This window comes from Drosophila rhopaloa, unplaced genomic scaffold, assembly GCF_018152115.1.
Source record: "Drosophila rhopaloa isolate 14029-0021.01 unplaced genomic scaffold, ASM1815211v1 contig_2, whole genome shotgun sequence".
NCBI classification, from domain to species: Eukaryota; Metazoa; Arthropoda; class Insecta; order Diptera; family Drosophilidae; genus Drosophila; species Drosophila rhopaloa.
Genome location: NW_025335083.1, coordinates 2675852 through 2803891, shown reverse-complemented (window position 1 = coordinate 2803891; position 128040 = coordinate 2675852). Strand labels below are relative to the sequence as shown.

The window sequence follows — 128040 nt, the reverse complement described above, 5'->3', positions numbered from 1 at the left end:
AATACGGATACGGAATCCGTATTACGGATGCTCCCCAGTTTCGGGATATGAATCATTTAAATCATAAGATTCACATGATTCATCACGAAAACCCAGCAGTGGTTTGCCAATCACATGTACAGTTAGTCACAAAAGTATTCGTTGCGAGGTACCCTACGAATAAATACATGTTTTTATACCCTTGCAGAGGGTATTATAATTTTGGTCAAAAGTGTGCAACGCAGTGAAGGAGACATCTCCGACCCTATAAAGTATATATATTCTTGATCAGGATCACCTCCTGAGTTGATATAGCCATGTCCGTCTGTCCATAGAGTAAGAAACTATATAGAGGTTTCATTTGCTCTGCCCGGGCCTCTGCCAAAGCTCTGCTGAGAGCCATGTTCGAAGCTAACTTCTTCAAACTTCGGTTTCTCACCACTTCTAACATGTGCGAAGCACAAGCAATAGTATGGGGAATTCTCGCACCTATCCTTAGGAATAAGAGCGACCAGTGCAGCAATAAGAATTCACCATGGGCATGGATTCAGGCTCGATTCGAACATTTGCAAAACTCTCTTTTTTTCCGTTTTTCGCCTAGGTGGCATCACTGGAAATGTCACTCGAGAGCGCAGGCAGAGCAAATGACGCCTCTATACATTATTACTCTATGGTCTGTCCGTCTGTCCGTCTGTCTGTCCGTCTGTCTGTCCGTCTGTCTGTCCGTCTGTCTGTTTCTACGCAAACATAGAGTAAGAAACTATATAGAGGTTTCATTTGCTCTGCCCGGGCCTCTGCCAAAGCTCTGCTGAGAGCCATGTTCGAAGCTAACTTCTTCAAACTTCGGTTTCTCACCACTTCTAACATGTGCGAAGCACAAGCAATAGTATGGGGAATTCTCGCACCTATCCTTAGGAATAAGAGCGACCAGTGCAGCAATAAGAATTCACCATGGGCATGGATTCAGGCTCGATTCGAACATTTGCAAAACTCTCTTTTTTTCCGTTTTTCGCCTAGGTGGCATCACTGGAAATGTCACTCGAGAGCGCAGGCAGAGCAAATGACGCCTCTATACATTATTACTCTATGACGCAAACTAGTCTCTCAGTTTTAAAGCTATCGAACTGAAACTTTGCACACACCCTTCTTTCCTTTGCACGCAGTATATAAGTCGGAACGGACGGGATCGGCCGACTATATCCTATAGCTGCCATATAACTGATTGATCGGAAATGCCATAACTTTGGTGTTTGTAAAGTTAGGAAGCTGGGACTTCCTATGGGTTTTATATTTGGCCAATCAATCCGACCTACCAAATTTCATAAGGATCGGCCGACTATATCCTATAGCTGCCATATAACTGAACGATTGGAAATGCGATAACTTTGGTGTTTGCAAAGCTAGGAACCTGGGACTTCCTATGGGTTTTATATTTGACCAATCAATCCGACCTACCAAATTTCATAAGGATCGGCCGACTATATCCTTTAGCTGCCATATAACTGATTGATCGGAAATGTCATAACTTTGGTGTTTGTTAAGTTAGGAAGTTGGGATTTTCTATGGGCTATATTTTTGGCCAATCAATCCGACCTATCAAATTTCATAAGGATCAGCCGACTATATCCTATAGCTGCCGTATAACTGAACGATTGGAAATGCCATAACTTTGGTGTTTTTAAAGTAAGAAAGTTGTGATTTTTTATGAGTATTAAGAATGCATCATATGAATAATTTTGGAGAATATAATTTACAGAGTATTCTGCAAGGGTATATCAACTTCGGCTTCGCCCGAAGTTAGCTTTCCTTTCTTGTTTTTAATGAATATGTAACAAATTAATATTTTTATTTATTGTTTGGGGTAAGGCACTTATTAAACATACAAAAAATAACTACATTTTTTTTAGAAAATTAGCTTCATTGCTGTTTTTTTCTTTGGAAAATATTAGAACTACAAAATATCGTCTCACAAAAGTATTCGTTTTTTTGTTTCGGCATTAAATATTCATGTTTTTTTTTAAACTTTAGTATTTTGTGTGCAAGCCGTTGTTGTCTTTAATAGCTTGTAAGCGCCTCGGCATTGACTCCACTAGTTTTCGGCACCTCACTTCGGGTATATTCGACTATTCAGCAATATCTCCTTTAGGTCATTCTTGGATGAAATCTTATATTCCTGGACTTTTAGTTTAAGATGGGCCCAAAGATTTTCAATAGGGTTGACGTCTGGGCTCTATGGAGGAGTGTGAATCTGCTTGGTGTTGTACAACAGCCAATTCTTGACTTTCCAAGGCGTGTGTTTGGGATTATTGTTCTGTTGGACAATGAACTTGCCGTCTATGGGTCTAGACCCATTTTGGTGGCACTGGAGTGTAAATTTTCCTTTAATATTTTTTAATATCCTTCAGCATTCATAATTCCGTCTATAAAAGGGCATCTCCCATGCAGATCTTGGCTCCTGAGCACTCTTCGGACGGTTTCAGTGGATACGTTTGCTCCCAGGGATTTGGATATGACAGTATTAATTTTCGGAGCCGAAAGGTGCGGATTTTTCCTGTTTTCTTCGATGATTTTCCTCTCTTCCCAGCAGGTTAATGATTTTGGACGGCCAGAACGGGGTAGATTTTGCAGGGAATTTCTGGATTTCAGTCGAGAAATGAGACTCCTTATGGTCTCATTATCTAGGTGTAAAATAATTTTTTTTGCTAGAGATTTACACGGAGAATGACACCAAAAGATTGTGTTTTTCCCCGAATTCAGACTTTAAGTCTAGTATCCAGATCGACGAAAACCGTACGCCAGTCATGAGAGAGAGCGAGAGGCAAAGAGCTGGCGTTCACCTTTCGTCGGCCTTTTTTGCACGTCGGTCCCCTGATCGACGAAAAAATACCAGAAAATTCCATAGCGTTGCCAGTCTGCGGAAATGAACTTTTGGTGAACCCTAGCGAAAAGATTAAAAAATTTAAAATTTTATTAAAAAATTTAATCTTTTGGCGTGCGCTTCTCACTGAACATTATAAGAAATTGAGGGAAAATCTCAAAAAACTCGCAAAAGTCGATTGCAGGTGCTTACAGGGGAGGACAAAATAACATTAATACTATCTGGGGTGCCTCTTGTCAGAGCAAAATGTTTTTTAGGTCCAGAATGTACGAAAAAACACAATAAAAGTGCAGCTATGAACTTTAAATTAGCAAATAATTATCAGTAAATTAAAAAACAACTGTTAAATTTAAATTGTATTGTTTTTTAATTCATTTGTACAGCGGCAGACTTGTCTTGCCAAGGTATTTGATAATATCTTTTAAAGGCTCTTTCCCGCAAATACGATATTTAAATTTTAATTGCTTGTCAACAAACCCAGCTGATTGACAGTACGACCGTAGCACGCTTAAATCTGATGAACTCTCAAACTTTTGGTCACACTGGAAAGATTAAAGTATTTACGCTAGCGTAATCGTTTGTCGATCTGGATACTAGGCTTTAAAATAGAAACGCAATTAAAATGCCAAAAAAAAGTAATGCGCAAACCCCAAAAAATACTAAAATATAAAAAAATTGAATGTGCAACGAATACTTTTGTGAGCATTCAAAATGCATTAATGCATTAAGAAAGCATGTAAATACGAATTGATTCGCGTATAGTTTTTGGGATGCACAAAAAAAAAAAGAAACGATACGAAAAAGCGGTAAGGCACGTAAATCTACACCTAGGAATAATTGGAACATTTTAGGCATAGTAAAACCAAAGACCAATATAAATGATTATATTGGTCTTTGGTAAAACCTTGTGGTCCATCTCGAAAATGGATAATCTATGGTGCTTTGTAGGAATTTGGTTTGAACGGTTTTGTGTATCCTAAAAATATTCATATTCACATATATTCATATGGAATATATTATTTTAGCTCACCAATACTTCTGAATGACAGGCATCCTCTTCTGAACAATTTTCGTATTATTTAAGTATTCGTGGGTTGATAAATAAGCAAAAGAATTAGTTTTAGTAGTTCAAGATATGTCGAAATGTTTGAGTCTTAAACTCATACAATAAGCTTTAATTATTCCCATTACTTTTAAAGAAGAAGATGGTTGAAGATGTTGAAATATCACATTCATAGTTGAGTTGATATATTTCTGATACTGAACTTATGCGTTGAAACAGAGTATTTCAATGTAGCAAAAATGATATATACATGAAATCGTAATCGATTGTTTCGGCGTATACAGCCTCACTACAAAAGCTTACTATCTCTTTCGTCATGGACCTTCCAAGAGAATAAACGTCTCTCTCGGCAGTTGAAATCTACCAATGTGTTTTTATTTATTTAACCTAACTGACGAAGTAATTATTGGAACGTGGACTTGGAACTACAAAGGGACTTCACTGGGAAACGCTGCCAGCTTTAATTAGTGGGAGACTCCACTGATTAATCTGATTTATCTAGATTTTTCAACAGTTCTTTATGAGGACCATTATTCTAGTGATGCCTACGTGGCGCAAGTATCAATCGTTAAATTCTGTAGAGACATGGTAATCAATATTTTTGGACAGTATACAATTATTCGATCAAAATTTATCAACACACACAACATTTTTCAAATCGAACAATTATTTTAAAATTTATTAAGAAATGTATAGCAGACGGGTATTTAATAGTTGTAGCACTCGATTTTTCTATAATATCAAATATTGACTCTCTGCCGCTCTTTAAACAATAAGTACTTACTTCATTAACACATTTCTTTCCCGGACTTACACGGTAGTTGACCGAGGGATTCCGCGCGAAAAAGAAAATTGTTTTTAAAACCCAAATCGTTTCCTAACTTCACTGAAATTTTACGCAGCATTCGCAAAAAAATCCAATTCCAAGAATATTTATTTGTGAAATAAGAAATTCAATTAAAATTTATGTGTGCCAGCCATGCATCATGTATCAAAAAATGTGGAACATGGAATTAAATTGAGACGCATCTGAAAAGTCGACATTGTATGACCCATACAAACAATGCAAAGTATATATAGCCATTTCGCTCAATCTGCCGCATTCCCCATAAGCTAATAAAAGCACAGTGAGAGCGACAAGTGCAGCCGCAAATATTCGGTGTTATTGTTGTTTTATTATATAAAAATAATTTATTATATATTATAATGCTTCCCGTTGCTTTCGCCCGTAACTTTCTCCACGGGGTTGCTCCGAAGTCCGCAGGATCGGCGGTGGCCAGCCATCTGCGAATGCAACACCGTTAGGCGGCCGCATCCGCACTCGTGGTTGTACTTCTCAAACAAACACCCCAGTCGGTGCTCATAAAGAATATAAAGACGAGCTGCACATTTCGAGGCAAAGGCTGCATTGGAACTTGGGGCTCATCTAAGTCCGCTTGGTCGGAGTCTCCTCCTCGAAAAGATTCACCCTAGCAGAATGTTTGCATCCTGCTTCGTGGGTTGCTTCTGCCGCTTCGGTGCCGTCTGACACGACACTATAGGCGTCATCAGCGGTCAGGCCAAAGTCCAGGTCCTGGTCCAAGGTGCATTCTTCTTCCGGATCGCCAGCTCGGTCCCCTCCCAGGATGGAGTCCACATGTGCCTCCGGCTCGCTCCCTTCGAACCTGCAGATCTTCTTTGCAACCAGGTCATAAGCCTGTTGCTGCAGCGAAAACACGGCGGCGACTTCATTGCTGGAAGGATTCCTCTCCGCTTTCACTTCCTTCTCTAACTGGTAATACAATTTTTTTAGAGCTGCCTGGCCAGCCCTGGCAGCCACTTTCTCCAATCTTGGCTCATTTTCGCAAATGCGAAAATGGGATTCAACTAGTTCTTTAAATATTTCAATAGCATCTAATCTTCATAACTGTAAAGCATAAAAACACATACATAAATACATATAGATTTTTAAATACTACATATTATTACTACATATATTTATTAATTACCCCGTGGAGTCTAAATCCAAATCCCCTAGCAGGCGAAGAAGGCAGATGATCCTCCTCAGGAGCTTGTGCGCCTCTAGCTCGCTGAGATTTGGCTCCAGCGTAAATGCCTCGACCATTAATTCGGCCGCCAAAGAGGCCCACTTCTGGCCAGTGGTCTCCAGGACTCCGTTGTTCGCCTCCCTCAGGTCGAACGGCGTCGAGCATATAGCGAACCGGCGGCTCACAACGTCCCGGAGCACGCGGATCTCGCCGCGTGGCTCGTCCCTCTCCAGGCCACCTGCAGCTTCTGGTGAGCATTGGGCTCCCGGAGCTGCAGCACGTGCTTCATGTCCGCGGCGACGATTTCGTTGGGGCAATCGTCCACAATAATAGCAATTAAATGCTTTTCCAACTCCACTGATGCGATAACTTCCTGCACCTGCTCTATATAGATAAATAAATATATTTAAATACAGATGCATGAGTTTTAGGTATTTGGGGCTACTTACCACTTCGGTGTAAACGACCTGCTTCACGGATCCGTCATCTGAGGTTCCCATCATGACTAGCGTGTGTCCCGGCGTCGGCTGGGTACGTAAATTGTTTAACTAAATTGTTAAAATAATATTTATAAGACTAGGTACCCACCCTAGTCAGGTGTATGACGTTTACCATCAAGTAGAAACACCTGCCGTGCTCCTTTAACCGTTTAAGGCCATCCAGGTTTAAAGGTCCCGCTTGGCCCGCGCGGATCATCCACCTGTGGGAGGTGCTTGTCCACCTGGGCGCGCAGGCGCGGCATGGCAAAGAATTTAAGCCTCAAAAGGTCCATAATATAAAAAACACAAGTATGGTAACTCAAGGGGACCCCCCATTCTCGATTTCAAATTTTGGCGATTTTCAATGGGCTCGTAAATGTACATATATTATTTTTTAGGCTTGTAACTTTGCATCTATTTATTTGAAGACTTAAATAATAAGAAAACAAGAAAGGAAAGCTAACTTCTCCAAAATTATTGATATGATGCATTCTTAATTCTCATAAAAAATCTCAACTTCCTAGCTTTAAAAACACCAAAGTTAAGGCATTTCCAATCGTTCAGTTATATGGCAGCTGTAGGATATAGTCGGCCGATCCTTATGAAATTTAGTAGGTCGGACTGATTGGCAATTCCCAACTTCCTAACTTTACAAGCACCAAAGTTATAGCATTCCTGATCAAGAACATATATCCTTTATAGGGTCGGAGATGTCTCCTTCACTGCGTTGCACACTTTTGACCAAAATTATAATACCCTCTGCAAGGGTATACAAATATAACATAATTTTTTTGTCATAGAACAAAAGCCCTTCTTTTCGTCGGCGCATGGTTTTTAAGCTCACTGGAACATCTGAAACCAAAAAATTCCAACGGGATTAGGAAGGATTTTGAAATTCGGACAAAAATTAACAAAATGGCGGGCCTTTGAACATTCTTTACAGCCACAAATCACGGTAAATAGTAAAGAAGATCTTCACCGATTGGATTTATCCTATTTCATGGTATAGCTATATATGCATAGAAAAACGTATTAAAATTTGGAACTAATTGGATTAATAGTTTTTGAGTAATCTTAGTGTGAATCTGCTTGGTGTTGTACAACAGCCAATTCTTGACTTTCCAAGGCGCGTGTTTGGGATCATTTTTCTGTTGGAAAATGAACCTGCCGTCTTCTAGACCCATTTTGGTGGCACTGGAGTGTAAATTTTCCCTTAATATTTTTAAATATCCTTCAGCATTCATAATTCCGTCTATAAAAGGGCATCTATATAGGGCATCTCCCATGCAGATCTTGGCTCCTGAGCCCTCTTCGGACGGTTTCAGTGGATACGTTTGTTCCCAGGGATGTGGATATGACAGTATTAATTTTCGGAACCGAAAGGTGCGGATTTTTCCTGTTTTCTTCGATGATTTTCCTCTCTTCCCTGCAGGTTAATGATTTTGGACGGCCAGAACGGGGTAGATTTTCCAGGGAATTTCTGGATTTCAGTCGAGAAATGAGACTCCTTATGGTTGAAGGACTTCTATCGAACATCTCACAAATATATTTAATCGATCGACCCTCATTATCTAGGTGTAAAATAATTTTTTTTGTGAAAAGTTAATTTCCGTTCCCTTAGCATTTTGCTAGAGATTTACACCGAGAGTGACACCAAAAGATTGTGTTTTTCCCCGAATTCAATCTTTAAAATAGAACCGCAACCAAAATGCCAAAAAAATAATGCGCTAACAACAAAAAACGAAAAACGAATACTTTTGTGAGCATTCAAAACGGTTTATATTTATATTTTCGTCCATATCTTTTTATGGAAAGCGTTTTCTGATCGGTTTTTTCGTCATACTTCACAAAATATATATCTTTGGAAACATAAATCATTTTTTACCATTTTAAAAATTTTTCTTATTTAAAATTGGCATTTTTCAGTTAATCCTCTTTGCAAAGAATACTTTTGTGACTCACTGTACATTGTATTCAAATAGACAGTTAATGCATTAAGAAAGCTGACATGTAAATACGAATTAATTTGCGTTATAATTTTTGGAATGCACAAAAAAAAAATGTCTAAAATCGAAAAGAAACGAGCGGTTAGGCACGTAAATCTACACCTAGGAATAATTGGAACATTTTAGGCATAGTAAAACCAAAGACCAATATAAATGATTATATTGGTCTTTGGTAAAACCTTGTGGTCCATCCCGAAAATGGATAATCTATGGTGCTATATTCGTATTCACATAAATTCATATGGAATATATTATTTTAGCTAACCAATACTTCTGTATGACAGGCATCCTCTTCTGAGCAATTTTCGTATTATTTAAGGACTCGTGGGTTGATAAATAAGCAAAAGAATTAGTTTTAGTAAAAGTTCAAGATATGTTTGAGTCTTAAACTCATACAATATGCTTTAATTATTCCCGTTACTTATAAAGAAGAAGATGGTTTTGTATTAAGCGATTCGGACATTATTCTTGTTGAAATATCACATTCATAGTTGAGATGATATATTTCTGATACTGAACTTATGCGTTGAAACAGAGTATTTCAATGTAGCAAAAATGATATATACATATGAAATCGTAATCGATTGTTTTAGCGAATACAGCCTCACTACAAAAGCTTACTTCCTCTTTCGTCATGGACCTTCCAAGAGAATAAACGTCTCTCTCGGCAGTTGAAATCTACCAATGTGTTTTTATTTATTTAACCTAACTGACGAAGTAATTATTGGAACGTGGACTTGGAACTACAAAGGGACTTCACTGGGAAACGCTGCCAGCTTTAATTAGTTGGAGACTCCACTGATTAATCTGATTTATCTAGATTTTTCGACAGTTCTTTATGAGGACCATTATTCTAGTGATGCCTACGTGGCGCAAGTATCAATCGTTAAATTCTGTAGAGACATGGTAATCAATATTTTTGGACAGTATACAATTATTCGATCAAAATTTATCAACACACACAACATTTTTCAAATCGAACAATTATTTTAAAATTTATTAAGAAATGTATAGCAGACGGGTATTTAATAGTTGTAGCACTCGATTTTTCTATAATATCAAATATTGACTCTCTGCCGCTCTTTAAACAATAAGTACTTACTTCATTAACACATTTCTTTCCCGGACTTACACGGTAGTTGACCGAGGGATTCCGCGCGAAAAAGAAAATTGTTTTTAAAATCCAAATCGTTTCCTAACTCCACTGAAATTTAACGCAGCATTCCCAAAAAAATTCAATTCCAAGAATATTTATTTGTGAAATAAGAAATTCAATTAAAATTTATGTGTGCCAGCCATGCATCATGTATCAAAAAAGGAATTTAATGTGGAATTAAATTGAGACGCATCCGAAAAGTCGACATTGTGTGTCCCATACAAACAATGCAAAGTATATATAGCCATTTCGCTCAATCTGCCGCATTCCCCATAAGCTAATAAAAGCACAGTGAGAGCGACAAGTGCAGCCGCAAATATTCGGTGTTATTGTTGTTTTATTATATAAAAATAATTTATTATATATTATAATGCTTCCCGTTGCTTTCGCCCGTAACTTTCTCCATGGGGTTGCTCCGAAGTCCGCAGGATCGGCGGTGGCCAGCCATCTGCGAATGCAACACCGTTAGGCGGCCGCATCCGCACTCGTGGTTGTACTTCTCAAACAAACACCCCAGTCGGTGCTCATAAAGAATATAAAGACGAGCTGCACATTTCGAGGCAAAGGCTGCATTGGAACTTGGGGCTCATCTAAGTCCGCTTGGTCGGAGTCTCCTCCTCGAAAAGATTCACCCTAGCAGAATGTTTGCATCCTGCTTCGTGGGTTGCTTCTGCCGCTTCGGTGCCGTCTGACACGACACTATAGGCGTCATCAGCGGTCAGGCCAAAGTCCAGGTCCTGGTCCAAGGTGCATTCTTCTTCCGGATCGCCAGCTCGGTCCCCTCCCAGGATGGAGTCCACATGTGCCTCCGGCTCGCTCCCTTCGAACCTGCAGATCTTCTTTGCAACCAGGTCATAAGTCTGTTGCTGCAGCGAAAACACGGCGGCGACTTCATTGCTGGAAGGATTCCTCTCCGCTTTCACTTCCTTCTCTAACTGGTAATACAATTTTTTTAAAGATGCCTGGCCAGCCCTGGCAGCCACTTTCTCCAATCTTGGCTCATTTTCGCAAATGCGAAAATGGGATTCAACTAGTTCTTTAAATATTTGGAGGAGGTGATAGCAACGTTGCTGCAGGGTGGAGATTTTGCTGGCAATTCAGTGAGTGCGTCGTTATGTATTGTATTCAAACATTCAAACCAAATTTTTCAAACAACACGTTTATTTTCTCGAGCCAAAGCGAGATGACAATAGCATCTAATCTTCATAACTGTAAAGCATAAAAACACATACATAAATACATATAGATTTTTAAGTACTACATTTTATTACTACATATATGTATATATTAATTACCCCGTGGAGTCTAAATCCAAATCCTCTAGCAGGCAGAGAAGGCAGATGATCCTCTTCAGGAGCTTGTGCGCCTCTAGCTCGCTGAGATTTGGCTTCAGCGTAAATGCCTCGACCATTAATTCGGCCGCCAAAGAGGCCCACTTCTGGCCAGTGGTCTCCAGGACTCCGTTGTTCGCCTCCCTCAGGTCGAACGGCGTCGACCATATAGCGAACCGGCGGCTCACAACGTCCCGGAGCACGCGGATCTCGCCGCACACGCGCCTCTTGGCACTGCCAGGAAAGTGGCTCGTTCCGCTCCAGGCCAGCTCCAGCTTCTGATGAGCATTGTGCTCCCGGAAAACCATCCACCTGTGGATATTGGGCAGGAGATGCAGCACGTGCTTCATGTCCGCGGCGACGATTTCGTTGGGGCAATCTACCACAATAATAGCAATTAAATGCTTTTCCAACTCCACTGATGCGATAACTTCCCGCACCTGCTCAAACGCAGCCATGATCTGCATGGCCGTAAATGTATGTTTCTTCTATATAGATAAATAAATATATTTAAATACAGATGCATGAGTTTCAGGTATTTGGGGCTACTTACCACTTCGGTGTAAACGACCTGCTTCACGGATCCGTCATCTGAGGTTCCCATCATGACTAGCGTGTGTCCCGGCTTCGGCTGGTTACGTAAATTGTTTAATTAAGGGGGGCTTCTCATGTAACATGTCAAAAAGTAGTTGTTTTTTGGGAATTTTTTCACTTGGAAAATGAAAACTTACACGAATAATTTTTTGCATATATTTGAAGACATGTTTAAAGTATGAGAAAAACATTTTTTGAAAATTCTAAAAAACAAAATGGCGGACTTATTTAAGGTCGCGTGTGGCGCGACGCGGCTGACGGATTTATTGCGGTACATTGTGGAGCCCAAAGTTTTCAACATACAAAAAAAATTCAACATGGTTCCCCCGAGTGCATGAATGTCTGCAACTTCAAAAAATTCGATTTTAAAATATTGAAATCACGTCTTAAAAAAAAAGTGCCATGTTTTCGTCTTTTTTTGTTGCTGAATTGGTCTGAAAAGTGTATAAAATAACTTTTTTTCACAATTTCAGATATTCATGCACTCGTTCAATGTATAATCTGCAAAACACTTTTTAGAAATCAAAAATCGGTTCAGTATTTTCTTCGTAATCGTGTACCGCGTTTTTAAAATCATAGTTTTGAGAAAAAACGATTTAAAGTTTGCACCGCGCTCCAAATCGCACACAAAGCGCGCCCGAGCGCGCCCGTTCAATCACTCATATTTTCCATAATATTGAGAGTTGAGTCATAAAACTTCGGGAATATACTCTCAAGACGTTAGTCTATCGATCGATTTTTTTAAAATTTTACATGAGAAGCCCCCCTTAATTTGTTAAAATAATATTCATAAGACTATTACCCACCCCAGTCAGGTGTATGACGTCTACCATCAAGTAGAAACACCTGCCGTGATCCTCTAACAGTTTTAGGCCGTCCAGGATTTTAAAGATCCCGCATGGCCCCAAAAGGTCCATAATATAAACAAGATAGAACGCTATAGTCGGGTGCCCCGACTATCAGATACCCGTTACTCAGGTAAAGGGAGTGCGAGGGAGATGGTGATAGAAACTTTGATCACGCATAACTTTTTAACGAATGGTCCGATTTGAAAATTTTCTTCTACATTTCGATAGGTATTGATAAACACAATAAAACTGCATTTTTACTTTTCCGAAATATTTAAATTTTTAAAATCGTATATAAGCGATTGTGAGCGTTAAAGGGGGCACCTATTTGAAACAAACTTGCGCTGCGTAGGAATTCCTAGAATCTGCATGCAAAATGCCAAGCTTCTAGCTTTTATAGTTTCCGAGATCTCAGCGTTCATACGGACGGACAGACAGACGGACAGACGGACATGGCTATATCGACTCGGCTAGTGACCCTGATCAAGAATATATATACTTTATAGGGTCGGAAACGCTTCCTTCTAGCTGTTACATACTTTTGCACGAATACAATATACCCTTTTACTCTACGAGTGACGGGTATAAAAACACAAGTATGGTAACTTAAGAACTTTGAGCAACGGCGCCAAAACTGTATGACCACCTTGGAGAAAACGCAGAATGTCCCGTAACGCCTTGTGAAAATGTCCAGAAAGCGCCTATATTGCGTTAAACCCAAAGGTGGTCACACTGCCTGGACCTGAAATCTGTGTGTCGCGAAATTCTCCGTTAATAAAAGTGCAGCTATGAACTTTAAATTAGCAAATAATCATCAGTAAATTAAAAAAACAACTGTTAAATTTAAATTCTATTGTTTTTTAATTTCTTTGTACAGCGGCAGACTTGTCTTGCCAAGGTATTTGATAATATCTTTTAAAGGCTCTTTCCCGCAAATACGATATTTGAATTTTGATTGCTTGTCAACAAACCCAGCTGATTTACAGTACGACCGTAGCACGCTTAAATCTGATGAACTCTAAAACTTTCGGTAACACTGGAAATATTAAAGTTTTTACGCTAGCGTAATCGTTTGTCGATCTGGATACTAGGCTTTAAAATAGAAACGCAACCAAAATGCCAAAAAAAAGTAATGCGCAAACCCCAAAAAATACTAAAATATAAAAAAATTGTATGTGCAACGAATACTTTTGTGAGCATTCAAAACGGTTTATATTAATATTTTCTTCCATATCTTTTTATGGAAAGCGTTTTCTTTTCGGTTTTTTTCGTCATACTTCACAAAATATATATCTTTGTAAACATTAACAATTTTTTACCATTTTAAAATGGTTACTTATTTAAAATTGGCAAAGAATATTTTTGTACATTGTATTCAAATAGACAGTTAATGCATTAAGAAAGCTGACATGTAAATACGAATTAGTTCGCGTTATAATTTTTGGGATGCACAAAAAAAAAAAAGGAAAGAAACGAGCGGTTAGGCACGTAAATCTACACCTAGGAATAATTGGAACATTTTAGGCATAGTAAAACCTTGTGGTCCATCCCGAAAATGGATAATCTATGGTGCTTTGTAGGAATTTGGTTTGAACGGTTTTGTGTATCCTAAAAATATTCATATGGAATATATCATTTTAGCTAACCAATACTTCTGAATGACAGGCATCCTCTTCTGAACAATTTTCGTATTATTTAAGTATTCGTGGGTTGATAAATAAGCAAAAGAATTAGTTTTAGTAGTTCAAGATATGTCGAAATGTTTGAGTCTTAAACTCATACAATAAGCTTTAATTATTCCCATTACTTTTAAAGAAGAAGATGGTTGAAGATGTTGAAATATCACATTCATAGTTGAGTTGATATATTTCTGATACTGAACTTATGCGTTGAAACAGAGTATTTCAATGTAGCAAAAATGAATGGTCGAAAAATCGTAATCGATTGTTTCGGCGTATACAGCCTCACTACAAAAGCTTACTACCTCTTTCGTCATGGACCTTCCAAGAGAATAAACGTCTCTCTCGGCAGTTGAAATCTACCAATGTGTTTTTATTTATTTAACCTAACTGACGAAGTAATTATTGGAACGTGGACTTGGAACTACAAAGGGACTTCACTGGGAAACGCTGCCAGCTTTAATTAGTGGGAGACTCCACTGATTAATCTGATTTATCTAGATTTTTCAACAGTTCTTTATGAGGACCATTATTCTAGTGATGCCTACGTGGCGCAAGTATCAATCGTTAAATTCTGTAGAGACATGGTAATCAATATTTTTGGACAGTATACAATTATTCGATCAAAATTTATCAACACACACAACATTTTTCAAATCGAACAATTAATTTAAAATTTATTAAGAAATGTATAGCAGACGGGTATTAAATAGTTGTAGCACTCGATTTTTCTATAATATCATATATTGACTCTCTGTCGCTCTTTAAACAATTAGTATTTACTTCATTAACACATTTCTTTCCCGGACTTACACGGTAGTTGACCGAGGGATTCCGCGCGAAAAAGAAAATTGTTTTTAAAATCCAAATCGTTTCCTAACTCCACTGAAATTTAACGCAGCATTCCCAAAAAAATCCAATTCCAAGAATATTTATTTGTGAAATAAGAAATTCAATTAAAATTTATGTGTGCCAGCCATGCATCATGTATCAAAAAAGGAATTTAATGTGGAATTCAATTGAGACGCATCTGAAAAGTCGACATTGTTTGACCCATACAAATAATGCAAAGTATATATAGCCATTTCGCTCAATCTGCCGCATTCCTCATAAGCTAATAAAAGCACAGTGAGAGCGACAAGTGCAGCCGAAAATATTCGGTTTTATTGTTGTTTTATTATATAAAATTAATTTATTATATATTATAATGCTTCCCGGTGCTTTCGCCCGTAACTTTCACCATGGGGTTGCTCCGAAGTCCGCAGGATCGGCGGTGGCCAGCCATCTGCGAATGCAACACCGTTAGGCGGCCGCATCCGCACTCGTGGTTGTACTTCTCAAACAAACACCCCAGTCGGTGCTCATAAAGAATATAAAGACGAGCTGCACATTTCGAGGCAAAGGCTGCATTGGAACTTGGGGCTCATCTAAGTCCGCTTGGTCGGAGTCTCCTCCTCGAAAAGATTCACCCTAGCAGAATGTTTGCATCCTGCTTCGTGGGTTGCTTCTGCCGCTTCGGTGCCGTCTAACACGACACTATAGGTGTCATCAGCGGCCAGGCGAAAGTCCAGGTCCTGGTCCAAGATGCATTCTTCTTCCGGATCGCCAGCTCGGTCCCCTCCCAGGATGGAGTCCACATGTGCCTCCGGCTCGCTCCCTTCGACCTTTGCAACTAGGTCATAAGCCTGTTGCTGCAGGGAAAACACGGCGGCGACTTCCTTGCTGGAAGGGTTCCTCTCCGCTTTCACTTCCTTCTCTAACTGGTAATACAATTTTTTTAGAGCTGCCTGGCCAGCCCTGGCAGCCACTTTCTCCAATCTTGGCTCATTTTTGCAAATGCGAAAATGGGATTCAACTAGTTCTTTAAATATTTGGAGGAGGCGATAGCAAAATTGCTGCAGGCTGGATATTTTGCTGGCTATTTAGTGAGTGCGTCGTTATGTATTGTATTCAAACATTCAAACAAAATTTTTCAAACAACACGTTTATTTTCTCGAGCCAAAGCGAGATGACAATAGCATCTAATCTTCATAACTGTAAAGCATAAAAGTATGTGTTTTTAATAAATACATATAGATTTTTCAGTACTACATATTATTACTACATATATTTATTAATTACACCGTGGAGTCTAAATCCAAATCCTGTAGCAGGCAGATGATCCTCCTCAGGAGCATGTGCGCTTCTAGCTCGCTGAGATTTCGACCATTAATTCGGCCGCCAAAGAGGCCCACTTCTGACCAGTGGTCTCCAGGACTCCGTTGTTCGCCTCCCTCAGGTCGATCGGCGTCGACCATATAGCGAACCGGCGGCTCACAACGTCCCGGAGCACGCAGATCTCGGCGCGCACGCGCCTCTTGGCACTGCCAGGAAAGTGGCTCGTCCCGCTCCAGGACAGCTCCAGCTTCTGGTGAGCATTGTGCTCCCGGAAAACCATCCGCCTGTGGATATTTTGCAGGAGCTGCAGCACGTGCTTCATGTCCGCGGCGACGATTTCGTTGGGGCAATCGTCCACAATAATAGCAATTAAATGCTTTTCCAACTTCCACTCCAAACGCAGCTATGATCTGCATGGCCGTGAATGTACTTTTCTTCTATATAGATAAATAAATATATTTAAATACAGATGCATGAGTTTCAGGTATTTGGGGCTACTTACCACTTCGGTGTAAACGACCTGCTTCACGGATCCGTCATCTGAGGTTCCCATCATGACTAGCGTGTGTCCCGGCGACGGCTGGGTACGTAAATTGTTTAATTAAATTGTTAAAATAATAATATTCATAAGACTAGTTACCCCCCAGTCAGGTGTATGACGTCTACCATCAAGTAGAAACACCTGCCGTAATCCTCTAACCGTTTTAGGCGGTCCAGGTGTGGGAGGTGCTTGTCCACCTGGGCGCGCAGGTGCGGCATGGCAAAGAATTTAAGCCTCAAAAGGTCCATAATATAAAAAACACAAGTATGGTAACTCAAGGGGACCCCCCATTCTCGATTTCAAATTTTGACGATTTTCAAAAGGCTCGTAAATGTACATATATTATTTTTTAGGCTTGTAACTTTGCATCCATTTATTTGAAGACTTAAATAATAAGAAAACAAGAAAGGAAAGCTAACTTCGGGCGGAGCTTAAGTTGATATACCCTTGCAAAATATTCTGTAAATTATATTCTCCAAAATTATTCATATGATGCATTCTTAATACTCATAAAAAATCTCAACTTCCTAGCCTTAAAAACACCAAAGTTATGGCATTTCCAATCGTTCAGTTATATGGCAGCTGTAGGATATAGTCGGCCGATCCTTATGAAATTTGGTAGGTCGGATTGATTGGCAATTCCCAACTTCCTAACTTTACAAACACCAAATTTATAGCATTCCTGATCAAGAATATATATCGGAGATGTATCCTTCACTGCGTTGCACACTTTTGACCAAAATCATAGAGTAAGAAACTATATAGAGGTTTTATTTGCTCTGCCCGCACCTCTGCCAAAGCATAGAGTAAGAAACTACATAGAGGTTTCATTTGCTCTGCCCGCGCTCTCGAGTGACTTTGCCAGTGATGCCACGTAGGGGAAAAACGGAAAAAAAGAGAGTTTTTCATTTGTTCGAATCGAGCTTCATTCCATGCCCATGGTGAATTCTTATTGCTGCACTGGTTGCTCTTATTCCTAAGGATTGGTGCGAAAACTCCCCATACTATTGCTTGTGCTTCGCACATGTTAGAAGTGGTGAGAAACCGAAGTTAGAAGAAGTTAGCTTCGAACATGGCTCTCAGCAGAGCTTTGGCAGAGGCCCGGGCAGAGCAAATGAAACCTCTATGTAGTTTCTTACTCTATGGCCAAAGCTCTGCTGAGAGCCATGTTCGAAGCCAGCTTCGGTTTCTCACCACACCCAACATGTGCGAGGCACTAACAATATTGTGGGGAGTTCTCGCACCAATCCTTAGGAATAAGAGCGACCAGTGCAGCAATAGGTATTCACCATGGGACTCGATTCCAGTTCGATCGAACAAATGAAAACTCTCTTTTTTTCCGTTTTTCCCCTACGTGGCATCACTGGCAAAGTCACTCGAGAGCGCGGGCAGAGCAAATGAAACCTCTATATAGTTTCTTACTCTATGCACAAGCAGACTTAACAAAGCAACAATTTTGATCCTGATTACGAATAGCCTTCTCCACGGTGACCCTGTGCCTTCGAATTTTTTTAATTTTTAGTGACTCAGCGACATTTGGAGTCAGTTTGAGATTTACATACATAGAAAAGATTTTGTCTAGCAGTACCGTTAGTAGATTCTTCGTCATCATTAGCAACAGCTGAGTTACCGCGGCATCCAGGTTTTCTTGGGCAGTAAATATTCGATACAATAAAGCCCTTGTCCGTAAAACAACGCTCTATTTCCTCTTTAGGGACTGTTGAGTGTATATTCCTCAGTACCAGCTTGAATGGTTTGTCCTCACGGAGCTGATGATGTCAGAACTCGCAATTTAAGGCCTTTAATTAAGGCCTAGTATTCAGATCGACGAAAACTGAACGCCACTCATGAGAGAGAGCAAGAGGCAAACATCAGGCGTTCACTTTTCGTCAACGCTTTTTTTCACCTTGGTCCTCAGATCGACGAAAAAAATACCAGAAAATTGCATAGCGTTGCCAGTCTGCGGAAATGAACAGTGGGTGAACCCTAGCGAAAAGATTAAAAAATTAATCTTTTGGCGTGCGCTTCTCACTGAACATTATAAGAAATGGAGGCAAAAACTCAAAAACTCGCAAAAATCGATTGCAGGAGTTTACATGTGGGGACAAAATTACATTAATACTATCAGGGGTGCCTCTTGTCAGAGCAAAATGATTTTTAGGTCAAGAATATACGAAAAAACACAATAAAAGTGCAGCTATGAACTTCAAATTAGCAAATAATTATCAGTAAATTAAAAAAAAACAAGTGTTAAATTTAAATTGTATTGTTTTTTAATTTCTTTGTACAGCGTCAGACTTGTCTTGCCAAGGTATTTGATAATATATTTTAAAGGCTCTTTTCCGCAAATACAATATTTGAATTTTAACTGCTTGTCGACAAACCCAACTGATTGACAGTACGACCGTACCACGCCTAAATCTGATGAACTCTCGAAATTTTGGTCACACTGGAAAGATTAAAGTTTTTACGCTAGCATACTCGTTTGTCTCATACTCGTAGTACTCAGATACTAGGCTTAAGCTACGAACCACCTTCCGGAAAGCCAGAGCACTGTCAGTATATATACGGGTAATTCCGAATTTAGATGTACGTATGTCATAACTATCTGCAGATATGATTTCATCAAGCGTTCTTTCAAGAGTGCGAATATTATTTACCTTAGGTACACATATAGGAGGAGGTTTCGGATTGGTCGATTTAGAATGGTTAGAACTCTGTCCTTGATGAGCATTAATTCCAGAGCTGTGATCATTGGGCTCAAATGTCTCCTCGTTTACATCCATCTCCTCAGCTAAAGGTGCGAAGCGCTTTTTGCGCAGTCCATTTGATTTACTTTACCATTTGTTCCGTTGATAACATTTTCTTTAATTTTCTTTACTTTTGCTGGCTCCTTACTCAGATCGGAAGGGGTCCGTTTCCTGCGACAAGAAGTACTAGGGGATTAAAAGGAACACCCCAAAACAGGTGCTTCTGAAATATTCTCAATTCCTGGATATGTAGAAATTACTGCAGAGGTTACTGGAGTGTTACTTGTAGAAACTGCAACGGTGCAACCACTTGCACAACAAGGATGTGAAGCTGTAACTGTGTTAGTTACGGGTGTGGAAGAGCTAGTTTTAACTGCTTCTGCTGTTTTTAGTTGAAGGGCCAAATCGCTTGCAAGTTTGGCTCGTAGTTGCGCTGGGCCTTCACCAGCGATTTCCCTCAACCTCCCAAGTCCAGACAGCTCTTTTGGGAGAGGCGGATAAGAAGGTGTGCTGCTATCCATTTCCGATTAGGCAAAGAATAGAAATTAAAAACATAGTCTTTAAAAGTCTTAACTTGCTGCCTCACGCCAGGCAGTGCGAGCAAGCGAGACCCAGTCAAATGGGCTCGTTCACAATAATTGCACTTCTGTTCAGTTTGTTAAATTTAGCGAAAATAATAGAGACACCGGAGGGCGGTGTCTAAAATTAGAATACGCGCAGATAAGAGATCACTCTGTGGTTGCTGATTAACACAAACGTCCGAAACAATTGCATAAACTCAAAATATAATCAGGAGCTACACACGGATTTCGACCAGACTAGTTGCCATGAGAATAAAATAAGATTCATATAAATAATATTTTACGCTTTTAAGTAGGCAACATTTTTTGCAGCGAGTATCTGATAACAAAGAAATTCAAAAACAATACAATTTATATTTAACAATTTATATCAAAAATTTCTTTTTTATTGGTTGCCTTTTATTTAGTATTTTTTCATTATGACTAAATTTTTAATTGTGGAATTTAATGTGGAATTCAATTGAGACGCATCTGAAAAGTCGACATTGTTTGACCCATACAAATAATGCAAAGTATATATAGCCATTTCGCTCAATCTGCCGCATTCCTCATAAGCTTATAAAAGCACAGTGAGAGCGACAAGTGCAGCCGCAAATATTCGGTGTTATTGTTGTTTTATTATATAAAATTAATTTATTATATATTATAATGCTTCCCGGTGCTTTCGCCCGTAACTTTCACCATGAGGTTGCTTCGAAGTCCGCAGGATCGGCGGTGGCCAGCCATATGCGAATGCAACACCGTTAGGCGGCCGCATCCGCACTCGTGGTTGTACTTCTCAAACAAACACCCCAGTCGGTGCTCATAAAGAATATAAAGACGAGCTGCACATTTCGAGGCAAAGACTGCATTGGAACTTGGGGCTCATCTAAGTCCGCTTGGTCGGCGTCTCCTCATCGAAAAGATTCACCCTAGCAGGATGTTTGCCTCCTGCTTCGTGAGTTGCTTCTGCCGCTTCGGTGCTGTCTGACACGACACTATAGGCGTCATCAGCGGCTAGGCGAAAGTCCAGGTCCTGGTCCAAGATGCATTCTTCTTCCGGATCGCCAGCTCGGTCCCCTCCCAGGATGGAGTCCACATGTGCCTCCGGCTCGCTCCCTTCGACCTTTGCAACTAGGTCATAAGCCTGTTGCTGCAGGGAAAACACGGCGGCGACTTCCTTGCTGAAAGGGTTCCTCTCCGCTTTCACTTCCTTCTCTAACTGGTAATACAAATTTTTTAGAGCTGCCTGGCCAGCCCTAGCAGCCACTTTCTTCAATCTTGGCTCATTTTCGCAAATGCGAAAATGGGATTCAACTAGTTATTTAAATATTTGGAGGAGGCGATAGCAAAATTGCTGCAGGCTGGATATTTTGCTGGCTATTTAGTGAGTGCGTCGTTATGTATTGTATTCAAACATTCAAACAAAATTTTTCAAACAACACGTTTATTTTCTCGAGCCAAAGCGAGATGACAATAGCATCTAATCTTCATAACTGTAAAGCATAAAAAAATGTGTTTTTAATAAATACATATAGATTTTTCAGTACTACATATTATTACTACATATATTTATTAATTACCCCGTGGAGTCTAAATCCAAATCCTCTAGCAGGCAGATGATCCTCCTCAGGAGCTTGTGCGCTTCTAGCTCGCTGACATTTCGACCATTAATTCGGCCGCCAAAGAGGCCCACTTCTGGCCAGTGGTCTCCAGGACTCCGTTGCTCGGCTCCCTCAGGTCGATCGGCGTCGACCATATAGCGAACCGGCGGCTCACAACGTCCCGGAGCACGCGGATCTCGCCACGCACGCGCCTCTTGGCACTGCCAGGAAAGTGGCTCGTCCCGCTCCAGGCCAGCTCCAGCTTCTGATGAGCATTGTACTCCCGGAAAACCATCCACCTGTGGATATTGGGCAGGAGATGCAGCACGTGCATCACGTCCACAATAATAGTAATTAAATGCTTTTCCAACTCCACTGATGCGATAACTTCCCGCACCTGCTCAAACGCAGCCATGATCTGCATGGCCGTAAATGTACTTTTCTTCTATATAGATAAATAAATATATTTAAATACAGATGCATGAGTTTTAGGTATTTGGGGCTACTTACCACTTCGGTGTAAACGACCTGCTTCACGGATCCGTCATCTGAGGTTCCCATCATGACTAGCGTGTGTCCCGGCGACGGCTGGGTACGTAAATTGTTTAATTAAATTGTTAAAATAATAATATTCATAAGACTAGTTACCCCCCAGTCAGGTGTATGACGTCTACCATCAAGTAGAAACACCTGCCGTAATCCTCTAACCGTTTTAGGCGGTCCAGGTGTGGGAGGTGCTTGTCCACCTGGGCGCGCAGGTGCGGCATGGCAAAGAATTTAAGCCTCAAAAGGTCCATAATATAAAAAACACAAGTATGGTAACTCAAGGGGACCCCCCATTCTCGATTTCAAATTTTGACGATTTTCAATGGGCTTGTAAATGTACATATATTATTTTTTAGGCTTGTAACTATGCATCTATTTATTTGAAGACTTAAATAATAAGAAAACAAGAAAGGAAAGCTAACTTCGGGCGGAGCTTAAGTTGATATACCCTTGCAAAATATTCTGTAAATTATATTCTCCAAAATTATTCATATAATGCATTCTTAATACTCATAAAAAATATCAAATTCCTAGCTTTAAAAACACCAAAGTTATGGCATTTCCAATCGTTCAGTTATATGGCAGCTGTAGGATATAGTCGGCCGATCCTTATGAAATTTGGTAGGTCGGATTGATTGGCAATTCCCAACTTCCTAACTTTACAAACACCAAACTTATAGCATTCCTGATCAAGAACATATATCCTTTATGGGGTCGGAGATGTCTCCTTCACTGCGTTGCACACTTTTGACCAAAATTATAATACCCTCTGCAAGGGTATACAAATATAACATAATTTTTTTGTCATAGAACAAAAGCCCTTCTTTTCGTCGGCGTATGGTTTTTAAGCTCACTGGAAAATCTGAAACCAAAAAATTCCAACGGGATTAGGAAGGATTTTTAAATTCGGACAAATCACGGTAAAAAGTAAAGAAGATCTTCACCGATTGGATTTATCCTAGTTCATGGTATAGCTATATATGCATAGAAAAACGTATTAAAATTTGGAACTAATTGGATTAATAGTTATACCCGTTACTCGTAGAGTAAAAGGGTATATTGTATTCGTGCAAAAGTATGTAACAGCTAGAAGGAAGCGTTTCCGACCCTATAAAGTATATATATTCTTGATCAGGGTCACTAGCCGAGTCGATATAGCCATGTCCGTCTGTCTGTCCGTCCGTATGAACGCTGAGATCTCGGAAACTATAAAAGCTAGAAGATTGGCATTTTGCATGCAGATTCTAGGAGTTCCTACGCAGCGCAAGTTTGTTTCAAAAGGTGCCACGCCCCCTTTAACGCCCACAATCGCTTATATACGATTTTAAAAATTTAAATATTTCGGAAAAGTAAAAATGCAGTTTTATTGCGTTTATCAATACCTATCGAAATGTAAAAGAAATTTTTCAAATCGGACCATTCGTTAAAAAGTTATGCGTGATCAAAGTTTCTATCTCCATCTCCCTCGCTCTCCCTTTACCTGAGTAACGGGTATCTGATAGTCGGGGCACCCGACTATAGCGTTCTCTCTTGTTTTTGAGTAATCTTAGTGTGAATCTGCTTGGTGTTGTACAACAGCCAATTCCTGAATTTCCAAGGCGTGTGTTTCGGATCATTGTTCTGTTGGAAAATGAACCTGCCGTCTTCTAGACCCATTTTGGTGGCACTGGAGTGTAAATTTTCCCTTAATATTTTTAAATATCCTTCAGCATTCATAATTCCGTCTATAAAGGGCATCTATATAGGGCATCTCCCATGCAGATCTTGGCTCCTGAGCACTCTTCGGACGGTTTCAGTGGATACGTTTGTTCCCAGGGATGTGGATATGACAGTATTAATTTTCGGAGCCGAAAGGTGCGGATTTTTCCTGTTTTCTTCGATGATTTTCCTCTCTTCCCTGCAGGTTAATGATTTTGGACGGCCAGAACGGGGTAGATTTTCCAGGGAATTTCTGGATTTCAGTCGAGAAATGAGACTCCTTATGGTTGAAGGACTTCTATCGAACATCTCACAAATATATTTAATCGATCGACCCTCATTATCTAGGTATAAAATAATTTTTTTTGTGAAAAGTTAATTTCCGTTCCCTTAGCATTTTGCTAGAGATTTACACCGAGAGTGACACCAAAAGATTGTGTTTTCCCCGAATTCAATCTTTAAAATAGAACCGCAACCAAAATGCCAAAAAAATAATGCGCTAACACCAAAAAACGAAAAACGGTTTATATTTATATTTTCGTCCATATCTTTTTATGGAAAGCGTTTTCTGTTCGGTTTTTTTCGTCATACTTCACAAAATATATATCTTTCGAAACATAAATCATTTTTTACCATTTTAAAAATTTTTCTTATTTAAAATTGGCATTTTTCAGGTAATCCTCTTTGCAAAGAATACTTTTGTGACTCACTGTACATTGTATTCAAATAGACAGTTAATGCATTAAGAAAGCTGACATGTAAATACGAATTGATTTGCGTTATAATTTTTGGGATGCACAAAAAAAAAATGTCTAAAACCGAAAAGAAACTAGTGGTTAGGCACGTAAATCTACACCTCGGAATAATTGGAACATTTTAGGCATAGTAAAACCTTGTGGTCCATCCCGAAAATGGATAATCTATGGTGCTTTGTAGGAATTTGGTTTGAACGGTTTTGTGTATCCTAAAAATATTCTTATTCACATAAGTTCATATGGAATATATTATATTAGCTAACCAATACTTCAGTATGACAGACATCCTCTTCTGAACAATTTTCGTATTATTTAAGGACTCGTGGGTTGATAAATAAGCAAAAGAATTAGTTTTAGTAAAAGTTCAAGATATGTCGAAATGTTTGAGTCTTAAACTCATACAATAAGCTTTAATTATTCCCGTTACTTATAAAGAAGAAGATGGTTTTGTATTAAGCGATTCGGACATTATTCTTGTTGAAATATCACATTCATAGTTGAGATGATATATTTCTGATACTGAACTTATGCGTTGAAACAGAGTATTTTAATGTAGCAAAAATGATATATACATATGAAATCGTAATCGATTGTTTTAGCGAATACAGCCACACTACAAAAGCTTACTTCCTCTTTCCTCATGGACCTTCCAAGAGAATAAACGTCTCTCTCGGCAGTTGAAATCTACCAATGTGTTTTTATTTATTTAACCTAACTGACGAAGTAATTATTGGAACGTGGACTTGGAACTACAAAGGGACTTCACTGGGAAACGCTGCCAGCTTTAATTAGTTGGAGACTCCACTGATTAATCTGATTTATCTAGATTTTTCAACAGTTTTTTATGAGGACCATTATTCTAGTGATGCCTACGTGGCGCAAGTATCAATCGTTAAATTCTGTAGAGACATCGTAATCAATATTTTTGGACAGTATACAATTATTCGATCAAAATTTATCACCACACACAACATTTTTCAAATCGAACAATTATTTTAAAATTTATTAAGAAATGTATAGCAGACGGGTATTTAATAGTTGTAGCACTCGATTTTTCTATATTATCAAATATTGACTCTCTGCCGCTCTTTAAACAATAAGTACTTACTTCATTAACACATTTCTTTCCCGGACTTACACGGTAGTTGACCGAGGGATTCCGCGCGAAAAAGAAAATTGTTTTTAAAATCCAAATCGTTTCCTAACTCCACTGAAATTTAACGCAGCATTCCCAAAAAAATCCAATTCAAAGAATATTTATTTGTGAAATAAGAAATTCAATTAAAATTTATGTGTGCCAGCCATGCATCATGTATCAAAAAATGTGGAACGTGGAATTAAATTGAGACGCATCTGAAAAGTCGACATTGTATGACCCATACAAACAATGCAAAGTATATATAGCCATTTCGCTCAATCTGCCGCATTCCTCATAAGCTAATAAAAGCACAGTGAGAGCGACAAGTGCAGCCGAAAATATTCGGTTTTATTGTTGTTTTATTATATAAAATTAATTTATTATATATTATAATGCTTCCCGGTGCTTTCGCCCGTAACTTTCACCATGGGGTTGCTCCGAAGTCCGCAGGATCGGCGGTGGCCAGCCATCTGCGAATGCAACACCGTTAGGCGGCCGCATCCGCACTCGTGGTTGAACTTCTCAAACAAACACCCCAGTCGGTGCTCATGAAGAATATAAAGACGAGCTGCACATTTCGAGGCAAAGGCTGCATTGGAACTTGGGGCTCATCTAAGTCCGCTTGGTCGGCGTCTCCACCTCGAAAGGATTCACCCTAGCAGAATGTTTGCCTCCTGCTTCGTGGGTTGCTTCTGCCGCTTCGGTGCTGTCTGACACGACACTATAGGCGTCATCGGCGGTCAGGCGAAAGTCCAGGTACTGGTCCAAGGTGCATTCTTCTTCTGGATCGCCAGCTCGGTCCCCTCCCAGGATGGAGTCCACAGGTGCCTCCGGCTCGCTCCCTTCGAACCTGCAGATCTTCTTTGCAACCAGGTCATAAGCCTGTTGCTGCAGCGAAAACACGGCGGCGACTTCATTGCTGGAAGGGTTCCTCTCCGCTTTCACTTCCTTCTCTAACTGGTAATACATTTTTTTTAGAGCTGCCTGGCCAGCCCTAGCAGCCACTTTCTTCAATCTTGGCTCATTTTCGCAAATGCGAAAATGGGATTCAACTAGTTCTTTAAATATTTGGAGGAGGTGATAGCAACGTTGCTGCAGGGTGGAGATTTTGCTGGCAATTCAGTGAGTGCGTCGTTATGTATTGTATTCAAACATTCAAACAAAATTTTTCAAACAACACTTTTATTTTCTCGAGCCAAAGCGAGATGACAATAGCATCTAATCTTCATAACTGTAAAGCATAAAAACACATACATAAATACATATAGATTTTTAAATCCTATTATTAATAATAACATTATTACTACATATATTTATTAATTACCCCGTGGAGTCTAAATCCAAGTCCTCTAGTAGGCAGAGAAGGCAGATGATCCTCCTCAGGAGCTTGTGCGCCTCTAGCTCGCTGAGATTTGGCTCCAGCGTAAATGCCTCGACCATTAATTCGGCCGCCAAAGAGGCCCACTTCTGGCCAGTGGTCTCCAGGACTCCGTTGTTCGCCTCCCTCAGGTCGAACGGCGTCGACCATATAGCGAACCGGCGGCTCACAACGTCCCGGAGCACGCGGATCTCGCCACGCACGCGCCTCTTGGCACTGCCAGGAAAGTGGCTCGTCCCGCTCCAGGCCAGCTCCAGCTTCTGATGAGCATTGTGCTCCCGGAAAACCATCCACCTGTGGATATTGGGCAGGAGATGCAGCACGTTGGTCATGTCCGCGGCGACGATTTCGTTGGGGCAATCGTCCACAATAATAGCAATTAAATGCTTTCCAACTCCACTGATGCGATAACTTCCCGCACCTGCTCAAACGCAGCCATGATCTGCATGGCCGTAAATGTATTTTTCTTCTATATAGATAAATAAATATATTTAAATACAGATGCATGAGTTTTAGGTATTTGGAGCTACTTACCACTTCGGTGTAAACGACCTGCTTCACGGATCCGTCATCTGAGGTTCCCATCATGACTAGCGTGTGTCCCGGCGTCGGCTGGGTGCGTAAATTGTTTAATTAAAAGGGGCTTCTCATGTAACAAGTAAAAAAGTAGTTGTTTTTTGGGAATTTTTTCACTTGGAAAATGAAAACTTACACGAATAATTTTTTGCATATATTTGAAGACATGTTTAAAGTATGAGAAAAATTTTTTGAAAATTCTAAAAAACAAAATGGCGGACTTATTCAAGGTCGCGTGTTGCGCGACGCGGCTGACGGATTTATTGCGGTACAGTGTGGAGCCCAAAGTTTTCAACATACAACAGGGTTCCCCCGAGTGCATGAATGTCTGCAACTTCAAAAAATTCGATTTTAAAATATTGAAATCACGTCTTGAAAAAAAAAGTGGCATGTTTTCGTCTTTTTTTGTTGCTGAATTGGTCTGAAAAGTGTATAAAATAACTTTTTTTTACTATTTCAGATATTCATGCACTCGTTCAATGTATAATCTGCAAAACACTTTTTAGAAATCAAAAATCGGTTCAGTATTTTTATCGTAATCGTGTACCGCGTTTTTGAAATCATAGTTTTGAGAAAAAACGATTTAAATTTTGTACCGCTCTCCAAATCGCACACAAAGCGCGCTCGTTCAATCACTCATATTTTCCATAATATTGAGAGTTGAGTCATAAAACTTCGGGAATATACTCTCAAGACGTTATTCTATCGATCGATTTTAAAATTTTACATGAGAAGCCCCCCTTAAATTGTTAAAATAATATTCATAAGACTATTACCCACCCCAGTCAGGTGTATGACGTCTACCATCAAGTAGAAACACCTGCCTTGATCCTCTAACCGTTTTAGGCCGTCCAGGGTTTTAAAGATCCCGCTTGGCCCCAAAAGGTCCAAAATATAAAAAACACAAGTATGGTAACTTAAGAACTTTGAACAACGGCGTCAAAACTGTATGACCACCTGGAGAAAACGCAGAATGACCCGTAACGCCTTGTGAAAGTGTCCAGAAAGCGCCTATATTGCGTTAAACCCAAAGGTGGTCACACTGCCTGGACCTGAAATCTGTGTGTCGCGAAATTCTGCGTTCCGCCGCATTTTCCGCTAGAAAAAAGTGCTGTGGATGGTAGCCGGTGGTGGGGGGCAGGTCGCCGCGAGCAGTTTTCCGTGGAAAGTGATCGATACACCAGTTTTGCCGCTGCGCGTGTTACCCTTGAGCAAAATACAGAGCTACCAGACCGTCAAAATGAACTTTACCGGTTTTTCCCCAATTCCTAAGTTTTCCGAACTCGGCCCCAACGACCGAAATCATACCCTCAAGACTGCCAGCGTTGCCCCCCTCAAGACCCTCCCCATCCCGGCGTTGCCAGTCTCCTCATCCCCCTGCTAAATATGTTAGCATCAACATTTTTAATAAGCCTCATTTTTGTTGTGCCACGCCATCTAGCTTACTTTACTTTTGCCACGCCATCTAGCTGACCTTACTTGCGCCACTCTACATAATTTACCTTGCATGGGCAAATTGCTTGTGCAGTTAAACAGTGGTATATGTATAAGACACCGTATAAGAAGAATATAAGAGTATGGAATTGAGTTTTAGTTAACTCTTCGTCAGTACTTTAATTTGTTTATTTTGTATTATTTTGTAGCATTTAATGCTAAAACACAGTCTACAGCTGACACTTTAGACATGGTTAAATAACAGATTTAAACATTGATGTTTGTAACCTCGTAAATTTTAGAAATTTCGCTAAAAATGTAATCTTAAAATAAAATCCTTAAAAAGAAATCAAGTGTAAAACTATATTAAAGTTCTAAAGTTTTTAAAACTAAGTAAAATTTTCTGCATTTAATTGCGATTTTATAACTTCCGACCTTTTTCTTTTCGAGTGTAAGCACATTACCTTACAATCAGCAGAAAGCGTAACTAATATACCGTGTTAATTAATTTTAAAAGTAACTATTTAAATTTAGGTACGTCGAAATACAAAATATTATTCTCTAGAATGTTGCTTCGTATGTTGGTTTATATTCTATTTAAATTAATATTTATACTCGCATCAACTTTTTGTGCAACAAAAGAGACCAGTAAAGATGACCCTAAGCATATAATCTACTCAAGTTCAATTCGAGCCCTGTCAGAACTCCGGGAGATTGAAAACTCCTATATGGAGCATTTGAGCAACTTTATTAGCTCCCTGCAACATAAAGTAGAAACTCTCAGAGTGTATGATATTAAGCATTCTGTCCATAACAAATAAACCGACAGTAGCCCTTCCCATCCCAGATACATTGACTCCATAGAAAATGGACATCTTGTTAGTAAAGCAGACCGGATTCACTATGTGTCTAATCCCTTAAATTCTATTCGCCTTGTAAGAAGAACACGTGAGGATTGGCCCAAGGTTATTGCTTACATCAGAAATCAAGAAAGTGTGAAAGGTATGAGAAACAATAACAATACGGCGCCTAAACTGGGATGCAAATCTTATCTTACCTTCTTATTCTAGTAGACTTCTTTTGATTAATTTACCATCCCTAGCCAACCGTAGAACGATGCTTGGTACTATCTTTATTTATAACCTTATACATGGTGATATTGACTGCCCCGACTTGTTAAGTCGGCTAAACTTTTCTGTGCCAAGTAGATTAACTAGAAATTATATTCCCCTAATTTTAAATCATTGTAGATCTAACTATGCCTTGCATGAGCCTTTCAGAGTATTATGTTCTGACTATAATAGACTTTTTCCTGTAATATCAAATCTTGACTCTCTGCCGCTCCTAAAACGATTAATACTTGCTTCATTGGCACAAGATTGATCTAACTATTACTGTTTTCCCCGGACCTTTACCTTTATTTTCCTATCTCGCGTCTATGCTATCGCGAATCGTGCCGTACGATACACGGCTGCGCCCCTCGGTCGGTTGGGCGGGTAAGTGGGCCGTAGGACTCCGCGCGAAAAAAAAAAAAAAAAAAAAAAAAAAAATCTAAATCTCACTGGTTGATTTTCAGTTCCGAATGAGGAAATGCATAAACTTGTAAATCGTACTCCCAACGCAGAGGATATGCAAGAGGCCTTGTTCGGAATGGATAGAATAGAGCACTTCTATGACCTGAAGTCATCGGATATGGCCAAGGGTCTTGTGGCAGCCCAACAACTCCAGTAAGACTGCGAATTAGGTTTAAGCTTAGTGGCTGAAATAGGTACTCTTATAGAACCCCAATGACTTCACCCGATTGTCTGGCCCTAGCAGACTATATGTACAAGCGATCAGAATTTAGACGAGCTGCTCAGTGGTACCGACTAGCTTTGAGTACTATAACGGAGCCCCATAATAGTATGTTTGGAGAACTCTATGTCCCACAACGAGAAGAGCTTCGAAAAATGTTCATAATAAGTCGGCTTCAAGAAGGCGAGTATGATAATAATGTGCCCCTTATTATGATAAAATGTTACTTTTAAAATTACGTTTTAAACTTCAGGTTCTGTCGGCAACTTAAGTGACTATCTGAGGGAACTGTCCCAAGACCCAACGCTTCCACTGATCCATTTAAAGGCAACACCAGCTCCCACGGCCGTGGAACTGGGATGCAGGGGGAAGTTTCCCCCAGGTCCTCAGTTGGTGTGTCGCTACAATAGCACTGCAACTCCATTTATGCGATATGCCCCCTTAAAGGAGGAGGAGATCAGCCGAAACCCGCTCATCTGGCTATATCACGACGTGATCTATGACAGCGAGATCGCTCAACTGACGAACTTGACCCGAGACGAGATGACTCAGGGCACCACTGAGAACGACAACCATGAAGTCGAGGTAAATCGCCTTTTCCACGTCCAAGTTACCGAAGACGATGGCGGCAAGTTGGACAAGGCATTGGTAAATCGCATGGCGGATATTTCGGGTCTGGATGTTGGCAATACAACTTCATTGGCCAGAATCAACTATGGCCTGGGCGGCTACTTTCCAGAGCACAGCGACTACAAGGACCTTAAACTTCATCCGGCAAGTGACCTGTTGTACACACAGTCATATATTCATTGCAAATAAATATTCGCTATTCTATTAGGAACTGCTCGAGGAAGGGGATCGGTTATTTACATTTTTGTTCTACGTAAGTATCTCTTTTTATATCAAAAGCAAATTTAAGGTCACCGATTTCAAACCTACAGCTAAAAAAGTTGTTATGTTTTTAAACCCTTGCAGAGAGTATTATAATTTCAGTCAAAAGTTTAAAAGTATATATATTCTTGATCAGCATCACCAGGAGAGTCGATCTAGCCATGTCCGTCCGTCTGACCGTCCGTCCTTTTTTCCGCAAACTAGTCCCTAAGTTTTAAAGGTATCTGCTTGAAACTTTCCCAAAAGTTGTCTTTCTATTGCAGGTGCGACTATATCATAAAGCTCCCATAGGAACAATCGGAAAAAAATTTAAAAAAGTATAACTTTGTTGTTTTTAATTTGTTGTTTGTTTTTTGGGATTTGGTAGTATTTAAATACTATGGAATTTCGGTTTTTATACCCGTTACTCGTAGAGTAAAAGGGTATATTGTATTCGTGCAAAAGTATGTAACAGCTAGAAGGAAGCGTTTCCGACCCTATAAAGTATATATATTCTTGATCAGGGTCACTAGCCGAGTCGATATAGCCATGTCCGTCTGTCCGTCTGTCCGTCTGTCTGTCCGTCCGTATGAACGCTGAGATCTCGGAAACTATAAAAGCTAGAAGATTGGCATTTTGCATGCAGATTCTAGGAGTTCCTACGCAGCGCAAGTTTGTTTCAAAATGGTGCCACGCCCCCTTTAACGCCCACAATCGCTTATATACGATTTTAAAAATTTAAATATTTCGGAAAAGTAAAAATGCAGTTTTATTGTGTTTATCAATACCTATCGAAATGTAGAAGAAATTTTTCAAATCGGACCATTCGTTAAAAAGTTATCCGTGATCAAAGTTTCTATCTCCATCTCCCTCGCACTCCCTTTACCTGAGTAACGGGTATCTGATAGTCGGGGCACCCGACTGTAGCGTTCTCTCTTGTTATTAAATTAAAATCTGACATATTTATCATAAGGCTTCCATAGAAAAATCGAAAAATTAAAAATAAAAAACAATTTTTATTTTGCTGATTTTCTATTTATCCAAATATTTCTTTGAGTAGTAATTATTTACTTTATCAGAATTACGCTTTTAGTTTTGTCAAAATCGGACAACAATATCATATAGCTGCCATGGAAACGAAGGCAAAATGAAGCGCAAAATCAACATAGCTTCTTTGTTTTTAGTAATATAGGCATAGAAATCGAAATGTAGTCGTTTTGTAATAACTGCAAGGGTATATAAACTTCGGCTTGCCGAAGATTGCTACCTTTCTTGTCTCACATTCGAACTATCATGTTTTATAAAGTATTCTCCACTCAATCCTTTTAAATCTTAAATTAATTATTTATTTTTCACTTTTATTCTGCGACAACCTTCTCCAGATGTCCGATGTTCCAGTTGGTGGTGCCACTATTTTTCCGGAAGCCAAAATCGCCATCCAGCCGAGGAAGGGTTCCGCCCTATTCTGGTACAATCTACACAATGACGGCGAACCGAATCTGTTGACCAGACACGCCGTTTGCCCCACGATTGTTGGCAGCCGATGGGGTCAGTTCTTACCAAAAACGTTCTCAAGATAAATATTATAAATTGTTTATTTTTAGTGCTAGTTAAGAGCATGTTAAACTATGAGCAGATGTTTAGGAAGCCCTGCTACAAGTAGAACATTCCAAAGATACTTGAATTAAAGCAATTTCGATTTTAAAGCTACACACATACTTTTATTAGTTAGGTCAAATGGAAAATGATGTTGCGAAGAGCTAATGTTATATCTTATAAGATTCCTTAAGTCCATAATTAATTGGTTAAAGCCAGTTAATGATGAGCCACAATATGAGCCACATGACTGGCTGGATTATTATTTTAAGTTTCAGTTCGATTGTTGTTGTGGTCAGTCCTCAATTAACGTCTTCCTTGCCTTTTGCATTTAAGGCCTTACTGGGTGGCACATAAAACCACCAGGCGCACAAGAAGAATACCACAGAACCCAGTTTGCAGATCAACGCCAATATCCACATATAGCTGTAGAAATGTTTATAAAAGTGGTGACCATTATTTTGATATATCAACACTCTTAATCTCACCGGCTGATATAGAAATTGTCGTAGACGAGACAAGCTCCTCCACCCTCCTTATCGCAGGACTCCTGCCACAAAATGCAACTCTCGTCGATCAGTGCTCCGAATATTAGTGGAGCTGGTATGGTGCCCAACAATCGAACCTTGATCCACTGGAGGCCTAGAGCGAAGGATCGCTGGTCATCCTGAACACATCTGCAAGCAAAAGTAATTTATGCTGATAGGTATCCTTAGCCGGATAAATGATTCCCCAACAAGCCTATCTCCGGAAGGAAAGGCATTATCATTTGGGGTACTCAAATATTTACTCAAATATTGATTTTGGTTAACAACAACCATAACCATTGCACAAACGTTTCGTCTATTTTGTCTTACTTCCTTTGGTAATCTAACAATAATTGGTTTTTTCATAAATTATAACAAAGCTTTCATCTGTCCCTTTTCCAGAACTCCTTCGGCTAGTGCAGGTTTTAATAAAAAACTACAAGAGTCCGACCAAGTTTAGTTGCTAAAATCGGACTTTTAAAAAATGGACCCTCAAAAATACACGTCAATTCCACCGTTTTTTGTTATTAAAAATCCTAATTTTTCTTATCATGGAATCCAACTGCAACAAAACCAGTTTCGCTTGTCAATTTAACTATTTCTTGATTGAACATAAAAATCTTTTGAGACATTTTGGGGAAGAACCTTAGCCACCTTAGTTTTGACACAGAACCTTTAAAATAGGTAAGCCTGTAAAACCGATGAATATAATTTATTTGAACAAAGACTTGCTTAAATTGAGCCTGAACTTCTTGAAAGAAAATCCTCTGGACTGAGTCCCGCTCAAAATTTGGCACATTTATGTTTAATTTGATCATTCATTTGATCGAGCCATATGGATTTAATGTTCAAGATGTTAATGATTATAAAGAGCGAAAACCACACTCACCTCAATGTGGCCGATAAAGCGGGCATTGTGGCGAGGAACGTGAAGACCATCAGGATGAAGCAGAGGCCCACGAAGAGCGGGAGGCTTCTGCATGTGGAGTCGCACTTCAGGTTGGTGGCATCTGGCTCTGAACCGGAGGTGGGATGGCCGGCCCCGCCCTCGTCCACCCAGCCAACGCCTCCGATGCAGCTGCAGTTGTGGTAGCGCTTCAGACTGTCCGCATGCGCCTCCTGGGCACATCCTGCGAAGCACGGACTGTAGTACATGACGCCATTGATGCCGCAGATCGGGTCATAGTTCTTCCGACTGCAGCCGCAGTTGGAGTTACATCCAGCCTCCAAAGTGGGTGGATCGCTCCTGGCTCCTAGGCCATATCCTGCGGTGACTCCAGCGAACTTCGGATTTGGACACGACACCAGGAAGCAGGTGGTGAAAAGTGTCGCCACCACGGTGGCCATCAGGCACATCTTGATGATTCCACTGCAGGCCAGATTCCACTTCTTCACCAGGTAGCCGCCGAGAAAGGTGCCACCACCACCCGCAGGAACCGTGATGAGGCCCATCACCAGGGCGGAGTGCATGGGCGAAATGCTAAACTGGTTTTCGATTTGCTTGGGCAGGAAGGCGGCGAATCCGGCTATGACCAGGCCCTCAGTGGCCCCGGCCAGGTTCAGGAAGAAGAAAGTGGGGTTCCCCAGCAGACCGAGTACAGCACGGGGAATCTGAGACAGTCCACTGGCCACTTCACTGGGCTTATCCGTACCCGCGGTGGTGGCATGCGCCTCGGAAACCCTTTCCAGCTTCTCCGCCCCGGGAAGCAGTTTCGGATATCCGAAAATGGGCAGGGCGATTAGAAGGCACATGGCAGCTGCGAAAATAAAGCCCAGCCACCAGGCTCCGATCCACACCTTACTGTCGCTGGTCAGGCTAAGTCTGCAAGGGGTAAAAATAGATTATTTACAGAGGAATATTATACAATTATTTTTTACGAGCAAATTGCACTTTTCCCACAATATTTGTGATCCCAATTTCTGTTTAATGATATTTTGAATTATGTGGCTTATATAAATGGAATTTTTTTTTGCTAAAACTAAACTCAATTTACCAACGCATTATATTAAAATGGTTCCCGACCTGAACAATTGTCCTTGTCATTGGAATAAGCCATTAATTTTGAAAAGGATTTTTTATACAACATTTTTTTAGTAATATAATTTCTTGGTATGCAATAAAAGTATTTAAAAACATCAAAATTTTATTTTATATTTTAGGAATGGCAAAATAGTGTCAAAGTTTCCTTAAAATTACTCATTTCCCGTCATGTCAGTTGAGTAAATTTTTTATCAAAGGCAGCAGTATCTATAAGTGAATCCAATGTCCAATCCATAAAACTCCTTTTCAAAAAAACTAATTCTGGTGTTTTAAATTCAACGTTATACAATATAAGTTGTTAAAAGTAGGTCCTTACACACATACTCCTTATATCCATATATAATATTTACTAATATATATATATATATATATCAACTGCAATATACAGAAGACTTTTCGGAAACTTTTAGTCAAATCGCCTTAAATCTGAGAGACGATTTGAATAAAGACGCGTTCGTCAGGCGGACATGGCTAAATCGACTCGCCTGGTGATGCTGACCAAAAATATATTTGAGTACATTAAAGGGTCAACTGAAATTATAATACCTTCTGATAGACTGTAAAAATACTCATTATTTAAAAGGGGCTTGAAATAAAAAAAATTGCCTTTTTTGGTCCTACTTTTCCGGCTTGCCAAATTAACTGAAATCGGAATTTATACTGTGGCTACAAAAGGTCGCCCAAATAATTTTTTTTAGCTCTAACCGCTCGTAAACATGTACAAAATCATAAACAAAATTTTCATGTTCTCGGCATTGTTTACGAACGCGGGGGAGGGGGAGGGGGGCGAGGCTCAGCAGACATTATGACTTATGGCATCTCCTTGACAATAAGCCATGCGGTTGTATCCAGGCGCACGCGGATGCAGATGGCTTTCTGCTGTGGAAAAGGGCAATCCTTGCGAGCCTGGTTCCTTCCCACCCCCCTGCCCCTTCAAGGTGAATCAAACAAGCGCTCATTCCCGTTCGCACCTTATTTCCTCGATGTCAGCGGGAATGTTGTTTTATTACTCTCTGGAGATATTTACACGGCGAGGTGCTTTGTGGCATTTTCCGTTGCCGGGTAACAAATAAGCTCAGCGGCAGCCACCCCTGCCATTTTCCCACCCAACGACTGGTGTTAAAGTCACCTGCTCTTTATCTCCATCAGCACCCACTCACCCACTTGACGGTCGAGCGAAGTCGAGCGATTAATAACAATCAAGGCTAGCTTATCAGACGCACTATGTATGAGTCATTACTAGGATGCACTTACTGGATTGGATCCACGCTCATCCAATCCGTATAGATAAGCAGCAATTGCCCGCCGAAAACGTATCCAATCGCAGGTCCCACGGTGGCCATGGTGTAGTAGATGCCTGCAAAAACAAACTCTAAATTAAGTTTCAACACCCAACGACATGCCATCGGTGCAGGTTGTCAACAAGTCATACCATATCATCATTATCAGACAGCTACATCTAAGTTTGCATTAGAAAATTGATCAAGTGTTGTTAAATTTGAGGGCATTTTTTTATGACTGAATGTGGTTACATTTCTATAATGTATGGACAACAGAAATTATCCTTTCATTGGCATTTAATGATACAAATGCGAGATCAACTGTAGGATCAAAACTGCTGACAATATTTAGAGTTGGGTAGACATTTCGCCGATTGAGCATTTATTTGTTTATCTATCTTTGAGCCGCACCGTGCAATCACTTCCTGGGGGCTGCCTCACCACCCCAGTGAGTCTCGAATCGGCGGATTTCAATTGTCTCAAAGCCAGACAGCGATATCCAAAGCGGCGAAGAGCTGATGCTGGACGGGTTTGATAATTTCACAGTCGTCTTTCGATGGCACGATAAACCTAACTAAGAGCCAATAAATTCAGCTGCCGTTGGCTCTGCCCCAGACCCGCGTCTCAACTGAGTCAGCAACAATCGGGCTCCTTAAAACTGGGTCAGCAGGGGGAAGGAAGCCGGCTGACACAAGACCCAACCCCCAACCCCCGGCGGGATTGGGATCGGAGCGGCTTGGGGGCAAACAGTAAATAGTGTTTACTCCCTTTGTAGCCGACGTCGATTGGCAATAAGGCGAATAAATATGCATGTGTGAGAGCAACTAGCAGATACTTTGATATGGCATAAGGACCGAACCGCCAGAAGTGTGGGTATTTGTGCATACTTCATTTGTTGTGCGACTGCGACAGACAAAAGTTTTTGCGCGTCTTATCAACGTCTGTGTCTGTTTCTGTTTCTGTGTCTGTGTCGTTTGCAACTTACCCAAGTAAACAGATGACATCTTCTTGGAGACGTTCTCATCGATATAAGTGACGCCCAGCGTGAAGAGGGGCGAGGCTCCGGCTCCGTGGAGCAGTTGGGCCCCCAGGAACAGCCAGACCGTCCAGGTTAGACTCTCCCCCTCGCCCAGGCCGTTAAGCTCGCAGGAGGTCTGCAAGGATATGGGAATTAGTCGGGACAGGTCCCCATGTCGCTCACCAAGAGTCCGTACCACTGCCTGGCTGGAGTTGGACTGCAATCCCGACTGCTCGCACACATTCGCCTCGGCAATGGTGGCCCGGTAGTTGCCCACCAGGAAGTTCGGCAGCAGGAAGACCAGCGATCCGAGGCCCATCACTATCAGCCCAATGGCGATGAAGCGAGGCTTGGAGGCTCCTCTCCGTCCGCCATAATAGGTTACCGGAACCAGGCAGGCGAACGAGGCCAGGTCATAGCCACTGGCTACCAATCCCATCTGCCGGGAGCGCAGCCCAAAGCGACGCTCGATCGTGGAAATGGACACGTTGATCAGTCCGTTCACTATCAGACCTGGAATAACAAAGAATTTAAACAGAGTTGGGCATACACTCAAAGAAATCCATAGTTTAATGAGCCTTGTTTTAAGGTAGAAGGGTTGTAGAGTTTTGGGGTTTCCTGATTTAAGGACCATTTTAGCTTGGACAATTGTCTTAAGATTTTAATAGCGGAACACCATTTTTCTGAAGGCAGAGTTGTTTTGGTAAAATTACTTACCAGAGTCAAGGGTAACAAAAAGTCGTTACACCCGACTATAGCGTTTCTTGTTCGTTCTGTGGTGCTATTTTAATATTGATAGTTTTATGTTAATATTTTTAAAAGTAAATATAATAATTATAAAAATCGGACGACTATATCATATTGCTGTCATAGGAACGATCGATTTCATTTGTTTAACAGCTGAAAAGCTGCTATATTTGCTTTATTTCTTGTTATATTCTTGCTTAGATGACATTCCGACAAATGCGTTTTTTGTGTTTTTTTTTTTTTGACCATTGAAATTATAAAATAAATAAGATAATCAAAAAAGTATAGCGACTTTACTAAATTAAAAAGTTTAAAAATGGAAGAAAACTAGAATTATCTTTAACAAATTATTGACGCACCTATTCGTTTCATTCTGGAAAGAAACTATTTATATTTCAAGTATATTCAAGTTAATTAAATTTTGATTTTCTCTATTTTTAATTCGACACAAAACGAAATTATATGATCTCAGAAATAAAAACGTTTACTCAGCGAGTTCCTTGTAAACCTGGTCTTTCCCACAAAATATAACTATTCCGAATGTGCAGTATTTTCTTCTGAGGGTCATCCCCCAGCATTGTGTTCTGACCGAAGCGCAGACCGTCAACAGATTGTCATACAATTCAGGGCAGTTGAAAGGGAATGGGGCGGAAGATAGAGCTCCTGGTTGTGGAGGGGGAGGGGGTTGAGCTGAGGGGCGGGTCATAAATTAAATATATGTGCGACAAATTGATTTTGAGAGCATAGGCGAATTTTCTATCATAAATAAATATCTACCGCCCTCCCCCAACTACAAAGCCATTGTTGCTTAGAATATTTATTTTTTTCTACAACGAATTCAATTTATTTTTCAATATTCGCCTGAAAGAAGACCTCTTCTGGTCATTTTCGGTTGGAAAGGTGACAGAAATCCGGGGAGAAGCTTTAGAAGAAGCGGGAAAACTGTATTGTTAGTGGGCGGGGACACTTACAAGTCATTTACCCCTCTAAGTACAATAATTTAATAAATCCCAATAGAAACCTCGAGACGGGGAAGTTAATACTTTGGAGCGGGAGTCAGTATGTGACCTTTGGGTTGAAGCACGGAGTGAAGTGCAGACGGCTGCATTGGATACGTGACAATCTCAGATTTTGCATGTGCATCGATTGCACTACTCCCTTTCTGGGTGGTGTGGGATATACATAGATAAAAACTGTTTGCCTAATTAGCAGTAAAGTTATCCACATCAAAATTCTCAATAAAATAAGACAAGGTATGAGGGATTCCTACGACGATTCGATCATTATAACATTTTGAATCAGAGCTAGTCGCTCGATGAATTCCTTGATCTACTTGAGTTATTACCAATGGACCGGTTCGGGGAGGTTCAATTATGTCAATTTAGTAGTTTATCTAGTACCTCCTATTGTTCACCTGTTCTTTGTTAAAGGTGAAACGCTGATTTTGTTTAAGTTCAAGTTCAAGCTTGTTTTTTGTTTTCGACATGATTAAAGAAATAATGTTCAAAAAAAATTGTAATACGTACAAAATATTAAAAAATACTTTTGTGAGGTTAGGGTTGGCATTGTTTTTTTTACTTAGAACATATTTACACTCCATTGTTTGAATAATATTTAATTTCAATTTAATTTTACTACAGATTTAGAAAAAAATAAATTTTAATTCATTCCCTATATCGTGAAAGACTTACATAGATAAACAGGCTTATATTAGATATATGTAAGATCATCTCTGGGACCTTAATATGGACATGTTCACATGTTCTGAGTTACTCCCATTTCTACAACCGGAATATGAGTTATTTGGCTACATTACTCATTTCAATAGGAAGATGCTGTATTCAGAGCCATAAAAACAACAATAAAAATTTGAACTGGATGCACGACGAGAGTGGAACGCGGCAGTTCAAAATTGTTGCGGATGATTTATGTTAATGCCGTGTCAACTGATTAATATTTTCGGTCACGTGCCACCCCATCCGCATCCGTAAGCCGAGCAACGGGCGGGCAGGCCAACTCAGTGTCACCCACATCCAATCGGAAGCGTTCCACGTCGGGGTCAGTCAGAGGCGGAAACAACAAACCAGCAGCCGAGTGCAACAGATGCTAGCAGGCCATTTGAGCTGCTGCAACTGCACGGACTTAGTTTGCTTACAGCACACGGGCACGGTCAAGACATAAATATGGAACTGGGCAGACATCCTGCCAGAGTTGTCCGCGTGAGTCACTGCCACAGTGATCGTGGTGGGACAATCCTTTTTTTTATAGTTCTTTAAATCAATTTCTCGTGAAACCTGCAGCTGGTACTACGGTTTCAAAGATATTTTTTGATTTGAGTTCAGGTTACTTAAAGTTTGCTTTAGATACCAGTCTCATCTTAAATATTCCATAAAGAACATACAATATTTTTTATTTTACCACTAAATATACATAATTGTTGATTTCTTATACTCTTTGAAAGCTAGATCTGAAAATGGTATTTAAAAGTTTAGAACATATTTATACCCGTTACTCGTAGAGTAAAAGGGTATATTGTATTCGTGCAAAAGTATGTAACAGCTAGAAGGAAGCGTTTCCGACCCTATAAAGTATATATATTCTTGATCAGGATCACCTCCTGAGTTGATATAGCCATGTCCGTCTGTCCGTCTGTCCGTCTGTCCGTCTGTCTGTCTGTCTGTCCGTATGAACGCTGAGATCTCGGAAACTATAAAAGCTAGAAGATTGGCATTTTGCATGTAGATTTTAGAAGTTCCTACGCAGCGCAAGTTTGTTTCAAAATGGTGCCACGCCCCCTTTAACGCCCACAATCGCTTATACACGATTTTAAAAATTTAAATATTTCGGATAAGTAAAAATGCAGTTTTATTGTGTTTATTAATACCTATCGAAATGTAGAAGAAAATTTTCAAATCGGACCATTCGTTAAAAAGTTATGCGTGATCAAAGTTTCTATCTCCATCTCCCTCGCACTCCCTTTACCTGAGTAACGGGTATCTGATAGTCGGAGCACCCGACTATAGCGTTCTCTCTTGTTTTTCTATATAAAATATTTTAAGAATTATCGAAAAAAGGATAATCATTTTAGTTAGCTAGATTTCCATTGTGTTTCACATTCGCATCTCAACCTCTACTGGCAGCCATCCAAAGGAGGTAAACTGCCCTCCATTCAGCGAGTGCACTTTTGCAGATTTCATCCAATCCCTGGAACACCGCCTAATCCCCCGGAACATGCTAACGTGTCGTCAGCTTTCGTGAAATTGGCGAATTTTAATTAACCGCTTGAACCCATTAAAGTGGGAAATTGAGGCTGAATCTGAGCCGTAGTCATGGGCTACAGTTCGGCTCAGCCGGGTATCTGGAGTTGGGTAAACAGCGATTAACAGTGTATTGATTTATGCTGCTGCCGTCTCACACTCCGGAATCACGCCTATGGCAACGTCAAGGGACCGGGGTCCAAACACCCTCCATACCTCTCGGGAACTGTAGTCTAAACTGGGACCATTTACACTTCTACCGTTCTTTCAAACTATTCAAAGTGCGGTGATTTTTTGAGGTTAATGCATCCTCGGGCTAGAGCGTCTGCAGCTCCAGCTCCCCTGACTGCTCCGGGCAGATATTAATTTTTAATTCGCTTCTATTCACAGGAGCCCCAGCCGGGTCCCACCTCCGCCCCAGCTCCTTGGTCGAAGTCTTATCTGTTGCACACAGACCTGCTGGCCGAGACTGGGAAGGCCTGGATGCTAATGAGGCGATGCGGATGTCCTCGTCGCCTTCGCCACTGCATTGTCTTAGCCGGCTCGAGACTTCTCGGATACAGGCCTGCTAAAAGTTTCCCTGGCAAAAGTTTGTCTTGTAATCAAGAAAAATATGGACATGTTGATTCAATATTGATTCAAGGAGCTACAAATGGATCCTGGACCTTGCCAATTTTAATGCAGGCCCTTGAGAAGCAGGACAATTTCCCTGGATATTTTTAAAAATTTTATTCTAGGAGTTGCACCAAACTTGTTTTTTGTATTATTTAATTAATGCATTAATTTTGTATTTAATTTTAATTTTTTGAATAAATATGGAATGAGTCTATGTGTATATGGCAAATCAATATTTAGGACGTAAATTGCTATTCAATGCCCAAAAATAAGAAAATCTTAAAGGGATGGCGTAAATGAGATTAATTTCTTATTTACCAATATATAATATTTTATTTTTTCTCTCCTCCCATCGTCCTATTAAAGTCAAAAAGTGATTCGAGTTTGTGCTCGATACGAACTCATTTCCGGGTATTAATTGATGTTAAAATCGTTATTGAATAAATTTGCACAATCATTGTATTTGGGTTGGCTTTTTCTTCGCGGAAATACATATCATGTGTAATGTAGAAAATAAAGGTAATTTAAAAAAATATTCCAATGCACGCTGTGAAACAGTTTTAGCTGCCCGGAGCTATACGCTTCACCGGGAAGCAGTCCACGCAAAAATCAAAAATCCAGCGTGGGCAGAAGTTTTTCGAGACAAATCATTTAACCGAATTAAGCAAGTAATTCGGAACGAGACAATATCAGACACCTCACCTTGCAGAGCACCACCCCAGCAGAGCCAGAAAAGAGCCCACTTGGCGGTACAGAAGCGCTGCAGCCACGACGGATTCCATCCACACCACCCGAATCGGTGGGTATCCGAATCCGAGACTGCTCCGGAGGAAGCCCGACTGGAGCGGGCACTGTTGTTATTATTGTTGTGCACTTTGGCGCACTTGGGTGCCACGGCAGTGCTCAAGTCCAGCTCAATATTAGCCTCGGCCATTGTTTCACTTTCTTGTCCCGCACAATTAACGCCTCTGCGATCCGCACCGAACGACGTGCGGAATCTGACTGAGCTCAGATTTTCAAACCGCCGCAGACAGAAGCTCAGCCCGCCTTTTCTGTTAAGGACTCGGCGCTAACAGGGCTCTGTTGCCAGAGACCAACCCTGCTGTGCTGTTACCCACTCGGGGCATCTCGGATTCATGAATGAATCTGTCCGAATACACTCCCACTCAGCTCATCTTACTCTACGGGCCGGAATTATCAACAGTTGTCATGACGCTGCTTTCGCGAACCTTATTATCTGGGAAATTTCGTGGTAATGGGGAAAGGCGGGGAGTTAGCCGAGTTCTTTTTCAGATGAAAATTATCATTTTATTCCCATTGGAAAATATTTATTCAACACTTACCTGATAATGTTCTTGTTATTTGCTATGAAAACACGACATTTAATTGGCAAACGCTTATTTGAACTCCAAATTTTATCAAACTTTATAGCGTTCAGATGTTCATAACGATTATTTAGGTGGACCCCCCACTCTCGGTTTCAAAAAATCGATATTTATTTTTTATTTAATTCGAACCTATAACTATTCAAGAATGTTTCTTTAAAATTTCAAGTGAAAATTTCAAAAACTGTTGAAGATATAGCCGATTTATTTTGGAAGTCGATTTTCAAAAAAAATGTTCAAAGGTCCGCCATTTTGTTAATTTTTGTCGGAATTTAAATTTTTTTTTTTTATTATTTAAGTCTTCCATTAAATGGATGCAAAGTTGCAAGCCTAAAAAATAATATATGTACATTTTCCCCTTAAATCATTTACAAATCTATATTATGTGTGGATTATATATCTTAGTTATAATTTCTGTCAATCTTTATTTTCATATTAACATCCAGAACTTCATAAAAAAAAATTGGTTAATATCATAAAACGTTATGGGAACATTCGAAATAAATCAATTAATAAGTTGTGTTAACAAATATTACAATATTTTTAATTTAAATTATAGCTTTGGATAGATTTAGTCTATTAATGGTGATATAACATTTTAAAACAAGAATGGAAGCAAACTTCGGCCAGCCGAAGTTTACATCCCCTTACAGTTATTGCAATTCGATTTCTATCTTTATATTACTAAAAACAATAAAACTATGTCGATTTTGCGTTGCATTTTGCCATCGTATCTATATGATAGCTCTATGATATTGTTGTCCGATTTTGACAAAACTAAAAGCGTAATTCTGATATAGTAAATAATTATATTAATATTAATCTCTAAGAAATATTTTGATAAATAGCAAAACAGCAAAATAAAATGTTTTTATTTTTTTTTTCTTAATTTTTTGATTTTTATATGGGAGCTAAATGATATAGATGTCCAATTTTAATTTAATTACAAACGTAATTCCATAGTATTTAAATATTACAAAATCCCAAAGAACAAAAACAAATAAAAAACAAAAAATTAAAAACAACAAACTTGTACTTTTTTTACCCATTAGGTCAAATTTGTAATACTTTAAACGCGTTTTTCTCGAAACCCACTTTTTTGGGGAGGGCCAGGCACATATGTACATATGTAACACTGGCAAGTCTTAGTTGACCGATTTAAAATTAAATACCTTTATCTACTCTTATACTCTTAGAATTTCTCGTTAATAATACATTTTTTATCAACAACTATTTTTTTGTGAAAAAAATCCAGTGTTATGAATATTGTAAAATCCCATTCCTCCTAACTTTACGTGTGTATTATTAGGATTAACCACCAATATTTAAGAAACAATTAGTTGATTCAGTTATAATTATTTGAATAATTTGTTAATTTCGAACGCCTGCTAACCGGAATCACTAAAGTCGGCTTAAGTGGTTTTTAAGAATTTTTTTTCAAAATTGTCTTAAGTGTACCTCTCTGACTACTACATTTCTACACAGCCGCTTGAAAGAGTTGTTGCGACCCATTCACATAGGCACTCTCAGTTGCAAAGCAACTGATCGGCCTGCGAAAAAATTTAGTTGCCCCGCTAATAAAAAGTTAGCCAACTAGTAAAGGCTCCTCCTTTCTACCCGGACTGGCGTACGGAAAATGGCCTCAGAAATATTTGAAGAAAAAATTTCAAGAAACAATTGTCCCTATTACAAAACTGGGTTCCAGGACTCAATTTATTTTGATCCAATCCCTGAATAATTCATTTATTAACATTGATTGGTATTACCTTTAAAATAGCTGACTTGGTCCAAAATGCAACTTCTTTTCAAAAAAATCCCAAAAGTACTGAATATCAACAAAACTTTACTTTTTATGGAAGAAGAGGCTGTTGCTGAAACGGCGCCAGAAATCAGCAAAATACCCACAAAAATATAAAAATTGGGGTACCTTTTACAAAGTTAATAAAAACAGCATTAAATATTTCATTACAACTTTCATTTTTATTCAATAAATTTTTCGGTTTAGTATTTTTTTCTTTCTAATTTGTAAACTTAAAATTAATAGGTAATAAACTTGCCAATGTAAAAACAAAATCATAGCTATTGGCAATAAACAAATTTAGCATCAAGAAGTCTGAACAAATTATTAAGTGGGTTTGGTGGTAAATTTTGATTTGCCGAAAATAGGGATCTAACTATAAGGCAAACTCTTAGCGACTGATAAGCACCAGAAATAATTTCTCCTCTTTGTAAATTAAGTACGATACATTTGTTAAGTAAATCTACTAAACTCAAGATGATACATTTTCTTTTCGTACTTTTCGGAAAATATTAAAAAAATTGGTTTGCTTTTCACTACTTAAATACGTACATAATATAGAGATATACATATATCCATAGTTACATTTATAGTTTTAAACAATAAAATAGTAAACAAAAACAAAAATCATTAACAAAGAGCAAAATAAACTCAGAGTTTGGGGTAACTTCGTCTAGAAAGTCCCCATTTCTAATAGAGAGTACACACGCGGTATTTACAAGATCTTTTATAAATCAAAATATGTTTACATGTTATTATATATATATATGTATATTTATGTGTTTTTGTTTTGTGTATTAAGTTTATCTATAACATGTGAGTAGGCCCATTAATGGCTGGCATTTAAAAAAATAGCAAAGTTCACCTTTTTTCCTTGTCACCTCTAACTAAAGCTGTTCTGTGAATATCTCTGTTGTTGTTGAGGGGGATAGGCTAGAGTAAGTTCTCTTAGAACGAAAGAATTTCGTATGTACACCCTGTACTTAACTCATATGTTTTGGTTATAGATACACGTACAATGAACGCTTTGGGCACTACGACAAATATCACATAATGAGATCAATTGGATTTATTTTGGGTACTTTTTGTTTTCGTTTGCGCTTCATTTCCGTAGTTAAGTTTTGCGTTGTAAATTAAGAATGTACTATAAATTGCACAATGTCATTGAACTTAAGATGGTCTACTGGTTTGTGATAGACTGGTGGGCTAATTACATAATTAATGGCAACCGATAAGTTGATTAAGTACCTAATTTAAGTATGTATTTGTTTTGAAAGTTGTTCCAATTAATAATACTTGGCAGAACTGATTCAGTTTGCATTCCATTTGAGTTGTTAGCGAGTTGGAGAAGGTGGAAAGGAACGAACAAAAATAACAATTTTTCTTCATATACATATATATGTTGAAATTAATCCTATTGCGGGACGATTTTCCTTATTACGTTGTGTTATTCGTTCTCTTCGTGTAGTTAAAATTAACTTAAGTATGTATAACAATGTGTTTCCGGTGGCTTTGTGGGTTCTGATTTTAGTTATTGTTACCTTTTCAGTAATCATTTGGATTGGTAAGTACAAGATTTTCATCTAAACTCTATACGAACTTCGCTCTTTACATTTATGCAACTTGTGCAACTTTTTAAATGCCAGCCATAAATGGGCACACTAAGCCAAATAGTGTTTTGTAAGTATGTTTGGTTTTTGTGTGTACATTTGAAATGTTGTTTTTATATTTTACATTCATTAAAGTATATCAATTTTAGGGTCAGTACTCACTTTAAAGAAACTGCCTCCAAAATGATTTCTATTTTTTCGTTTTGGAAGCGTTCTTCTTGAAGTGAATATTGAGCATTTTTTTGCATTTCTTATGCCATATATATAATTAAAATACATTTATATTTTCTTCTGTTATAAAACTTAAAATGAATTTAACCAAAAATAAAACAAAGTTAGACATAACTTGTGTACTTCATCATATTTGTTTTTTAGGGTTAGGAGGAAACCCAAACTTCCATTATCAATATCATCCTTGACTTCATAACCATTTTTTCATGGCGGGTGGGGTACAGTATCAAAGGAGAGCTATGGGAATGCTGGGTGGGTCTTGGATTTTTTTTCGGTTGAATTGTGTGCTTTCCGTTCCTTGCCTTTCTTTTCAATCAATTTGCGCATCATCCAGTTGCATTTGGTCGTAGCCCCTTTTAAACGACACTCGAATATGTGTCTTCCTGCTCTGGCTGTGTATCTTCTGCGAGGTGGCAATCGGCTACCTCACTGTGCATCACTATCTCAATGTCGCCAAGATCTGTTGCTGCCTCCGCCTTTAGCGCCACATCCTCTGCCCTCGACAGCTTTTGCAGCGTGTGAAGTGTCTCCTCATTGATTGTGTGCTCCGGCGATATGTTTTCCTTTAACTGACGCTTTAGACTAAGCGGCATGTGGGCCGCATTGCACTCCGGCGGTGATGGTGACTCCGTACTGCTCGAAGCCGACGTCCCCGTACTTAACTCATGCTGAGCAGCTGCAGCCACGGCCGCTTGTTCCCCGCTGTTGTTAAAGGAGATGTTTTGGCGAAATACTTGTTTGCTAAAATCCCGTAGCTGTTTAGATGCCGTGTCGAGGAAAGATGAGCTGCCCGTTTCCGCATTTGACGACGTATTGTGGCTGGCGTTGGAGATGTTGCTACTAGTCAGTGATGTCCACGATGCGGGAGAAGACTTTCGTGCTACCGAAAGAATAGGATTTTTTGTGGTAGTACTGATTTCGCCACCGCTTGCTCCTCCTGCGCTTGCTGCTAAGGCGTCTGTCAAAGCAAAGATTAAAATGTATTACAGCATTTGTATTTGCAATATTATATTTCCATATTTACATTCCCTAAATTATACTTATTATGAGCGTTATATGCGTTTTGGAGCTGTTAAATGTTATTAAAGTCTCCGACTATAAAAAAATTTTTTTTTTTAAATTTAATATAGAGTGCAAAAAAAAAAATTATGGAATTATAGAAAAAAAATTATTTTTTAGTAAAAAGGTGCTTTTAAAAAGTAATATAAATATGAAAACTAACTCTGTGTGCTGTTTGTGATCTGGTTGGCGGCGGGCACTGTGCTTATGTGACTGGCTTTGGGTTCCGGCGAGGAGCTTCGGTGGAAAATGGTGCCCGTGTTAAACAATGTTAGCAGCTTGTCCACCGCCGACGGATTTGCTATCCACGACGTTTTTCGTGCACGCGCCTGAGGGGCGTTGCTGACTGTCTCGGGAGGTGGCATCGGTTCTGGTTCAGATTCCAAAACTGTGTTCATGTGGCCCGCCGCAGCGGCAGCAGAGAGAGCAACCACACCAGCCGATTCCTTGGTCAGTGTGATATCATTATCGCCAAACACGGCCAGGGGACAGGTCCTGGGTGGAGTTTCTGGGCCGGAAGCTACAGTGTCTGTAACATCGGTGGAGGTGCTTCCATTGCTTTGGCTACTGCTCCCACTGCTGCTACTACCGGGTGACGTTGAGCTCGAATGGCTTGAGGTGGGTGAACTGGTCACGTGTGGCGAAAGATTTTGCCCGGCAACCTCTTCGACACTCGCACTTTTATGTGCATCGCCGTCATCGATGGCCTCTACAATAATCACACTGCTCACTGGCGCCGCGGCAGCTGCTGCTTCCACTGCCTCCGACAGCAGGACTGCCTTCCTCGCCGACTTCAGCATAGGGGTGGGTGGCAGGTCGATGGGTGGCGTGTGCGGTGTGATCGGCGGCATCTGGCGGTTGGCCATCGGCACTTGTGGATCCTCGTAGATGCGAGAAACATGGAAACGTGACCTAGGCGACACTGACAGCCGCTTCACTGTCTGCGTCGAAGAAGTGACAGAGGCCATCGCGGGCAGCGAACTGGAGGTGGGCAGGGCTCCAACAGCATTGAGGCTGCTCTGGCTGCCACTGGGCGATCCGATAGTGGGTATGGACATGCAGCTGCTGGCCGAACGCGGCGTGTGTGGGGGTGGATGCTGGGCCAGCGGCGAGATCAGTGGACTGGCCACTTCTGCCACGCGCGACACGTGAAAGCGGCTACGATTTGGCGAGGACGACGGCGATATAGTGGGCGGACTGGGGCCCGGCGAGCGGAGACGGGGTCCACTCTTTCGCTTCACCTCCAGCAGGGCGGCCGGTGTGGGCAGGGCGGTTGCTGCAGCGGCCGCGGTTGTCGTTGCCGTCACCGTGCCAGTAGCCGCGTCCACGAGGGGGCGACTGTGGCAGGTCAACGAGATCTTCCGCGAGCCCAAGTAGTAACCGCCGCGACACCGTATGCCCGGAAGGCTGCCGCCAAGACTGCTGCTGCCGCCGACCACGTTCGCCGCCTTCTCCGCGAGTTCCTGGGCTTGCCGCTTCTCGTTTCGCGAGCACAGGGAACGCACGGTGCCCAGCACCCTTGTGTAATCCAAATGGGCATCGCTGCCAATCTGAAATAGGAAACGAGAACGATATCAATCGATCAGTTTCAGAAGCGAACAAATAGGATTCGATAGCTCATTGGTTAATTAACTAAAGCTGATGCTTACTTTGTGTTCAGTTGCTAAATTGCTCAATTGACAAAAGAAGTGGATAGTGCAATGGGATATTTAAATTCTGGTCTGATGTTTCCAAAGAAATTCAGGACCAGAAAGCCGCAAGGAGCTGTATTTTCTTAAAAATAGCATTATCCTGAATAATATCATTAAAGTATTACGGAGCAAATTAACATCTAACGTACTTTATTAAGTTCAGATTGTTACTGAGGCAAGCATCTAGAGTGAAAAATTAGCTCGGATTTGGAGTACGAAAGAGACAAGAACCAGGCGGGAAGAGTGCATTTGAGTAGTTAGCGTTGTTATCGGAGGCAAGCCAAGCGTTCTCAGTGGACAGCAGTTAAGCACATATGGCAGTGGGCAGAAGAGTTGGAGGAGCAAATTGAGTGGGGGTTTACTTACGCTCTCCTGGGGCAATGGCGATGGCGGTATAACATTTACTATCGGCACTATGGGCAACTTTATCGGAGATGAGAGAGGCAACAACAACAGTGACCACAAATGGAAACGATTCAATTAAAAATTGAAAGTCAAACTCTCAACGCCTTATGCGTCCAACACACAGCCATCCAAAACCAAGCACGATCATAGAGGGGTTAGCTACGGCTAGCCGTAGCTTCTTCTACCCTTGGTAACGTAATAATCTTTAAGCCTTTTCGGTTAACAAAGAAAGACCTGCACGTCTGGATCGCATCGAGTGAAACCAGTAATTGTCTAACTCACATTTTTGCTAACTTTAAACCTGAAGAACTCTAAATGAAATTATTTTTAAAATAAGACAGCTAATTCTTTAGAACAAATGTTATCAACAACATTAACCACTCCTCTAATATGTTCGCTGGTTGAAACCGATTTAAGTCCTTTGTAAAATATTACAAAGGGGTAATTCATCATAGGAAGAATATTTAAAAAAACACTTTTGCAGAACTTGTAATTCCAACTCCAAAAATAGTGATTTGGAGAACTGTAAAAACAAATCTAAATGCCCTCACACATATATAATATTTAAATATCTTATGATAAACATTTTATTAACTTTTCGACAATGAACTAATCATACAAGGATCGAAATAGGATCGTACTCATCGGCTTCGGTATCGTGCAGGTCTCTAGTACCAAATAGATACAGAACTTCAGAAGCTTTCAAAACACAGCCAAATATAATAGATTATCTTATTTTGATTACTCAATATCTAAACATTTGCGATATCAACATATGTTTATATCTCATTTTTCATCATTATTTATGTTTACCAAGAGTATATAATTTAGAGCATGAAATAATTAAACTCTTTTGTGCAGCAAATGGTTGCAAGACATTTGTAGTCTCTTGATTTAAAAAAATAAAACTCAATTGAATATAGAGTTAAATCCAGAGAATTTACAAAAGAATTGATTATTTTCATGTTAAATTTACTATTTTTCATTTGCTTAACAAAAGATTGAGCATAAATAATGCAACTCAACTTCTACTGTGGCCTCGGATGAGATTAATCGATTCTTGAAATAACAGAGTTAAATTTGTGGTTGTATATCTTACCGTCAGGCGCTTTGGTTCATCGTTAATGTCGATCTGGGTGAGCGTTTTATTCGACTTGAGCACCTCGGCGATTATGTTCAGACTTTCCACCTCTAGTTTATTGTCTCGAATGTCAATACGCTGAAGCTTGCTGTTGCCACCAAATGTGAGGATGGAAGCCAGTGTTTCGATACCCTTGGCGCTTAGATGGGCACTCTGTAGCCCCAACGTGGTAAGAGTGGTGTTTTTCGTCAGACTGTCTTTAATAGTCGATATAAACTCGTTGGACAGACAATTCTTGCCAATGTTAAGCAGTTCCAGAGAAATGGTTTTCTGCAGCAGCTCGGCTACAGCAGGGGCGCAGTCCTTGGTCAGATTATTGTTCCACAGGGTGAGGGCTTTCAGACCGCTGGGCGAGCGATTGGCCTCCAGTGTGGCCTCAGCCAGCTGGCGACGCGATAGCGTGTCGTTCTTGGTCAGCTTCTCGGCAAACTTGGGATCGGCGGAGGCAGTCGAGCTGACGCTGTTGTTGCTGGCTCCACTGCTCATACCGTCTAGCGATGTCTCGCTGCACAGGCTGTCGGAGCTCTGGGATCGGTTACGGGTAGACTGATTTAGGTAGGCACAGCTGGACTCCGTGCGCCTTAGTCCAATGCTAGCTCCACCCGGCGATGTGGACGGAGGTGGGGGCGTGGGCGCCGGACTGGGACACTGGAAGGGCTGACTCTGTTCTTTATTCGCCTGGAGGCACTCCTCGGCAATGGTAACCTTTGGCGGTGGGAATGGATCTTCTAGTTTATTCAGTGCTCCGACTTCTGGCGTAGGACTAGGCGTAGCTGCCTCCTGGGCGGCAAGCAGACACTCAGTGGACTCTGTGGCTATGGTGGCCGTCTCTATGCCACACATCTCCTTGGCTATGTCGTCCAGCCGCGTGCTCTCCAGTGACACAGAAAGCCTGCTAAACTCGTCGGGCAAATGGCGACTTATATCGCCTTCAGATGCGCTTTCGAACGCCGAGTCTGTGCTGTGCGTATCCTCGAAGTCGTCTCCCACCTTTGCGTTTTTGTTCACGTCCAGCGGCCGAGATCCACCAGCCCCCGCTCCACTGCCATTTATACAGTCGCTCTCCTCAGCGGTTACCTCGAAAATGGGCGCTGGCGATGATCCACTGGGATTGGTTTCGACTTCCATTGGTGGAGCTACGACAGCTAAGGTTGCTGTTGCTCCCGCCGACAATTGGATTGTGTTATTATTGTTGCTATTGTTTTGGGAATTGTTAGCATTGTTATTATTGTTGTTGTTTATGATGTTGTTCTGTACACAGGATTCATTGGGTTCAACGGTTTTAGCCTCTGTTGAGGGAGTAATATCTGCAAAGGAAACAAATTCAGTTCTTCTGAAAAAACTGGTTAATGAAAAAGTAACTTACCACATATGTTTCGTTCGTTTTGGGAACTTTGCTGTTGTGCTGGATGCAGGCGTTCCTCAGGATCAGCAACAGGAGCCGCGGACTCCATCGGGCTGGATGAGATTATGACCGGTCCGACTTGATCGCTTAACGGCGGCTCCTTGGCGGTGGTCGCATCATAAATCTCGTTGCTGATCTCGCTGATGTCCTCAGAGCACGCGGCGGCCAGGGTGTCGGTAGATATGTTAGAGGGCGCCTCCTCGCTGCTACTGTCACTGTTCATGGAGAGCAGCTTGTCCAACATGGACTGTCCGCCGTTTTGGCTGCAGTTTCTCACAGTGTCTTCGGTGTTTTCGTCGTCATTATCATTATCCACGTCAACTAGGACACCTACCGGTGGATCGGTACAGCCTGCCTCCTCCCTTGGAGTCTCAGGAATCGAGGCAACGTGTGAAGAAGATTCACTACCAACGTCATATTTGGCTTGACTGGGCGCCGAGCTGGCAGAATTGAGTATTGCTGCCGAGGGCTCCGATTCCACAGGCGACACGCACTCGTCTACCTCGATGGCACGTGTTCGCTTCAGGGCCCCCATTCGACGTTCCAGCTCTGTGGACTGGAGGATGAGGGCCTGTACCAGGTACATGACTCCCTCATTTCTAATGTTGTTGTTGCTGATGTCGATGAGCTCCAAGCTGTGGTTGTAGCGCAGCATGTCGGCTATGTGCTGGGCATCCACGCAGTCCAAATCATTGTAGCCCACCCACAGCTCCTTGAGCATTTTGTTTTGGTAGAGACCTCGGCCTGCAAATGATACTATAGTATAATAAATAAATTTCGGATGCAGGCAAATAGCGATTTGATCCACAAATTAAAACATTTTCCTTAGAGCCATTTCACTCTGGACTCAGTGATTATGAGGAAACGCATATGCGTCATATCGGATAATTTTAGAAACCTAAATTCAAACCCAATCCGGGTCGGAAAACTTACAGAGATGGATGAGCGGCTGTCCTCTGAGGCCACAGTGCTCCAGCTTTAGGGTGTGGAGATTGGATGAGCCCAAGGCCCGGCCAAGGCTGTCGGCACCCAATTTTGTGATCTGGTTGCTCTCGGCGTTGAGGAGCTGAAGCTCTTGGCTGCGTTCCACCATGTAGGCACACAATTCCCAGCAGCGCTTCGTCATCTGCTCCTTGTTGTAGGAAATGTCCAACTCGTTACCAGCTTCATAGTATTCGATCATTTGAAAGAGGGCCATCAAGCAGCTCTCGTCCAGAGTACAGTCGGATAGATCAATGCATTTGTATTGTATCTACATGTTAATATACGTATTTTATTAATCGAGATCTCTGTAAGTCGGTTTCAACTCACTGCATACCCTTTTAAAAATTTCCTCGAGGGCTTCGCAATCGTTGGCCGCTAGTTGATTCGCCTTGAGGGGAAGAAGAGGCTGCCTCGGCTGGTTTAGATCTAGACTCTTTAGATGATCCATTACACTCTTAAGCGGCTTTGTGTGATGCTTTTGACAGGACTGCACATACTGATCAACGATCTCGGAAATGCTTTTCACAAGGCATACTGAAATAGTTAAATAGAGTTGTAAATAAACAAATAAATCAATTCAATACAACTGCCTCTTAATAATAGACTATTCTCATTTAAATTATTTTTTAAAATTTATCTTTTAGATTATTCTTTAGATTATTTTTGTTATACGAATATTGAAAACATTCTTTGCGGATCAAAGTAGCCAAAACATGAAGATTGTCTAATTTATTTGTGTTAACAAATTGTTTAAAGTACATATCAAAGCGCTCGGTGCGCCATTCAAGACGAGTCAATAAACTATTGAACATTTTTCCGTTTCGCCCAATGAAGTGTCGCCTTTTCAAAAACAACAAATGTGTGTGGCAAATAAATATTATATGATCAAATATGACAAATAACAAGAACTTATGGCGCGTGCGAGTGTTTGATTTCCTACCCTGAACCTCATCACCCACTTCCAGCATCCTCATCATGATCATCAACAATTGGCGGCGTCAGCATCAAACACATGGAGCGACATAGACAAATTGTCCACACAAAAAAATAAATGAAATTGTGTCGGCAATTTCCAAACGATTTGCTTGTTTACAGAGGGGTTGGTTGACATGAAATCGTGAACTTGTAATTTGCAACTTATTTGCGTTGGACACATCTTGTGTGCTATCTATCATTGAGTGAACCAAATTTAGAAACCGCAACGTCTACTATTCGACGATAACTCATATTTTGATACAGAAACTGTTATAAAGAGCTTTTGATATGATAAAAATATGTCGCCGATGAATAATGCACGACGGTTTCATTTTTAAGTATTAGCGCTAATTCATATTACTAAGTGTATTTAAAAAAAACAGCCAAAGAGAAACATTGTGCCAAATGCCAAGTGCACCTTTCTTAAAATTGGCTGGCAACACACAAACGATCACTTCCACCAAGACAAACATATATAAGTTCTTATGAAAACGTAAACAATTAAATCTATCATTGCATTATATCGCCACATCAGTGTTAGGAGCCAATTAAACGATTCGTTTTAGATCAGCTAGAAACTGGCATGCCAATATAAAAGGTGCAATACAAAGAGAGACGCGAAATTTTGTCAAGAAATCTTTTAACCGATTCCGAAAGATTTTCAAATTTGGCAAACTTTCAAAAGTGTTTCAGTCCTATTTCATCTATATAATAGTTCCGTCCTTCTCCCCCAACCGAGGCTGCCTTGAAACTGAACATCTGTTAAGTGATTCATTAACGTTGAGTAGGATAATACAAAATCTGAATTATTACGAATTTTCACTCGACTAGGCAGACAGGGTGACGACCAAGTTTGACGTTTCTCTTTAAATTCTTTTAAATTTATATCTATAAATAAAAATGGTTTAAAGTTTAAACAGAATAGTATTTGACTCTTGAGTTTTTGGGGAAGAGAGGTGAGCAGCTAAGTAAAATACACAAATAACACCGGAAAAATTTAAATCAATCATAAACAATTTGGCACTATTGTAAGGCAGTATTTGTTCCTCATTATTAATATATACTACGGATTTTAAATAATTCTTTTTACAAGCTGTTTGCTTGGATACCCTGAGACCAGTACAAGATTCTTTTTAGCTTGTTCTTAAATAAAAAAAACATTAAAAACAACATATATACATATATATGTATGCAATTTTGATTACCTTGGTGTCCTTCTGGACCCAGAACTTTAGATACCTGATATTAGATATTATATCAATGGTTAATAGAGAGAGGGAAGAGCTTGAACATATTAAGAGGTGGTCAAAAAAATTGGATGATTTTACAAATGTAGTTCGATTTTTATGTTTTGTATGGTAAAATTTAAATTAAATTCGTTTTTTTTTTTAATTTGGGTCATTTTTAATTAAATCTAATTTGACTTTTAAATGAAAAAGTGTCTTGCTAACTTTGTCAAGCCCCAGGTTTTTTTTATATAATTACTTTTTAAGAGGTGGGCAAACAATGAGTGGGCAAAGGATTTTTTTGAGGAAAATATGATAAAGTTTAATTTTTTAAATATGTGCAAGAATAGAGTGGGACAAAAAAATAATTGGAAAGTCAACTTTTATCTTTTCAAAAATTTTCGAAGATTCCATATTTTTGAAACTAAAAGTCAAAATAACTAATTGGTTGGCAGAAGTGGTTCAAAAGTTCGGATTTAGTCGATCCAACTTCTTTGAGCTTAGAAATAGCGCTAATAACTACCTTAATCTTTTATCGGTTTTTATGGTCGATATTCGAAAATGGGAATATGCGAATCTGTTTGATAAAAGTATGTTTGTCGACTCGCTGCCATCGATCGCTTAGATAAATGACTAATACAATACAAACATTGTAGAATCGCGTGCCGTCGTCTGTCTGCGTCCATTAAATGCCTCTCGAGTGTTTTATTATTCTATTGATTTTTGTGCCTTTTTCGCTGCTGCTTCTGACGTTGTTGCTTCCCACAAAAGTCAAAGCGAGCGTAGAATGTGCAAATAGTGAAAACTATAAGTAATCAAAAAAGCACTCATAAGATAAACGAGAAAATTATCAATTAAATGGCTGTTAATTTAGTGCTACACATTTATAAAGTCAAAATCTTTTTCTCGTTGCTTTGTCATTTATTTAAGATTGCGATTTGTTTTATTTCTATATGGCAAACATAATAAGGAATAAAAATACCAAATAACAAAAACACAGGTGGCTAGAATAAATGTTTATAGACAAATAAAATATATCTCAACCCAAAATTTTCAATCAATTCAGAAATATTAATTTTTGCTGACGAATTTTCAATTTTCGATTTGAGCGAAATGCCATTTTCCTCGAAACCATGCTTCATTTTTTATTTTGGCACGGCCAAATTGTATTCTAGTTAGCAGAATGCATCTTTTTATACCCTTGCAGAATTTTGGTCAAAAGTTTGCAACGCAAAAAAATTAAACAAAAGGTATAACTTTGTTGTCTTAATATTTTTTTTCTTTTGGATTTGTTAATCTTTGAACACTATGGAATAACGGTTTTAATTAAATTAAAATCGGAAATCTATATCATATAGCTCCCAAAAATCAAAAGAATAAAAAAACTAAATATTCAAAAAAAAATATTTATATTTATTTTGCTGTTTTTGTATTTATCAAAATATTCCTTTGAGATATAGTAATTATTTACTATATCAGAATTACGCTTTTAGTTTTGTCAAAATCGGACAACAATATAGAATATCATAGATGGCAAAATGCATCGCAAAATCGACATAGCTTCGTTGTTTTTAGTAATGTAGGCATAGAAATCGAAATGTATTCGTTTTGTAATAACTACAAAGGTATATAAACTTCGATTTTCCGATTGTTCCTATGGGAGCTATATGATATAGTCGCCCGATCCGGCTCGTTCCGACTTGTAGCAGATAGCTTTAAAACTAAGGGACTAGTTTGCGTAGAAACGGACGGACGGACATGGCTGCATTGACTCTCCTGGTGATACTGATCAAGAATATATATACTTTATAGGTCCAGAAAAGGTTAAAAAAAATAGTAACAATACCTTGATGCTTATTAATTGTCAACAAGTGGGAAATAGTTATAAAGACAGCATTACAATTGAAATGCTAATTTAAGTAGGAATCGACAGGGGGGCAACGGTTGTCTTTATCGGCTCGGTTGAAAATCCTTAAATAATATATTTTTTTTTAAATGGTCCCCTTTTCTGCGTTGAAATATTCACTAAAATTTTATCTTCTGCGAGGATAAACAATTATTTAAAAATATTATTATTGAATATTGAATATTATTGAATCTCAAGTTATCAGAAAGGAAATTAAGTTATCGTCTAAGGTCTGTTATTCTAACCAGCATGCATACGAAAATGTCTCGTTTCTTATCTGATTATTGATATTAACCTGCTGCCGTTGACTTGAATTGACAAATTGACTGCCATGACTGACGCTCGTTTGCTGTTATCGGCCACTTATTTTCAGCCAAAAGCAGACGGTTGGTTTTTTTTTGACACAAATAAGTGCCTCAAAAGCTCTAGCTAGATAAATAAACAAGAAAGGAAAGCTAACTTCGGGCGGAGCCGAAGTTGAAATACCCTTGCAGAATATTCTGCAAATTATATTCTCCAAAATTATTCATATAATGCATTCTTAATACTCATAAAAAATCCCAACTTCCTAACTTTAAAAACACCAAAGTTAAACACCATTTCCAATCGTTCAGTTATATGGCTGCTATAGAATATAGTCGGCCGATCCTTATCAAATTTGATATGTCGGATTGATTGGTCAAAAATAAAACCCATAGAAAATCCCAACTTCCTAACTTTACAAACACCAAAGTTATGGCATTTCCGATCAATCAGTTATATGGCAGCTATAGGATATAGTCGTCCGATCCTTATGAAATTTTGTAGGTCGGATTAATTGGCCAAATATAAAACCCATAGAAAGTCCCAACTTCCTAACTTAACAAACAGCAGAGTTATGGCATTTCCGATCAATCAGTTATATGGCAGCTATAGGATATAGTCGGCCGATCCCAGCCGTTCCGACTTATATACTGCGTGCAAAGGAAAGAAGGGTGTGTGCAAAGTTTCAATTCGATATCTTTAAAACTGAGAGACTAGTTCGCGTAGAAACAGACAGACGGACAAACGGACATGGCTATATCAACTCAGGAGGTGATCCTGATCAAAAATATATATACTTTATAGGGTCGGAGATGTCTCCTTCACTGCGTTGCACACTTTTGACCAAAATTATAATACCCTCTGCAAGGGTATAAAAACAAGAAAGGAAAGCTAACTTCGGGCGGAGCCGAAGTTGAAATACCCTTGCAGAATATTCTGTAAATTATATTCTCCAAAATTATTCATATGATGCATTCATATGATGCATTCTTAAAAATCCCAACTTCCTAACTTTAAAAACACCAAAGTTATGGCATTTCCAATCGTTCAGTTATATGGCGCCTATAGGATATAGTCGGCCGATCCTAATGAAGTTTGGTAGGTCGGATTTAATGGCAAATTGTAATTCTGATATAGTTAATTATTTTATATCTTAAAGGAATATTTTTATAAATAGAAAAACAGCAAAATAAAATATATTTTATTTTATTTTTATACCCTTGCAGAGGGTATTATAATTTTGGTCAGAAGTTTGTAACGCAGTGAAGGAGACGTTTCCGACCCCATAAAGTATATATATTCTTGATCAGGATCAATAGAGGATTCGATATAGCCATGTCCGTCTGTCCGTCCGTCCGTCCGTCCGTCTGTCCGTCTGTTTCAATACCGTTTGCGAGCTCAGTTTAAAAGCTAGCGATCTGAAACTTTCACAGTTGTCCTAAAACATGTGTACGCAGATCAAGTTTATAAATCGCCCCGATCGGACGTCTATACCCTATAGCTCCCATAGGAACAATCGGATATAACTTTCAAGAATGGAAGATATTTCGCGCAGTGTAAAAGCTATTAACATAAATCTTTCCAAATCTAATTTTTTTATGCATACCTTGATCAATGTAAAAGCGCTTGGCGATCGGACGTCTATATCCTATAGCTCCCATAGGAACAATAGGGTGATATCGGTTAAAATTTAATGATTTTTAGGATATTTCGCACAGTATATAAGCAGTTGACATAAATCTTTCCAAATCGTATTTTTTTATGCATACCTTGATTAAGGTAAAAGCACTTGACGATCGGACGTCTATATCCTATAGCTCCCATAGGAACAACAGGGTGAAATCGGTACAAATTTGATGATTTTCTGAATTTTTCGCGTAGTGTGTAAGCTACTGACATAAATTTTTCCAAGTCTTATTTATTTACGCATATCTTGATTAGGGTAAAAGCGCTTGCCGATCGGAAGTCTATATCTTATAGCTTACGTAGGAAAAATTGTTAAAGGCTGCGAAAGTATCCCTTTTTTTCTATTTTTATATGACATTTTTGCAGTATAAAAGCAATTGACATGAAAGGATGCAAATCTGGTTTATTTATGTATACCTTATTCCATTCGCTACTTTTTCAGTTTTACCAATTTCGGCAAAGTCTGCAAGGGTATTAAAACTTCGGCTTGCCGAAGCTAGCTTCCGTCCTCGTTTTTTTTGATTTTGGTATAGGAGCTACATATATGATATAGATGGCCAATTTTAATTTAATCAAAACAGTAATTCGATAGTATTTAAACATTACCAAATCCCAAAGAACCAAAAAATTTTTTTTGAAACAACAAATGTATACTTTTTAATTTTTGGTTTTCGATTGTTCCTATCATATAGATCCAGCTCATTCCGACTTATATACATACTACCTGCATTGGAATGTCAACTTTTGGGAAAGTTTCAAATTATAATACTGAAATTATAATACCCTTTGCAAGGATAAAAAATAATAAATAAACTAGTCGCCTAAAATCAGCATCAGGCGAATTTAATTTTAACTTAATGCAAACAGTTCCTTTATTTACGAAATAGCTTACTTATATTTACTCGTCTTTGTTCATCGATTTCGGCTATCTGGCTGGGTTCTTAATTTTCTTTTTACCCTTTTTAACTTTCCGTTGCTTTGCTTTGTTTTTGAATAAATTAATTACATCGGCAATGTACACTAATCGAGCTCGTGACATTTTGCACAGCAAGTAATATTCAAGTAATTATTTTGTATGTCATCGACTGCTGATTAAAATTGATTCAGAGCTTAGATTGACTTAAAATTAAAAAGCTGATAAAATAAAGTACGTGTTAGTTGGTTTACGATTTATTAAAAGCTTTAAAAAAAAAACCATTTTGCAAAATTGTTGAGTAACATACACTTTTGCAGCTTTTAGAAAAATTAAATATTATATAAAACGGATAACGTTTTATTTTTACAACTAGATTGACTCTCCTGGTGGTATAGTGTTTTATAGTATTTTACTTTACTTTAATTTCAGAATTAAATTGTAATACCATCTGCAAGGGTATAAAAATAAATGTAAGAAAAATTTGGAATCATGGTGCCCAAAGCAAATATGGAAAATATGCATAAGCAAATGCCTATCTTACTGGAATTCATCATAATTATTCACTACTATGTACATTTTTTAAAACCATGCTTGACGCAAATTTTACCTTTAGAACCCTATATAGTATATATATTCTTGATCATTCTTGATATTCTTGATCTTATCACTAGGCGAGTTGATATATCCATGTCCATCTTATTCTATTCCGCGAGCCCAACTTAACAGCTAATAAAACTTTTATAATCGTCTTTTTATATATGTACGCAGATCTAGTTTAAAAACGCCGCTGATCCGACGTCTATATCTTTAGAAATGATCAGAATAAATTTTAAAAATTATCTGTTTTTAAAGAAGATTACATAATAATCAATCGATTGCCATTAGAACGTCCGGGTTAAACTTGTTAATTTTGTAAAAATTTTGTTTCATTTTGAATCCATCCCTTAAGTTGAATATATCCTATATCTGTTATATGTATATTCGCGCAGTACCCGAAGTAACTGCAAGGGTATTAAAATATCGACATGCTAAATAAGTGTAGGTGTTTAAGAATAAGCCCAACTAAAAATACAAAATTCATCCAATCAGTATTTAAAATTTGCTAACAGGCCTAGTATATTTTCTGGATTGGACCTTTCACAGATAAGTCAAGTAGTTGACGAGGTAGGGAAGTGCATGGTATTTCTATTTCCACAAATGTACAAATGTGTAGCTACCATTTGTTTTTTTCCCTGCCAGCATGTCCGTCTGTCATAATGTGTTTCCTTGGGGCTTCTCTTTAGGTGCTTTTGTTTTAGTGACAATGATGACATCACATAGTTTCCACACCTCCAACAGCAAAAAGAGAAGCAAATACAAATTCAAACACAAAGGCAAGAAAGGAATGAAAATAAACAAACAAATGTACAAGACAAGTAAAAATACATAATGCCTGTGTCTGTGTGTCACATATGCAGAGGTAAATAAAAATGGAGACAACAACAAGAACAAAAACGGCGCAATCGTTTAAACAAATTCATAGACACTCCGACGAGACGAACGACGAGCGCAAAGCGGATCCCACGATTGGCGTTCAAGGCAAAGTTAAAACGGAGCAGAAAAGAGCAAAGCGAAAACAAAAGCAATGCCGGCCAAATAATAATAAAACATGTGAAGAGCACGAAGCAAACTGGAATAAAAAGCAATAAAAACAACGAAAACGAACCATATCTTATCAGCAGTTTCTGTTATCGCTGACGTGCAAATAACAAATAAGAAAATGAAAGGAAACCCAAAAGCAAAACCACATAACAATTTAACAACCAGGTACTGAAAACAAATTAAAAATTTTAAAAAACAATGTTGTTTGTGATTGAAAAGATTGAAGCCTGAATCTGATTAAGAATATTTATACATACTCTGTATATATATTTGTATGAACATTTTCAGATCCTTCTTTCACCTGCATAAATAATGCGCGTTGGTCCATTAAAAGCTTAGCAGAAGACAAATATTGGAAAAACGATGTTTTGCCTTCAAATTTTATCACTCATACTTACTGTTGGCTTTAATCAATCAACTTATTCCAACTAAGTAATTTCAATACTAACTTTGAGATCATTACGCCTTAATTTTAAAATATTTGACTTAAGAATAAATAAATTGCACACTAAAATCTACCATTGTAAACAATGGGAACATGAAAGAAAGCAAGTTTCGGCAGGCCTCTGCACCTGTTGCAAAAATAATATATATATTCTATATTTCGATGTCGATGCTTGAATGCAATGAAGCTATGTAGGTCGATTTTCCGATCGTTCTTAATGCAGCTAAATGATTTAATCGTCCGATTATTATAAAAGTACAACTTTACTAAATAATATCGTTAAAAACGACTGTATGTCTCTGTGTATATGTTAAGAAACAACGAATTTATTATTTTATTTCCCTTTTTCCGAATTGTTTCCTTGGCAGCTAATTATAGGATACAGTCATACGATTTTTATAAAATATTGGTAGTAATATACATTCTTTATAGAGTCGGAAACATGGCCTTCATTACGTAGCAAACTTTTGACTGAAATTTAATACCCTCTGCAAGGAGTTGTTTCGGACTCCCTAATTTACCTGTTTCTCCTCTATTGCTTTTGGATTTGTATGTCATTAACCAGCAAATAAAACCACTCTTCTTTGCACGAGCAAAGTTTTAAATAATGTAGACAAATAATAACTAATCAACTAGTCAATATCTTTGGGCGTTTAGAAACTGTAAGCGTTTGAAATATAGATTTGGCGTTTTTTCCGCTAAATTAGCAGATTTTTCAAAAAATCGTAGAAGAAATAATCGTTTTTTATAAAGATCTGTTTAAATTCTAGAACCAGACCGAGTACCTAGTCCATAGTCCCAACTAACAAAAATTTGTTTTGCAAACATATAAGTACATATGTATATTAGGGTGGTCAACAACAAAAATGTACGCCCACCGGTTATTATGGTAAATTTTGATGTGCAACAAATGTAAGTAAAACCAAAAAAAATTTTAGAGGGTAAGAGTAGAGTAACCAAATTTGTACTAATTTTTTGACAAGTCACCATTTTGGCATAATTGATTTATATTCATATTTATCTATCGATTGAATGCACCCAATTATATTGACTTGTTATAGCGAATATTCATTCACACTAGTTCTCTTCCTGCATTGTCTTTGTGCTTAGCAACAGCTACTGAAAATAATTTTTATAAGTAATGGCATACTAGTACGCTGCAGTTCCTTCTCTGTTCATTTACCAAAGGTAACAAAATATTTCTGCGCATTTTAGCGACTTGGCAGGCATCACTATTCTCATTCTTCTCTTGATTAACTTTTTCACTTGAAATTAGCTGACAGATCGTTCGGATCCTTTCGACCCGTAAAACAAAGCGAACAAATGTATTGCTTTAATAAAATGAATTCAGGAAATGAAGTAAATTGTAACGGCCAATGTGATTGACATTTGGCGGTTTCCGTGTTTGACTGAGATTCATCGCTTAGGATAAGATCGAATGCACGGATGCCCAGAGGCATTGTTGAATGATAAATTGTCAGCTAAATAATGTAGTGTACTGAATACTCAACAACCGGAAGAAATCTAGTTCCCACTTATAAATTATACATGTATAGCTTCCAAATATTTATATATTCTTAGAGTTTTTATTTTCGCATTATAACACATTTCTCACTCACTAACTATTACAATTTTTACACTTCTTTTAAAAAGTAAAAAGTCTCAGTTAGATTTAAAAAAATTAAATTTTCTGATTAAAGTAATTTAATAATTAATAATAATAATAATTAATGATGATAGTAATTAATAATAATAATAATAATAATTAATGATGATAGTAATTAATATGAATAATAATTACAGCACATATAAATATGAATTTTAATTGTCAACTTTAATACCTTTCTGTTAATATTAACAATTTCCATCCCAATTTCTAATATTAATGAAAAATAGCGATAGAATAGCGTTTGATACCAATTTAAAATAAAAAAAAACTCTTTTGCATTTAAAACAAGAAAGGAAAGCTAACTTCGGGCGGAGCCGAAGTTGATATACCCTTGCAGAATACTCTGTAAATTATATTCTCCAAAATTATTCATATGATGCATTCTTAATACTCATAAAAAATCCGAACTTCCTAGCTTTAACAACAACAAAGTTATGGCATTTCCAATCGTTCAGTTATATGGTAGCTATAGGATATAGTCCGCCGATTCTTATGAAATTTGGTAGGTCGGATTGATTGGCCAAATATAACACCCACAGAAAATCCCAAACTCCTAACTTTACAAACACCAAAGTTATGGCATTTCCGATCAATCAGTTATATGGCAGCTATAGGATATAGTCGGCCGATCCTTATGAAATTTGGTAGGTCGGATTGATTGGCCAAAAATAAAATCCATAGAAAATCCCAACTTCCTAACTTAACAAACACCAAAGTTATGGCATTTCCGATCAATCAGTTATATGGCAGCTATAGGATATAGTCGGCCGATCCTTATGAAATTTGGTGGGTCGGATTGATTGGCCAAATATAAAACCCATAGAAAATCCCAACTTTCTAACTTTACAAACACCAAAGTTATGGCATTTCCGATCAATCAGTTATATGGCAGCTATAGGATATAGTCGGCCGATCCTTATGAAATTTGGTAGGTCGGATTGATTGGCCAAATATAAAACCCATAGAAAATCCCAACTTTCTAACTTTACAAACACCAAAGTTATGGCATTTCCGATCAATCAGTTATATGGCAGCTATAGGATATAGTCGGCCGATCCTTATGAAATTTGGTAGGTCGGATTGATTGGCCAAATATAAAACCCATAGAAAATCCCAACTTCCTAACTTTACAAACACGAAAGTTATGGCATTTCCGATCAATCAGTTATATGGCAGCTATAGGATATAGTCGGCCGATCCTTATGAAATTTGGTAGGTCGGATTGATTGGCCAAATATAAAACCCATAGAAAATCCCAACTTCCTAACTTTACAAACACGAAAGTTATGGCATTTCCGATCAATCAGTTATATGGCAGCTATAGGATATAGTCGGCCGATCCCGGCCGTTCCGACTTATATACTGCGTGCAAAGGAAAGAAGGGTGTGTGCAAAGTTTCAATCCGATAGCTTTAAAACTGAGAGACTAGTTTGCGTAGAAACAGACAGACGGACAGACGGACAGACGGACAGACGGACAGACGGACAGACGGACAGACGGACAGACGGACAGACGGACAGACGGACATGGCTATATCAACTCAGGAGGTGATCCTGATCAAGAATATATATACTTTATAGGGTCGGAGATGTCTCCTTCACTGCGTTGCACACTTTTGACCAAAATTATAATACCCTCTGCAAGGGTATAAAAATAACTTTAAGAACATCCTATGAAAATTTAAAATACCTACATTGTTTGCTACTCATTAAATTACCCATGCCAAAACTTACCTTGCTTCCAAGGATTAGCTGGCTCCAGGTAACCAGTGACCAGTTCGTTATCCGGAAATGAGACTCGTCGGGCTATAGACGAGCTGAGCGAGCTGTCCGAGGATTTTCGCTGCAACAGACTAGGTGCCGTGGACAGGATACTTCCCCGCATGGGCAGGCCCATGGGTCCAATGCCTTCTCCCACTCCAGAACTTGCCAAGTCAGGACACATGGTTGAGCTGGGATTAGAGGCCAGCGAATCGGTGCGCCATACCGCCGTCTGCTTGGCATCGTGGTATATCTTGATCTTCTGTCGTTGCTGCGTTCGCATCTGAACATCGAATGCCGGGGATTCTGCAGCAGCAATATTCGACGCAGCAGCTGCATCAGCTGTTTCTGCTAATTCCGATCGCTCTGCCACAGCTGTTGTTGTCGGCTGCGGTTGACCCTCAGCTGTTGTATTTATTTCCTTTACACCGGCTGATGTTTCTTCTGCAACAGATGTGGTCGCAAAGTGCGTTCTCGTTGTTGGCTCCGTTCCATTGCCTTCTATTGCTGTTCTTGTTGATATTGTAGATGCTGTTGTGTTTGGCTGTGCATTGTCGCGGATATTGTGCAACATTGTTGCGAAGCGTTTTCAGTTGCTGCTGTCGCCTTCAAGTTTGTCACACTTCAAGTTTACTTAATTTTTCGAACTTGTTTGTTTTTATGTTTAACATTTAAATCACTATATATACACACAATCACAAGCTTCGATATCGTTCGTTTTTCGTTTTTATTTTATTTTACGTATATGTGGTTCATTCCCGCGCTTCCCGCTTACATTTTCAGGTGCTTTTATTTTATTTACACTGCAAAATTCATATCGAAATTACATTTTTTTTCAACCAAACAAAATTTTAAGATTTTCTTTTAGCCGCTAGACTACAGTTTAAAATTCGATAGTGTTTTGTTCGAATTTCTCAGACGCATCGAATAATCAGCAGCGGGCAGGCAGTTTACAAAACACAAAAATATTCCGCTCGAAAATTTCCACCGTCACAAACGCACAGTGGAACAGTAAGCCCAAACGCTCGGTAAAATCAATAGTCACAACATAAACTTAGTTAATGTTTAATTTGTATTAAATTAAATTTAAATGCTGTATTATTATTATTAATAAATTACTTAAGCAATTTTTTTATATTTTTTTTCCACCACGCCGAGAAATCGTATGTTTTAAACAAAAGAAGAACTAACACGATAAAAGGCACTGGCTGGTTCATTGTTGATTGATTTTATAACCCTTTTCATTGCCTCCTTTCATTACCCACTGTGCAATTTTTAGTTTAAAAACAAAACGAAAACAAAAAAACGAGGCAAAGAGAGCAGAGCACACGCACACACGGGCAAAAGAGAGTGGCATAAAAAACATTACCTAATTGTTAATGATTTTTGTTCGCGTTTGCACTGTCAGAAAGGAGAGAGAGAGAGAGAATGAGAGAGAGGAGAGGGAAGGGCAATCGCAGATTGTTTGCAACTGTTGTTTGTTATCATTTTTCGCCCCTCTGTACTTTTCGCATTTTTGTTTACCTCGCCAGGTTGCCTTTCTCTCACGCGTCAATGTAGTAGTGTGAGGGCTGTGCTCGTCTGTGTGTGCGAGTAACACGCGCCCTGTTGCATGCAAAACCCAAATTAAAAGGCAAATTGCATTTGGTAATAACACAGGCAGTCGAAAGGGACAAACAATTGAGCGCTCTTGCTGTTCCTCGAATTTCGTTTTAGAATAAATACACAAATTACGTCACGCATGTCTGTATGAGTTAGGGAGGACTACTGAGTTGTTGTGGTAATGTTTAAAGTTTTCTTTTAATTTCCGCGTTGCGTACTTTTGTAAAAGTGTTTACTTTTTAGTTGCTTTTGCTCACATAACTTAATGCGCTCGGCGCTCACGTTGTTTTTAATTTGCGGCACTTTGCATTTGGCGCATTTTCACGCACCAAATTTCTGTTTTCGTTATACAACTTTGGGCAAAGGAGTTTTGTTTGTGCTGACACTCATCAGAAGTAACGCTTTATCTGGCATTTAATCAATCCCGCTCCATTCAGCGTTCAGCTTATGACGTTTAGGCATCCGCGACCCAACAACAACCGATCACAAAGACGTTGAAAATGCGAAAGATAGAAATAGAAACCGAGTTGCGCATTTTCATGGTGCACAATGTGCGGTGTTGCCAGACTGTGATAAATTTCGTGAATACGCGAATTAAATCCTATGTATAGTCCCACAATGTGAATTAAAAAAAATTATATATTGAAAAGATAATAAGTTTTCTATTTAGAACAAGCTGGAAAATCAGGCTTACTAGCGAAAAAGTAGTAACGAAGTAAGTAAGCTTTTAAGTTGAAATATTGTATCGAGACAGTTGATTTTATATCATTAACATGACTATATTTTCTTGCCGTCGTCAGTTTAATATACAAAACCTTAAAACCTATCAATTCTGGTTTTAAGGTTTTGTATATTAAAAATTAATTTTTTTTCAATTTGTTTTTTTTTTTTTATTCCTCTTTGATTAAACAACGAAGAATGGTTAGTAAGGAAACAAATGTGATCGCACAAATTAACGCAGTAAAGTCTCAATATACCTGCATGACTTTCTAATTTAATTGCAACTTATTGAACGACAGCGACGTGTAAACCACACTAAACTCCCCCAACAGCCTGGCAACCCATCCACGTGTGCTCTTTTTACGCACCCTCTCGCTCACTCTCCCTTAAATCGCACGAAACATTCAACATCAAAACAATAAGATTGTGTACACATGCTTGTGTATATTCACTTCACATCGCTCATTAATGAGCGCTCACGCTAGTTGTTTGTTTTAATTCCACATTTTAACAAGATTGTTAGGCAAAAATCACAGAAACGGCAGTTGCTCTCTTTATCACTCTCTGTATGCTAACAATATGATGTCAGAGGAAACCTTTTTCATACACTTCGTCAGGAAAATTAAAATTGGGATCCAATTCGTCAGTTCATTGCTCAGGATTTAATGTAGCAGAATTACTGATTGCAGAATGGCCAGCGAAACTTTTGCGCGTTACAAGTTCGGGTGAAGTGCATACAGAAAAAAAAACAAACTTCTATTTTCAAGGTCACTTTTGAAGTTCTCCATACACACACACGCACCTTCTCTTGCCTTTCACCCGTCGACCACAGAGTTAAGGTTATTACGGAAACTGGTGTTATAATCAATGGAAGAGGTTCCCACTTGATTTGATTTACTCTATTTAACAAACTTCGTTCAATGGAGCCGCGAAACTCCGTGCTCGACAATTGACGAGCTCTGGTCAGTGTTACCAACTGCTCTAAATTCTCTAATACCAACAACTTGCGTCACCACGACATTTTGGGGAGGTAATACACTTATGGTACTGAACTTTAAAGAGTAACCAGAAAAATAGCTATTGCTAAATCGCGAATTTTTTTTATAATAAATTTGTTTATTACTAACGATTTCACAATTTTTTAGTTATTTCATAAGAAAATATTTATGACTAAGAAAAAAGTTTTCATAAATTCAGGTTGCTCAGAGAGTCTTGCGCTCCTCTTAAGCCTAGTACTCAGATCGACGAAATCTGTTCGTCAGCTTATGAGAAAGAGCGAGAGGCAAACAGCTGGTTTTTAACCCCGGTACTCATACCAGATAATTACATCTCGTTGCCAACCACCCGAAATTAACTTTGGGTGAACGTTCGTCAGGCCCTAGCGAAAAGATTAAAGCCTAGTACTCAGATCGAAAAAAGCTATTATTGCGTTTGTGGCCAAACCCAGGCTTTCTACATGGTCTTACCATAATTGCCTAGAAATGGGAAAAACTTTCTTTAAGTTAAGTTTTTTTGACATTCGGTCCCGACAATTTTATGTTTATGAATTGTACTTGATGATTGACCTATCAATTTACTATCTGTTGCAACAATCACTAATAACAACAAAAAACAATTGCAAAGAGCAGCTGGCAAACGAAGCCGGGAATATAGATTTTAATATTGCCGCTTGAATGCAAGATCTGTTAGATTGTTATTTGACTTATTGGGACCTTTGGGATAAAATTATTATTATTAAAGATAAAATCATTAACTCCAAAAAGTGCTCAAACCATCTAAAGCATATCTTCACGCATCGATTGCATTATATAAGCTGTTTTTGAAAACAAATTACCAAAATCAAGGAAATCAAATACATATAAGAATTAAATCTGTCTAGTCTATACATTGTTTTTCACAAATTCGTTTTAATACCAATAATTAACTACCCTATGTATAAAAAAAAACAATAGAACAGCTGATTCAAAACTCGAGATATTGCGGCATAGTGTGAACGCAAACTTGGAGTTATCGAGTTAGCTCGGTTGTCGATATAAAACTTGCCGAAGTGTGCAACGGACCTAACAGTAAGAAAGGCCCAATTTTGTTATAATTAATATGGGATAAAAATATTGCATCTATTACTGTGCAATTCATTACTTACTTAATTTTTTGTAACAAAAACGCAGAAACACTGAACAGTGGTCACTTGTTTTGATGTCTTTATAGTATTTTTATTGAGCCAGATAGCATTCCTTGGCGCACCTGAGACGGTCACACCGATGAAAAGCCAACTCAGCTGAAAGTGAACCCATTTTTATACACAATAAATTTAGTGGCTGCAGTGGAATAAGTTGATTCACCCGTTCACTGAGCCCCAAGACAATGAAATATGAGGTTGGCCAACAAGAAATCAAAAATGCAGCCATTGCTAAGTGACTTGGCCCTGTTGTTGGGCCTGGCGATCTGTTGTCTTCCAACTTTGACGTGGGCCGCGGCCGCGACTCTCTCCGACAAACGACTATGCGCCGACCCGAAATGTGAACGTAAGTTGTAATCTAGGGCCAGACAACACAGCCTTGGACCTCTTATATTTTCATGTTTCTTTAAATTGCATAATTAATGTGGACTTTGGCTGGGTTTTTCGGCTTGCAGAAATCATCTCGACGGGTATTGCCAAAATCAGCTATGCCACTGGCGGAGAGGGGCTGATATCCTTCAAGATTAATTCCCCCATCCGCGTCCTGTCCAAAAGTGCTGGTTCCAACATGCAGCTGTGGGGTGTCGATATCAACGGACGACGCGGCTATGCCAACAAGGACTTTATCATGGAGAAAAAGATCATAGTGCGGGACAAGGACCTGGCGTATGAAGTGCCAGTGGTGGGACCTGGCAGTCCAGTCCAGTCCGTAAAGGAGCCACTGCAGCCGGTTCTCAACGCTTCTGAGTCAACCGATGACTTGGCAACGACCACAACGTCACCACTTGATGTTAACGTGGATTCAATAGTGCTGGAGCAGGAGAAACTTAAAGATCAGCAGGTTCCTGATCCCACGGCGGCTTCCAAAGCACCAGTGCAGCTCGTGGAAGGTACAGAGCTGCCTCTGGAGGCGGTTCCAGCTTTAAACGAAAGCACACATTTTCCAGTAGAGACAGAAAAGCCCAATGAAGCATTGAAATTTGAATCCGCCTCTGCAGTTGTTGACACGAAAGAGCCACAAGCGTCTCCAGAGTCCAGTAAAGCGCGGGATGAATCTACGAAACAGCTGCCTGTCACTGAACCTCAGGAGCCAACTCCACTGAGGACGGCAATCAACGCTGAAATTGAAGACACTGATGATTTTGATTATGGGGATGACGGGGCAGACGAAGACGACGACGAAGAAGACTTCAAGCAAGGTAGTGAAGATAACGAACCGAGCATACAGAAAGAAAACGATAAGAAATCAATTAACGAATCGATTGAACTTAGCACGATTTCGGTTGAGAAATTGAATATAACTAATAGCTTGGAGGACCCAAAGGAGGACCAGAAGGTAGAGCAAGCGCAAGTGGAAGTGACAAGGAAAAAAGACGATAAACCCGTGGTTCCAGCCATTCCTGACATACTTCCTTTACCTAATGGTGCAATTACAGAAGAACCGACGGAGGTAAAGAAAATTTCCAAGATTGAGCTTGAAGCAGTCGTGGAATTAAAGCCTTTAGATGCTCTGACAGCCGAGGATGTCACGGAAAAGGTGGCTAAGGAACCGCATCCGGTTGTTAAAGATGAAGTCAAAGAAGAAATAGTTAAGCTTTCTGCAGAAATAGCAGTTGAGCCCAAACAAGAAATCACCATTGAGCCTTTTGTTGCTCAATCCGAGAACGAAACTAATGATACGACTGAATCAGTGAGTAGCTCAACTGGTCCTGTAATCGAAGATGCTCCACTGAAACCTGAACCTGTTGGCCTACCGCCTCTTTTTGAAAAGACAAACTTTGAGAATCCCAATGATTACTATAAGCAGCTGCAGGAGAAGCAAAAGCAGAGTTTAATTGAAGAAGCGGAGCAGCAGAAGAGGTTGCGTGAAGAAGTGGAGCAACGGAAGAGTATAGAAGAGGAAGCGGAGCAAGAGAAGAAGTCAAACGAGGAGGCGGAACTACAAAGGAGGTTAGATGAAGAAGCGGATCAGCAGAAGTTGTTGCTTGAGGAAGCAGAGCATAAACTGCAGGATCAAGATGCAAACCTGCAGCAGTTCAATAATTCTGATTTCGTGGATTCACCATCAAACGAAGACTTTGATAAGACCTATGACCCCTACAAACAACTGCAGCCAGAGCACCATCACCATCATCCACATCAGCACCCTTCAGAAAGTGCCTATCATTACCCATCGAGTGCAGAGCAAACTACTCCCACTCCTGACGCTGAATCACCGTACGGCGCAGTCATTGAAGAGACCACACAATCATCCCAAGCTGACACGGAGCGTGCGGGTGTTGGTTCCGTTGAGCCAGTAGCTCTGCCAGCGACTGCTAGTCCCGGGTCGGAGGTTCCCATTAAGGAGGATGGCTTGGGCTTCGGTCTCTTTGCCACCATTGTCGACACCGTGAACAATTTTATCGGGAAGGAGCCACAGAGTGCAGCATTAGAAAACAGCGATGAACTGCGAAGAATTCTCTATCCAAGCAAGGCTGAGGTGGCATCCTCTCAAAAGGAAACCCAAGGTAATTTTAATACCCCTGTAGAGGTTTTTTTAAATTTTAGTCAAAAGTTTGCATTGCATTGAAGGAAACGTATTAATCATCATCACCAGGATATTCGATCTAATCATGTCCGTCTGTCTGCTTCTTCGCAAACTAGTCTCTCCGTTTTAAAGCTATTTGAATGAAACTTTTCAAAAAGGAAAACTCGTGAAAAAAGAGAAATTAAAATTAAAAACTTCGTAATAATTATTTTGAACAATTTCCGAATTACCGTTATAATTTTATAAAAACCATACGACTATATCATATAAATCATTGTTGTTAAGCATATACGCATACAAATTAAAATATCGAATATTTAATTTTTGGAACAACTGCAAGGGTATATAAGTTTCGGCTTGCCTAAGTTTGCTTCTTTTCTTGTTTTATTATGTTATAAAAGCTACAATATTCCAAATCAATTTATGAAAAAGTTAAGCAACACCGTAAACAAAAAACTTGTTAGGGTCAAAGTAAGGATATTAATTTAACACTCACAGGATCACAGGATCTTGTATAAATCATGTATTTTTTAAATTAGAGGTCAACCTCTTTTAAAAATTATGGTTCAATTTTACAGATGCTCCTCATGCCGATTTTGATAGTTATTGTCCTCGAGATGAGCACTGCCATCGCTCCATTTCCCTGGATAATTTTGTGGATATAATGGCCGGCAAGCTGGTGGATCACAGTCAACTTTTGATGTGTGTGATTATTGCAGCAGCTTCTTCGCTGTTCTTCATCTTCGGCTACTACTGCTTCTGCAACAGCAGCCAGGAGGGCGCACTTCTCTCGAAACTAAATCACTTGGAGCGCAGTTTGCTGGCCTCTCACAAGGAAAACCTAATCATCAAGCACGACCTGATGACTACAAGAACCAAATTGGCCAGCATCGAAGACAACTCCTTTGGTTCCAACGACATGGTGGCCGACCTTAAGAAGCAGCTTGAATCTGAGCTTTACGAGAAGGCCAAGCTGCAAGAGCAGGTTGGATCGCTAGAAAGGGTAGGTCCACGCAAAAAATTATTTAGATTTTTGTTAAAAAGTGTTTCTCGTTTCAAGGATCTGGATAATGCGGCAGAGGCTGGATTGGAGCTGAATAAAATGTTATCGGAGGTGCTGAGCAGCCAGAACGGGGATGAGGCCTTTATGAGCACCGTCGATGAACTGCAGAGGCAGCTAAACGATCAAGAGAGTGAGTATACGCCTATGGCTAACCCTGACTTACATATGTTTATGATCTCTGGGTGACCAGAAAGTATATATAAAAGGAATTTATTTCTAAGTCGTCTTTATAGTAGCTGAAATTAAAATCGGGCCTTAGACTATTAGGTTTGAGAGCAATGCAACATCCTTTTCTCGCATTTTAAATCAATTTAATATTTAACTTCTACTTATTATATTATTAGAGATTTGGCGTTTCTATAAACAAATATTCTATTAAACTTGCAAAACAAATAGAACATCTCTTTATGTAATTATAAACTACTATTTCTGTTTATTTTATTTAATTTTATGTTAAGTAATGTTATAACTTGCTTCATTCTGCAGAGATCATCATCGAGATTAACTCGAGTCTGGCGGAAAAGAGTCGCGAGAACAGCGAACTACAGTATTCTTTTACGGAGGCCACGGCACGCCTCACCAGCGATCTGAAGGCCCTACAAGAGGACAACTACGAGTTGGAGATGGAAAAGTCTAAACTGCAAACACGGCTAGGGGAGATCCAGGCCGAGACGGAATTGGAGTTGGCCAATGCCCTGGAGTCACGCAATTACGAAATGCAGCGGTTGCAGAACCAAATCCTCGATCTGACCGCCAAGTGGGATCGGGAACACAGCGATCTGCAGACCAGTCTGGCCAAAATCGAAGCACTCGAGGATTGTCTAAAGGCAGTCAAAAAGGACGCCAACTTGAATGTTCAGGAGCTGATCACCTCGGCCAAAACGCGCGGCGAACTGAACGCTGCCCATAAGAAGTTTGTCGAGCTGCAGGCAAAGGTAGAGCAGGAAGTTGCCCACAAGCAGCGCCTGGAAATCCAGCTACAGCAGTCAAGTACAGATGTGGAGCAGCTGAAGCAGGACTTCAACCTATCAGAGCGCGACAAGCTGGAAGCCCAGACGCGACTCGAGGTTCTTTCTGGCTACTTCCGCGAGAAGGAAAACGAACTTAAGAAGTAGTTTATTATCTAACGAAGGTTTCCATGAGGAATTTCATTAATTTTAAATTACCGTTTCAGAGAACTTAGTATGCAGGAGACCAAATGGCTGCAGCATCAGGGCGAGAACGCCAGCACAGTGGAGATCCAGACGCTCATGAAGAACGAAATCCAAACTCTCAAGTAAGTTACCCGAACTATACCATAGTTCTTATTATACCCTTGCAGAGGGTATTATAATTTCAGTCATAAGTTTAATTAAATTAAAATCGGATATCTATATCATATAGGTCCCATAGAACGACAAAATCATTTAAATTTATTTTACTGTTTTTCTATTTATCAAAATATTTATTTAAGATATAGTAATTATTTATAATTAATTATTTTAAAAGCAATTATTTAGTATATCAGAATTACGATTTTAGTTTTGTCAAAATCGGAATATCATATAGCTGCCATAGAAACCATGGCAAAACGCAGCGCAAAATCGTCATAGCTTCATTTTTTTTTTTTGGTAATATAGGCATAGAAATCGAAATGTAGTCGTTTTGTAATAACTGCAAGGGTATATAAAAAAATTGGTTCTCTTCTTTTTTATACTACAATCTACTTAACTTTTTTGTTTTTATTTGGAAAATATGAATTGTAAAAACATTATGAAATGTCCTTTTTTAGATCTCAGAACGACGAGCTGCGTGCCGAGATCGAGGCCCAAATAGCCTCGCACAAGGCTCAAATGGGCACGCTGGAGAACCGCGCCCATGAATCCTGGCTGGCGGCGCGCCAGTCGGAGCGCCGTTGCGAAGAGGCGCTGGCTGAAGCCGCCGGTCTGAGGCGAAAGCTGACCACCATGGCCAGCGGAGGAGGCGGAGTCGGAGATACGGCCAACATGGAGGTCATCGCCTCTAACGGAGCGCCTGTGCTGGGGGCAGAACTGAAAACGGCTCCATCGCCGCTTCCCTTGCCGGGTTCGCCACTGCTGAGCATGCCAAATCCACTGCCATTCCTGGCGGCGCCCTTCTCTCCTTTCATGGGCCTTCCGCCACCATTCCTGCCTCCAACCGGAGCGGGTGGGGCACGCCCTCCACCCCTGGGGCGAAAGCGTTCCCCGCCGCCTTCGAGCCGCGGCGACCGGGATCGAGATCGGGATCGGTACTCGGACTACAGCGATTACGATGATTATGACGACGATGATGAGGAAGACAGGGGCATGAACCGCCGCCGAAGACTCAGCGGCAGCTGGGGCCGGCGTCATCATGACTCTTACAACCACTCGCCGCGTACATATCGCTCGCTGTCCCCGTCAGACAGTCGCTACAACTACAACGACACGGAGACGGACTTTAGTCCGCCCCCAAGTCCACCGCCAGTTTCTTCAGGACGGAGCGCGACATCTCGACCCTACAGCGAGGTGTGAAAGGGTTTTTTCGTGTAACCAAGTCCTACCAAGTATATTAGACTCAAAACTAGTTCAAATATATTTATTAATCAACGATTATCGATCGGTCGGGCCGATTCCACTTACAGACATCTCAGGAGAATCAGTCAAAATCAAAAACTAATAAAACTCCTGACTCAATGGTGAATGATAACTAAGAAAATCAACAAAATTAAATACAGCGAAAAACCCAAATACTGCTCATTTATTTTTGCGGAAAGAAAGAATCCTTTTTTCGGGTCACAACTTTGCAATCAATTTTCCTTAAAATAAAAACACTGAGGTACATATTTTCAACATTCTTTGATGTTTAAGTGTAATAATTTATGTATAATTATTACAAGCTTCCATATTAGGCGAATATCTTTTTTCAATATATACCCTGTATACAAGAAATTGATAGTGTTTTACATTACATATTTTGGTTTATTACATGAATTTTGCTGTCATGGAAAAACATATATTTGTGTATTACGATACAATTTAACGCGTAATATTTCCAAATATAAAAACAAAAATTGAACAATTTTGTAGGAAAGACAAAACATTTGTAAAAATGTCGGAGCGGTTGAGGTTTGATATTAACATTGATATTAATTACCATTTAAAACATAACTAGCGGAATACAAATTTTAAGGAAGAATGGTCTTGAATCAAAGAACACCACATTGCACTTCTTGAGGATCACGATTCCTGAGGTAAAAATTCCAGTTCCACTGATTCTGCAGTTAATTGTGAGAAAAGGTTATTTGTTGGATTAAAGCAAATTTTCAGATTCGGATGCCTAAAATGCTTGGCAATCTATGGAAAACAGCGAGATTAAAAATACAAATTAATTTTAAAACCAAATAATAAACCTACCAAATCTTCCTTGCCGGTTTTATAAAAATGCATCCTCAAAGGCTCCGTCCGCTGATCCAAAGCCCGCTTCATGGTGGATTCGCAAAAGACAAAGAATTCATCGTATAGAATCTGATTGGATAGGCTGAAATCCCTGAGTCGTGGACAAGCGAGTGCTACTTCCCAAATACCATGCGCATTTAACCAAATGCGCGAGTTCTCCAGATGCAGTTGCTCCAAAAGAGGAAAGCAATTGATGATTGTCGTGCGGAAATCGATGGCGCAACAGCCTTCATCATCGACGAGAGTTAGGCAACGGAGGCTCTGGAACTTGGCTAAAATGTTAGAGGGCCTCATCCAGATGTTATCGCTGAAAGCGGCCGCCACCACATCCTGACCCCGTTGATTACCAATATCCGAAAGCAGATCGTCCAACTCTTCGAAATGGTGCAGACGGAGCTTGCTTAATTTGGGCAGTCGCAACAGCTTGCTGGTGTTTTCAGTTGAGAGGTGGACTATATCCAACTCCAACTCCTGCAGTTCCTTCAGCGTACAGATCGCCCGCACATAGGCATCTTCCTCTGCTCTGTGCCATTGGATACTCAGGGTCTGAAGTCGAAGGTTCTGGCAGATTTCCTCGAAGCACTGTGTGTTCAAGTACCAGCACAGCTGAAGGTCTAGTCGGCGAAGGTTCCTCCACCGGCTAATGTGCTGACCACTGGAGTTTCCGCTCAGCCCAATACCTTCCAAGTGCGGAAAGCAGCCCACCAGAATCGCGATGTCGGAGTCTCCATCCAACTCACTGTTTTCATCTCCCATGTAGGTCAGTTCGCGCAAATTGGGAAATATGCGGTTCTTCCAATGTTCGAGGAGATCCATGGTCAGGTACCGCAGTGTGAGTTCCGACACAGTGGGCTGGATGCACTGTAGGAATACATCGAGAATTTCGGGATCTTGAACAAATGTTTCCGCGTCCAGGGAGTGATTGGTCTGGTGCTGCCATCTGTACGAAAGCACTGATCGCAGACGGGATGTGGGCTTGAAACTCTGCCATAGCTGCAGTTGCTCCTCCAGATCCAGATACTCTATAATTTTACTATTCAACCGTTATGCCAAGATCCATATCAGTTTATTTATACCACTTACAGCAGGCAGTCTTCATTGAGGTTCTCAATGCATGACATTTTGATGTAACCAGGCTAACCGGCACAGAAGGGCCTGGAACTCGAATGAGTAGGATACATATGTATGTACATGTATAACGTAAAATTGTTGCTTTCCGTGATGAAAACAATTTACAAAAAAGCTCTTGACGTCAAAAGCTCTGGAATGTTAAAAACAAATTCAATGTGGGGTAGTCAATAAAGTAAAAACGTTTTTCAACATCAATGTTTAGCAAAAACATTTAAGTTCTTTAAATGAAAAAAAAATTCAATGTTGTAGTCAATAAAGTACAGACGTTTTTCAACATTGATGTATAGCCAAAAACATCAAAGTTCTTTAAAGTGGTGATATTTACCAGGAAAATTACCAAGAAGTTGCTGTTTATTTTAACAATATTAATATTATTCAAATCATTAGCAACTTCTTGGTAATTTTCACTTTAAAGAACTTTGATGTTTTTGGTTGATTGATTTTTTTTGACATTTTTTTATTAAAATTGTAATATTTTAAAAATAACTTTGATGTTATTTGGCTATACATTGATTTTGAAAATTGGCTCTACTTTATTGACTACCCCATTCAATATTTTCTTTTTAAACAGGCGGAAGCTCTTGAAGTTAAAAGCTTGTTGTTATCAAATTAATAATAATAAAATTAAATAAACAATTAAATTGAACTGTATAATGTTTTATTCCTTTAGTAGTCTATTTTTCCAAGAGTATCTGTCTAAAAGGTCATACGGTTTTGATCAACCAGGGATGCACCAAAAAATTGCTGGAAAACAATAAACTGGGATTGAACAGTAATAAATAAAATAAAGCGATTGAGAAAGTTTCAAGTTGTAAGCAAGTAAAGCGCTTAGGATCGAAGATACGGTATTGTCTAACACCACTCGCCTGGTGATACTGATCAAAAATAACTAAAATACATTCGAAAATGTACATACCGTCTGCAAGGGTATAGTAAAATAATTATCAAATGATTGGAAAACCGTGGGATATTTTAAGCAAAACTATTAACCGATTTCCATAGTGGTTGATATATGGGTGAAGATTGACATAAAATATATATATATGTATATTTCCCAATAAATATGAGCCTATGGAACATTGCGCTGATAAAATTTTGATGAACCACTACTGCACGTGTTTAAAATTCTATTAAAAAACATTTTGAATAAAATGGGTTATGTTTGTGATTCCACGCTATTTTTAAACCCTTGCAGAGGGTATTGTAATTTCAGTCAAAAGTTTGAATTGCAGGTAGTATATAAGTGGAATCGAGCCGGATCGGGCGACTATATCATAAGCTTCCATAGGAACAATCGAAAAAAATTTTTGAAAAAGTATAACTTTGTTGTTTTTGTGATTTTGTAATACATATGTATTTTAATACTATTACGGTTTTAATTAAAAATCGACATCGCAAATTCGACATAGCTTCATTGTTTTAAGTAATATAGACATAGAAATCGAAATGTAGTCGTTTTGTAATAACTGCAAGGGTATGTAAATTTCGGCTTGCCGAAGTTTGCTTCCTTTCTTGTTAAAATATAAAATATCAGCCACTACAAAATTCTTATATCACATTTTTTGATAAGATATGTTTATTGCTTCACTTAAAACCACCTATAGAAGTCTTTTCGTTCAGAAGTAATCACCTTAATGTTTGTTAATCCATTTTGTTTTAGTTGTTGTGACTGCCTGACATGGTTTTCTGGATAAGATTGACGCAAATAGTTTTTAAAATTGCATTTATATTTAACTGTTGATATTGACTAACTCCTGTCAATTTCAGTCGAATTCCAGTTTCCGAAAGGAACCTACAGCCCCAAACGAGGAGCGATGGTTCTTCGGCACGTGATCCCTAAATTCGCGCAACTTTTCATCAGCGCCGAAATTCAGGGACTCCTGAAAGTAGGATGAATAACTGAATAGTTTCGCTTCCATGGTTCGGCTTATGTCCTGCATGCTCCCGCCAATTCCTCCGTACTCCTTGGGTAAGTACTCGCGACGCACTATTTCAAATATGGCCGCCGGATCGGAGGTCACCGAAATCTAAAATAAATATTTTCCATAGCTCAAAGGGGAGTAAACGATGTTAAGGTTTAGACTCACCCGACTTTTGATTTTTGCCGGAAAAAAAGATCGCAACGAATTGAAACCGGTTTCGAAGGCCGCAGGGACATTGATAAAGTGAATTCCTTTCTGGCGCGTCGGCATTGCCTCATCCGCGTAGTTGGAAAACTTACTTAACAACTGCGGCTGGAGAGCAAAGAGGTGGGCACCCGTAACTCCAGTCATGTCCATAATCTCCACATAACCGCTGATCGTGGCGTTCTCGTCCTCGAACATCATGATCTCACCAAACATAGAGCCAACGCGTACTATGTCCTGGAACTTGTACTTGGTCGTGTCGTAGGACCCAGCTCGAATAATGGTCACGCAAGGTCCCGGGTCGTCCACATCCATGGGGATTTGCAGGAGAACTCTGTAAAGTACGTGGCTTATTGACATGCTTTTTTACCCTTGCAGAGGGTATTATAATTTAAGTTAAAAGTTTGCCACGCAGTAAAGGAAACATTTCCGACCCTATGAAATATATATATTCTTGACCAGGAGAGTCGATATAGCCATGTCCGTCTGTCCGTTTGCAACTAGTCCATCAGTTTGAAAGCTAACTGCTTGAAACTTTACCAAAACTTGTCTTTCTGTTGTAGGTAGTATATAAGTCGGAACTAGCCGGATCGGGCGACTTTATCATATAGCTCCCATAAGAACAATCGGAAAAAAAACAATTTTAAAAAATATAACTTTGTTGTTTTTGTTTTTTTTTGTTCTTTGGGATTTGATAATATTTAAATACTATTACGGTTTTAATTAAATTAAAATCGCACATATATGTCATATGTTTCGTTTTGTAATAAATGCAAGGGTATATAAACTCCGGTTTGCTTCCTTTCTTGTTTCTATTTTATATTAATACTTAATAGATGTATGGTCAATTCTATAACTTAGCTTTCGAATATTAATCTTGACCGTTAGGAAGATAGGACTGCTCTAATCGTGACTCCATTGTTATTGCTGATCAATAGTATACGAGTAATGGTATAACAAGTGTATAAAACGTTAAAAGCCCTAGGGATACGACAAGATTGATTTATTCAGAGTTATTTTGCTCAATGTTCCATTTTGGAACTCTAATTATAAAGCGTTTCTTACCCCATCCTGATAATATCCAGCACCTGGGGATCGGTGGCCAGGCGTCGTTCATTGAAGACCTCGGGAATGGATCGCTGCAACGTGTAGAATCGATCAAACTTTTCTTTCGCCCGTTCCAGGCTAAACTTTGTTCCGCGCAGAAAGGCTAGAAGGAACTGGTCTTCGGTGCAGGCCCGCAGATGTGGTTGTTTCAAGACCCACTCCTTCAGAGCCTCGATGTCCTGCTGAACCCGATGGGGCACCTCGTTTAACTCCCTGATGGCAATCGCCATCAATGCAGGTTTTAACGGCCGCACCAAACTCATTCTGAGGCAGGAAATATTCGTAAAAGTAATCCCCTCGCTCGGTGCCCTGAAATGGATAAAAATCGTTATTTTACCTCGTCACCTCTCCTCACATGTACACATGTATATTCGTATACTTGGTTTACCAGCTGTTTTGACTGTTCAAAATAACTTCGCTAATGGAAAATCGAACTGCGTGCATATGCTTACCGTTTGAAAATAGCTCGTCGACTGCCAAATTGATATACGAGTAACATGGGGAATCAACGTACTTTGCCTGATCATAAGCCGATTTAACAATGCACGAAGACATTGGTCGGGAGGGTGGTGGTGGTTATGGCGCCCGGGGTGGTGGGTGGTACCAGGCTGGCGCTTGCAGTATTCCAGTCGGTTCACTTTGTTATGGGTCGTATTGCGATTGATTGTCTTAATTGGCTTTGGATTTATTTTTTGAGTGCATGCGACTGCGGTTTTTGCTGGCCCAGATATGAGCTGTTAAATCCATTGATAAAGAAGGTTAATCGAGAGCAATTACTTAACGGACGGCGGATTGATAACGTGAATTGCTCGCCGGCAGCGAACTCGACTAACACAACAAGGAAATTAATACAGAAAAATAATTATCTTAAATAGGTTCGGGCAGATCCAAATAAAACGATAAGCTGTTGAGCTTGTTTTATCTTTACAGAAGGGAAGAAGACTTCATAAGTCTATTTGTATACCATTGCAGCTATAACAAAAGTATAATATTCTCTAATCGACTGCACATATTTTCGTGTTCGAATACGCTTAAAAACAATAAAGTAATTGGTGATTAACTTTCGATCCTATATATCTTATTATAGATCATATATGTAGCTGCCATAGACGGCAAGCCGAAGTTTTTATACCCTTGCAGTTATTACAAATAGATGTCCTATTTAAGTTTAATTAAACCGTAATTCCACAATATTTAAATATAACCAAACCCCAAAGAGTTATATTTTTTTGAATTTTTTTCCGATTGTTCCTATGGGAGTTATAAGATATAGTCGCCCGATCCAGCTCATTCTGACTTACATATGTACTTTTGGGAAAGTTTCAAGCAGATAGCTTTAAAACTGAGGGACTAATTTGCATAGAAACGGATGGACGGACAGATGGACGGACGGACAGAAGGACAGACGGGCGGACGGACAGACAGACATGACTAGATCGACTACATTTCGATTTCAATGCTTATATTACTAAAAACAATGAAGCTATGTCGATTTTGCGCTGCATTTTGCCATCGCTTCTATGACAGCTACATACATACATATATGATATTGTTGTCCGATTTTGACAAAACTAAAAGAGTAATTCTGATAAAGTATTAACTTCAATTTCTATATCTCAAAAGAATATTTTGATAAATAGAAAAACAGCAAAATAAAATGTTGTTTATCTATATTTTTTTTAATTTTTTGATTCTTAGGGGAGCTATATGATATAGATTGCCGAAGATTGCTTCCTTTCTTGTTTGTTATAGCTTCGACTTGCCAAGTTTGCTATAGTTTTTAATAGTAATTCATTTTAAAGACCCAAAAATTTAAAAATAAATAAGTTTCGCGGGTCTGCGGTTTAAAAACTCAACAGCGAACATTTTTCGAACTTCTAACGAGTCAGCTATCTAATTTGCCATAGTGTATATTTTAGTGCTTTTACATGTTGAACTCCAACGGTCACACTGTTTACACACAAACGTCAGGTTTGGAAAGGGAAAACATCTGACAATAAAATCCAAATTGTCCCGATGACAAGTGTCGAGGAGAACCCGTTCGCCGCTCTGCTCCAGGAGGGCACCGATACCGATGGCGTATCCCACAAACTGGTCGAGGAGGTGCTCCTTTTCACGCTGAACAAAGCGTCCCCATTTGCAGGCTTGTGCCTTGCGGACGTCGTGGTGGACACCAGCGAGGCGGTGCTGGGCGAGGACCTGGTGGCCCACGCCCTCTTTGAGCGCCTTATGCTGACCGAGACGGGCCAGTATGCAGCGGGGAACGCCAGTTCCGAGGCGTTGGAACCGCGGGCCATGTGCTATCTGCGAGGAGCCTTTGCCCGATGCGAGCGCATCCAGGCCGAGCGAAAAACCGACTGCTCCAAGGTCCTTGCTCTGATCCTAAATAACGCCAGCACCTGCATGCGTCAGCCGGACCTATTTGCCCCCCAATCCTTTGCCGCCCAGTGGCTGGAGATGTTCGAGCAGGCCGACGAGCACGATACCAGCACCCAGGAATTCCTGGTCCGCGTCGCCTGCAAAGTGGTGGAGGAGGACGAGCCGATTGAGGTCTTGGGCGCCCTCAAGGCAATCTTCTACCCATTGCTCACCGAGCTCCAGAAACTCATTGCTAAGGAGAACCTGATTTCGGTCAAGAAAAACATCTTTTGGATCCTCGGCTTCTTCGTGCGTGACAAGCGGGCAGCGGTGCTGGGCGAGCTGCTCATCGACTTCACCACTCCCAATCCCAAGGCTAAAGGTAAGATTAACTTTACCTACTCCCAATCCCATTGCTAAAGGTAAGACTCACTATATCTACTCCCAATGCCAAGGGTAAATGTAAGACTAAATTTATCTTCACAATTCGACCATTTCTGCAATCTGCAAATTTTTGTTAAGCTATCATGTTTTAAATGTGAAAAATTAGTTATACTTGCAGATATAATAAATAAATTCATATATATGACATAAGAAAGTTAGTCAGGAAAATTTTTCAAGAAAATATGATAATAGTCGAAAACATTTCATCAGAAGTTTTCAGTGAACAATTTCTATAATATAGTTCAGTTTCACAAAAATGGAGTCATATTAATATATTAAATACAACTCTAAAAACTTTCCTAAGCGCAGGAATGTACCAGGAAAGTAATTTCCAGAGTAGAGTAAAAGATCTATATTGTTTTAATGTTTTCTTGTAAACTTTATTTTTAAATGCTTAATATACTTCAGGTGGCGATTATATGGACACTTTGCTAGGAAGTCTTCTGTGCATCTCAATTCTGCCCAAGACCCAGAAGGCCAAGTATGAATTTTTTCAAGAGCTATCATTAAACCAAACGGACTCTGCTCTGTGGGGACTTTTGTCCCATCACCAGCAGTCGACTTTTCTGCTCGTCAAACAGCTGCTCGTCCTGTCGCCAGAAACTAAAAAGAAGACACTCCAATGGATAGCCAATTGCCTGGATGCAAATGTATCGCGTGGTCATCTGTGGAGTAGCATGAATCTAAACCTGGACCAAACGGTCCACAGCACGGCCAGCGATGCCTTTATGACCAACTTGACTGCAGTCCTTACGCGTCTCTGTGCTCCTTTGTGCTTGCCCTCACTAAAGGTAATCATTAAATTTATAGGCAAATATAACTTTAAACAAATTGTAAATAATCACTGTTCCAAATAGCGTAATGATAAATATTTTATAATAGTTCACAGCATTGAAATTTACTGTAAGATTTTTTTTGAAAATTTCCCTTTTTGGATTTTTGTATGTTAATTAACTAACATAATGGCATTTACCCGTTTTAGGTTCTCCTTGTGGACCCCACTTATTGTGCAGTACCGGACAAGGACCGGCAGGCGAAGAGTGTGAGCCTTCTGAAAGCCCACGACGAGACTTGTCTGCTTCCCAGTGAAGAGGGCGAAGAACGCCTTACTGCCGAAAAGTACAATTTCGTGACTGAGATCTTCTACATGACCCACAAATGCTTCGAACTGGCCAACCGGCCTTGCATCGAACGCCTAAGTCGCTTGATGCGCGAACTGCAGAACACACAGACAGCCTACGGGGAGGTTCTGAACAGTGATCCCAACAATGAGCTTACCAAAAACCTGTTTCGCATGATGCTGGACCAGATGCAGCAGGTACTGTGCATCAGGAACACGCTCTCAGAACCCACCAATGATACGGCTATGCTGAAGTTCTTCGAGGCCTCTGCCATCTGGCTGACCGAAGTGGCCATGCTACCCCGTGAAATTTTTGAACAGTGTGTGGACAAGCGGGATTTCTCCCCACAACTATTTCGCAACCTGGAGCTGCTCTCAGACACACCGCCCTTTGTGGCTCCGTACATGCAGTCCGTACCGGAAAGCATTATTGATAACATTTCGGCGTACTTGAACTTCTGCCGGCGACTGACAGGAGATCAATTCATCGATATTTATTTTTCCGCTCACGATGCCTTCTTCAAGATGATATTGCTATTCATGGGCAGCTCGGGGCTGGTTAAAAATCCCCACCTACGAGCCAAACTTGCCGAGGCCCTGGAGTTTCTCCTGCCCACGCAGATTCTGGGAAGCAATCGTCAAACTTTCGTCACCAATGTGTTTGACAACCATTCGGATCGGTTGAAGGTGGTCCGCAGTCTGCTTAACGTTTTTGTTAGCATAGAGATGACCGGGCAGTCAGTGCAGTTTGAGCAGAAGTTCAACTATCGCCGGCCCATGTATGCTATAATGGAGTTTCTGTGGACAAAACCGGAGCACGTGCAGTGCTTCCGGGACCTGGCCATCGAAGCAGAGCAAAACATGGAGGCCATAGAGCCGCCCATTTTTCTGCGCTTCATCAATTTGCTTATTAATGATGCCATCTTTCTGTTGGACGAATCGTTGTCTAATCTGGAGCAGATAAAGCAGTTGCAGCAAGCCCAGGATAATGGTGAATGGAATGCACTGTCTCATAATGAGCGCCAACAGCAGGTGACCAACCTCCAACACCTGGGCATGCTAGCCCGTTTTGACAACATTCTCGGAAGAGATACTATAAACATCCTGAAGTTGCTAACCACGGAGATAAGGAGCATTTTCTGCCATAACAGTATGGTGGATCGAATCGCAGCCATGCTGAACTACTTTTTGCTACATTTAGTTGGACCCAGAAAGGAGCGCTTCAAAGTTAAGGACAAGAAGGAGTTCGACTTCGATCCGGCACAGACGGTGCTGGAGATTTCTCACATCTACATCAATTTGAGCACTGATGACAGCTTCTGTTTGGCAGTGTCACAAGATGGACGCTCCTACAGTGAACAGCTGTTTGGCTACGCCGAGAACATCCTTATTCGGATTGGAGGAGGCCAACTGATCGGTGATATGTCCGAGTTTGCTGTGAAGGTGGCGCAAATGGGAGCCCAGTATAAGGAGGAGCAGGAGCTGCTGGCCGATGCACCGGAAGAGTACCTGGATCCGATTATCTCTTCGCTGATGACAGACCCTGTGGTGCTGCCCAGCTCCAAGGTTACCGTTGATCGTTCCACCATTGCCCGGCATCTGCTAAGCGATCAGACCGATCCCTTTAATCGCGAGCCACTTACTATGGATAAGGTCAAGTCCAACGAGGCACTGAAGCTGGAGATTGAGCAGTGGATCGAGGGCAAGCGGGAGGCGGCCCGTTCCAAGAGTTGAGCCAGCATCGAAACTGCAGCAGCAACTGCATGTGCTGTTGCCCAACCAAAGAGTTAATGGGATAACGGATCAGGCATTAGTCAATGTATTTTTTTCATAAGAATTCCAGTCCATACATAGTGTTGCGTGTATGTTAATCCTTGTACAGTTAGTGGTTTTTGAAATTTATTTTTGCATAAATAAATGTTTCTATATTCTCAACGATTTAACGGCTTGGAAAGTTTTTGTTATCAGTCTCTTAACTTATCTTTTAAAATGCTTTTAAATGTAAAGGCCGTTAGACATGAATTAATGAATTTAATATTCCTTGAAGGAATAATTTGTATCAGGTGTGGATGAAGGGGGACAACCTGGGTAAAGTTGATACCAAAATTGACAAAAGTTCCATGAAAAATGATTACATTCTTCTTATAAATTAAAAAATTGGCAAAATTACGAAAAAAAAATTATTTTGCTTTTTTGTATTTATCAAAATATTCCTTTAAGATATACTAAATATTTAATATATAAGAATTAAGTTTTTAGTTTAGTCAAAATCGAATAATATCATATAGCTGTCATAAAAACTATTGCAAAATGTAGCCCAAAACTTTTATTTTATTTTATTATTGCTTAAGTTTACTAATTAAAAAAAATGTTGCTTTATTGATCGCATCTTATAATACTTTTATTAAATGCCCTTTCTCAAGTCATCATCCTTGATCTTTTCCGGCGGGCTCGATCCCCCCTCCATGTCCCTGTTAATTGATGCGAGGAATCGTTGAAAATGACGACGTCCTGACAAATACCACAACGCCTCATGGTAGCTTGTGGGCAGGATCTCCGGAACCTTGTGATTGCAGGAATAGGTCAGGTGCAGAGTATTGCTGTGAAACTCCGAAAAGTTGTTGCCATCAATCGCGTTCACCACGGTCATCAGCTGAACGTAATTATCTTGGGTATAAACTACGTAAGCCCGTAGTTTCATATAGCTGTGCACGGGGATCTGGTGGGTGAAAGTTATATCAGATATGAAACGGATCACTGAATAGTCTCCGCCGTAGAGGCAGGCCGTGATGTAGCTCGTCTCGATGGCACTGCGGATGATGAAGCCTCCGAAGATGGTGTTCGCTTCGTTGCGGTTCTGCGGGAACGGATGCAATAGGGTGCTGCGGTGCCACTCGGACATCCAGCGGCAATCCGGGGGCAGAGTGGCAGTCTGCGAAAGTCCTTCGATGCCCTTGGTCCGAGTGAACATCTCGTACATAATCTGCTCCTCCTCCTTCGTGGGCTGCCGTTTGGAGTCCAATCGAGACAACTTTTCCGCCCGCCGTTTGTGCCGCTCAAGGGCCTCTCGGTAGAAGCAGTCCTCTAGCTCGTTCGCGGGCATCAGGGGATTTACTGGGGCCGGGCCGCTATTGGTGGCATCACGAGCTGCTATCATAAAAATGGCCTTCGCCAGCAGCAGCCCGTTTTGGCGAACGTACGCCGTGATCTCCATGGAGCTGTTGCCTGTCCACGACACGTGACCCGAGAGACTCACGTCCACGTCTGCGCTGAACTTCTCCACTAGGAAGTGAGCATGGTCCACCAGCAGGGTGACGAAAGTGTACGGTAGTGGAACGCCTTCCGGAAGCTTCGGTGGAAAAATATGGCGGTGGCAAATCCACACTACAAAAAAATATATTTAAATACATATATGCATACGGCCTTTTTTTATTATTTGGAGTACATATTTTGATCGCTCTTTTCCCTTTTTCACCACCCTTGCGGAGAGTATTATAATTTTAGTTATATGTTTACAGCGAAGAAGACATTTCCGAATTCATAAAATCAAAAATTAAAAAAAAATACATCTGAAAAAACGGACGGACAGACAGATGGAAGGACGGACAGCCGGACATGGCTAGATCGACTCTCCTCGTTTTGGTTGAATTTGACTGATTTAAATACAATCATGTTTGGGAAATGCTATGGGAATTGAACTCAACCGGTTAAAGCGTCTCCGAAAGAGTGCTTTTGGGAAAGTTTTATCCAGATTGCTCTAAAGTGACAGAAAGGGTCGGACAGATTGGCGGACGGACATAGCTAACATTGATCCTGATCACGAGTATACATAACTTGATTTGTTCTGTTATTTTGCTGCTTATTTATTTTTTTAGTTTTTAAAGTCACTTGATAAATCAGAAGAGAATCTACCGAGCAAAAGCAAAACAGTGAATTTTTATGTTTTATAACCACAAAATTTTAATTTGAATTTTTATTAATAGTGGACATTGATCCTTTTGATTAAAGTAGGTTTTAAATGCATTTTTTTAAAAAGAATTCTTAGCTTAACTTAATTTATTTCTAACGAAAACGTAATTTTTGTAGTTTTTTAAAACGAAAACTAATTTTTTTGGGTGTATAACTACACTACACAACACGCATCCACTAATAATAATATTTGGTACAAGCATTTTAATTTTTGGAAAATTCAAAATTGTCAAAGTGTAACAAGCTCAATTACTTGTATTTATAAATGTTGAAAATTGATATGTTCATATGTATGGGAAAAAAGGAACACCTTTAAAAGTCAAGAATTTTGCTATCATCTAGACATCATAACGTACCGGATAGAAGATCGAGTTCCTCCATTATCCTGCCCATGCGCAACAAGCCAACCCCGTATACAAAGCGCTCCCTCATCAGCGCATCGTTTTCCAGGAGTATGTTGGCGGTTGTGTGCGAGTCCATCATGGAGCGCTTCGGTAACTCGCTGCGCTTTGGCTGAAACTTGAGCAGCCCTTCCCGGCTCTTGGGGATTGCGTGGTAGCCCCCTTCCGCCCCGACGTGCTCTCGAATTTTCTTGCCCACTGCGCTTAGAATTTATGTCAACGGGGAGGTACACGGGGCTTGCTTACTCTTACCGTCAGCCATGGTTCCCGAGCAGTGTCCTGACTCCAGTTGCTCCCCGTCGCATTCCACAAACCGGTGACGGAGAACTTGGAGCTGAGGGTTCAAACTTGGAATGGCAATAATCCGCCTACGCAAATGCATTTTGAATTTAGGGACTCGTTCTCTATACAAAACTTCCTACCCTTTTCCACATTTTGTACACAAAAATGTGTATGTCAAATTCCATTATAGAGGAAATATAAATGATGTAATGATTTACTTTTAGCACACATAAGCAAACGAAAAAAAAAATAATTTAATGTATTCGCACTCACTAAAAATTGTTATTAATTTCAATCCGAAGTTTGTATATGTGTGTACATATCATAAAAAAGTGTACCAGATGGTTCCTATTTAATGTACTGGATATATTAAGTCGAACCATATGCAAAATATTTAAGCTTGATCGTAAAAATACGATTGGAAACAAGATGGAAAAGCGTATTATGTGACATATGTACATATATAACATAAAGACTATAGGAAAAAACAGCAAGATTTATATGCCAGATAAAAATGTATATGTTGTTGTTGTTTGGGCCACTATAACTTGGCAAAATTATTTGGGAGCTTATTTTAAAATGACTGGACTGTTAGAAGTTTTTAACACTTTTTGTGGTAAAATATTAAATTTACGCAAAAAAGTAATTTAACATAACATTTAATTCAACAAGATCCTTAAACTTTTGATTAACATTTTTTGGATTAAATTCTCTTTTTAGAGGGTAATTATTTGTATTCAGGGCCCTCAAATATATTTATTTATTTAATTAGAAATCGATCGTCGTAGCTTTTCGGAGGTCTATCCAGATATCTTAGAGTATTTTTAAGAACATTAAGATAATATTTTGACTTCAATTGGACGAAATGTGTATCAGAGAAATGGCGAAAGAAAATATTTATCAAGTGCAAAAATTATATTTTACGATACTTTTGCGTAAAATATTTATCTAGTTCTAACATAGCTCTTTCGAATTATTATTGAGTTTCGGTTTTTATATAAATAACATTTTGCTGAATATGGATCTAATTGTCTAATTTGAAGGCACTCTTTTACAGTTTAGATAGATTTCGGTTTAAGATTTTTACGTCAAACCGATTTTCGAAATTTTGATCGGCCATTAAAAACTACTTTTCTTTTATAGTTGTAAAAAAGAAATTCTAAAAATTTAACACCCACAAGAAGTTCTGCAACAAGTATTGGCACACTTTGGAGACATCTCCGACCATATAAAGTATATATATTCTTGATCAGGATCACCTCCTGAGTTGATATAGCCATGTCCGTCTGTCCGTCTGTCCGTCTGTCTGTCCGTCTGTCTGTTTCTACGCAAACTAGTCTCTCAGTTTTAAAGCTATCGAATTGAAACTTTGCACACACCCTTCTTTCCTTTGCACGCAGTATATAAGTCGGAACGGCCGGGATCGGCCGACTATATCCTATAGCTGCCATATAACTGAACGATCGGAAATGCCATAACTTTGGTGTTTTTAAAGTTAGGAAGTTGGGATTTTTTATGTGTTTTGTATTTGGCCAATCAATTTGACGTACCAAATTTTATAAGGATCGGCCGACTATATCCTATAGCTGCCATATAACTGATTGATCGGAAATGCCATAACTTTGGTGTTTGTAAAGTTAGGAAGTTGGGATTTTCTATGGGTTTTGTATTTGGCCAATCAATTTGACGTACCAAATTTTTTAAGGATCGGCCGACTATATAGTATAGCTGCCATATAACTGAACGATCGGAAATGCCACAACTTTGGTGTTTGTAAAGTTAGGAAGTTGGGATTTTCTATGTGTTTTGTATTTGGCCAATCAATTTGACGTACCAAATTTTATAAGGATCGGCCGACTATATCCTATAGCTGCCATATAACTGATTGATCGGAAATGCCATAACTTTGGTGTTTGTAAAGTTAGGAAGTTGGGATTTTCTATGGGTTTTATTTTTGGCCAATCAATCCGACCTACCAAACTTCATAAGGATCGACCGACTATATCCTATAGCTGCCATATAACTGATTGATCGGAAATGCCATAACTTTGGTGTTTTTAAAGTTACGAAGTTGGGATTTTTTATGAGTATTAAGAATGCATCATATGAATAATTTTGGAAAATATAATTTACAGAGTATTCTGCAAGGGTATATCAACTTCGGCTCCGCCCGAAGTTAGCTTTCCTTTCTTGTTTTTTACTTACTTATTACTTTTAAGAATTTTTATCCTTTTTCCTGTTAAGTCCCAGTTATCTCATACTTTAAATGGCAAAATGACTAATAAGATATTGAACATCAGTCTTAAAGTCATTGCTTTGGCATCATAAAAGTTCGGCAGCAAAATAATTTAATTTAAAACCGTACAAAATTAATGCCTTTAACTTATCTTGTTAACGAATAGTTTTAAATTATCTTTATCTTTGCATTGCTATTTATTTAAGTTTTAAAAAGCCCATCTGAGGCCCTACATTCCCAGTCCGCTCCGTTTCAAAAGCAGCATTGGCATTTTACCGCTGGTCTCGTACGGTCACACTGCAGGGGCATACGTTTGTTTCCATATGAAATGAACTGACTGTTTTTATTCGGAGTGCGAAAAATGGACAAAGCTTCTTTTGGACCGATATTCTTTATATAACGGCTTTGCGACTAGACAACCGAAAGGAGTTCGACTTACTTATCTGGCGCCACCTAAGCGTGGTCGTCCTGCTCCAAACACCTTCCCTCAACCCCGTGCTCCGCTCCTGGGTGCGCGAATCAATTACAGCAACGTCGTAACGCGAAAATCGATTTCGGCTGCGGGCGCAGGCTGAACCATCAGAAAGTATGTTCCACTGCGATGTGGACACAGGGATAGATATGACATCGCCCAGCCGGATGAAGAACGCAGCCGATCGCCGGCAGCACCAATCCTGGCCGCAGAGATGCCGGCGGAGCAACATGCTTATCCTGGTCGGAGTCGCCTTGTGCACCCTCGTTTCAGTATGCGACGCCACGGACACGGACATCGCGCTAGACGCCAAGGCCACGCTGAATCACCGCATCCAAAGCCTGGACCTGCTCGTTTTCGTGTTCCTGCTGGCCCTTACGGTCCTTACCATCTGGCTATTCAAGCACCATCGCGTCTCCTGGCTCCACGAGACCGGACTGGCAGTCATCTACGGTACGTTGGGTGCATAGGCTTACAGGGGGTATTATACTTTTCACCACTAGCTTGAAGTGAGGGTGGCACATTCTGTCCCAAAAAAACACATTCACATATGTATGTGTTTTAATCTATCTAGTTACACAGTTTTAAAGCCTAATGGAACTTTTAGAACTGCTATTTTAATATCTCAGGTAGTATACATATAGCTACACAGAAAGAAAACGGTAGATCATCATATATATGTTTTGTTTTTAATAATTTTGGACCAATTCGACTTAGTTAAACAAAATGTTAAAACAATATTCTTTAACACCTGTCAATTTGTTTATTATAACAAAAATAAATAATAAGGTTAATGAATATATAAATGCATTGCGCAGCAGTGCGACCTGAAACAGTGCTTCGATTTAGAAATTATTAAGCTTTTTTATATGAACAGATTTGTACCTTTTTTTTCTGTCGTTATATACTCGATATAAGAATTCTTCTAAGTCAAATAAAATAATTTATCACGAGTTTGAAAAGGTAGTAAAATTTAACCCAAGCCGGATAACTATTTTTTACATATTGTCTATGGCCAAGTTTCCTTAACTTGGTTTTACAAATTTTTCTGTGTTTTTCTCAAAGCACTTTATTATCGGTCACCTGCTGGCACTGTAGCCCCTGCACTTGCATCGCCGCCGCTTTCATTGTCACCTCTTTGTTGTCACATATTCGGAATTAAGCTTTTGTGTACGCCAGCCGTGACATTACGTACAAGCATTTGGGAGGCATTAAAAGAAACGCTGGGCAGAAAAAACGTCAATAGCCATAGAAGAACCTGCACGCAACGTCAATAGAACTCTTTGCAACGAATTATAATATACGAGACCTTGTCGTGCTTAGTCAGCCACTATCTTTGGGGTTTTCCGTCAAAATACGATTTCACTGCTTGTTCATGATCGCGGCACACTGCTGAATAACAAAGTGTTATTCTAACATTTTCATAAAGCAATGTAGCAATAAAAGCGCAAACAAGATTTCTTTCAGCTAATTGAAGCTAATGAAACAATTCAATAAAACAGGTTAGGCTGGTCATTGGCGAATTCCTGGGGCGGGCGTTAATTTGAATTGGTTATCAAGCTTGCCCCAACAGAGCGGGTAAAAGCTTTTTGTTATGCGCGGCTCGATTTATCACCCCCAAGATTTATTTATTACAAAATGTGGAAAGGCACCGCTTCGGTTCGTACTGGAAGCAAATCAAACAACTCCCTTGAGCACTTGTTGACTGATAAAGTTTGACTAAGCATATTTCTTATCGGTTTGTTTTTATAAGTCACACTTTGCGATAGGTCAGGCCAGAACCAGAAACCAGCCATATGGCCTTGTATTATGTTTAACATTAAATTTAAAAAGTCAGAATCTAATCTTTTTGCATTCTTTCTGTCCATATAAACCAACACCACTAAAAATATTTTTATAAAAATATATACCCAATTTTTACAAAAAGTAATTAAAAGAGTAGAGGATTATGCTAGAGGCAGAATTAATGTTTTCTCCATAGCTAGGGTTTTCATTATTTCAAAAAAATTAATTTTTTTTATGAGCATTGTACAATTTTCAATATGTCGGCAATTTAAATGCTAAACCAAATGGATGCTTATCCCTATTTGTTTACTCTTTTCAGGTTTAATTGTAGGAGCAATTATACGGTATGCGGGCACCTCCGCCACCCTTGTCCATATGCAGGTGGAGCCGCAAGGAGTTCCGACGTACAGCGACAAGGTGCCGCCCGATACACTCTGGTTTAACGTAAGTCATTTACGAGAAAACTAGTCAAAGCTAAAATCTTTTTATTTTAGTACCCCGTTAACCAAACGAATGGAACCAAAGTGCCAGAGGGCATTAAGACGTATGCCTATGTTTTTCGGGGTCAGGTCCACGATGTCGATGAAAACGAAATCGATCTTAAGGCAACTTTCGATCCGGAGGTGTTTTTTAACATTATCCTACCGCCAATCATATTTTACGCAGGTTACAGCTTGAAAAAGGTATATTTTATATTACATTTTATAAAACAAAATATACCAACTCTTGCTTTTTGCAGAAATATTTTTTCCGAAACCTTGGTGCCATTCTCACCTTTGCCATTGTTGGCACCACTTTATCGGCCTTTCTGGTCGGAGGCTTCATGTACGGCTGTGTGAAACTGATGCCAAAGTACTTGAGCAGCAGTTTCTCATTTCTGGACACTCTTTACTTTGGAGCCCTGATATCACCCACAGATCCGCTCACGATTCTAGCCATATTCAATGATCTGCGGGTCGATGTTAACCTATATGCGCTAGTCTTGGGCGAATCTGTGCTTAACGATGCCGTGGCCATTGTCCTTAGCGGGTATGTTTTGTATTCTCTTTCAATTTATTGGAATTAATAAGTAATTATTTTTTCAGAGCCATTCAAAACTATGGTGAACATTATTCCAACACAGGGGAATTCGAAACTACAGCTTTTCTGCGCTCTCTAAGTGACTTCTTTTCCATCTTTATACTGTCCCTGATGATTGGAGCTGCAATGGGCTGCTTGACAGCTTTGATATCCTTTCCAAAAATAGTTTATACTTAAGTATTTATTTAAGTCCCACAGCTAGGCCAGTTACTTTCTTAACTCTTAAAACACATGACCAAGTTTACGAGGGTGCGCGACTTTCCCCTACTAGAGTCGGCGCTCTTCGTGTTAATGAGCTACAGCACGTTCTTGCTGGCAGAGGCTACACAGCTCACTGGAGTGGTGGCCGTGCTCTTTTGCGGCATCTGCCAGGCTCACTACACATATAACAACCTCTCGGAGGATTCTCGGCAAAGGACAAAACAGATCTTCGAGCTGCTCAACTTTCTGGCTGAGAACTTTATTTTCTCCTATATTGGAGTGTCGATGTTTACCTTTCCCAAGCATCATTTTGACGCAGGATTTATCATAACAGCTTTCGTAAGTTTTTAATATAGATAAACATCGAAAGTGTTTCGCTCAATAATACTTAACATTTTCAGATCTGCGCCGCTATAGGACGTGCGGTAAACGTGTATCCCTTGTCCTGGTTGTTAAACATAAAGCGAAAACCAAAAATCTCGGCAAACTTTCAACACATGCTGTTTTTTGCAGGCATGTTTTTAACTTTGGATCTCGAAAAGTTTCCTGTAATGAGCATGTCTTTATTATAGGGTTACGTGGAGCCATGTCCTTTGCGTTGGCTATTCGAAATACAGTGTCGGATGCGCGACAGACTATGCTGACCGCCACTTCGCTGATTGTCATCTTTACGGTTGTAATCCAGGGTGGGGCAGCTAATTTTCTGCTCAATTGGTTAAAAATACCGTGAGTCACGACATATATACAAATTCTTCCATCACAATATCATCAATACCATCACTTAATTGCAGTGTTGGCGTTGACGATGAGACTGAACAATTAAATAATTACCAAGTGCATAGTGTAAGTATACAAATATCACGTACAAACGTGCTCGTAGAAAATATTTTGCAGTAATTAAGTAAAAATTTTTTTTGAGATTAAAGGTCTATTGAGATCAAATACCAATACGTGAATTTCATTAAAGAAAGACATTTTTTACAACTTTTATTGAAAGCATGGAGTTTGCAAGTGCATTGCTCAATCTGCAATTTCTCTCTTTCATTCTTTAAAAGTTTTTAACTCATAATTTTTGTTATTTATACATTTCTACGCACTTCACAACATTAAACCATCTGCTAAAAAAGGTTTACAATTCAATGGATAATTCACACCCGCAGACGGTAGGTTTTGGCAATAATCATTTAATACCAGTCCGTTTTTTTATATTCTGAAATTTTATAATTTGTTCTTAACTTTACAATATTTATTATCGAGCCTTTGGCAGGCCCGTCCTCATTGCCGAATTTAAATTTCTCCATCGTGGATTACCCTCATCGAACGCAGAGCTAAATCCATTTAAATGAGTTTTCTTTTAGTCTGATGGTTACTTGCAGGATGTGGAGAGCGGGGCAGGAGGTCACGGCAAAATGCGGTTGTCCGGTGGAACGGAGTCCAACATGGACACACCTGCGGATGGGCCAAATGGCAGCTTGGGCGGCCCAAGCGGTGGACGTCGTCGTAACAGTCATGAGAAGGCCATTCTGGCTAGAATTTGGGGAAACTTTGATACCAAGTAAGTGCCAACAGACAATCAGAATTGGAATTCGATTTAAAAATTATATTATACCTTAAGGTACATGAAGCCTATGCTGACGCACTCGCGACCGACTTTGTTGGAGACGTTGCCCGTTTGCTGTAATCCCATTGCCAGGCTGCTCACCACCACGCAGCAGCTAACCCAGGTGAGTAGGGCAGCGCACCGCTGGCATGAGGATCCTAATTAACTGCCATTCTTTTCAGGATGGGAGCGAGTTCAGGCGCGTGGACTCAGACTCGGATATTTGCATAGACAATGATACTGGGAATGGTCTCAGTCAAGACGTCGGACCTGGAACAGGACCAGGCGTGGGGCGGCGGAACTCACTAAGTCGTGTAAGTATCAAGTACACCGGCGATAATCACCATCTACTTGCTAGCTACCGAAATATTGAATAACCGAATGTGCGAAGCAACCACCAAAGACTAATCTAGGCGTAGAAAGCTGGCCATTAACACATGAAACCAAAAACCTCAACTAAACGAAATACTAAGAGTCTACACCATAGATCCTTTGGCAAAGTAGACACATTGTTTTTGGTCAACTGTTTGACTACCATGAAAATGTGATTTTTGTTTAACGATATTTTGTTATTGTATAATTTAAATGTTGATTTTCTGGTGTAAAAGGCGGGGATCGTATAATTTTGCACTTACTCTTAATATCGTTGATTAATTGTTTAAGTTTGTGCGCCAAGCGATTTCAAGTCGACAATTAAAAAACTTATGTAATATTGATTTGACTGTTAACTACTGTTTAATGCATGCTTACCAAATATACTTACATATATAATCAAAATGTAACAACTCTCTCAGCAATGATATTAATTTATTTATTCATTTCTGCGGCATCTTTCTTTCTTTCTGTCTTTCCTTCGACCAATCAATCATCTAACTAACCCATGCGGACTCCCTTATCAATTTAACTTTGGTTGCTTTAACAATAACAATAAAAACTCCAAAAACCAATGAAAAACTGCATTCATCTAAAACAAACTATGTCATGTTAAAATTTATTCATTGATTATGCCCAAAACAAAAGTCTGTTCAATTGAATGAAGCCAATCGCCTTGCAAATGAACTCTGCTTGGTTACTAATAATTTCATGTAATCATTTCTATGGGAAATCAAGAGATCGAGCCAGTCTCTTATATGTTTTATTAATTTACTATTTATAATGTTTTTGTTTGTTTTTGTCTACTTTTCCTTGGTAAACCATATGTTGTAAACGAAGCACAGACGGAAACCCAGACATAATAAACTAAATCCAGAGTCAGTCAGTCCAGTCAGTGAATTGATTAACCGACTAACAAAAGCTTATTATAGCACAGCAGCTAAAAATGTTCGTTTGTACTGTACACTTTTAATTTCTGTATTTTTCCTCATAATCTAATTTAATAGATTCTAACACGCGACTAACCATGTAAGTACAAATTGAATTACAGTTGATTTCCTCATTTCCTTATGTATATAAATACCTTTTCAAAGTTAAAAAATAATCATGCATTCACTTTAAATTATTTACATGAAACATATTTTGATTTTTTCAAACATTTTTGTTTTATTTCTTAGGTATGAGGCGAACATCGAAATTTTTACAATAAGTTTAATTAATTTTTATGTTATTTATTAATTGGTCTCATTTAAAATGAAGTATGCGAAAACTGTACAAATTAGATTGTTACTCCTCAGTTTCTCCTTGTTTACGGTATGTGATTTGGAACTCTAGTTTTAAATCTAATTTAAATATTAGGCTTATCAATTAATTTAAAAATTGTTTCGCAACGAACTAAAATTCTTAAGGGCACTCAAACTAAAAAGGCTACCGATCATCGAGCTGACACACACCAATACAATACCTTAAAACACATGCATATATATCCTGTTTAAATCTATTATTTTCAATACTTAGCAATTTATATATTTTGCCAAAATATAGATATAATAAGCCTAATTAAATGGACTTGTGAAAATTAATATGAATACTTATATAGACATATTTCCTTTTTCTTTATTTGATATCGCGAAATATGCAAACATTTTAATAATATTCGCCTGAACCCACAAAAAATAATTGTATCCAGATGGAGATTTTGGAGCATGTTCAAAGTCCGGTGTCGACGAGAATCAGACTCTTAGGATTTTATGGAAAAAAGTTATAAAAAGCAAGGCAGAAGAATTAGAATATAATTTTTGTTGTATTTTACATAACATTAACATGTAGCTTTTTCGTTCTTACAAAGTTACTGTAAATATATCGTTTTAAAAAGTTAGAACGTTTATTCGGTTTAACTTATAAGTTAAAATACCGATCAATTTGCTGATCTATTAATTTGTTCCGATATTACCTAAGACACAATTTCTTACTACATACATACGCTGTATTTGTATCAAAGCGAAGCTCTCTGAAGAAATTAATTGTTGTGCTGTTAATTTTTAAGTCTAAAAAAATAAATTTGAAAAAAAAAATCGTTTTATTTCAAGAACAAGTTATAACTGAAATTGACTAGTCAATATACTCATTTTGACAAATCATTTCTATGGCAAAAGTTAATAACACCAAAACAATTATTTTTATTTAAAAAATCTTGCGGGTTAGCGGGGCCGAAATTCGTACTTTGGTATATTATTACTCTGTGGCTTTGGGCACACTGCGTCAGCGCGCTTCTTTGACAACAGCAAACTCTGGGAATTACATTGAATTTATTGATATTTGAAATGGAGGTGGTGAAGCGTGGCTTCGTTCGCGCCTGCAAGAACCACAGCTACCTGAGCTATGAGCTGATCGACAACATTCTGTCCCCGCTGTGCGCCAACCACAAAGTATCAAAACCCTCCAGCAAGGAGTCCGTCAAGGTATTTGTGAGCGAAATAAACGACTCCCTCAACGACTTGGGTCAGTCGCTGGTTTTCATCAAGTATCCGATCAAGGGCGAGGAGTATCTGGTGTACGTCAAGACAGATGCCACGCCCGATAGCGTTTCGAACACGGGCCTCACCCCCGAGGAATGCCAGTACTTCTCCAAACTGCTGGACAGGATTGCCGCCGAGGAGGACTGCAACATCCCCTGGAATGCCGCCTACAGCGAGCTCTTACTGCAGGGCACTTCGAAGACGGTGAAGAAGAGCCGCATGCAGGAACTGCTCCAGAAGTGGACGCAAATGGGCTACTTCATGGAGCTGGACGAGAGAATTTTCCTGGGACCACGCAGCCTCGTTGAGCTGAGCTTCTACTTGGGCTCCCATCACGAAGAGCACATCAAGAACTGCATGCTCTGCAAATGCCTGGTGCTCTGGGACACCCGCTGTGGATCCTGCAACATTCAGTTTCATCGCGAGTGCATCCACACTTATTTGCAGCGGCGCGATATTTGCCCGTCCTGCGGCAACCTGTGGACAACGCCTTTAAGACGATCCACAGATTCTTCTCAATAAATAAAGTTTCAGAAAAAATAATATAGATTTGGATTTTCATATACATATCTGTGATACCACTTGTATTAACTAATCGATGTCAAGTTTGCAAATATAATAATAATAATAATAATTTAGGAACTATTGGAACTAAATTAATGAAAAAAGCAGGAACTTCAGTTTCAATTCCTTTCCATATTTCAATATTTTATATAGGTATTTTGCAGAGAGGTTGGGATGAAAACATCGCCACCTACTTAAATCTTTGCGCTTTAAAGTGTTTAGCCATAACATTTCAAAATGCATTGAAACCTCGCCAATAAATTTTTAAATTGAAAGGTGAAATCAGTACATTAACATCTAATAAAAAATAAACCAAGACTATTAAATTTTTGTTTAAAACTTTTTGCTATTTTTCTTTTTACTCTATTTTTAAATATATCTGCAAATTATAGTTTTCTTTACCCAATGTTTACTGTTTAAGTAACTGTATTAACTCTCTTGAAGCCTAGAAATAAAAAGCTCGCTACACAATGATTTTGAAAATGGCGCAAGCACACAGAAAGATTTTAATGTTCGTCGAGATGAGTCCGTGTGATAGTCCCAATAAAAATTCAAAACTGGACAAAAAGTCCCTGACCCCTTTCAAAAAGGTGCGACGCAAGAATTGGAAACAAGAAGCGGCCTACAAGGTGAAGAAATGTGCCCAACAAAGTGCAACTAACTAAACACAAGATTCTTTCATAACTAGTGTGGTACAGGGAAAAGCCAGGAGGTGTCCAATGTCGGTGAAAGGTTTATCCCAAAGCGCTTTGCGCGGGAGGATATTGAATTCAACTTGAAGTACATTGGCCAGCGAGAGGAGCGGGATATTCTGGAAACGGTGAGAACAGAATATTCGACTACACTCTTGATATTTTCATTTAATTCTAATGTCCAGGGTGTGACATTGACGGCTAGCTACTGGCTGCAGAGCGGCTTTATAGCCAATATCAATAGCACATTTGGGATCCAGGAGCGGCGCCTGCTTCAGTTTAGCATTCAGCAAAGGAACCGATCCATGGTGGTGGAGTGTGACTCTGCGGACTCGGACTGGCCATGTAATCCTCGTGCGCGACCCCATGCCATTCAGAATGCCACCCATGAGATGCCCGGAATTTGCAGTCCCGTCGATTACAACTTAATGGACTGGTCGTCCGGCGGCATGGTAGCTATGTCTTCCGGCCAGGACATCATGTTGTGGCGAAACCTGGACGAAAGTACCATGGTGTTTAGTGTCGAGTCGCCCACTTCCCTCAAGTTCTCGCCGGACGGCAAATACCTGGCCATCGGCTGCATGGATAGGAACTACCCAGGTATACCAACCTATCACCTCACCCTAACATAATGTTCCTTGATTGTCCTCTTTCATCAAAGTCCTTGACCTCTGGGAGGTGAGGTCGCCGATGGAGTTCTTAGTCTCTTATCGAAAGTTGTTATTTAAGTCCATGGGCTGCATAAGTTGCATTGAATGGTCTCACGACGGCAAGGAACTCACTTGTGGTACCTACTGCGGACTGATCCTCTTACTGGCCATGCCCAATTTAAGAACGCTAAAGAGTTTCCGCGAGCACCGTCACAAGGTAAACAAAATCAAGTTCGATCCCACCCGAAAGTATTTTGCGTCCAGCGATACGGATGGCCAAATTTTCATCTTTGATGCCGTGTTGAAAATTCGCCTTTTGAAACTTGGCGGCAGAGAAATAATCTTCGATTGGCATCCCTGGACCGGTGAGGACTTGGCTGTAGGTAAGTCAAAGGCAGTTAATTCACTAATATTAATAAAAACAGTATCTTACAATTTAGCAGAAATCAAAAATTGATGATTCATTTAGTAGATACAAAAATAATTAATAGTATATGAAATTCATTAAATATCAAATATTTTGCTTTCCAGCGGAGCGGTGTCCAGCCTCTATTTTTATTTTCAACATCCCACGCCGACAATTTGTGGCCTCATACAGGCGCAGGGATGACAGGATAGTAATCAAGACAGTCACATTTAGCAAGATCACGGGCGAGCTGCTGGTTAACGTTATAAGGCGTGGTGGGAATTTACTTGACTACACATGTTTATTAATTTAAGTAAATTTGATTTCGGTATCTGCAGATGATGATTCGGACTTCGCGGTGTTTGAAATTCTGGTGCTGGCCTCCTTAAACCGAGTTGTTGACTTGTTGTCCCACCAGGAACGCGGCACTCTTTTCCTGATGTGGAGTCCAGATGGAACCAACATTGCCACGGGCGGCCTAGATGATACCTTTTCCATGTGGAACTTCTTTCCCACCCACAAGCGAAAGGCCATACTCCGAAAACAAGCGCAACAGGCCAAGGACAAATGCAGCTCCTTGAGCCTGTATAAAGGGATTCGGTGATCAGTTTAGAGATTTTATTCGTGTACGTGTCTGTCTTTTGTTTAAACCAATTGTGCTTTTCATTATTTATTCAATTCATATTCCTTCCATAAAAATTCCATTGGATTTAACTTAAGCGTTGTTTACTCTAAAATGAACATAAGAAAATGGGCCTCTTCACCCAAATCAAAGGTAAGGAAGTAAAATTCCATTGTTCACCTTGGTTACAGTATTGAAATTTGGTAACTAATCACTAGGCTAGAGGTATGTAATGATTTTCGTAAAAGACATCCTCCTCTCAATAGTCGTCTTGACTGGGCCTTGAATTGGCGATCGGGGAGTGCCACTCCTGCTGGAAGAGGTACTCCGCACAGGCTTCGGCTTCCTCGCGACGTTTTTGGAGAAGATGGGGCTGAATGACATAGCGATGGGTGGTGTAGACGAGAGCGGTGGATCCGATACCAATGGCCATCAGACCGACAGTCGTTGTGGCGAATCTTTTGAGGCCGTTAATGAAACTCATCTGGGGGTAAGAAGAAATTGAAATTGTTTAAATAAATCCAGATTTAATTTAGGTGTATTCTAACTTTGTGGAACCACTGGGTTCAGCTGCTGGCTCGCTATCCGTTTTCTTATCGGTTTTGAACTTCAATATCAGTGGCTGCCAAATGTAAATACCGCCCAGGACCCCAATTGCCGTGACCACCATTAACTGCGGAACTGTGACACCTCGCGGACGACGAATTTGCATGGCACGTGCTTGGACTCTGTCTATTTAATTACTATTTAACATAAAATGCACAACCTTCTTTTACCGGCTGCTGTTACATCAACGCACCTTCACTATGAGATTTGGCTTTGGATCAGCTGTTGGCAACTCTTGCTGACCAACACTGGTTCCTGTCCGATGTTGCCAGATATCCAGTCGCATAACTTTAGCTTATTTAAAATTACAATTTTATTCAAAAGCTATTAATATTTGTCAGAATTGAGTCTTTGAAGCGGACGTAAAAAATAACATATTAGAAAAACCATACGCAAACAAAATTTCATTGGGCAGAATATTTTTTTCCACGGAAATTGGAAAACTTTTCTCAATTGGAAAAAATTTAAAAGAACCATTTTTTTTCGGAACGAGCCGGATCGTCGCACGACTTATCATATAGCTCCCATAGGAAAAAAAGGTATAACATTGTTGCTTTTAATTTGTTGTTTGTTCTTTGGGATATACGCATATAGTATAAGCGAGTGAGAGAAGGACCTTAAAATGATCATTCAAATAAGGAAATTATTTAATAAGCAATCGTATGTTGAGATTGGAGAAAGGATGTCCGTTTTTACCAAGAAGTCAGGAAAGCGTAAGGATTGCATAAAAGAATATTGTCAACCCTTAGATCTACTCAACATACATACATATATCAAAGTTAAGGATAAGAAGAATTTTGTCATTCTATATAAAACAGGAACAAATTTCTTAAAGTTAAACATTAAACATTAAACATGTGCCAATAATTAAATTCGTTACTGTACATACCACATGTAATAACTATTTCTAATTAAATTGTTTAAAAAAAACAGTTAAATATAAATTCCTCTCAGTGCAAGTAAACCTAATGCCATCCCGTTTGTTCCATCCACTTCTCTTTCCTTCCATTATCATCTCTTCTTCAGACAACAATGACGTAGGCCGTGCGTTGCCATTTGGGAGTCCCAACAAAATCCACATACGCACAGCCACGGCAACGCCAAAGTCGACTGCGACTGCGGCAGAGGGGAGGCGAGAGCGGCTTGAAGCTGGTTTTTAAAATGGCTTGTCCGCTCAGTCCCGTCAGTCACTCTCTTTTGGAACGGCGCTTTCAACGGTTATCGCTCGCCGGAGCCCTCCCGATTCTCGCTCCCCACCGAAGCCCCGCATTTAACTGTTGCTTTGCTGCGGATAAGAAGCGCAAAGCAAACGGCAAAGAAAGATCAATACGAAGAAGCAAGTAAAGCAATGACGAAGATGGGCGGAAATTTGGCAATGATGCTGCTATTGCTGTTTTTAAGCGAGTTTGCCTCCGGAAATTGCAACTCCATACCGACGACTACGACGCCCCAGGGCGTTTTTGAAACCCGCACAGACAAGCTGCCCAGTGTGGCTGCTCCCCTTCCGTCCAGTGGCAGTGGAGTGGGTATCTACGATGACATAGACACCTTTGTGCCCTTCAGGAGCGACTCGCACGATCCCTTCTCATGGCACTTGCTCAAAACGGTGCTCCAAAACGAGACGGCCCCTAAAAATGTGATCATCTCACCGTTTTCCGTAAAATTAGTTCTGGCCTTGCTGGCCGAGGCGGCCGGAGCCGGAACCCAGACCCAACTGGAGCTGGCCAACACTCAGACTGACATCCGGTCGCAAAACAACGTTAGGGAGTTCTACCGCAAGACCCTAAACTCTTTTAAAAAGGAGAACCAGCTACATGAGACGCTCAGTGTGCGCACTAAGCTTTTCACGGATAGCTTTATTGAGACGCAACAGAAGTTCACGGCCACGCTAAAGCATTTCTACGACAGCGAAATAGAGGCCCTAGACTTCACCAATGCGGAGGCTGCGGCTGATGCCATCAACGCCTGGGCCGCCAACATCACCCAGGGCAGACTCCAACAACTAGTGGCACCGGACAATGTACGCAGCAGCGTAATGCTGCTGACCAATCTTATCTATTTCAATGGGTTGTGGCGCCGGCAGTTTGTAAACACTTTCCAAGGCGCCTTCTTCCGCAGCAAGGAAGATCAGTCGCGGGCGGAGTACATGGAACAGACCGACTACTTTTTCTACACCAACTCGGAGAAGCTAAAGGCACAGATTCTGCGTCTGCCCTACAAGGGGAAGAACTCTATGTTCGTGCTGCTACCGTATGCACTGAATGGTATTCATGACTTGGTCCAGAACCTCGAGAACGACGAGCTAAAGGGTGCCCAGTGGGCCATGGAGGAGGTAAAGGTGAAGGTAACGCTCCCCAAATTCCACTTTGACTACCAGCAGAACCTCAAAGAGACGCTTCGCAGCCTAGGAGTGCGCGAAATCTTCGAGGATAGCGCCTCGCTTCCGGGATTGACTCGCGGAGCCGATGTCGCAGGGAAGGTAAAAGTTTCTAACATCCTGCAGAAGGCCGGAATTAATGTCAATGAGAAGGGAACCGAGGCCTACGCCGCCACAGTCGTTGAGATCGAAAACAAGTTCGGCGGCAGCACCACAATTGAAGAATTCAACGTGAACCGGCCATTCGTGTTCTTCATCGAGGAGGAGTCCACCGGAAACATACTGTTTGCCGGAAAAGTCCACACTCCCACCACGCAGAACTAATTACCTAACGCGGTTTTATCTTAAAATATGCAATAAAAATATAAAGAAAACAGAGTGGGTGGTCTAGCTTTTAATATGGCTATATAACCAAGACAGCACTAACTAAGCAGCTGAAACAAACAATAATTTGTGGTTACTTTTTTAAAAACTATTAAATATTAAAAACTGTCATAAAACTTGTAAAAACTAAAAGTTCTCTTTACGAATTTATATTACCGTACTTTTAAAAGACTAACATTTCCTTCTCAAGCCCTAACAAAAATTCGAAACCTCTATTAGAATGCTCTTGACCCGCTTTTAATAATCGCTCGTTCGTTCGATTTCCCCTGCCGAGTTCAATTCCATCTGTACCCCATTTCATTCCAGTGGCTGATAAAGTCACTGGTAATGTCGTTGTTTGTTTTTTTTTTTTTATAATTTATGCCTCGCCTCTGGCGTACCTTGAACAATTGAAAGCAAAAAAAGTGAGAGATGCAAATACATTCTGCCACTGGGAATGTCCCACGTACGTAATATTTGCGATATCCATTGGAAGATCAATGGATAAACGTTCAGTCAGCAAATAGAACCTATGACTCAGGGGACTGCGAAGTTGTATGGAAAATCAGCAAATTAATTTCTGCTGATGTTTTGCACAAACGATAAAAACAGTTAGGCTAGAGAATTTAGGGAGATCTTAAAGGCAATTAATTGGTTAAGCTGTTTAGGCTTTTAAAAAAACTACAAGTTTGACCATCTAATAAAAAATGTGGTTAACATAGAGATTATATTAAAGATACCATCATTCATTACTTTTTTATCGTTTACTTTTAAATGAAGTTTTTGAGCCCACAAATTAGTTGGACCAGATATAAAAAAAGTTGACAAAATATTTTTTCATTTTTGTTCCAACGGCAGCTATATGATATGGTTGCCCGATTTTTATACCCTTGCAGAGGATATTATAATTGCAGTCAAAAGATTGCAACACAAAGTGCACATTTCTGACCCTATAAAGTATACATATATATTCTTTATCAGCATCAGCAGGCGAAATACAGTTTTACTTTTTTAAAAATTGGACAACATTATCATATAGCTTCCATAGAAATAACCGGGAAAAGGGAATAAAAAATGCATCCTTCGTTTCTTATTAATATATACCCATATATTCCAAGACGTTTAAGAATCGGACGACTATATATAGCTGCCATAATAACGATCGGAAACCGACCTAGCTTCATTGTTTAATGTTTAATTTTTCTAACAGCTGCAAGGGCATATAAACTTTGTCTTATTATTATTAAGTCATCCAATTCCGACGATTGCACGTATTATAGTGCAATAGAAAGAATACTTTTGGGCAAGTTTCATAATGCGAAGAAACCGACTGACTGACAGATGGAAGGATGGACATGGTTAGCTCGACTGGTTATTTGTTAAAAAACTCATATTTTAGTCTTAAATTTTTTGTTTGTATATGTTTGGAAATTCTTAAATATGAATTCTCTTATCTTTCTGATAAAAAATATAGCACATCCTTAGAGTTTTTGTGAAAATGAATCAACAGATAAGCGCCCGAGACTTGTGCGAGTGCAGTCATGAAAACCAGTTTACAAATATTACGTGAAAGTTTTCATTAAGGTGCATATTTGCTCTGCTCTCGAGTCATGAGCAAGACTGTCTGACTCAGACCGAAAGTAAATACTAAGAAAAGAGGTCCGATTAACCCTCTTTTACATTGTTAAAAAAGGTTGATAAGAAGTAAAAAAATTAAAACTAATTCATATAGAACAATATATAAAAATACAATTTTAAAAATTATCCTTATAAGCTCTTCACAACTAATATATAGTAAACACTCAAGATCGCTATCCTACAGATCCAGATCCCCACCGCTTTAGTTAATAGTCACACTAATGGTGTCCTAAAATCTTAGCCTATAACGTATTTTCCGATCTATATTCTTAAGCCACTTACCTCCGACATTGGGCAGCATTGTAATTGCTGATTGAGCCTGCATCTGAGACTTGCTGAAGGAGTTGTTCTGATGGCGAATATGAGGTTGTTGTGTCTGTTGTTGCTGGGACTGTTGATAGTGCTGCTTGTATTGCGTTGGAAAGTGAAGCTGGCTGGGCTCAAAAGTTTGGAAATGTTGGTTTTCAGCGAATCGCATGTTAGCATCAGCAGAAGGACGTCGATTGTTTGAATGAGATTGCTGATGGTGCTGTCCAGTCATGAGGTGACTAAAAGCTTGGCTATTGCCACCGCCCGAGATCAAGGCTTGGAGCAGTGCATTCGAGGCGGCATCCGGTCGGGCCTGGCGTTGCTGCTCACGGTTTAGTTGTGGCTGCTGAGCCTGATGCTTGCCACCACCATTAATCAACTTGGAGGTCTGTTCCTCCATCTTGCGCTTCATCACAGCATTTCGCATTATGACATTGGCATGGGCCTGCAAATCCTCCTGAGACAGTTGCTGCGGCGCCAGTGACTGTGGATTATGCTGCTGCTGCTGCCTTGCGGCCAATGTCTGCTGGACAATGGCCAGGTTGTGGAGATTTTGTAGTTGGCTGGCAATTACCGTGCTGGAGAGCATGTCCAGTTGGTGTTTGTGCTGCTGTTGCTGCTGCTGGGTGTTGGTGAACTGCAGAACAGCCGTGATTGCTTCGCGATCCATGTCGGTCAAACGTGGGTTGGCCAACTGCACAAGCAGTCCGTGCTTAGAAATTTCCCCTAAAAGAAAGACCAAATGTTTAACCGAGAGTTACAAGCATTCCGTAATTAGAAAGGACATAGCCGACCTTGCCCGGGAAAGTTCCGTCAAAACATAAGTTAGATAAATATTTTCCCACACATTATTATTAAATGCAAGCTAATTCACAAGCCAATATGGTTTTCTAGTTTTTCCTTTTTTCAATATTGTGGCACCTCTTTAAAAATAATGGCTTTTTATTACTCACTCGATTCTTCAATACCCAAATTGGGTTGAATATAAATTTCTCCACGCGATAAACTATTATCTACTATCCCTGATTTAAAATATTTAAAAAATCTACTTGTATAATTTTCGGAAAGGTAATTCTGCTATACCATTTATAAACCTTTCCAGAGGGTATTATAGTTTAAGTCAAAAGTTTGCAATGTAGTGGAGGGCACATTTCTGATCCGTCTGTCCGTTCGTTTTAATGTAAACTAGTCTATCAGTTTTATAAAATATATATGTGCTATATGATATCTTTCATAGGAACAATCGGAAAAAAGGAAATACAATTATAACATCTTTGTTTCCTAAAATACTTCTATACTCAGGGATTGGTCGGAAGATCAGAAATTGACACAAATCTACAATATGTTTGCATGGTTTTCATACGGGTTTTGTTGTTGATCAAAATTGCTCTTCTATTTTACAATTGTTTTTTTTATAGGTGCATCCCCCGCGCATTGCCCTATTTTAGCTTTAAGGTTATATAAACTTTGGTTGGCAAACTTTGCTTCTTATCTTGTTATGTGTAGTCTCTCCCAGACTTTGTTTTGGAAAATACAATAACCATATTTATTTTTTTTGAACCATCGTCCTGAAACTCAATAGAGGTTTTTCGGGCAATGTTAAACTATTTTGAATTCCTTTGGAAGTTCTGTGTTTGAAATAAGACATCCAGATTATTATTCAATAAGATCTTATATGTAAGAAATGTAATTTTTTCGCATTAAGTGTTTCTTTAGCTTACCTTTGGTCAGCCGGAGAAGGAGCAATTGAGTGTCAGCCCGTCCTAGGATCGCCTTAAGCTGCAGACCCGCCAAAAAGGCAGTCTGTTGCTGTTGCTGCTGGATTATGACGTGTTGCTTTTGTTGCTGCTGCTGGTACTGTTGCTGTTGCATAATGAAGTTAGAAATAGCATCGCTGCCTACCGCCGACGGTTGAGGTTGGACTTTTTGCTGTGGCTTAGTCGTACTGAGAGAGCCAATTAGCTTTTGAAAGTTATCAGACTGCTTTGTGGCAGAATCGACCGCAGTAGTCAGCGAGTTTCGACGCCATTTTGCCTCCAACTGATCCACCGACGGCATCTGACTCATGTGTCCCAACTGTTTGGGCACCGGATTTTTGGCTTGACAATGGTTTATTGCCTGCTTAAAAAAGTCGTTCAGCGAAGACGACGAGGTATTCCTCTCACGGGTGAAGAATGACATAAATTTAGAATTACTATTATTTGTATTTGTTTGCTGTTGCATTTGCTGTGGCTGCGTTTGTGGCGGGTGATTTTTATAATTTCCACTCTCATAATTCTGCTGGTTTTGATTAAACTTATCAAACTGAAACGAACGGACACTGCCTGAGCGTTTGTCATCTTTAAGCAAATGGTGATCGGCGGCCAGAACCTTGTTAATGCTGTCGACATTCTGATTATTGTTTGAATCGCTCTTGGGCATATATTTATTGCGGCTAATGGGCTCTGGATGCATCACTTTGTACTTATTTTGGTCAACCTAAAGAAAATTAACATTACGAAGTTTGTTATTTATTTTGCCATGAAGTAAATTTGATGCATTGCTAACCTTATGTTTTTGCGCCTCTCTCTCCTTTTCGCCAACTCCGGGATGTTTACAGCTTTCTTTGAACATTTTCTCCTCGTCCTCGTCGAAGCCGCACAACTCTATAGTGTCCAGCCTCGAGGTGGGACCACAACTGAACCACTCCGGTTCCTCGCTTTGGTTCCTGTAGCGCCGGTGATGCCTATCCTCAACGTCCCGAGACTTTGGTTTAGATACAACAAGGAATCCGGACATTACGCGCTTCACGTAATTTTCGTTCGCACGGCTCAGATCCTCGCTGGACTCGTTTGACTGCAACGTTTCGTTCTCGGAGCGATTATTAGACATTCCAATGACGGGGGTGTTCGGTCGCCCTTGGGTCTGGCCCATGGGATTACTGCTGATCTCGCCATTGTCAAAGAATTGCAGAACCGTCATGTTACTGCTGTTCTGGGGTTTCGGATTGAGCTCTTCCATCTGCGGCTTACCATTGTGGTATGATGGCATGGAATGGTAATCGCCGTCGCTGTAACGCCACTTTGAATGATTAAAGCGACCGCTACCAATGCGTCTTTGGTTAACAATGGCCGGATCCTGTTGTTAAAATTAAATTTAAATTAACTCTTGTTTTTAAACATCTCTATAATAACCCTAATACATCTAGGATCAGTTTTCAATTAATCAATTAATTTATACTCATTAAATATGATCTGGTTAAGTAAAATTAATGACTTATTTTACTTTATTTACTTTAATTTTAATTTATATTAATTCTTGTGCAGTTCAAATTTGTCGAGTGCATATATATGTACATATGTATGTACATATGTATGTTAGACGTCTATGATCTATAACCTTTTGACGTTAAGGCGTTGCTCAAGCTTCAGTGAAGATACTTAAAAAATATTACTTTGTTGAAAAAAATCGTTATTTTTCCAACCTCTACCTTTTATCTCGTTGAAATAAGAGAGTCAAGCAGTATGTTAACGAGCTGGAGTAGGCTGTCATAAAGAGCATCTACATATGTATTTTAAAAAAACCGTATACGGCAGAAAAATTAAATAGGAATTAACATTTGTAGGTGGTACTATGTGGTAAGGTAAATAAAATAAGAAATAATTAAAAATTCGAATTTCTTCCACAAATATAATAAAACTTCGAGCTAATTAATTTCTGTCTAAAAAATTTATTAAATTAATTATAGGTGTTTATAAATTTATCATAAAACCTCCATCTCTATAGTCATTTTATCGACCTTTTCACATCCCCAATCGCCAACAAAGTAGCTCGCACATCACAGACTAACACATTCACAAACCCATATCAGCACGGACAGCTGAGTGGGAGAGATAAAGCTTATAAAAAACATTTCAACTAAAAGGCGGAATGCGTGCTAAACTAAACGGTCGCCCGCAGAGCGTGCGAGAGCCAAAGAGCGGGGGAGAGCGAACGCCAGAATGCAAGGGAAATAGCGCGCTTTCCAAAGCGAAGAACTCAGCCTGGGCTCTACGAATTTGAGTGCTGGAATTGGCATAGGAATTGGAATTGGAAAAGCAATAGCTACCGTAATCGCAACTCGACAGGTTGACATTGCGCTGTCCCGTGAATTCGGTTGGATGCGGAGCAGAGACCATAACTGTAAACAGTAGTCATAATCCGATCGGAGTGATACGAGTGCCAGACTTTTGACACGATGCAGTTTGTGGCCAGTGGTAAGTGAAGCGGCGAACATGGGAAAGCACAAAAGGTTCAATAGGAATATTTTTTAAAGCCATTCGAACATGTGCTTAGGTATTATATGTTTTTAAAATTTCTAAACATTAGTTCAAATACCTAATTGATTATTTAATAGAGTATTCTAACACTCAACAATTGATGGAAAAGCCATATAAAACTGTTTCACATTTTTAAATACATATGTATATCAGCCAAACAACTAAAACAAAAATAAACAAAAAATGTTAAAAACTAAACATTTAATGTTTATGATGTATAAGTTTCAAGTAAAGTACCGTGTCCTATTAAGAACCTTTTGCATGATTTAATTACTTTTATTTTAGTACAATTTATAAAAATGGACTGCTTTTCTGTTTTTTTAAAGAAAACACAAAATACATATTTTAAAATATCCTCTAGCTATAGTTGTTATTGTGCACTCATTTAAAAACTACAACATTTATCTAACACAGCTGCTAATACCATTTAATAAACGTAATTTCACAGAACATCCCCACCGACGTCTAAATCCCTTAACCGGGCAGTGGGTTTTGGTGTGCCCACATCGCACCCAACGCCCCTGGTCCGGTCAGCAGGAGAAGCCAGAGAAAAACGAGCTGCCCGAATTCGATCCTACCAATCCCCTTTGCCCCGGAGTCACCCGCCCCAATGGAATTGTAAAATTAAATGGCTAAATCCTCTGCAATTTTCTAATGTCTATGTAAAATTATTAGGAAACTCCAGCCTACAAAAGCACCTATGTGTTCGAGAATGACTTTCCGGCCCTGGTGGAGGTAGTGCCAATTCCTCCCAACAGCGATGATCCTCTGTTCCAAATAGCTCCCGCCCGTGGTAACTGCCGAGTGATGTGCTTCCATCCCAAATCGAATCTCACCTTGCCCACAATGAGCGCAGCGGATATTGTCGTTGTTATCGACGAGTAAGTTTCAGGTTTATGGCTTTTATCAAAGGTGAACGTGATAAATTGCATTTTTATATGTATCTTTGCTTATCTAGATGGATCAGCCAGTTCAACGAGCTGAGTGCGAAGTACGCCTGGGTGCAGATATTCGAGAACAAGGGAGCCGCCATGGGCTGCTCCAATCCCCATCCGCACTGCCAGATCTGGTCATGCTCGTTCTTACCGTCGGAACCGCAGCTGAAGCAGGAGCGTCTCCGCACCTATTACACCACCAATGAGCGACCCATGCTGGCCGATTACGTAGACCGGGAGCTGCAGCGCCAGGAGCGGATCGTGATCGAAAATCCTGACTGGCTGGTGGTGGTGCCCTTCTGGGCCACTTGGCCCTTCGAAACCATGCTTATTTCACGAAACAACAACAAGCGGATCAACGATCTAACACTGGAACAGCGCCAGAACCTGGCGGTCACCATCAAGGAGCTGACCACCAAGTATGACAACCTGTTCCAGTGTTCGTTTCCCTACTCGATGGGCTGGCACGGAGCACCGACTGGGCCAGAGCATGCACATGCATCCAGTGCTCACTGGACCCTGCACGCCATTTATTATCCGCCCCTCCTGCGATCAGCCACTGTGCGCAAGTTTATGGTGGGATTTGAGCTACTGGCCATGTCCCAGCGGGATCTAACTCCTGAGCAGGCGGCTCTGCGGTTGCGGGAGGTCGATGGAAAGTGTCATTACACGGAGAAGTGATTTCGTTTAAGTAAACTATCAACATCACCGCCATATGGAGCAGTTCGTGGCGGTTGGTATAAAATGTAATAAAAAAACGGTCAATTGCCAATGTTTATGAAGGCCTACCGTTGTAATTACTTAATAGTTACTTGCAATCACTTGTAAATATATTCCTAAATAATGAATTGACTGTAGCGAAAGCCCATGAAATGATCAGGATGATTGGCAAAGACCCCTAAAGGTCAGGCATTGCAATCATCGATTTATCAGATAAGCCAGGGAGTAAAGCAACTTTGTGTTACGTAATACACAGTTGCAATCAAAACAATATAGCAAGACAAATGAAAATCGTGTCCCCGATTCTTTGCATATGTATATACAGAAAAAAACGAGAACGGAAGCTAGCTTCGGCAAGCTTAAGTTTTAATGCCCTTGTAGATTTTTCAAAAATAAAACCCATTTTCGCCTTCTCGCGAGGAGAGCGCAAATTGCGATTTGACAAAAAATTCAAGAATCAATCTTTTAGCCATCGCGAAATATGAGCATTTAACCGAATAGTCCAGCGATTTTGATCAAATCTCGAGGGATAGATCCTTAATACTATCGAGGACGGAAGCTAACTTCGGCAAGCAGAAGTTTTCATACACAGCGCCAAATTAAATTTGACGTAATTATATAAAAAAAGATTACCTAAAAGTAACCAATTTAATTTTTAAATGGCAGCTGTAGTATATAGTTGTCTGATTGGGAAGAACTTTAACCCTGAGCAAGGTATACAAAAATAAATTATATTTGCATAGTTTCATGTCAATAGCTTTTATACTGCAAAGATGTCATATAACAAGAAAGGAAAGCTAACTTCGGGCGGAGCCGAAGTTGAAATACCCTTGCAGAATATTCTGCAAATTATATTCTCCAAAATTATTCATATGATGCATTCTTAATACTCATAAAAAATCCCAACTTCCTAACTTTAAAAACACCAAAGTTATGGCATTTCCAATCGTTCAGTTATATGGCAGCTATAGAATATAGTCGGCCGATCCTTGAAATTTGATATGTCGGATTGATTGGGCAAAAATAAAACCCATAGAAAGTCCCAACTTCCTAACTTTACAAACACCAAAGTTATGGCATTTCCGATCAATCAGTTATATAGCAGCTATAGGATATAGTCGGCCGATCCTTATGAAATTTGGTAGGTCGTATTGATTGGCCAAATATAAAACCCATAGAAAGTCCCAACTTCCTAACTTAACAAACAGCAGAGTTATGGCATTTCCGATTAATCAGTTATATGGCAGCTATAGGATATAGTCGGCCGATCCCGGCCGTTCCGACTTATATACTGCGTGCAAAGGAAAGAAGGGTGTGTGCGAAGTTTGAATTCGATATCTTTAAAACTGAGAGACTAGTTCGCGTAGAAACAGACAGACGGACAGACAGACGGAAATGGCTATATCAACTCAGGAGGTGATCCTGATCAAGAATATATATACTTTATAGGGTCGGAGATGTCTCCTTCACTGCGTTGCACACTTTTGACCAAAATTATAATACCCTCTGCAAGGGTATAAAAATAGAAACAAGAAAGGAAAGCTAACTTCGGGCGGAGCCGAAGTTGATATACCCTTGCAGAATACTCTGTAAATTATATTCTCCAAAATTATTCATATAATGCATTCTTAATACTCAAAAAAATCCCAACTTCCTAACTTTACAAACACGAAAGTTATGGCATTTCCGATCAATCAGTTATATGGCAGCTATAGGATATAGTCGGCCGATCCTTATGAAATTTGGTAGGTCGGATTGATTGGCCAAATATAAAACCCATAGAAAATCCCAACTTCCTAACTTTACAAACACGAAAGTTATGGCATTTCCGATCAATCAGTTATATGGCAGCTATAGGATATAGTCGGCCGATCCTTATGAAATTTGGTGAGTCGGATTGATTGGCCAAATATAAAACCCATAGAAAATCTCAACTTCCTAACTTTACAAACACGAAAGTTATGGCATTTCCGATCAATCAGTTATATGGCAGCTATAGGATATAGTCGGCCGATCCCGGCCGTTCCGACTTATATACTGCGTGCAAAGGAAAGAAGGGTGTGTGCAAAGTTTCAATTCGATAGCTTTAAAACTGAGAGACTAGTTTGCGTAGAAACAGACAGACGGACAGACAGACGGACAGACGGACATGGCTATATCAACTCAGGAGGTGATCCTGATCAAGAATATATATACCTTATAGGGTCGGAGACGTCTCCTTCACTGCGTTGCACACTTTTGACCAAAATTATAATACCCTCTGCAAGGGTATAAAAAGGGATATTTTCACAGCTTTTAACAATTACTAACAATTACTTAAGAACACTGACAAATATCCTGAAAAACATAAAATTGGGACCGATTTCACCCTATTATTCCTTTGGGAGCTATAGGATATAGACGTCTGATCAGTACGCCCTTTTACCCTGACTAAGTTGGCATAAAAATATAAGACTTGCAAAGATTCATGTCAATAGCTCATATACTGCGCGAAATATCCTGAAAAGTATACAATTTTAAGCGATTTCACCTTATTGTTTCTATGGGAGCTATAGGATATAGACGTCCGATCAGCACGCGCTTTCACCCTGATCAAGGTATGCATTAAAAAATAAGATTAATTTTACACTGCACGAAATATCATAAATTCTTGCACGTTATATCCGATTGTTCCTATGGGAGCTATAGGATATAGACGTCCACATGTTTTAGGACGACTGTGGAAGTTTCAGATCGCTAGCTTTTAAACTGAGCTCGCAAACGGTATTTACACAGACAGACGGACATGGCTATATAGACTCCCCTATTGATCCGGATCAAGAATATATATCATTTATAGTCAACCGATTTTTATCAACTCTCTATACTGAGAAGACCAATAAACCTCATTTTGGGCATAAGCCAGCAATTTATACTCAAATTAAAAAAAAAAAAAAACAAATTTAACATTTTGAACCCAAGGCAGCTATAGAATATAGACGTCCGATCTCCGTCATTTTTTGACTAAATCTACGTACACATACAAAATACGATTGCGAATGTTTAAAATCTCATGCTTTTAAACTAAGCTCGCAAACGGTATAGACACAGTCATTTAGACGGTCATGGCTATATCAAATCGGCACGCTGATCAGGAAAATATATACTTTATAAGTATAAATGTCTCCTTCAAACGCGTTACAAACTTCTGATCAATATTATAATATCCTCTGCAATAATATAAATAGGAACGAGCCGGATCGGGTGACTATATCATATGGTCAAATAGTTGCCATAGATTTTAATTTTTGTATTTTCCTTTAGGAGCTATATGATATACATGTCCGACTTTAATTTAATCAAACCCGTAAATCCATAGTATTTAAATATTACCACCCACAGAACAGAAAAAACATTAAAAACAACAAAGTCATACTTTCTTATATTTTTTTCCGGTTGTTCCTACCGGAGCTATATGATATAGTCGCCCGATCCGGCTTATATACTACCAGCAATAGAAAGACAATTTTTGGGAAAGTTTCAACCAGATAGCTTTAAATCTGAGGGGCAAGTTTGCGTAAAAACGGACGGACGGAGGGACAGACAGGCAGAATTAGATCGACTCTCCTGGTGATGCTGATCAAGAATACATATGTATACTTTATATTGTCGGAAATGTCTGCTTCACTGCGTTGCAATCTTTTGACTAAAATTATAATACATTTGCGACAAATGTTCCGACCGTTTCTATGGGAGCAATATAGATAATAGATTTTTCTAAATTTTTAATCGGAATTCTGAAATTAAAAAAATAATTTATCGTATGTATGATTAAAAGCAATAAAGATATAATTTTTTAAATTACTCTTTAAGTTTGTTTCTATGTTTATATATTGTTCCGAATTATATACTGCAATAAGATACATTTTTGGAATAAAGCTTTTTAAACTGGGAGACTACTTTGCATAAAAACGGACGGACAGACGGATAGTTGGACATGGCTAGATCGATTCTTCCCTGCGTTTTGCATTTTCGACACAAATTGTAATACCCTTTGCAGGAATTTTTGTTTATTGAATTTCGAACAAAGAAACCTCTATCATCCACCATTAGGCAAAAGAGGAACCGAAATTAAAAATTCAGTGCTCACCTGGAACTCGGTTTGCGGCTGCGGTGGCTGGCTCTGGATGATGGACTCGTCGCTGATCAACTGTTTGTTTTTGTTCTTGTAGAACGCAGGCATACACTCATTGTTGTTCATGTTCGAGCTGTTGGTGCTGGAGCGAGCCCGGAATCTTGTTCCATCCGAGGTGCGCCAGAGATTCATACGCCGAAGCCGGACCTCCAGTTCAATATCATCGCATGTGGCGATGCGGGGCATAACAAAGCTTTCCTTAGACCTATGCATCAGGGCGTTAAACATCTCGTTGCGAATGTCCAGTAGGTGGGAGCGCGTATAGTTCTTGACCGGCTTGCTACAGACCATTGGAGCGGCAGGATAGCGTACCGCCTTGGGCGCCCGCAGACTTCCTGGTTTGTTGGTCGCACTTATGAGAGGACGCTTCTGCTGCACCTGACGCGGCTGTTCTTCCGGCACAGTGTCCTTGCTGGCCTGTTGCTTCTTTGGCGAGTCGTGCTCCAAGTCACAGCTAACGGCCGTGCACGACAACATACTGGTGGGCTGGGTGTATGGCGTGGATGCCCGGGCCGAGAGCACTTGAAGCGCCAGGCCCTCGTCCTCATGCGGCTGCTTCGAGGACCCATACATCGGTATGGCTTCTCGGGAAGTGGTTGGGAGAATACGATTCTGCTTGGCCAGCAAGTGGGCGATCTTAAGACGCCTTTCTAGCTGCATAATCACGGCGGGCTTTTTGGTTTTGGGATGCAAAATTAGAGCCATGGACATGGATGCCATTATCGGGCCAACGCCTATTTTCTCCGGGCTTGAACGTCTGGGTAACATTTCTATGGCCTCCACTTCCTTGTGCTTAATGAACCGAGAAAACTTTGTGGCAAAATAAAAACCACATTTAAAAAATTATATGATATGTATAAGTATAAGATCGACCTGTAAACTGTTCAAACTTAATGACAAATGTAACGACCATCCCCGAAATTGCAAACTAAGTTTTAAAGTGGCCCATTTATCATACCTGTTCCTGTCTTTTCGAATGTTTACTAGACTATGATATGCACAAATATTAATATTTCGTCGATTTACATATACATTGATTAAAAAACCAATAAGTTAAAAACCGCATTTTTTAATACGTAGAATAAGAGTGGAGTTTTTCCATCTAAAACGGGCCACCCATTTTTAAAATAAAAACAAGGAAGGAAGCAAACTTCGGCAAGCCGAAGTTTATATACCCTTGCAGCTGTTAGTCGTCCGTTCGTCGTTTATTAAACTAAGATGGTATTTCCGAAATTGATTAAAAAAATACTATATTTTAGAGTATATTGATATATGTATAATAACAAAATTGTAATTTAATTTCCCTTTTTCCTTATTGTTCCTATGGGAGCAATATAATATAGTTGGCCAATCCGACCCGTTTCGACTTACATATATACTACATGCAACAGAAAGAAGACTTTTTGCAAAGATTCATCCAAATAGCTTTAAAACTGTGAGACTAGTTAGCATAAAGGCGGGCAGATAGATGCTGATCACGAATATTTAGATTTTATAGGGTCGAAATTTTGCCCTTCACAGCGTTGCAAACGTTTGACTAAAATTAAAATACCTTCTGCAAAGGTATACAAATTTTAAAAGCTGCTTCTCAGAGCGGTTCTAACGTCCCGTCCAAGTAGGAGAGAAAACGGTTTTAGTAGAAAACTTTACGGCAAACTACACAAGCGCAATGTGTTACATGAGGACAGATAAGTGCAAGTAAAACTTTTGATGACGTGTTGTACTTGTCTACAGGTTTTCTTTGCCCTGAATAGGCATCAATAGAATTTGCATATGTATTTAACCCCAAATCTCTAGCTCCTATAGCTTTCGAGATCTCGACATTCATAGAACAGACTGACGAAAATACATGTCTTCATCATAAATAATTTTGAACGAGTAAAAGGAATAAAAACAAATTTTAATTTTCAAAAATACTTTGCCTACTTTACGCAGATTGTTCAAACTTAAAACGATTTTGATCAAGAAAGGAGGAAAACTTCAGCAAGCCGAAGTTTTTATATTACAAACAACAATGAAGCTATGTCGATTTTGGGCTGCAGAGCTTTTTTAAGTATAAAGGAAACAATCATTATCGATACTTTGTATATCTAATACTTTAGAAAACTTAAAAAACAAAATTAACGTATTCTTTTTAATATAAAGGTTACTATTACATTTGATTTGTAACTGCAAGGGTTTATTAACGACGGCTTTACCAATTAAGCATTCCTTCTTATTTTATGACATATATTTAAAAAAAGGTATCACGGTTAGAATGCGTACCTTTATTAAAAAAAAACAACGATGTTATGTATGTCCATATTCCTATTATAATCGTAATAATTTCATATTATTATTTTGCGATCTTCCCTAAAGATATTGTCGTCCAACTATTATAAAAATAAAATCGGATTTTATAAATCGTAACTTACTATATAGTATACATATATATATAGAAGGGCAGACCGATATAAACAGACCGACTTCACTGTTAATGGTGATCAACAATAATATTCAGTTTATAGAGTCAAAAATGTATCCTTCCTTGCGTTATAAACTTTTTTGTATACTCTCTGAAAGGGTATGAAATGTATATCCACTTTAAATGAAACTTATTTTTGATATCGGCGGACTATATATAAGCAAACATAGTCTGATCAAACCCACGTTACTTTCCTGTTTTTACTAGAAGGGTTAATTAATTGTGAAGTACTTGGGTAACAAATTAATATAGGAAAGGGCTTGTATTTGATGCCTACCTCGGGGCTGGTTTTCTGCACTCGCTTTTTTGCCTCCAGCTTGGTAATAGCCTTCTCCAACGCGTCTTTCAGCTTAAATGCTGGCAGCTTAAGGTAGCCCAGTCCTGTAGCCAGGAAGGCGTTGGCCGGCAACGGTGGTGGTGGGGGCGGGGCACAGGGATCCTCCCACTTTTCGGAGTTCGTCTCGTCGTCGTCGTGCTCCAGATGAGCGGTAAGAGCGGTGGCCTTGGATGCCGGTGGAGCTTGAACGGGAGTCGGGGGCGGAGGTGGCGGCGGGTACTCAAACTGGGCCTTTTCTCCGGGAGTCACCACTTCCTCACCGTGGTCCATCCTGGCAGGAAGCGAGAGGTAGTGACTAGGTGCCTGATCCGTTGCATCCGCAGTGGTGGCAATTTTCAGGGCGCCAGCGCCATTTTCTTGCTTAGCTTCAGCCATTTGCATTGGGTTTTTGCTGTGTAAACTGCCAGTTAATTCGATCCCCGCCTCTTTAAAATGGTTCATACTCACGTATATAAATGGTTTTGTGATTAAAAATTAAAACGAACACTTTTGATCGGGTCGAAAATTTAAACTATGCAAAAGAACGAAATCACGTTTAACACAAGTTCGATCCAATGATCCGTTATTCAGCTTTGGTACGATGAGGACAGGAACAGAGCAAAATACCGAAAAAATACCAGAACGAATAGTGGGAGAGAAAAGAGGAGTATGCGATCAGTGTTGTTGACAGTTGCTTAATAGATTTAAGAGTTGACTAATGGAAACATATCCACTCAATTTAAAAGCCACTTTTTTACTGCTTAAATTGTACAAGAGTAAAGCTTAAAGTAAAAAAAAACAGTCGAGTTGACAAGACAATAATACAGTGTTGGTAGACAGGAGAAAAAGGAGATAGCCATGAACATGGAATAATGTAGCTAAAAACATAGCCAAAACCCGTTATTATTTAAATAGGAGTAGCATAGGAAACTAGTGATGGGCAAAATACACAGGCCGAAAAGCAAAAAATTGAACTATTCCTATTTGGGGTGCCATCCACACTGCAGTCGCGTTATGGTTTTATCGAGTTAAAGGCAAATCCTACATTTATTTAAATAGGTAAGTATAGAAAAAAATATTTGAAGTTTTTGCAAAGTTTTCTGAAGTTTAAAGAAATAATTGAATAATGGACACATTTTTGCCTTTATTCTGATACTATGACCATGAGCAGAGCTGCTTACGCAAAATTCCTTTTGAGCTGAATCCTCAAATTAATTTGTTAAATGATTTTACTTAAGCAAAAAAGAATATATGCTAATAAATATAAAAAGGTGGTTAATCAAAGGGTCACTAAATATCAGAAAATTAAATAGAAAAATTTTCATAAATTAAAAAAACAACACCGTTGAACTCAAAAATTGTAACTTATCTGCAGCAAAGGGCGTTCTGAAGTACCTTTACAAGGCATTTAAATTTAACAGTTTTTTTTTTAATTTACCATTCATATTTTGGTAGTTTAAAGTTCATATTCAAGATATTTAAAAAATGGTTATTTGTTACATCGAAATTAAAAAGAACCCACATCAAAACAACTACATATTTTATAGAAACCCAATTTCATTTTGATTCCAAAAAAAATATTTATTTCAAACAAAACTTTGTAAATAAAGAAAGTTTATAAATAGGTGTAATACAATATGTATTATGTAAATCTATTTTGTAATTTAATCAATATTTTATATACCAGTTTTGCACGTCCGGCCATATTTTGTAGTGAGATTGATGTGTCCGCTCTTGAACAGTAGCGGAGCTGGTTTAACAATTTTATTTAAAAGCTTTATTAAAATTAAAAAGTTTGAGATTACGTAATTTAAAAAAGATGCTGCAAATTAATTTTGTTTGAACATTTAAATTTGTATATCTTGTTCCAATTGTAAAACATTTATTACTATTTCGATAACAGTTCAATTGCAAGCAGTGTACAGTGAATCGATATTTGTGACTGCTCACGACATGCACCGATTGAAAAAATTTTGAACATATCGATGGTATCGAATACACATCGATTTTTGTTCCAGATCTACTACACAAGCCTGGCGAAAAAGTGGTGAAAAACTGAAAAAAATTGAGGACGATCGATTCTATAATTGGTACTTTGCTAAGTCGAAGTACACCTACGACTTTATTCTTGCCAACCGGATGGCTGCCTAAGGTAAGTTCCTGTTGCGTTCCTTACTACTTGCAGGGTAAACAAATCGAAACCTAACCTCAATGTGCCGTATTTTCCGCAGACGAGGAACTTCGGGAAAAGGTAATAACAAAAAGACCCCAAAATGACCCAATATCTACCGCCAAATTTGCTGGCGCTGTTTGCGGCTCGGGATCCCATACCGTTTATGCCGCCGGTGGACAAGTTGCCGCACGAGAAGAAATCTCGCGGCTACCTAGGAGTGGCCAAGTTCATGGCCGATTTTGAGGACCCCAAGGACACGCCGCTGCCGAAAACGGTGGAGACGCGCCAGGAGCGACTGGAGCGGCGCCGTCGTGAGAAGGCCGAGCAGGTAGCCTACAAGCTGGAGCGAGAGATCGCACTTTGGGATCCCACCGAGATCAAGAATGCCACGGAGGACCCGTTCCGCACGTTGTTCATTGCCCGCATAAACTACGACACCTCTGAGTCCAAATTGCGTCGAGAGTTTGAGTTTTACGGGCCCATCAAGAAGATTGTTCTGATCCACGACCAGGAGTCAGGTAAACCTAAGGGCTACGCCTTCATTGAGTACGAGCACGAGCGGGACATGCACGCCGCCTACAAGCACGCCGACGGTAAGAAGATCGACAGCAAGCGTGTCCTGGTTGATGTGGAACGCGCTCGCACGGTCAAGGGCTGGCTGCCTCGTCGTCTTGGCGGTGGTCTGGGCGGTACGCGTCGTGGCGGCAACGACGTCAACATCAAGCACTCCGGTCGGGAGGACAACGAGCGGGAGCGCGAGCGCTACCGGCTGGAGCGAGAGCGCGAGGATCGTGAAGGTCCTGGCCGTGGCGGAGCCGGCTCTAATGGGCTGGAGGCACGGTCTGGACGCGGTTTCGGTGCGGAGCGACGCCGTTCCCGCTCCAGGGAGCGACGCGACCGGGAACGAGATCGAGGTCGCGGCGCTGTAGCCAGCACTGGTCGGTCGCGAAGCCGTTCCCGCGAGCGCAGAAAACGGCGAGCTGGCAGCCGGGAGCGGTACGCCGAGTTCGACCGCAGGGATCGGCGCGACAGGGAACGCGAACGGGATCGCGATCGGGAGCGTGAGAAAAAGAAGAAGCGATCCAAATCTCGCGAACGGGAATCCTCTAGGGAGCGGCGAGAACGGAAGCGAGAGCGAAGGGATCGCGAACGTGGAACCGGAGTTGGTGGCGATGTCAAAGAGCGCAAGCCCGACTTCCGCGACATGGACGTCATTAAAATCAAGGAGGAGCCCATTGACGATGGCTATCCAACGTTCGACTACCAGAACACGGCCATCAAGCGGGAGATCGACGACGAGAATGAGGAGAAGTACCGGCCGCCGCCTGCGCATCACAATATGTTCAGTGTGCCGCCGCCACCCATTCTGGGGCGTGGCAATGCCAATCCGAATCCCAATCCCGACAATGGCCAGCAGAGCTCCAGCGACCAGAGCTGGTGGCGTCAATAGAGAGAGTCCTGGAGCCATCTTTAAAGGCTAATAATTGTAGAAATCAGCCGTCTGCGGGTCGGAACTATTTATTCAATCGACTCGAGGCGCAGCAATCCTGGAGAGAATAACCATAGCAATCCACGGTTCCATTTTACACAGCAAATTTTAAGGTACAGCTTGGAAAGACGCCAGGCAGAACAACATTATTAAAACCCAGACCGCTAAACGCAGAATTCACTAATGTGTGCGTAGCTTAAATCATTTAAATTTATAAGTAACTCTTAACAAATGAATATGAAAGAAAAGTAAGTAAAATAAAGCTAGCCCTACATGTGTTTATTTCCCCACCTTTGGTAAGGGGGTTAAAGGGAATCGGAGAATCAGGAGCTGGAATCCTTTCGGAGTCGAATATGGTATTTTCCCATGGTGGTTCCTGGGATTTTCTTACTCACTTAACTTAAGCTCAACAAACGCATCTTGAACACAAACCTTTGCACTAACCCGTGCCTTTTGTTTTCTCTGTTTTTTTGCAGTTTTCAATCAATTGAAAATCTGACTCTGACTAGTGTGAAAGCAAAGCATAAGTATTAAATCAAAAACGGAAATTAGTTCCGCAAGTATTCGTAGGCAAAGTCCAAGTCCAATATTTCAAGCCCACATCAGGTAATTTGGTCTACGCACAAACCTCACTAATCCATGCGTCTACCGTTCTAGGACCGCTCTAGAATCAAGACAGCTACCGATACTTCCCTCCTCTCCTCCGCTCTGGGTTGCCTGTCGTGGTGTGTAAGTTCAATCGGGCTAAATTTCAAATCCTTCCGAACCGAAAAACCCGGCTATGTAAGTTTCCCCCGGTAAGATTTCTTCGAGTGTAAGGGAGCTTTCCTCTGTTTGGTACACATTGCGAACTGCTCTGATGGTCTGTGGCAATCTACTTATCCATTACGCCTGTAACCAATTTACCATTTCGATCTTTTCATGTACGTTGCGCTGATAGTTATCGTACTGAAGAGGAACCCGCGGCGGAAACTCGCATAGAAAAGAAAACGGCACAAAGGTTTGGTAACTGGAATCGACTGATAAGGTCAAGTCTATCACGGGTCTCAGGTTTCTTCAGCCACTCCTTTAGGTCGTGGACATTGAATTGTGGGGGTTTTTTATTTTTGTATTGATTGGCAGACAGGACCCATGCGACTGATTTTTTAAAGCTATCAAAGATGTTGTTTGGGAGCAAACTTTCGTCCAACCTTCATTACCAAATACCTTCTCATTACCAAATAATAAAGAAATGTGGTTAGGCTGAAATGTTATTTTATTTAGATTCGATCATCTAATAAACACAGCATTTTTTCTTAAAACCCAGAAGAAATTGTTTTACTTTATCAGAAATCTCTGCTCATAATTTATTATTA

General features: G+C 39.8%; 16 protein-coding genes across 43 annotated transcripts; 9 read left to right on the top strand and 7 right to left on the bottom strand.

Annotated features, from left to right (window-relative positions):
- Window positions 1-29779: 29779 nt before the first annotated feature.
- On the top strand, window positions 29780-33551 carry LOC108036955 (prolyl 4-hydroxylase subunit alpha-1). The gene is made up of 8 exons (XM_044459726.1): window positions 29780-29964; window positions 30025-30179; window positions 30754-30904; window positions 30958-31154; window positions 31225-31745; window positions 31810-31854; window positions 33224-33389; window positions 33446-33551. Exons 1-8 carry the CDS (start codon window positions 29906-29908, stop codon window positions 33502-33504), a joined length of 1353 nt encoding a protein of 450 aa, XP_044315661.1. The 5' UTR covers window positions 29780-29905; the 3' UTR covers window positions 33505-33551.
- Window positions 33535-43908, bottom strand: LOC108050338 (solute carrier organic anion transporter family member 4A1). Its single transcript, XM_017131973.1, has 7 exons — window positions 43625-43908; window positions 38500-38816; window positions 38271-38439; window positions 37260-37362; window positions 34854-35786; window positions 33926-34114; window positions 33535-33863 (listed from the first exon to the last, which is right to left on the bottom strand). Exons 1-7 carry the CDS (start codon window positions 43854-43856, stop codon window positions 33740-33742), a joined length of 2067 nt encoding a protein of 688 aa, XP_016987462.1. The 5' UTR covers window positions 43857-43908; the 3' UTR covers window positions 33535-33739.
- A 3891-nt stretch (window positions 43909-47799) lies between these two features.
- On the bottom strand, window positions 47800-70448 carry LOC108050348 (mucin-4). 14 transcript variants are annotated; one of them, XM_017131996.1, is made up of 9 exons: window positions 70393-70448; window positions 67132-67961; window positions 54966-55165; window positions 54581-54899; window positions 53609-54403; window positions 52201-53549; window positions 51063-51119; window positions 49169-50555; window positions 47800-48904 (listed from the first exon to the last, which is right to left on the bottom strand). In XM_017131996.1, the coding sequence occupies exons 2-9, from the start codon at window positions 67730-67732 to the stop codon at window positions 48303-48305; spliced, it is 5310 nt and encodes a 1769-aa protein (XP_016987485.1). In that variant the 5' UTR covers window positions 67733-67961; window positions 70393-70448; the 3' UTR covers window positions 47800-48302. The 14 variants fall into 14 exon arrangements, with proteins under 14 accessions (XP_016987485.1, XP_016987479.1, XP_016987491.1 ...); XM_017131990.1 differs by having other exon boundaries at window positions 70283-70442; XM_017132002.1 differs by having other exon boundaries at window positions 53609-54391; window positions 70283-70442.
- Window positions 70449-71715: 1267 nt separating this feature from the next.
- On the top strand, window positions 71716-77978 carry LOC108050350 (transport and Golgi organization protein 1). The gene is made up of 7 exons (XM_017132005.1): window positions 71716-72005; window positions 72115-74166; window positions 74765-75189; window positions 75247-75379; window positions 75736-76360; window positions 76424-76525; window positions 77021-77978. Exons 1-7 carry the CDS (start codon window positions 71852-71854, stop codon window positions 77760-77762), a joined length of 4233 nt encoding a protein of 1410 aa, XP_016987494.1. The 5' UTR covers window positions 71716-71851; the 3' UTR covers window positions 77763-77978.
- A 210-nt stretch (window positions 77979-78188) lies between these two features.
- LOC108050351 lies at window positions 78189-79924 on the bottom strand. Of its 3 annotated transcripts, none has more exons than XM_017132007.2 (3): window positions 79770-79924; window positions 78645-79719; window positions 78189-78505 (listed from the first exon to the last, which is right to left on the bottom strand). In XM_017132007.2, exons 1-3 carry the CDS (start codon window positions 79805-79807, stop codon window positions 78437-78439), a joined length of 1182 nt encoding a protein of 393 aa, XP_016987496.1. In that variant the 5' UTR covers window positions 79808-79924; the 3' UTR covers window positions 78189-78436. The 3 variants fall into 3 exon arrangements, with proteins under 3 accessions (XP_016987496.1, XP_016987495.1, XP_016987497.1); XM_017132006.2 differs by having other exon boundaries at window positions 78189-78584; window positions 79770-79922; XM_017132008.2 differs by having other exon boundaries at window positions 78189-78584; window positions 78645-79708; window positions 79770-79895.
- Window positions 79925-81356: 1432 nt separating this feature from the next.
- LOC108050340 (retinol-binding protein pinta) lies at window positions 81357-83590 on the bottom strand. 2 transcript variants are annotated; one of them, XM_017131976.1, is made up of 4 exons: window positions 83503-83590; window positions 83009-83359; window positions 81905-82277; window positions 81357-81844 (listed from the first exon to the last, which is right to left on the bottom strand). In XM_017131976.1, exons 1-4 carry the CDS (start codon window positions 83547-83549, stop codon window positions 81581-81583), a joined length of 1035 nt encoding a protein of 344 aa, XP_016987465.1. In that variant the 5' UTR covers window positions 83550-83590; the 3' UTR covers window positions 81357-81580. The 2 variants fall into 2 exon arrangements, with proteins under 2 accessions (XP_016987465.1, XP_016987464.1); XM_017131975.2 differs by lacking the exon at window positions 83503-83590 and adding an exon at window positions 83439-83502.
- Window positions 83591-84995: 1405 nt separating this feature from the next.
- On the top strand, window positions 84996-88910 carry LOC108050370 (ubiquitin conjugation factor E4 A). The gene is made up of 3 exons (XM_017132039.2): window positions 84996-85790; window positions 86261-86643; window positions 86835-88910. The coding sequence occupies exons 1-3, from the start codon at window positions 85067-85069 to the stop codon at window positions 88704-88706; spliced, it is 2979 nt and encodes a 992-aa protein (XP_016987528.1). The 5' UTR covers window positions 84996-85066; the 3' UTR covers window positions 88707-88910.
- A 443-nt stretch (window positions 88911-89353) lies between these two features.
- Window positions 89354-91825, bottom strand: LOC108050371 (acyl-coenzyme A thioesterase 9, mitochondrial). Its single transcript, XM_017132040.2, has 3 exons — window positions 91595-91825; window positions 91298-91540; window positions 89354-90356 (listed from the first exon to the last, which is right to left on the bottom strand). Exons 1-3 carry the CDS (start codon window positions 91722-91724, stop codon window positions 89377-89379), a joined length of 1353 nt encoding a protein of 450 aa, XP_016987529.1. The 5' UTR covers window positions 91725-91825; the 3' UTR covers window positions 89354-89376.
- A 2313-nt stretch (window positions 91826-94138) lies between these two features.
- LOC108050358 (sodium/hydrogen exchanger 6) lies at window positions 94139-101453 on the top strand. 10 transcript variants are annotated; one of them, XR_001769586.2, is made up of 16 exons: window positions 94140-94785; window positions 96437-96561; window positions 96612-96800; window positions 96857-97146; window positions 97203-97344; window positions 97429-97737; window positions 97800-97911; window positions 97971-98124; window positions 98190-98241; window positions 98526-98561; window positions 98757-98953; window positions 99014-99122; window positions 99181-99312; window positions 100216-100318; window positions 100378-100399; window positions 100549-101453. XR_001769586.2 is itself a non-coding variant. In XM_017132022.2 (15 exons), the coding sequence occupies exons 1-14, from the start codon at window positions 94449-94451 to the stop codon at window positions 100393-100395; spliced, it is 2202 nt and encodes a 733-aa protein (XP_016987511.1). In that variant the 5' UTR covers window positions 94140-94448; the 3' UTR covers window positions 100396-100399; window positions 100549-101453. The 10 variants fall into 10 exon arrangements, 7 of the variants coding, with proteins under 7 accessions (XP_016987508.1, XP_016987511.1, XP_016987506.1 ...); XR_001769585.2 differs by having other exon boundaries at window positions 100216-100399; XM_017132022.2 differs by lacking the exon at window positions 100216-100318.
- Window positions 101454-101600: 147 nt separating this feature from the next.
- LOC108050360 (non-structural maintenance of chromosomes element 1 homolog) lies at window positions 101601-102564 on the top strand. Its single transcript, XM_017132024.2, has one exon. The coding sequence runs from the start codon at window positions 101695-101697 to the stop codon at window positions 102409-102411; it is 717 nt and encodes a 238-aa protein (XP_016987513.1). The 5' UTR covers window positions 101601-101694; the 3' UTR covers window positions 102412-102564.
- A 383-nt stretch (window positions 102565-102947) lies between these two features.
- On the top strand, window positions 102948-104915 carry LOC108050354 (protein cortex). Its single transcript, XM_017132010.1, has 6 exons — window positions 102948-103082; window positions 103142-103273; window positions 103331-103745; window positions 103807-104178; window positions 104327-104476; window positions 104540-104915. The coding sequence occupies exons 1-6, from the start codon at window positions 102963-102965 to the stop codon at window positions 104803-104805; spliced, it is 1455 nt and encodes a 484-aa protein (XP_016987499.1). The 5' UTR covers window positions 102948-102962; the 3' UTR covers window positions 104806-104915.
- LOC108050357 lies at window positions 104859-105652 on the bottom strand. Of its 2 annotated transcripts, none has more exons than XM_017132016.1 (2): window positions 105590-105652; window positions 104859-105307 (listed from the first exon to the last, which is right to left on the bottom strand). In XM_017132016.1, exon 2 carries the CDS (start codon window positions 105305-105307, stop codon window positions 105083-105085), a length of 225 nt encoding a protein of 74 aa, XP_016987505.1. In that variant the 5' UTR covers window positions 105590-105652; the 3' UTR covers window positions 104859-105082. The 2 variants fall into 2 exon arrangements, with proteins under 2 accessions (XP_016987505.1, XP_016987504.1); XM_017132015.2 differs by having other exon boundaries at window positions 105372-105644.
- Window positions 105196-123728, bottom strand: LOC108050352 (protein cup). Its single transcript, XM_017132009.2, has 7 exons — window positions 123492-123728; window positions 122985-123435; window positions 120199-121053; window positions 112664-113233; window positions 111838-112594; window positions 110090-110842; window positions 105196-105307 (listed from the first exon to the last, which is right to left on the bottom strand). The coding sequence occupies exons 2-7, from the start codon at window positions 123423-123425 to the stop codon at window positions 105294-105296; spliced, it is 3390 nt and encodes a 1129-aa protein (XP_016987498.1). The 5' UTR covers window positions 123426-123435; window positions 123492-123728; the 3' UTR covers window positions 105196-105293.
- Window positions 106608-108184, top strand: LOC108050355 (serine protease inhibitor 27A). The gene has a single exon (XM_017132011.2). It carries the CDS (start codon window positions 106778-106780, stop codon window positions 108128-108130), a length of 1353 nt encoding a protein of 450 aa, XP_016987500.1. The 5' UTR covers window positions 106608-106777; the 3' UTR covers window positions 108131-108184.
- LOC108050356 (probable galactose-1-phosphate uridylyltransferase) lies at window positions 114058-116197 on the top strand. 2 transcript variants are annotated; one of them, XM_017132012.1, is made up of 4 exons: window positions 114058-114351; window positions 114863-115032; window positions 115090-115295; window positions 115373-116197. In XM_017132012.1, exons 1-4 carry the CDS (start codon window positions 114333-114335, stop codon window positions 116028-116030), a joined length of 1053 nt encoding a protein of 350 aa, XP_016987501.1. In that variant the 5' UTR covers window positions 114058-114332; the 3' UTR covers window positions 116031-116197. The 2 variants fall into 2 exon arrangements, with proteins under 2 accessions (XP_016987501.1, XP_016987503.1); XM_017132014.1 differs by lacking the exon at window positions 114058-114351 and adding an exon at window positions 114362-114430.
- A 1292-nt stretch (window positions 123729-125020) lies between the features above and the next one.
- LOC108050374 (U1 small nuclear ribonucleoprotein 70 kDa) lies at window positions 125021-126967 on the top strand. Its single transcript, XM_017132045.2, has 2 exons — window positions 125021-125175; window positions 125255-126967. The coding sequence occupies exon 2, from the start codon at window positions 125297-125299 to the stop codon at window positions 126644-126646; it is 1350 nt and encodes a 449-aa protein (XP_016987534.2). The 5' UTR covers window positions 125021-125175; window positions 125255-125296; the 3' UTR covers window positions 126647-126967.
- The last annotated feature ends 1073 nt before the right edge of the window (window positions 126968-128040 follow it).

Bases quoted from the DNA above. Each gene is read 5' to 3' on its own strand.
- LOC108036955 (XM_044459726.1), top strand. From the start codon at position 29,906: ATGGAGCATTTGAGCAACTTTATTAGCTCCCTGCAACATAAAGTAGAA. The intron at 31,746-31,809 runs GCAAGTGACCTG...CTATTCTATTAG, and splicing joins AGGACCTTAAACTTCATCCG to GAACTGCTCGAGGAAGGGGA. The intron at 31,855-33,223 runs GTAAGTATCTCT...AACCTTCTCCAG, and splicing joins TATTTACATTTTTGTTCTAC to ATGTCCGATGTTCCAGTTGG.
- LOC108050338 (XM_017131973.1), bottom strand. From the start codon at position 43,856: ATGGCCGAGGCTAATATTGAGCTGGACTTGAGCACTGCCGTGGCACCC. The intron at 38,440-38,499 runs GTACGGACTCTT...ATATCCTTGCAG, and splicing joins CCAACTCCAGCCAGGCAGTG to ACCTCCTGCGAGCTTAACGG. The intron at 37,363-38,270 runs GTAAGTTGCAAA...TTGTTTTTGCAG, and splicing joins GATGTCATCTGTTTACTTGG to GCATCTACTACACCATGGCC.
- LOC108050348 (XM_017131996.1), bottom strand. From the start codon at position 67,732: ATGTTGCACAATATCCGCGACAATGCACAGCCAAACACAACAGCATCT. The intron at 54,404-54,580 runs GTAAGTTTTCCG...ATTATACTATAG, and splicing joins ACAGCCGCTCATCCATCTCT to TATCATTTGCAGGCCGAGGT. The intron at 51,120-52,200 runs GTAAGATATACA...TCTCCGATAAAG, and splicing joins ATGAACCAAAGCGCCTGACG to TTGCCCATAGTGCCGATAGT.
- LOC108050350 (XM_017132005.1), top strand. From the start codon at position 71,852: ATGAGGTTGGCCAACAAGAAATCAAAAATGCAGCCATTGCTAAGTGAC. The intron at 75,380-75,735 runs GTGAGTATACGC...TTCATTCTGCAG, and splicing joins GCAGCTAAACGATCAAGAGA to AGATCATCATCGAGATTAAC. The intron at 76,526-77,020 runs GTAAGTTACCCG...GTCCTTTTTTAG, and splicing joins AACGAAATCCAAACTCTCAA to ATCTCAGAACGACGAGCTGC.
- LOC108050351 (XM_017132006.2), bottom strand. From the start codon at position 79,807: ATGTCATGCATTGAGAACCTCAATGAAGACTGCCTGCT. The intron at 79,720-79,769 runs GTAAGTGGTATA...ACGGTTGAATAG, and splicing joins CTCAATGAAGACTGCCTGCT to TAAAATTATAGAGTATCTGG. The intron at 78,585-78,644 runs GTAGGTTTATTA...TGTTTTCCATAG, and splicing joins AAACCGGCAAGGAAGATTTG to ATTGCCAAGCATTTTAGGCA.
- LOC108050340 (XM_017131975.2), bottom strand. From the start codon at position 83,494: ATGCACGCAGTTCGATTTTCCATTAGCGAAGTTATTTTGAACAGTCAA. The intron at 83,360-83,438 runs GTAAACCAAGTA...TATCCATTTCAG, and splicing joins TTGAACAGTCAAAACAGCTG to GGCACCGAGCGAGGGGATTA. The intron at 82,278-83,008 runs GTAAGAAACGCT...CGTACTTTACAG, and splicing joins CTGGATATTATCAGGATGGG to AGTTCTCCTGCAAATCCCCA.
- LOC108050370 (XM_017132039.2), top strand. From the start codon at position 85,067: ATGACAAGTGTCGAGGAGAACCCGTTCGCCGCTCTGCTCCAGGAGGGC. The intron at 85,791-86,260 runs GTAAGATTAACT...AATATACTTCAG, and splicing joins TCCCAATCCCAAGGCTAAAG to GTGGCGATTATATGGACACT. The intron at 86,644-86,834 runs GTAATCATTAAA...TACCCGTTTTAG, and splicing joins TGTGCTTGCCCTCACTAAAG to GTTCTCCTTGTGGACCCCAC.
- LOC108050371 (XM_017132040.2), bottom strand. From the start codon at position 91,724: ATGCATTTGCGTAGGCGGATTATTGCCATTCCAAGTTTGAACCCTCAG. The intron at 91,541-91,594 runs GTAAGAGTAAGC...TTCTAAGCGCAG, and splicing joins CTCGGGAACCATGGCTGACG to TGGGCAAGAAAATTCGAGAG. The intron at 90,357-91,297 runs GTACGTTATGAT...ATTTTTTTGTAG, and splicing joins GGAACTCGATCTTCTATCCG to TGTGGATTTGCCACCGCCAT.
- LOC108050358 (XM_017132017.2), top strand. From the start codon at position 94,449: ATGTTCCACTGCGATGTGGACACAGGGATAGATATGACATCGCCCAGC. The intron at 96,801-96,856 runs GTATATTTTATA...TGCTTTTTGCAG, and splicing joins CAGGTTACAGCTTGAAAAAG to AAATATTTTTTCCGAAACCT. The intron at 99,123-99,180 runs GTGAGTAGGGCA...CATTCTTTTCAG, and splicing joins CCACGCAGCAGCTAACCCAG to GATGGGAGCGAGTTCAGGCG.
- LOC108050360 (XM_017132024.2), top strand. From the start codon at position 101,695: ATGGAGGTGGTGAAGCGTGGCTTCGTTCGCGCCTGCAAGAACCACAGC.
- LOC108050354 (XM_017132010.1), top strand. From the start codon at position 102,963: ATGTTCGTCGAGATGAGTCCGTGTGATAGTCCCAATAAAAATTCAAAA. The intron at 103,083-103,141 runs GTGAAGAAATGT...TTTCATAACTAG, and splicing joins AACAAGAAGCGGCCTACAAG to TGTGGTACAGGGAAAAGCCA. The intron at 103,274-103,330 runs GTGAGAACAGAA...TCTAATGTCCAG, and splicing joins AGCGGGATATTCTGGAAACG to GGTGTGACATTGACGGCTAG.
- LOC108050357 (XM_017132016.1), bottom strand. From the start codon at position 105,307: ATGAGTTTCATTAACGGCCTCAAAAGATTCGCCACAACGACTGTCGGT.
- LOC108050355 (XM_017132011.2), top strand. From the start codon at position 106,778: ATGACGAAGATGGGCGGAAATTTGGCAATGATGCTGCTATTGCTGTTT.
- LOC108050356 (XM_017132012.1), top strand. The intron at 115,033-115,089 runs GTAAAATTAAAT...TAAAATTATTAG, and splicing joins TCACCCGCCCCAATGGAATT to GAAACTCCAGCCTACAAAAG. The intron at 115,296-115,372 runs GTAAGTTTCAGG...TTGCTTATCTAG, and splicing joins ATTGTCGTTGTTATCGACGA to ATGGATCAGCCAGTTCAACG.
- LOC108050352 (XM_017132009.2), bottom strand. From the start codon at position 123,425: ATGCAAATGGCTGAAGCTAAGCAAGAAAATGGCGCTGGCGCCCTGAAA. The intron at 121,054-122,984 runs GTAGGCATCAAA...TTTGCCACAAAG, and splicing joins TGCAGAAAACCAGCCCCGAG to TTTTCTCGGTTCATTAAGCA. The intron at 112,595-112,663 runs GTTAGCAATGCA...AATTTTCTTTAG, and splicing joins GAGAGGCGCAAAAACATAAG to GTTGACCAAAATAAGTACAA.
- LOC108050374 (XM_017132045.2), top strand. From the start codon at position 125,297: ATGACCCAATATCTACCGCCAAATTTGCTGGCGCTGTTTGCGGCTCGG.